Source organism: Fusarium phalaenopsidis (assembly GCF_050370095.1).
Source record: "Fusarium phalaenopsidis strain FUZ10S chromosome Unknown contig_32296, whole genome shotgun sequence".
NCBI lineage: Eukaryota > Fungi > Ascomycota > Sordariomycetes > Hypocreales > Nectriaceae > Fusarium > Fusarium phalaenopsidis.
Window position 1 is genome coordinate 864,550 of NW_028145408.1, and position 131,866 is coordinate 996,415.

At 53.3% G+C, this 131,866-nt stretch overlaps 44 protein-coding genes and 1 non-coding gene across 45 annotated transcripts; 21 read left to right on the plus strand and 24 right to left on the minus strand.

The window, feature by feature from the left end:
* Window positions 1-3,126: 3,126 nt before the first annotated feature.
* On the minus strand, window positions 3,127-4,245 carry LRP88_05849 (uncharacterized protein; the record flags this gene model as incomplete). The annotated part of the gene is made up of 2 exons (XM_083242393.1): window positions 3,127-3,817; window positions 3,872-4,245. The coding sequence occupies 2 exons, from the start codon at window positions 4,243-4,245 to the stop codon at window positions 3,127-3,129; spliced, it is 1,065 nt and encodes a 354-aa protein (XP_083101329.1).
* Window positions 4,246-5,472: 1,227 nt separating this feature from the next.
* LRP88_05850 (uncharacterized protein) lies at window positions 5,473-6,342 on the minus strand (the record flags this gene model as incomplete). Its single annotated transcript, XM_083242394.1, has 1 exon — window positions 5,473-6,342. One exon carries the CDS (start codon window positions 6,340-6,342, stop codon window positions 5,473-5,475), a length of 870 nt encoding a protein of 289 aa, XP_083101330.1.
* Window positions 6,343-11,590: 5,248 nt separating this feature from the next.
* LRP88_05851 (uncharacterized protein) lies at window positions 11,591-14,876 on the plus strand (the record flags this gene model as incomplete). Its single annotated transcript, XM_083242395.1, has 6 exons — window positions 11,591-12,155; window positions 12,206-12,468; window positions 12,526-12,629; window positions 12,682-12,966; window positions 13,023-13,116; window positions 13,167-14,876. The coding sequence occupies 6 exons, from the start codon at window positions 11,591-11,593 to the stop codon at window positions 14,874-14,876; spliced, it is 3,021 nt and encodes a 1,006-aa protein (XP_083101331.1).
* A 410-nt stretch (window positions 14,877-15,286) lies between these two features.
* On the plus strand, window positions 15,287-16,425 carry LRP88_05852 (uncharacterized protein; the record flags this gene model as incomplete). The annotated part of the gene is made up of 5 exons (XM_083242396.1): window positions 15,287-15,507; window positions 15,558-15,597; window positions 15,658-15,782; window positions 15,836-16,335; window positions 16,394-16,425. The coding sequence occupies 5 exons, from the start codon at window positions 15,287-15,289 to the stop codon at window positions 16,423-16,425; spliced, it is 918 nt and encodes a 305-aa protein (XP_083101332.1).
* Window positions 16,426-16,925: 500 nt separating this feature from the next.
* On the minus strand, window positions 16,926-17,953 carry LRP88_05853 (40S ribosomal protein eS1; the record flags this gene model as incomplete). Its single annotated transcript, XM_083242397.1, has 5 exons — window positions 16,926-17,069; window positions 17,138-17,639; window positions 17,703-17,728; window positions 17,799-17,883; window positions 17,940-17,953. The coding sequence occupies 5 exons, from the start codon at window positions 17,951-17,953 to the stop codon at window positions 16,926-16,928; spliced, it is 771 nt and encodes a 256-aa protein (XP_083101333.1).
* Window positions 17,954-18,948: 995 nt separating this feature from the next.
* Window positions 18,949-19,446, minus strand: LRP88_05854 (uncharacterized protein; the record flags this gene model as incomplete). The annotated part of the gene is made up of 1 exon (XM_083242398.1): window positions 18,949-19,446. The coding sequence occupies one exon, from the start codon at window positions 19,444-19,446 to the stop codon at window positions 18,949-18,951; it is 498 nt and encodes a 165-aa protein (XP_083101334.1).
* Window positions 19,447-21,321: 1,875 nt separating this feature from the next.
* On the minus strand, window positions 21,322-23,836 carry LRP88_05855 (GTP cyclohydrolase N terminal-domain-containing protein; the record flags this gene model as incomplete). Its single annotated transcript, XM_083242399.1, has 13 exons — window positions 21,322-21,395; window positions 21,449-21,534; window positions 21,599-21,628; window positions 21,683-21,845; window positions 21,967-22,126; window positions 22,175-22,257; window positions 22,502-22,541; window positions 22,597-22,666; window positions 22,721-22,758; window positions 22,820-22,863; window positions 22,915-23,054; window positions 23,110-23,175; window positions 23,541-23,836. 13 exons carry the CDS (start codon window positions 23,834-23,836, stop codon window positions 21,322-21,324), a joined length of 1,290 nt encoding a protein of 429 aa, XP_083101335.1.
* A 1,327-nt stretch (window positions 23,837-25,163) lies between these two features.
* On the plus strand, window positions 25,164-25,714 carry LRP88_05856 (transcription elongation factor Elf1 like-domain-containing protein; the record flags this gene model as incomplete). Its single annotated transcript, XM_083242400.1, has 3 exons — window positions 25,164-25,208; window positions 25,265-25,505; window positions 25,566-25,714. 3 exons carry the CDS (start codon window positions 25,164-25,166, stop codon window positions 25,712-25,714), a joined length of 435 nt encoding a protein of 144 aa, XP_083101336.1.
* Window positions 25,715-25,932: 218 nt separating this feature from the next.
* LRP88_05857 (uracil phosphoribosyltransferase) lies at window positions 25,933-26,791 on the minus strand (the record flags this gene model as incomplete). Its single annotated transcript, XM_083242401.1, has 4 exons — window positions 25,933-25,940; window positions 25,994-26,152; window positions 26,225-26,583; window positions 26,637-26,791. The coding sequence occupies 4 exons, from the start codon at window positions 26,789-26,791 to the stop codon at window positions 25,933-25,935; spliced, it is 681 nt and encodes a 226-aa protein (XP_083101337.1).
* Window positions 26,792-27,605: 814 nt separating this feature from the next.
* Window positions 27,606-30,029, plus strand: LRP88_05858 (uncharacterized protein; the record flags this gene model as incomplete). The annotated part of the gene is made up of 2 exons (XM_083242402.1): window positions 27,606-29,732; window positions 29,805-30,029. 2 exons carry the CDS (start codon window positions 27,606-27,608, stop codon window positions 30,027-30,029), a joined length of 2,352 nt encoding a protein of 783 aa, XP_083101338.1.
* Window positions 30,030-30,765: 736 nt separating this feature from the next.
* LRP88_05859 (protein RHB1) lies at window positions 30,766-31,482 on the plus strand (the record flags this gene model as incomplete). Its single annotated transcript, XM_083242403.1, has 3 exons — window positions 30,766-30,817; window positions 30,914-31,182; window positions 31,243-31,482. The coding sequence occupies 3 exons, from the start codon at window positions 30,766-30,768 to the stop codon at window positions 31,480-31,482; spliced, it is 561 nt and encodes a 186-aa protein (XP_083101339.1).
* Window positions 31,483-32,755: 1,273 nt separating this feature from the next.
* LRP88_05860 (peptidase family C78-domain-containing protein) lies at window positions 32,756-34,521 on the plus strand (the record flags this gene model as incomplete). The annotated part of the gene is made up of 8 exons (XM_083242404.1): window positions 32,756-32,833; window positions 32,931-33,194; window positions 33,453-33,543; window positions 33,594-33,698; window positions 33,759-33,970; window positions 34,023-34,054; window positions 34,105-34,256; window positions 34,310-34,521. 8 exons carry the CDS (start codon window positions 32,756-32,758, stop codon window positions 34,519-34,521), a joined length of 1,146 nt encoding a protein of 381 aa, XP_083101340.1.
* A 125-nt stretch (window positions 34,522-34,646) lies between these two features.
* On the minus strand, window positions 34,647-35,487 carry LRP88_05861 (inosine triphosphate pyrophosphatase-like protein; the record flags this gene model as incomplete). Its single annotated transcript, XM_083242405.1, has 6 exons — window positions 34,647-34,740; window positions 34,802-34,835; window positions 34,886-34,922; window positions 34,976-35,120; window positions 35,187-35,260; window positions 35,317-35,487. The coding sequence occupies 6 exons, from the start codon at window positions 35,485-35,487 to the stop codon at window positions 34,647-34,649; spliced, it is 555 nt and encodes a 184-aa protein (XP_083101341.1).
* A 329-nt stretch (window positions 35,488-35,816) lies between these two features.
* On the minus strand, window positions 35,817-36,520 carry LRP88_05862 (nucleoside-triphosphatase; the record flags this gene model as incomplete). Its single annotated transcript, XM_083242406.1, has 3 exons — window positions 35,817-36,012; window positions 36,114-36,259; window positions 36,338-36,520. The coding sequence occupies 3 exons, from the start codon at window positions 36,518-36,520 to the stop codon at window positions 35,817-35,819; spliced, it is 525 nt and encodes a 174-aa protein (XP_083101342.1).
* Window positions 36,521-37,029: 509 nt separating this feature from the next.
* Window positions 37,030-42,152, minus strand: LRP88_05863 (myosin 2; the record flags this gene model as incomplete). The annotated part of the gene is made up of 7 exons (XM_083242407.1): window positions 37,030-37,178; window positions 37,235-37,449; window positions 37,504-37,577; window positions 37,629-41,475; window positions 41,531-41,720; window positions 41,790-41,922; window positions 42,018-42,152. 7 exons carry the CDS (start codon window positions 42,150-42,152, stop codon window positions 37,030-37,032), a joined length of 4,743 nt encoding a protein of 1,580 aa, XP_083101343.1.
* A 2,372-nt stretch (window positions 42,153-44,524) lies between these two features.
* LRP88_05864 (uncharacterized protein) lies at window positions 44,525-46,311 on the minus strand (the record flags this gene model as incomplete). Its single annotated transcript, XM_083242408.1, has 6 exons — window positions 44,525-44,553; window positions 44,607-44,790; window positions 44,847-44,956; window positions 45,009-45,488; window positions 45,536-45,843; window positions 46,001-46,311. The coding sequence occupies 6 exons, from the start codon at window positions 46,309-46,311 to the stop codon at window positions 44,525-44,527; spliced, it is 1,422 nt and encodes a 473-aa protein (XP_083101344.1).
* A 2,014-nt stretch (window positions 46,312-48,325) lies between these two features.
* Window positions 48,326-49,831, minus strand: LRP88_05865 (histone chaperone NAP1; the record flags this gene model as incomplete). Its single annotated transcript, XM_083242409.1, has 5 exons — window positions 48,326-48,376; window positions 48,428-48,756; window positions 48,820-49,533; window positions 49,611-49,690; window positions 49,785-49,831. 5 exons carry the CDS (start codon window positions 49,829-49,831, stop codon window positions 48,326-48,328), a joined length of 1,221 nt encoding a protein of 406 aa, XP_083101345.1.
* A 1,628-nt stretch (window positions 49,832-51,459) lies between these two features.
* On the plus strand, window positions 51,460-57,525 carry LRP88_05866 (putative acid anhydride hydrolase; the record flags this gene model as incomplete). The annotated part of the gene is made up of 13 exons (XM_083242410.1): window positions 51,460-51,609; window positions 51,678-53,828; window positions 53,879-54,032; window positions 54,084-54,416; window positions 54,606-54,730; window positions 54,781-55,013; window positions 55,063-55,532; window positions 55,589-55,838; window positions 56,237-56,280; window positions 56,342-56,702; window positions 56,765-56,969; window positions 57,019-57,273; window positions 57,331-57,525. The coding sequence occupies 13 exons, from the start codon at window positions 51,460-51,462 to the stop codon at window positions 57,523-57,525; spliced, it is 4,926 nt and encodes a 1,641-aa protein (XP_083101346.1).
* A 1,231-nt stretch (window positions 57,526-58,756) lies between these two features.
* LRP88_05867 (ubiquitin-conjugating enzyme/RWD-like protein) lies at window positions 58,757-59,832 on the plus strand (the record flags this gene model as incomplete). The annotated part of the gene is made up of 3 exons (XM_083242411.1): window positions 58,757-58,805; window positions 58,888-59,185; window positions 59,247-59,832. 3 exons carry the CDS (start codon window positions 58,757-58,759, stop codon window positions 59,830-59,832), a joined length of 933 nt encoding a protein of 310 aa, XP_083101347.1.
* Window positions 59,833-60,051: 219 nt separating this feature from the next.
* Window positions 60,052-60,167, plus strand: LRP88_05868. The gene has a single exon (XR_014475179.1). It is a non-coding gene; the product is annotated as a 5S ribosomal RNA (ribosomal RNA).
* A 260-nt stretch (window positions 60,168-60,427) lies between these two features.
* On the minus strand, window positions 60,428-66,013 carry LRP88_05869 (uncharacterized protein; the record flags this gene model as incomplete). Its single annotated transcript, XM_083242412.1, has 1 exon — window positions 60,428-66,013. The coding sequence occupies one exon, from the start codon at window positions 66,011-66,013 to the stop codon at window positions 60,428-60,430; it is 5,586 nt and encodes a 1,861-aa protein (XP_083101348.1).
* Window positions 66,014-67,354: 1,341 nt separating this feature from the next.
* Window positions 67,355-68,593, minus strand: LRP88_05870 (uncharacterized protein; the record flags this gene model as incomplete). The annotated part of the gene is made up of 2 exons (XM_083242413.1): window positions 67,355-67,791; window positions 67,849-68,593. 2 exons carry the CDS (start codon window positions 68,591-68,593, stop codon window positions 67,355-67,357), a joined length of 1,182 nt encoding a protein of 393 aa, XP_083101349.1.
* Window positions 68,594-68,960: 367 nt separating this feature from the next.
* LRP88_05871 (uncharacterized protein) lies at window positions 68,961-69,885 on the minus strand (the record flags this gene model as incomplete). The annotated part of the gene is made up of 2 exons (XM_083242414.1): window positions 68,961-69,783; window positions 69,842-69,885. The coding sequence occupies 2 exons, from the start codon at window positions 69,883-69,885 to the stop codon at window positions 68,961-68,963; spliced, it is 867 nt and encodes a 288-aa protein (XP_083101350.1).
* An 869-nt stretch (window positions 69,886-70,754) lies between these two features.
* On the plus strand, window positions 70,755-71,830 carry LRP88_05872 (uncharacterized protein; the record flags this gene model as incomplete). Its single annotated transcript, XM_083242415.1, has 2 exons — window positions 70,755-70,867; window positions 70,918-71,830. The coding sequence occupies 2 exons, from the start codon at window positions 70,755-70,757 to the stop codon at window positions 71,828-71,830; spliced, it is 1,026 nt and encodes a 341-aa protein (XP_083101351.1).
* Window positions 71,831-72,155: 325 nt separating this feature from the next.
* On the plus strand, window positions 72,156-72,511 carry LRP88_05873 (cyanate lyase C-terminal domain-containing protein; the record flags this gene model as incomplete). The annotated part of the gene is made up of 2 exons (XM_083242416.1): window positions 72,156-72,199; window positions 72,265-72,511. The coding sequence occupies 2 exons, from the start codon at window positions 72,156-72,158 to the stop codon at window positions 72,509-72,511; spliced, it is 291 nt and encodes a 96-aa protein (XP_083101352.1).
* Window positions 72,512-74,366: 1,855 nt separating this feature from the next.
* On the plus strand, window positions 74,367-75,710 carry LRP88_05874 (eukaryotic rRNA processing protein EBP2-domain-containing protein; the record flags this gene model as incomplete). The annotated part of the gene is made up of 3 exons (XM_083242417.1): window positions 74,367-74,576; window positions 74,639-75,323; window positions 75,382-75,710. The coding sequence occupies 3 exons, from the start codon at window positions 74,367-74,369 to the stop codon at window positions 75,708-75,710; spliced, it is 1,224 nt and encodes a 407-aa protein (XP_083101353.1).
* Window positions 75,711-76,768: 1,058 nt separating this feature from the next.
* Window positions 76,769-78,718, minus strand: LRP88_05875 (zinc finger MYND domain-containing protein; the record flags this gene model as incomplete). Its single annotated transcript, XM_083242418.1, has 1 exon — window positions 76,769-78,718. The coding sequence occupies one exon, from the start codon at window positions 78,716-78,718 to the stop codon at window positions 76,769-76,771; it is 1,950 nt and encodes a 649-aa protein (XP_083101354.1).
* A 3,088-nt stretch (window positions 78,719-81,806) lies between these two features.
* On the minus strand, window positions 81,807-82,931 carry LRP88_05876 (PIG-Y family protein; the record flags this gene model as incomplete). Its single annotated transcript, XM_083242419.1, has 2 exons — window positions 81,807-81,824; window positions 81,954-82,931. The coding sequence occupies 2 exons, from the start codon at window positions 82,929-82,931 to the stop codon at window positions 81,807-81,809; spliced, it is 996 nt and encodes a 331-aa protein (XP_083101355.1).
* A 974-nt stretch (window positions 82,932-83,905) lies between these two features.
* LRP88_05877 (Zn(2+) transporter ZRG17) lies at window positions 83,906-85,166 on the plus strand (the record flags this gene model as incomplete). Its single annotated transcript, XM_083242420.1, has 2 exons — window positions 83,906-84,004; window positions 84,066-85,166. 2 exons carry the CDS (start codon window positions 83,906-83,908, stop codon window positions 85,164-85,166), a joined length of 1,200 nt encoding a protein of 399 aa, XP_083101356.1.
* A 461-nt stretch (window positions 85,167-85,627) lies between these two features.
* On the minus strand, window positions 85,628-88,486 carry LRP88_05878 (dynamin-related GTPase MGM1; the record flags this gene model as incomplete). Its single annotated transcript, XM_083242421.1, has 3 exons — window positions 85,628-86,061; window positions 86,111-88,135; window positions 88,189-88,486. 3 exons carry the CDS (start codon window positions 88,484-88,486, stop codon window positions 85,628-85,630), a joined length of 2,757 nt encoding a protein of 918 aa, XP_083101357.1.
* Window positions 88,487-88,926: 440 nt separating this feature from the next.
* On the plus strand, window positions 88,927-91,533 carry LRP88_05879 (27S pre-rRNA (guanosine2922-2'-O)-methyltransferase; the record flags this gene model as incomplete). The annotated part of the gene is made up of 4 exons (XM_083242422.1): window positions 88,927-88,967; window positions 89,038-89,092; window positions 89,143-90,928; window positions 90,983-91,533. The coding sequence occupies 4 exons, from the start codon at window positions 88,927-88,929 to the stop codon at window positions 91,531-91,533; spliced, it is 2,433 nt and encodes an 810-aa protein (XP_083101358.1).
* A 180-nt stretch (window positions 91,534-91,713) lies between these two features.
* On the minus strand, window positions 91,714-92,527 carry LRP88_05880 (cupin-like domain-containing protein; the record flags this gene model as incomplete). Its single annotated transcript, XM_083242423.1, has 4 exons — window positions 91,714-91,783; window positions 91,834-92,258; window positions 92,309-92,469; window positions 92,524-92,527. The coding sequence occupies 4 exons, from the start codon at window positions 92,525-92,527 to the stop codon at window positions 91,714-91,716; spliced, it is 660 nt and encodes a 219-aa protein (XP_083101359.1).
* A 3,882-nt stretch (window positions 92,528-96,409) lies between these two features.
* On the plus strand, window positions 96,410-99,098 carry LRP88_05881 (sterol-sensing domain of SREBP cleavage-activation-domain-containing protein; the record flags this gene model as incomplete). The annotated part of the gene is made up of 3 exons (XM_083242424.1): window positions 96,410-96,441; window positions 96,543-98,959; window positions 99,010-99,098. 3 exons carry the CDS (start codon window positions 96,410-96,412, stop codon window positions 99,096-99,098), a joined length of 2,538 nt encoding a protein of 845 aa, XP_083101360.1.
* Window positions 99,099-104,149: 5,051 nt separating this feature from the next.
* LRP88_05882 (uncharacterized protein) lies at window positions 104,150-105,076 on the plus strand (the record flags this gene model as incomplete). The annotated part of the gene is made up of 1 exon (XM_083242425.1): window positions 104,150-105,076. One exon carries the CDS (start codon window positions 104,150-104,152, stop codon window positions 105,074-105,076), a length of 927 nt encoding a protein of 308 aa, XP_083101361.1.
* A 1,276-nt stretch (window positions 105,077-106,352) lies between these two features.
* On the minus strand, window positions 106,353-107,966 carry LRP88_05883 (uncharacterized protein; the record flags this gene model as incomplete). Its single annotated transcript, XM_083242426.1, has 1 exon — window positions 106,353-107,966. One exon carries the CDS (start codon window positions 107,964-107,966, stop codon window positions 106,353-106,355), a length of 1,614 nt encoding a protein of 537 aa, XP_083101362.1.
* Window positions 107,967-109,419: 1,453 nt separating this feature from the next.
* LRP88_05884 (DUF4202 domain-containing protein) lies at window positions 109,420-110,102 on the plus strand (the record flags this gene model as incomplete). Its single annotated transcript, XM_083242427.1, has 2 exons — window positions 109,420-109,640; window positions 109,697-110,102. The coding sequence occupies 2 exons, from the start codon at window positions 109,420-109,422 to the stop codon at window positions 110,100-110,102; spliced, it is 627 nt and encodes a 208-aa protein (XP_083101363.1).
* Window positions 110,103-116,516: 6,414 nt separating this feature from the next.
* Window positions 116,517-117,237, plus strand: LRP88_05885 (uncharacterized protein; the record flags this gene model as incomplete). The annotated part of the gene is made up of 3 exons (XM_083242428.1): window positions 116,517-116,537; window positions 116,638-116,821; window positions 116,909-117,237. 3 exons carry the CDS (start codon window positions 116,517-116,519, stop codon window positions 117,235-117,237), a joined length of 534 nt encoding a protein of 177 aa, XP_083101364.1.
* A 601-nt stretch (window positions 117,238-117,838) lies between these two features.
* On the minus strand, window positions 117,839-121,826 carry LRP88_05886 (histone methyltransferase SET1; the record flags this gene model as incomplete). Its single annotated transcript, XM_083242429.1, has 3 exons — window positions 117,839-117,942; window positions 118,001-121,037; window positions 121,119-121,826. The coding sequence occupies 3 exons, from the start codon at window positions 121,824-121,826 to the stop codon at window positions 117,839-117,841; spliced, it is 3,849 nt and encodes a 1,282-aa protein (XP_083101365.1).
* A 1,699-nt stretch (window positions 121,827-123,525) lies between these two features.
* Window positions 123,526-124,911, minus strand: LRP88_05887 (uncharacterized protein; the record flags this gene model as incomplete). Its single annotated transcript, XM_083242430.1, has 2 exons — window positions 123,526-124,607; window positions 124,668-124,911. The coding sequence occupies 2 exons, from the start codon at window positions 124,909-124,911 to the stop codon at window positions 123,526-123,528; spliced, it is 1,326 nt and encodes a 441-aa protein (XP_083101366.1).
* A 453-nt stretch (window positions 124,912-125,364) lies between these two features.
* LRP88_05888 (tropomyosin) lies at window positions 125,365-126,058 on the plus strand (the record flags this gene model as incomplete). The annotated part of the gene is made up of 3 exons (XM_083242431.1): window positions 125,365-125,382; window positions 125,486-125,790; window positions 125,896-126,058. 3 exons carry the CDS (start codon window positions 125,365-125,367, stop codon window positions 126,056-126,058), a joined length of 486 nt encoding a protein of 161 aa, XP_083101367.1.
* Window positions 126,059-126,322: 264 nt separating this feature from the next.
* On the minus strand, window positions 126,323-127,029 carry LRP88_05889 (rRNA-processing protein RRP17; the record flags this gene model as incomplete). Its single annotated transcript, XM_083242432.1, has 2 exons — window positions 126,323-126,754; window positions 126,817-127,029. The coding sequence occupies 2 exons, from the start codon at window positions 127,027-127,029 to the stop codon at window positions 126,323-126,325; spliced, it is 645 nt and encodes a 214-aa protein (XP_083101368.1).
* A 309-nt stretch (window positions 127,030-127,338) lies between these two features.
* On the plus strand, window positions 127,339-128,363 carry LRP88_05890 (Ac45/VOA1 transmembrane domain-containing protein; the record flags this gene model as incomplete). Its single annotated transcript, XM_083242433.1, has 4 exons — window positions 127,339-127,463; window positions 127,511-127,854; window positions 127,908-128,162; window positions 128,224-128,363. 4 exons carry the CDS (start codon window positions 127,339-127,341, stop codon window positions 128,361-128,363), a joined length of 864 nt encoding a protein of 287 aa, XP_083101369.1.
* A 418-nt stretch (window positions 128,364-128,781) lies between these two features.
* LRP88_05891 (RNA methylation protein TRM112) lies at window positions 128,782-129,269 on the minus strand (the record flags this gene model as incomplete). The annotated part of the gene is made up of 2 exons (XM_083242434.1): window positions 128,782-128,979; window positions 129,084-129,269. The coding sequence occupies 2 exons, from the start codon at window positions 129,267-129,269 to the stop codon at window positions 128,782-128,784; spliced, it is 384 nt and encodes a 127-aa protein (XP_083101370.1).
* A 617-nt stretch (window positions 129,270-129,886) lies between these two features.
* On the minus strand, window positions 129,887-130,626 carry LRP88_05892 (cyclophilin-like domain-containing protein; the record flags this gene model as incomplete). Its single annotated transcript, XM_083242435.1, has 3 exons — window positions 129,887-130,058; window positions 130,120-130,246; window positions 130,302-130,626. The coding sequence occupies 3 exons, from the start codon at window positions 130,624-130,626 to the stop codon at window positions 129,887-129,889; spliced, it is 624 nt and encodes a 207-aa protein (XP_083101371.1).
* A 549-nt stretch (window positions 130,627-131,175) lies between these two features.
* LRP88_05893 (mitochondrial 37S ribosomal protein uS13m) lies at window positions 131,176-131,656 on the plus strand (the record flags this gene model as incomplete). The annotated part of the gene is made up of 3 exons (XM_083242436.1): window positions 131,176-131,178; window positions 131,237-131,281; window positions 131,345-131,656. The coding sequence occupies 3 exons, from the start codon at window positions 131,176-131,178 to the stop codon at window positions 131,654-131,656; spliced, it is 360 nt and encodes a 119-aa protein (XP_083101372.1).
* Between the last annotated feature and the right edge of the window lie 210 nt (window positions 131,657-131,866).

Genomic DNA, 131,866 nt, shown 5'->3' on the forward strand with positions numbered 1-131,866 from the left:
ATTAATATAATTAAAGCAACGGTTAGAGCGATTAGAAACCACCTTATAGGACAGGCCCTAGCGAAAATAATAGGTATAAGGTATAATTTTAAAACTAAAAGCCTTAATATAAGTAGAGAGACCCTGCGCTTTAAAAAGCTTTTATAGGGAAGTATACTTAGAAACTCGGCCTAATATTATATTAGCAAAAAGGAATTTTTATAAGTTAGAGTTACTTACTAATAATACTTAGCCGCTAAAACTAGTCTTAAGGGCAAGACTAATAGGGAAGGAACCTTATATTACGGCTATGATATGGGCTAGGCGGGGAAGTATAGTAGAAAATACCTTAACTAAGTAGGACCGAGAAAACCAAATATTACTCCCCTTAGTCCTAGGACTAAATATTAAAAATATTAGCCCTATTAATAGACTAAACCTAGAGAATATCGGTCTAAAGATTAATTATAAGTATATAAAATATACTTATTGCACTTTCTTATATATTAGCTACCTTAGCTATTAATATAACTTAGTTATACTTAATACCTTTAAGTATATTACTAGACGTGACTTATAACCTATTGCTTAGACTACGCCTAACACTCTCTGCTAATATAAACCCTACACGACTGGTTTATCCCTTGGGAAATACACGATCGTCACAACTTTAAGAAATATTACTAGGTAAATAAGATTATTACGCTCTATATACCGCCTTATTTATCTCACCTACTTTAGCCTCTTAATATTAGGTGCTTTAGCCTACTTAAGAAGACTTATAGTTAAGAAATCAAGCATCTAATCTAATGCTCTATAACCCACGTTTCTAAGACTAAGTTCTTTCTCGCCTTTTATGCAGCGTTTTAGGCCACCATAATAGAGAAAAATATCAAGGCGGCTTTTAGAGGGGCTAGGCTTACTCCTTTTGACCCGGAAAGCGTGGTATCGAAGCTTAATATGCAGCTACGGACTCCAACGCCGGTTAAGGAGGAGGCCGGCCTCTCTGCCGCTTGGGTTTCAAAGACACCCAGGACTATCCTTAAGGCCCAATCTCAGTCTGACTACCTTGATAGACGAATTAGAAGGCATAAAAGTAGCTCGCCAGAGTCAATTCTGGAAGCATTAAAGTCGCTTTCTAAGGGAACAAAGGCAATGATGCATAAGAACGCCTTATTGAGAGCTCAGGTCCGTGATCTTTAATAGGCAAATAAAACACTAAGCCGGTGTCGAAGGGCAAAAAGGACCAAACTATAGAAAGGAGGGGTAATAATAGTGGGGGAAGCAAGGGAAGTAATTGATCAGATGAATATAGATAGGCAGGTCGAGGGCGAATCATCGAGAAGTAGTGGTCAAGGAGGGTCGGCGCGACCGAGGGAAAGGCGCTGTGGAGGATGCGGCAAGACGGGGCATAACGCAAGGACATATCAAATAGTTGTTGCAATATCTGAAGAAGAATACAGCAATTGATTTTAATTGATTAGAGAGTTTGTTGTGCTTTTCTGGCGATTTCTGTTTTGAAGGTTGAGATTTTTTGTGACACATGCTTGTCTGTGACATAAGCTTATCATGTACGTTAATTAAAATTCCTCCTTCGTATTAGGAAGACTATAAACAACTGAATTTTAAACTTAATCTACGGTATAAAATGACTAAAACTTCATAAACTTGTCATAGGCATGCCCATGTGTGGTCAAGGTTAGCGACAATCACAGTCATTAGGCGACATCTACCCCATGGAAGCTTCAACCGTTGCTAAAAGGCCCCTACTTATGAATATTAAACCTTTTCTAGAAGTCCAAAAGAATCAGTGGTCATGGAAAGTATCCTTGAGATCATGAGAATTCCGAATGGAATAATGAGTGGTCCAAAAGAGCCTGGGTCGTGTCGACTGATGCCAGCAGCATGGTTATCAGATGATACTCATAGAATTCCTACACGAAGATGGATTTCAGATATAGTGCTTGATTCAGGAAGGATGATACAACTCATGGCGATTGCCAGGGAAGTCTCCTTTGGGAATCTTCCTGTGACCATCAGTGTACTTCGACTGCCTTCACCCCAAGACTATCGTTCCCTGAAAGGCAATAGAAGAATCCCGATAATTGAAACCTGATACAGGTGGTCAGGTTAATAGATCATTTGATTCTAGAACACGGATTGGAATTCCTCGACGACACGCACATCCACATGCCACTCCAGAACGACGATTCAAAAGACAAGTAAAAGGAGATTTGGTATGTCAAGGCACCAACCTTGTTCACAGCATTATTTCCATCACGGGAACTATTAGGCCGGTATGATATTCAAGATTGTCCTTTCTACTCTTGCGCTCAGCTCTTGGTGTGGATGAACGATGAACCAGTATGCGATGGGGTTAGCTCTCGAGGAGCCTTGTTCATGCCATGGGCTTCATCCGTGGTTACTGGAATGACTCGATATTCAGTTTAGAGAGCACTGTGGCTTTGAAGAACGTTTCATTCGATTCTATGCTCTGACTAGATGATATGTTCTGGATCGAACTCATCATTGAGCACGAGTTTCCTCTTCTTGGGAGAATTGATTCACCAACAAGGACGAGATTTCTCTCCAATCAACGCTCCTCATTTGAGGGCGCAGTCATAACTCTAGATACGTGGCCAAGGTTTGAGGTAGTCTTCGCCTACAGCCTCCCCGGTACAGCAAAAACCAGGCATCTCCTTTACTAAGGACCTGAGTGATGCGTGTCCATATCCTTTTTGGGGAGCTCTCGTTCTGGGAGCAGTGTTGATTATCCAAACCCTATATTACTGAAGAAAAGCCAAAGCCTCTATCTACAGAAGCGATTGTTGGCCGATATGCACTTCATATCGGGTAGGAATGCCAATGTCTTATTTCTGATTGCCCAAGTCCAGAAGTAGTCCATGGATGAATATGCTACCGAAGCCTCCTTGATATTCCAAGCAACATCCATACTTGTCAATGAAGGAGAGATTCCAGCCCCAGAGTGAACACAAACCTCAGCATGATGCAGAATCTGGAGTGAACGGCGTAGCCATTCGGCCCATCGGGAGACACCTGTCCCATTTGCGCCAGCGGCCTTTCTCAAAGCATTGATCCCTCGGGTATCTCATCTTCCTCCGGCATTCGTTTCACATTTCCAAGTTTTTAGTGGTAGTTGGGATTCTGCGGGGCAGCATTGTAAGGCTGGCTTGAGGGCGAATGGGTTGACCAGCCTTGCATCGAGACTGGGCTCTGGGTCGAGGTCGGAGCAACCGACGAACCTCGCCAGTCAGATTGGGTTGGTGATGCTGGTGAGACGAGACCGGTGTGTTCGCTCATTGGCGGTACTGAGGACACAGGAGTGTGGTGCTGCATAGGCGCTGGTGCAGGCGCTGGTTGACTCGGGGGAGTTTGGTTTTTCTTGTTGCGTCGAAGCAGCCATATGGCGCCCAGCACTATCAAAGAAAGTGCAACGAAGCCGCCAATAGAGCCACCAACTATAGCTCCGATATTGGGGCCGTCACTTTTGCCATGTTCGGTTTCCACAGGGCCCGCACTGGTGACCCTGCCTGGATCAACAGTGACGGTTGTCGTTATATCGTCAGATTCGGTGGTTGTTTCGGTTTCGGTTTCGGACTCCTTCGGTTCCTCAGTTGTAGATGTAGAAGTTGAGGAGGGAGTCGGAGTCTCGACGGCATCCCCAGCAACCGTTAACGTCGTGAAACTTCGCCCTCTTTGGCCATCGTAGGTGAATGACACGCCCTGGGCCCTCGACAGGCTTGCAGTTGCACATCTATAGTCCTTGACACCATCTTCGTAGGAGTAGACTGCGCAGTACGCTGATGATCGTTCGGTGCTGTAATCGCTCTAGTCAGTATAAAGATGGCATCAGTCAAGTCAGGGGCCTTACCAAAGCAGGTAGAAAGAATTGCTCTGGCAAACGTCGTTACAGAGCTCCGTGTTGAGCGCCTGTTCCCGATTATAGCACGTCACATGTGCGACTGATCCGCACATGATTCTCGTAATGTGTGCAAGCTCCCAGCTGCATTTCTCGCCATTGGCGCACTTGATGGCATTGCCTGGGGAGCCAGATAGGAAACCGCATGTCTCGTCGGGGCTGTTGACAACTGTGTAGGTGTTTACAGAAGCGGTTTCTTGACGCTTGCCCAGGTGAAGAAGCTGTTTCTGGAGCTTCTCCAGCTCGTGCATCTCGGGCATTAGCGTCGGCGCTGGTTGATAAAGGTATCCGGCATCGCGTCGCCCTGTTGGCTCTGAGATGGCCATGGCGGCCGTCGAAACGGCCATGGCACCGAGGGCCAACGCATGGAAAGGCCGATACATGGCAAGATACTAGGACTCGAGGGGATCAAGGCGCAAGAGCTCGCGAGGTCTCAACAATGGCAATTGGGGCGGGGTACAGCTTTTTCATACTCCCAGCCTCAAAGGATCGCAACCACGCAGCCCGCTAGCAAGGGTCGATGAAGGTTGGGGGTTGATTGGCGCCAAGCGATGGGCGTTTTGGTAAGGCAGCTTCTGATTGACGATGCTGCTGCGTTAGACAACACATGACTCCTCGAGTGGCTTGCATGGGCTGAATCCCTAGGTCCCCTCGCTTCGCTAGGGAATGCGCCAAAACCATTGTAGCTCTCAGCTCTCAGCCCGGCTATCTTCAAAATCAGGCTGTGCAGCTGCTCACAGTAACAGGGCGTACGCTACACGAAGTCTGTACCTCATCACCAGTTGCACAACGTGATCGATCGCAACCTACACACACAGCGTGGCACACGCCCAACAATCCTGCAGCTTCAGCTCTTCTTGGCCGCCCTTGGCAAGTTGGGCTGAGCTGCCGGGTTCTGCACCCGGGCTGCAAGGAGGACCCTGGCATCAGGGTCTAGAGCTTAAGGACGAGGGTGGACCACCCCTGCCTACTATTGAGAAGCCTCGGTCAATGTGATTGGTTTTCACACACAAGCGGGCAAAGTTCGCCTAGATCCCGGTCTTCGGCAATCAATTCTCCTTGGACAAGTACCACAAAGTAGCACCATCTTTTTCCCTCAGTGTGCAGGCCCTCACTGTTAGCATAGCACAGGGCTGTGCAAACCACCTGAAGGGAATCCAAAAACTCCACCAATTATCCACGAGCACCGACTCATTTTGATAGAGAAGCAAATGCCCTAATTGTTCCGGGCCATTGTAACGCTATTAGAAATTATACATGGTGGCCAGAAAAGCGTGAGAGAAACTAACCAAGCGGTGGAGAATATCTCGCGAATGGCGGAGGCAAAATAGGTCTAGGAGCCAATGACAAGTAGTAGTTGACACTACCAGCTACAAAATATAGAGGTATACTAAGATAGACTTTGCTTTCGATGCCTATGTCGTTGCCTTGGGCCATTCAGAAATCTCAAAGGTAGATATCTACACAAAAAACGTCGGATTTGGCTCGAAATCATCATGTATGAAAACCACTCCAGCAAGCAGCACAATCAGTAGCACTCCAGCCGCTCTCGTTCAGTCCGCCAATACAAACGACCCCCCATTGTCGACTTCCACAACATTGGGCTTTTCTTTCTTGGCAGAATCAGGGTCTACCTTCTGCTCTTCCTCGAGCATCCAGCTCACAGTTCTCCGGGTATCTTGAGTCCATGTGAGATATAGGAAAATGCCACCATAGAGCAACTTGGAATGATGACTCAGAACCCAATACTTGACTTCTCCAACCTTTCGATAGATTACGAGTCCTCCCTTGGCCCCGAGTGTAGTCTGACTTCCCAATGTGTGGCTTTCTTTGAGCCCATGGAGCATGGCGAGCATCTTTGTCTTGGGCACCGCATTGCGGAAGGCTTCCAGAGATCCTTCGAAGCGATTTCCGTACGGCGAGCTCAAAATAACTTCATGAACCTTACCCTCACCGTCGGTGGGATGTGTCCAGACGATAGCAAGACAAAAGTTGAGGACCGCGAAGCCGGGAAGACGGATTGGTGTTAGCCACGAAGGCAGAGGCTCACCAGGGTGAGGCTCTGCGGTACGCCACGATTTAATCGACGGCTCCAGGTCTTGAATATGCTTGATCGTCTTGAAATGGCCCCATGGTCTGACAATATCGGCGGCTTCAGGCGTGGCTATAACAGGGATATCTTTGGAGAATTTTCGAAGCGTCGCTTCGTGAACGTGGTCCAGGTAGTGAAATCCAAGTAAAATAGCGTCTATACCGCCTCTATCTGACTCTTCTTTCGGCGCCTTCGCCGATGCATCGCCTGATTGGGGGAGATGGATGGCAGCCGCATCTTCGATCTCTCGAACGACACCTTTGACAGCTTCAGCGTCAGGGATTCCGGGGCTGGAGCTTAGTGAGATGTTGATAAACCACGACCCAAGCATACTTGTTGGCCCCTCGAGCCACGGCTCGAACACAACGCGGTAAAAGACCTTCCCTGCTGCCGCCCGCTCGGTCTCGGGCCTTGAAGGACATCAGCCAACTGTTGTCCCCATTCAAGGATGTCAACACTGGCCGAGGCTGCTTATCAGCAGACGACAGCTGAGTTTGAAGTAGTCGACAGCGTCTTTCACTCATAGTAGCACAGTAGGGGCTGGTCGTATGTGAGTGAGAGGAAGAGAAGGTGAGGAAAGGTGAGTTACCACACGCGTCATAGACAGCAGCATGGGGATTAAGTACCCGAGACATCGGTCGGTCCATCTATCCTGCGATCAACTAAGCCATTGGATTTGGCTCGATGCATCGCTCCCGAGCCAAATCTCACGTAATTGCTAAATGTGCCTTATTGAAGCTATTGTGGCTTCTAGTTGATCCGATGATACGTGGCCGTCGTCGATCAGCATGACCTAAAAGCTGAATAGCGAAAACTCTATTGGCCAGGGCATCAACTAGGCTTCCTTCTTGCTGGCGCTTTGACGGATCACCTCTGCTGAGAATCCCTACGGACCTACGGTGGATGTGAAATTGGGTGTGAGCGGACCGCTCTACCGGCATGGTCAGTTGTTCTGCACTCATCTGAATATTTGCTGTCGCCGAAGCCGATACTCACAAAGCCTGGGTGTCTGACTAAGATCTGAACTCTGTCATACGTAAATACAGCTCACAACAGTATGTCCCTTTTCGCTCTAGGTAGTCAGCGATACCTGCAGAATGGCCGATGACTTCAAATTGAACAATTCCGCATATAGACTAAATCCCGAAGAAAACTACGGAATAAATGAGAGTACATTATATCATGATCTACAGGAGTTCATGGGGATTGATTGACGCGGCAGGCGTTTGTTCCTGGATTTCGTACTTCTTCTGGCAGACCTCCTACGGCAGCATCACCAGTCCTCTCTACGCACTTTCCCCGCAGTCAAGCTCTCATATATAAAATTTTTCTGCTCTAGCTACCCTGAACTACATTTGTTGAGACTTCTCATCAAATGAAGAGGTTACGTCAAGGAGCAAATGCCCCCCCATTGTGACTTTCGTGACTGGTAGCTACAGTTGCGAGAAGATGCGAGATCAGAAATCAATCTAGGAGTTCTGAAGTTCTTTCGATTTAACTGATCCATTTTATCTTGATCCAGCAAAGTTTCTCTAAGAATCGGTATGATTGTCTCGGCAACCTGGCTAGCCGTGAAACATGGCAGCAAGCGCATATCTCTGAAGATCTGAGAAATGTTCAACCAAAGGCAATTTGCTGAGCGATTCAATCAAGTTCTTGGCATACCTTTCGGATTTTATCCATAGAGACTCAATGCATGAGGTGTGCAACCACTAAAGCCTTTTGATTGAAGGGAATTGTTCCTTGGTCGCAGACACACATCCTGGTGAGCGATGCCTGAGTCATCTCTATGTCAGATGAGAGCTTTCAATAGTAAGTAATGACAGATATTCTATATAATAACTCTATAATATTAGAAGAAAGGCGTCAAGTCCCAATTATGCTTTGTTCCGGTCAGATCAACGTGACCTGGTTTGGGTATTGGTGACAACACCACGACTCAATCGCACACTCACCGAGCACTGTACAAATACAACTCATGCACAAGGCACTGTGTGCTCAAACAATGCACTGTCTCGAGTTATGAAATGACTGAGAAATGTTTCACGTTGCTTACTTCTTCCGGTCTAAAGCGCCCCCCTTGTTGTTTCTCTTTTTTTCCTTCCCCTACTCATCCCACCACCGCGAATCCTAGCAGTAAATCTCGCAAGAGGTCTCAGATCCTGCACTCGACTGATTCACTGTTAGCACGCTTCAAAAAGATGTGACAGACCAGGGCTCTGCGCCCTCGGCCGGACACTCGGCGTCTTCCCCCATGGTGTGCGCAGATCCCTCGCCCTTTCTGTCTCTCCTCAAGGACCTTGTTCCCTGGCGCCTGCGCGTGAATCCCATTCCCATCTCCACGGTACTGGCTGAGTGACAGCTGAGACACTGGCAGCCATCAGAGTTGAGAAGTGATAAAGGGAGTGTGTGCGATAGTCCCGGCGTTCAGGTCGCCAGCTGAGACCCGGGTGAGTCTAAAGTGGACCTTTTGCTTCCCTTCCGAAGCATCTCGGTCTCTTTATTCGTACGGCCAATAGCCTCGTAATGGTCGTCATGGCTGCCATGGACTTTTGAGCCAAGACGGACGCGAATGCGTGGACGCCTTGGTGAACTTCCCGAAGGAGGACTAGAACAAGAAGCCACTCAACCCTTTCTATGCAAATCTATTGCTGGGCGTAGCTGATTCATCATCTTAGGTATGCCCAAAGGGCAGCTCGAGCTGAACTTGGAGGCTAGGCCTTGAGACTGGAGATCGTTGAGGCTGACGACAGGCTTACAAGGTGTTCGTAGGCAGTTCGTAGGCATTCATGTGGCGGCATCGGACACTCGACCGCAGTCAACAGTCACATCTCATTCACGATGACCTCAGTCCATTTTCGGTGCAACTATCAAGCACGGGATTTCTCCACGGCAACTCACAAGTTCCCACGAGATCCCACATCTCTGGGTTGGTCGCTGCAGAGATCGCGGCCTGGCCCGCCAACCACACCCTCACTCACCATGTGCCCTGTAGCCTTGCCCGTGAAGACATCCATTCATTACGGCCGGACTAATCCACCAACCCACACCCACGATGTGACGGCGTGCTATCCCTCGGCCATGTCTGTCTTCCAGAAGGATGGCACGCAGTTCAAGACAGAGATCTTCCCATTCCAGGACGCCTCTTCGCCAACGGACCGCGTGGCAAAGAAAGGCCGAGCTGACCGTGACTCAGAACGCCAGAGTCTCTGCATCTCCTTTCCATCACCTACCTATTGTCTGATAATTACCCTGAGGTAGGTCAACCGCCTTATCCGTCATCTTGGCGGTTGAGCGCCATCAACCACATGCGTCCAGCATGGGCCGCCTGCCAACACCAATCTGTCTCACCTCAGTGGGGGACAATCCGATAGGGCGCCGCTGGACAAACGAGAGAAGAAAGGGATGGAGAGTCTATCCTTCCGCTCTTGGGCGTCGCGGAAGTGAATGAGTTGGTATGCGGCAGCTGCAGCAACAGTTATCGGTCCACTGAAAGCATGGCAATAAACTACCAACCGACAACGGTAGAAACGGCGAGAGACCAACGTTGAAGGTTTGACATCAATCAATGACTCAAACTGTACCTCCACTCTTTTTGCCCTTGCTCAAGTCACAAAAGCAAAGTGATACAAGTTCCTCTCGACTTCGTCATCACCACGAGCCTCATCCGCCCGGGATGTGTCGTCAGCTCTTGACTCGACAGCGGGAAGCCAGCCGTCCACCAACCTCGGCAAACAACTTCCTTTGCTATCTGTGTGGCGATAGTTCTTCAGCTTGAGAGTTGTGATGTGCCATCAATAGTCTTCTGCAAGACCTGCCCGTCCTCAAACATGTCGCACACGAGCCCACAAGACACGGGTTCCTCGCTCAACATGGCCGCCTCGAACACGGTAGCCTTCGTGGCCTGACAATGGGCATGGTCTCGGCGCCCCTTCTCAACCGCCCGTGTAACAACGGTTCTGTGATATAACTCATCCTAAACTGGCTCAAAGTAGACGCAAGTCGCCGCGTGCCCCCTACTCCAGGGATGAGGCGAGGCTCGCCTCGAGGGGAACAACGAACCGGGCTCATGGAGAAGCGTAAATGAGATCACACTCTAATTAGAAGCATGAATTTGATTTCCAATAGTTCCCTACAAGTCTCACTATGAGGGAGGCCCAACGCCGCCTTCAAGTTGTGTTGACTATCGGCTAGGCTCAACACATGCAGGCAGATGGGACCGTCAACGCACGAGAACGGACTCACGAACTGGAACCATATTATGGAACAACTCTTTTAGGCGCGGGGAGATTTTTGCTTCTGCCGTCTCCATCGTGGCGATGTCTTTAACGGCCGATGGTCTAGAAGGGAGTCAAGCACAAAGCTGTTTGTCAACTTGACCAACAGCTGAGGATCGAAGCACAAATTTACAACAGCTATGGCGTTTTCGTGAGTCGATTTCCGCAAAAGGACCGGAGCAAACTCGTTAATCAAGCGCTTTGATGGCGCATTTCGCTTCGCCAAGTGGTTGAGATCTATCACTTCAAACCCGGTCGACGGGGCAATCCATCGAGACGAGATTGCAAAGTAGCCATAATTGGCCAAGTATGGAGACACTTTTTGGTCCAGAAGAGAGGAAAATGATCCATCACCAGGAGCACATCGTAAGATTCGGAGAAAAGGGCCAAGAAGGGCAGAAAAGAAGGGCATCAAAGGTTCCCTGGGCCGAGGTCATCCCAGAATGACGCGCCATCAGGTAATGTTGAGAACGTTGGTGCAGACCAACACAAGACACTCCTCAATGCACTATCCAAAGCCACCGGTGCCGATAATCTCTTGACCATGGTTCCAGTGCCTACGTTGGCAGGGCGGAATGGATTGTCCAAGACGGACTCGGTCGTCAATGATCGCCGCGAGAGCAAGGGTCCACTGCCACCGACCGACATTGACGGGTTTCCGGTTCCTAGGGAGAGCCAATGATCCATCTCATCGGGATTTCGCATCAGAACTAGCGATGCTACCCCAGAGATCTTCCTCGATAAAGGGCTCCTTTGTCGTGCGTGATTACGGTCCCTTGGCCGGGCGCCCACCCCAGCCCAGCATCCCTCGGCCGGCTGAGGTCCATGTCTCATCGACATTGACAGCCATCACATTCCTCCCTCACCGGACTGCTCCGTCCACATTCTCCGTAGCCGGGGCCGGGTCCGTATGTACTCTGGACCCCGGGGGCGGGCGTGGAATGCTGCAGTAATTGTGACAAGAGTTGGCGCCCCCGGCGTGCCCTCGGTATATAGAGGTGCACTACATGTTGCCAGGGAAATCAAGGGCAATTTCGATAGCTGGCGACGACGTCAACCCCGTGGGGACACTCAAGGGACAACCAAATCTTTGAGACGCCGATGGTTCTGGTTATCGAATTCACGTCCATCAAGATGAACGACTGAATCACTGAATCAACTTGGCGAGGGTGAGTTGCCACCACCGCCACGTCGTCTAAGACTATATAAGTCTTGAGGGATATCTCAGGGTCAACCACAACGGTCAACAATCAGCATTGTCTCTTCTTACCTTCATTTTCTCTTTTCAGAGTTCTTTTCATCATGACCGTGACAAATACCCGGCCAGGAGATCGCCACCCCAAGTCTCAAGGCCGGCTTGGCCACGGAGAGCTTCTCGAGCGTCCATTCCCTACTGTCACCGCTGCTTTCTATCACCATGCAACAGTCTGTCCAGATGCCACAGCTGTTCGTGATCTCTCGGGATCTCCGAGGGAGCTGACCTATGCGGAACTTGCTAGACGGGCCCAGAGCTTGGCCGCCCAGCTCAGAGCTCAAGGGGTAGTCCCTAACTCGAGGATCCCACTTGTCGTCAAACGAGGGCTAGACATGGTAGTTGGTATCTGGGCGATTCTATCCTGCGGCGCCCAATACATCCCTCTCGATGGTGGCGTTGTACCTGATGAGACGATTCGTCGGATTCTGGAGGAGTCTGAGTCGGGTGTCGTCCTTTGTCTGTCCTCGACCAAGCATCGCATCACCACTCAGCATCCAGACCAGACCGTTGTAGTCATTGACGAAGCCAAGACCACATCTTTTGAGTCGAATCAAGGCAATCATGTCGACCTCTCAACACCAGACGGGGGCTGCTACGTGATATACACATCCGGTAAGTTAAAAGATGCATATGTCCATGGACTCTCACTGACAATATCACAGGAACCACAGGACAGCCGAAAGGAGTCGATGTAACACACAAGAATGTCGCCAATCTGGTGTGCCTCTTTCCCGGAAACCTAGGGGTTTCAGCCGGGACCTGTGTGGGATCGGTTCTCAACATCAGCTTCGACATGGGTAGGTATATCATCCTGATATCACTGTCAATGCTAACCCAGGCAGCGGCATGGGAAATCTTTGCATGCTTATGCAATGGAGGAACACTTGTCCTCCGGGGCTCCGACTGGGAGCCGACGCTGCAGCAGGTCCGTCAGTCCTTTGTTGTGTGAAGCATTGACCAGGCCGACTGACAACAAAGATAGATTGACGTCTTGATCTGCACTCCCACGATCCTTTCCAAGTACCATCCTTCTCAGTTCCCCAGAATAAAAACGGTCGCTACGGCGGGTGAGCCGACCACCAAGGGGTAAGTCGCCTGCGGAGACTGCATTCCTGCTCCCTCGCTGACCTGTCCCCAGTCTTGCCGACCTATGGGCCACCCACGGCACGTACTGGAACTGCTGCGGCCCGACCGAGACAACGATTGTCAACACCATGCAAAAGCACATTGTGGGACAAGAATTGACAATTGGTCAGCCAACCCCAAACAACAAGGTGTACATCCTGGGCGAGGACGGTAAGCAACTCGGTGTGGGTGCCGCAGGTGTCATGTGGGCGGGCGGACTGGGAGTTTCTCGAGGCTATATTGGACTCGAAAACAAGGCAAAAGACAAATACAAACCAGATCGGTTTGCCAATGATGGGTAAGTGGTGTCGAGAGCAAACCCTGCATCAAAGCAGGCTGACCCATGAATGCCAGGTCCACCATGTACAACACCGGTGATCTTGGGCGATGGCGACAAGACGGTTCAATCGAAATCCTCGGCCGCGTAGACGATCAAGTCAAAGTAAAGGTTTGTCTGAATCTCGTCTTCCATCTGACATCCCAATCTGACTTGGCTAGGGTTTCCGCGTGGAGCTTGATGGCGTGTCCGCCTCCCTCGCATCCGCCCCCGGCGTGTCTCGGGCGGCTGCGCTGCTGATCAACGGGCAGATCCATGGGTTCACTTCGCCATGCGGGAGCGATGTAACCGCCATCCTCAAGCACACGCAGCAACACCAACCCTACTACGCCATCCCAACACACCTCCACCTCCTGGATGACCTCCCCTCAACTGCCAACGGCAAAGTAGACAAGAACGCACTCAAGGCATTGGCATTGGCCAAGCTATGCAATGCAGAGCCATCTACACACCATGACCAGAATACGAAGGGTGTGTCTGACCATGGCGAGCTCAAGTCGCACTCTTCCATGTCGACTCTGTCGACTGTGGTGGAGAAACCAGACCTGATGCGCGACTTGCCTGACAAGACGACCAAGCAGCCGTTTAGGGGTCTGAGATACAGAATCTTGATCGTCTATCGCACCTTGTTCAGTCTAATCGGGATACTAAACTTGGCCGCATTGATCTGCGTGATCACCCTTCAGCCAAGGTCTGAATGGCTGGGTACCATTACCGCCATCAACCTCGCAACTGCAGTGCTCGTGCGCCAGGACAGCATGATCAACGTCCTGTACACCGTTGCCTGCTCGGTACCAAGACAACTGCCGCTGTGGATTAGGACCCGTTGCGCCAAGATTTATCACCTGGGCGGTGTTCACTCCGGCGCGGGGGTTTGTGCGACCGCATGGCTGGTTATCTCAACGGTCCGCGGCACCGTCTGCAATGCAGGCTTCTGCGAAGGACACACATCGGGCTCCCTGGCCACTCAGGTGGTGTCGTGGCTGCTGTGCGGGCTGCTGTGTTCCATGGTGGCGACTGCATGGCCATCGTTCCGGAAACAATATCACAATCTCTTTGAACGCTTCCATCGCTTTGCTGGCTGGACAGCATTGGCCATGTTCTGGGTGCGCATAATCCTTGCCATTAACGACTCTCGGCCCAAGGACCAAGACCTCAGTCTGGCAGCTGTTAAGAGTCCAGACTTCTGGCTCCTGGTCGTGGCAACCTGCAGTATCGCCTCCTCATGGATCTTCCTTCGCAAGGTGCCGGTCGAGGCAGAAGTCCTCTCCAACCATGCAATCCGGCTGCACTTTGACTACACCGTGCCCGTAAATGGAAGCTTCACGCGCATCTCGCGGCGACCCTTGGTCGAGTGGCACTCGTTTGCGACCATCCCCAACCCAGAGGCGACTCATCATGCCAAAGGATACTCGCTAGTGGTCTCCAACGCCGGCGATTGGACGCGCTCCTGTATCCAGAACCCTCCCAGTGCGCTGTGGGTGCGTGGTGTGCCGACATGTGGGGTGATGCGTGTCGCGACTCTGTTCAACCGCATTGTGCTTATCGGCACGGGGTCTGGAATTGGGCCACTGCTTGGACATATTACCCAGCAGTCGTGTCCTACCCAGCTGATCTGGTCCACGCCACGGCCAGAGGAGACCTTTGGCAAGGAAATCGTTGGCCTAATCCGCAGGCATGTTCCAGACGCTATCATCCACGACACCAAAAAAGAGGGTCGACCAGACCTTGTTCGAATGGGCTTCAACATGGCCAAGGCCTTTGACGCTGAGGCCGTGATTGTAATCGCCAACGAAAAGATAACAAAGAAGATCGTATACGGTCTCGAAACGCGTGGCATACCGGCGTACGGTGCCATCTGGGACAGCTAAGCTGCCCAAACTCTCTCGCTTCCCTCATTCTTCTCAACTGTGCCTCCTGCTGGCTTCGTTTCTTAATTTTTCCTCCTCCAGCATGTTACCAGATCGAGCGTCGTGTATCTGGTGATCGTTCGGCGTCTATCGTTTCCTTCTCTCCGTTTCTTATGTCGATTATTGTGGTGAGCATCATCGCCAAGTGTGTAAAATAGTTGTTTTGTTTTGTTTCCTTAGCGAGCTAAAGGCATGGGCGACCAAAAAGTTGTGACATCATGGCCCACTTGAGACCATTTTCAATCTATGTACCTTAGAAGCATATATGTAGCAAAGCGGTTCCAATTAGTTCAGTCTTACCGAAAATGGCAACTTTGACATCTAATCGGCTTCTTGAACAAACATCTTTGTCTCTCATCGTGACAGGAAACATGTTCTCCCTGCGAAGGATAGCGACGACGACGGCCCCTGCTGTTGGCCGCCAGGGCCTTCAGGCTACATCTGCAAGGATAAGACTGTACTCCCAGGCCGTTGGCCCATTGGTCTATGATCTACATGAACCACCGCGTCCTATTACCGACAAGAGGAAGGCTCCCATTCTCTTTCTTCACGGACTATTCGGATCCAAGAAGAACAACAGAGCTATCAGCAAGTTTGTAATTCTCATTCGTTGTCACCAATTGAGTCCTAACAACGGAACAGAGCCCTAGCCCGGGATCTTGGACGATATGTGTACGCCTTGGTAGGCACATCCAGCCAATCAAGAATACAGCGCGGTTGAGACTCAACGATCAATTCACAGGATCTCAGAAATCATGGCGAGTCGCCTCACAGCACCCAGCATGACTACCTTGCCATGGCCCAGGATGTAGCAGTGTTCATCGAAGGACATGGTCTCACTGACACGACACTCATCGGTCACTCAATGTAAGCACTCATACGACTTCTGTAAACGGACCGACACGCTGATCGAAACTCAGGGGTGCCAAGACTTCAATGGCTCTGGCCCTGCGCTCTCCGGAACTTGTGGCCGACATCGTAGCCGTTGACAACGCCCCCGTAGACGTGACTCTCAGCAGGGACTTTGCCGAGTACGTTCGCGGCATGAAGAAGATCAACGACGCAAACGTCACCCGTCAGGCCGAGGCCGACAAGATTCTTAGCGAGTACGAAGAGTCCCTCGCCATCCGACAATTCCTGTTAGGCAACATGTATCAGCCCCCAGGCGAAAAGTTCCGCAAGTTCCGCATCCCTCTGGACATCCTGGGCAAGTCTCTGGACAACCTTGGAGACTTCCCCTACAAGGACCCCAACGAGATCCGATTCGAGAAGCCCGCCCTGTTTGTGCGAGGCACCAAGAGTAAATATGTTCCGGACGAGCTCATCCCCTTGATCGGCCAGTTCTTCCCCAAGTTCCGTCTCGTCGATGTGGACGCTGGACACTGGCTCATTTCTGAGCAGCCTGAAGCCTTCAGGCAAGGTAAGTATCCATTGATATGGTTCCAATCTGAGGGGTAGCAGAGGCTAATTGTCGATAGCGGTTGTCGAGTTTCTCCAGAAGCCCGAGTAAGCTTGTAAGTGCGTGAAGGGTGGCGAGTCCGCTATCGGCCTCGATTTTGGACAGTATGGAGAAACTGCCTGTGTAACATTACCCTAGGTATCATAGACAATAGACGAGGGCCACTAGAATTGATTACATTTCTCATTCGTGTGGCGTCAGGTTGAATACCTACTCTTCAGAACCACTGCAGTCAAGCGAGCCAAGCAAAATTCACAGGGTCTCAGCTCGGTTTGTGTCTACCTGCGGCTCACTCATCTCGGCTCAGCAGTATCTCTCTTTAGCTACATGACCAAGCCAAATCGTCACAGCATCATCGTAACCAGGTCACGCGTCGTAAACCATTCGCCTTTTTGACTGAACGTTTTTTTACCATTCAAAGAGACATGACCCAATCCCCTAGCCGCCCTTGTGATGCTACGCCATTTGCGATGACCGAAACAGTGCCAGGGATGAGTTTATTAGCCGCGAGGTCCCTATGCCCTCCCCGCGCCAACAAGCCAAAAAGCCTTTTAAACCTCCTCGAGAACACGCTCCTTGAACTCCCGCTCAACCTTCTGGCCCTGGTCATCCGTACCCGACTCGCCGTGCAGAGCCATCAAGGCACCAAGGTCGAACTTGGGGGCCTTGAGCAGCTTGACCTTTCGGATGTGGACCTGTTGAGTGGCGTGTCAGCGCACAGAAAATTTCCAATGGAAGTAAAAATGCGGGGGTTTCGACTCACGTTCTGGAGGGGGTAGATGCCCTGGGTGGACTTCTCAATCTCGCGGCCAATGACCTCAGGAATGAGCTTGGAGGTGAGCTGGGTGAGGGTGCAGCTGGAAGCCTCACGCTGGATGATGTCGGTCATCTTGCGTCGGATGGCCCGAATCTGGGAGGAAGCAGCGTAGGTGGTCTTCTTGATCTGGTTGGGGCGTCGCTTGGTGAAGGCGATGGCGAAGAGGCGGATGAGGTAGTCGTCGGTGGTCTTGACGGTGACGTTGGCCTCAATGAGGGTCTGCCACTTTCGCACCAGGGATCGGAGCTTGTCGGAGGTGAAGTCGAGGCCGTGGAAGTTGGTCAGGCAGTTCTTGCCCTGGACCTCATCGACACGGAGGCGAACCTTTCGGAAGGCGTGGTCCTCGTCCTTCTGGAGATCGGCGAGGGAGACCTCGACGATGCGGCCCTTGAGGGCATCGTTGGCGTTCTTGAGACCGGTGGTCCGGTTCACGAGGGTCTTGCCGACACTGCAATATTCGGTCAATCGCTGCCCACAAAACATCAAATTCTCGATTCGCGTCGCAACTCACTCTCGGACGTTGAAGGGGTTAGGGGCCTGAAGAATTCGAGTCAGCCGTGTTCAGAGCAGCGCGCATTGCATCGCATCGGATCGAGAAACCACCAACCTTGATCGAGTACCAGTCCTTGCGGGTGAAGGGGTCGACCGTCTTCTTCTTGAGGCCCTTCTTGCCCTTGGAGAGTCTCTTGTTCCTGCAGAATCGCGTAAGTCGATAATCCTCATCGCTGCTCGTCGTGGTGATGCTCACTTTCCAACCGCCATGTTTGCTGGCCTATGTGTGAACCGTTGGAGAGAAAACCGAAGGTACTGACTGGAGAGATTGGAGGAGGGGCGAAATAATTTCAGGCTTTGTGTGCACCAGCTTAGGTCTAAGCGAGTTGGATCGAAAATTCGCGGCTCATGGTTATTCCGGCGCTAAGGCTTGTGGGCTTTGGAGAGGGCAAGAGTGGCCTACATCACGTGTCGAGAAAGACGAAAAATGTGTGTGGGTCAGCTGAGCCACGTTTCCGCCACAGGCCAGATCCAAGACTTTTCTCTCCAGCCCCTTGAATCGATTGAGTGCCTGGTGAGACATTCGAGATGAGGCTTGGAACTTCAAAGGTTGACACGGCCAGAGCATGAGATAGGTGTTGTTCGTTATCGGTGCATTTATCGCGTTCTCATTCGTCGCCTATCAACAGAATAGGTGTCTATCCATCATTCAGACAACGCCCATGAACAAAATGTAACTTGCTGTACATATTGGTTTCGTCGACTATGTTTTACAGAATGCATCGCTAGAAATCCAGAACCTCGGCGTCTGGTTCGCCATTCAAGGGTCGCTAATAAAGGCCCCGACTTTTGGTTTGTTCCTCATCCGTCCCGTAACTTCACCTCATTGAGGTGCAGTTCGTCCCTCATCTATTGTGTACAGCAATGGTCTCAGTGTCGCCTCTCATGAGGCAGGAAGCCTTTCACCGGCATCCACCCAGCCTGGTCCTAGAGTGTAACCTGCCCGCCGCAGCCTCGTCCTCCCGCCGCTGGTGATAATGCGAGGAGGCGGTACGGTTGCTGGCGGGCGACGGGATACCACTCCCTCCGGATCTATGCCTCGCTGTCACTTGCTCCTCCACGGAGCCTCAGCAGGACGCGCAACTCTATGTCGAGAGCTTGGTCCTGCGGGTTGAACGATTCGCGTCGTGCTCATCGCTGTCATGTCGTCTGCCATCTCGGTTCGAGGCCATCCGGTTCCCCTCACCCTCGTTCCCCTTCACCCTTCAATCATCCGAGTCCTTGTCGATGTCCTCCGACTTGTCCCTATTCCACTCCTCAAAGCTAGGGAAGCTGAAGTAGTAACCTTGGGTCGGTGTCAGCTCGGGCCAGAACAGGTGATTGATGTAATTGCGAGTCGACATACCAGAGGGTGAATCAACCAAGACTACGTCTTGACTTCCGGGGCTGCCGGTGGGAGACTGGTCTCGATCATCGCGACAGATGACAATAGCTTCGGCGCGGTGGGGGATCGGCTCTGGGGCCGATGATTGCTCTGGAGGCGGGGCATAGACGACAACGCGGCTCAGCAGATCAGTTGCTTTCTGCGGCGATCCAGGTCCAGCGAGTGATCCGCGGATGGCATTGGATGTGGTGATTGAGGGTTCAGTCGCGCTGGAGCGTAGAAGTCGTGGTCGTTGACGGCTGGTGTTGTGTGATGACGACGACGAGTCTCGACGGTGAGCTCTCACCGCACTTCGAGTATCTCGCGAAAAGGAGGCCATGGTCGAAGATGTATGCGAGTGTTATAATGTTTGCTTGTTCAATCAAGGGTGCAAAGCCTTGTGAATTAAAATGGAATATAGGCAAAGGTGGGTTAGCATTGGAAAGAAAGCAAAAGCTGTAAGGTTCGTGGAAGCCGTGGACGGCAGTAGCTGGCAATACATATGAATCTGCAACCACCAGGACAACAACCAAGGCATCCACATCCACCCCCTAAGGCTAGGTACAACAAACTAGTCAACACGTCGACGGTACGGTACGTACAGAGACAAACATGGATGCATCAAAAGTCATCAAGCTTCGGCGGCAGTGCGGACATGGTCCACCCGCTACCCGACATGAGCCATCCCATCACCAGGCCAGGGCATCAGCAAATTCACCCGTGGTCGCCCGCCATTCACCACGCACCTCTTCCCACAGCATCACGCAACAACAGGCCCTGGGACCGTCCTGAAAGTGTCCTTGTGGTGCCTGGGGGTGCCAGCTTCTGCTCGCCACTTGTCGGCTCATCGCTGCATTGGGTGCCAACTTCGTGTCTCGAGGTGTATGGCCCAAGTATCCCTGGCGTTGGGTACGCCCGGGCCCCGGGGCCTGCAGGCGGGCTTCCCGTGCAGTTGCATGCGGGGATCCTCTAGCCCACGAAGCCAGTGAAGGCTCGCCCTAGCGAGACAAGACTCGGGCGCGTCAGGGCCGGAGCTATTGGTAAAGGTCGGTAAGGACGCGGGAGCGAGACTATGGAAACCGCCGTCGAGCTACCGTCGCATTGCTACCCAACAGGTCCCCCAGATGCATACCGCTCATGTTGGATGCCATCCATCCATGGCAGCAGATACGGACGGCGACTATCTTCCCTGGAAACAGAGAATGATACAGTACGGTAGCAGACACGAGGGGTCAGCGGTTACGCTCCTTGCTGGCCAAGGCCACTCTAGCGTGCTACCTCTGGCATATGGTGCAGTTAGGAGGGGGTTGCGCTGTACATGTACGATGATGGGGGTGTGATGGCATTCACAAAACTGAGCAGCCTCGGACCAGCATCACAGCTGGACAATCCCGCAGCCCTGAACCGTGCTGTACCTGGAAGCCAAGATGTGCACGTTGTCTCTCCGGGTAATTAAATCCAGTCTAGCACCTTCCCATCTTTCGACAGCCCTGGCCGCTCTGCCGTCGAGATGGTAATATGATGGATCATTGATCGCCTTCCAGGCCGGGGTGCGCAGCCATCGGAGTATTTCCCTCACAGGAGACACTCTATTCTTGTACTTGTCAGAAACAACTACAGCAAGACGTGCTCTTCACATCACACGTGTACCCAAGGATAAGGATGCAATTTCCAAGTGGGAACGGTAAGAGTATCTGTACATAGGTAAAGTAGGCGCAATTACACTTATTTACGTCCTATGACCGCCTCACCGGCCTCGTGGGGGCCGGCCCGTAGGCTTCCATCCCGAGTTCCACCAGCGACCTGTCATTCTCCATCTTCAAATCTCGCAACCTCTACAACCCGGCTCCTTGGAGGCGCTTGCGAAAACGGCCGTTCCAAAGTTTCCAGTATCGCCCCTGATTGCCCTGTGTGACCTCCCACTTTGACCGGGTACCTCTTTCGGGGCGCTCAGCCCCAACACCATGGGCGGATGGCACCGTGGCACCGTGGCATCGTATGGATTCTGATCAATCAAGATGAGCCTCCCACGCCAAACGACCCAGACCGACATGCACAGTTGGTCGCTGCTGACGCACCCCGCGACAGCCAAGTCCGCCACGTCTCTCCCGTCCCTGTCCCGCGCCCTTCAGCCCGTCCGGCTTAGTGGTCGAAGCTGCCACAGTCATCAGTCTTTTGCTCCATTTCTCCTCGGTTGATGAGATGTTGATTTGGCTTACTCTTCCCAGATTCTTCCCTGGACCGCCTGCAGCTCCTCAGTCGTCATACGTTTGCCCGTCGTAAAGTAGCCTTGATCTTCCGTTAGTTCCCGGAAATCTTCTAGACCTCGATATGAAACATACCAGCTGTAATCTTGGCGTCAATCTCGACTCTCGAGTCGGCCGGTATCAGCTCCTCAGGAAGCTCGACTCTCTCATGGATCGGGATCCTAGATGCGCGTTAATCGGATCTCTTGGTCCGCTCGGCCGGCCTTCCGGCTCCTGTCAACTTACCCCTGTCCCACGATCGCATCGTGCTTCATACTAAGCGCATTGTCAGCTGTTTTCACCTTGACGTGTCCAGCGATAACCACTCACTTGCTCATGCTAAGCATCCTGTCAATCTTCTTGATGCCTAGCCAGTGCAGGATGTCCGGCATCAGAGCCTGGAATCGCATGTCCTTGACCCCGGCAATGTTCTCGGTCCGCTTGAAATAGTCTGATGCTCGATCGGCTCCGCGTTTACGGGCATTGTAGACAACTACCCCAGAATTAGTACCCCGAATCTCCACGCCTATTGTGTTCCCGAAACGAAGGGATATCATGCTTACGATACTGCCAGTCATGTTAGATCCACTCTGTTGCGTCTACCAGCAAGTCACTTACTTTGGTAACTTCTCCCAGGGCTCGTCCCTCCTTTCTGAAGTAGATGACTACTCCACTTCCACCATTCTGCGCCTCCTTGACGGCTTCCTCGATACCAAAGATGAGGTATGGTCGGCAAGTACAGATGTCAGATCCGAACACGTCACTGCCGTTGCACTAGCAAGAGGTAAGCTGAGGCCTGACAGGAAGAGTTGGGGGCCGTACCTCGTCGTGGATTCTCAGGGACAGTCGAACAGACTCATCAGACATCTTCGCAGGATCCCCGAAGCAGTAGACAGTAAGGCCACCTTGAAGTTGTTAGTCAACAGTCTACCCGCTAGATTTTGTGACTGACCAATGGGCGGAAGAAAGACTTTGATGTCTCCGCGAGTGATCAACTTGGATGTGTCAATACTTTGGCTTCTAAGATCACTTGAAAGATGGGCATACCTCTGGGTAACTTCCTCCAGTGTGTTCAAACAGGGAACGTCGGAGTGTAGCCTCATCTACATCGTGTCAGTGACAAGTTCGGAGGTTATGCTATAGTCTTACCGATGCCAAATCTCTCTGCAACACCAGGTAGATACCAGACCTAAAGAAGAGTTGGTCAGTCACGAGCTTGGTCCGCTTGCCAAAGGAGCGCTTACAGGCTCGACGGCGAATTTGGTGACAGCCAGTTCACCCTGTTCATTGAGGCACACCTTGCCATCAGGAACCCTGATAATATCGTCAATTATGCAAAACGTCGAAATACGCCCAGATTCGACTTACAAACGTCCGGCCCTGACACTCTCAGCAAGCTCGGGTAGCTGGTGACAACATATTCAGCAACCCCTTCAACAGTTCGGATTTCAATCGAGTATCACCCACCTTCATATGAGCCTTGGTGATGGCAATGGTCGGTCGAATGTCGACTAGGGATGCTATCAGCAAGCTTGTTGCAAATTTCGAGCCTCAAACCCTACCGTTGTCTTTCTCGATCGTGTCTTTGAAAATCCAGGGGGCAAGATGACCCCAAGGGTCCATTGCCACGATCTTGCCGGGGTCTCCCCATTGAGGGAAGGGACCAATCTTCGCGGCCGGTTCGGTGTTGGTAAAATCGGGTCTGTTAAACGCATCGTCAGTTTTGGTGTGTCTTTCTTTGGGTCAAGGCCACAAACCGATGGTCGCTGTTCAGCTCGTTGCTGGCGACAGCGAGGGCGTAGTAGATGGAGTACGAACCACCACTGGGAATCTTGTTCAGTATGCATTGCAATAACTCAATTGGTTCGGAATCGACTCACTGGGCTAAAAAACGTTGTTAGCGAATAATAACGGACATTGATGTGGACAGTACATACCTCCAACAGCTAGATGACACGCATGGACGTCAGCAACACGGAATCACGCACACATCACAGGCAACATTGAACGAACCATTACGACGTCGGATAGTGGAGGCAGCCCTGGAAACTACGATAGGGCCACGTTTAAGAGGATCTGAGTTTCCCCAGTCCATAGGCAAAGGCTTGATTCCAATTTGCTTAGGATACGTCCTATTTACCTTGGTGTAAGTGACCTGTGTTAGTGGGGAATGTGCGAGGATCCTCACGTCAAGATAATGCGCGACGTAAAGCCTTGGCGTTGACTGGGCGTTGGAGGAGCCGGAGCCTTCAATTTATCCGCAGATTCGAGAGGAGACTCCACGGAAGGCGATTCGCTCTCGTCAGCTTCGTTGCGTGAGTCTTGGACATAGATGCTGTTGGCAGTGAGGTCGCCGTTGGACCCGGCCGCTTCGTCTATCGACTTGCCCGATAGCGACTCAACAGCGTTCACGAGAAGCGATTGAGTGCGCTGAATTTCGCGCAAAGCGTCTAGGACGCTGGCCTGCTGATCGCCTGGCTCCATGATGAGATTCCAAGGGTTGCACAATGGCGATAAAGGAAACGGCTGTTGGGAGTAGATCTTTAGGGTAGTTCCAGGAGGTTCACGGAGTGGAGTTGTTGGTACTGATTGAATGCGACGAGACAAAAAGATGGAGTGAGGAGATTGAGGTTCGAGAGGAGTCAATAAAGAAAAGAAAAGAAAAGAGAAGAGAAGTAGATTGGAAGACGAGGAAGGGGGGAGAAAAGAGAAGAGGGACAAGAAGAGCGGTCGGCGGAACACAAGGTAACACCTACCAAGACAGTTTCATGACCACGGACGACATGACTGAAAGCGACATCCTCTTATCCCCCCCGACCGCCCCGATGCCTCACGTAATACATAATGAGGCGTAGGTATCAAGCAGGAACCCATCGACCTTGCCTCATCTGTCGTATCAGGGTCACCAGACCTCGTGGGAAGATCCCCTGTAGAATCATAACTTTCACTTATCGGGCCGCCATGAAGGGGCTAGCATGAACTGTCAGGCATTCAGGAGGGGAGCTCTCCCAACAAGGAGAAGTCATGATAGCCAGTCGCTGGTTTCTTTGACGGGAAGCTTGCATCTAGCTCCTCACTATTCGCTGATAAGAGGCCACATGATAAGACGGCACATTGAAACTCTCAAGCCTCGTCCCCACCGGCGGCCGGCGGAGCTACCCCGCCAAATCGGAGAGGAGCCCCTTGCGTCCAGCCGCCGGCGCCGGCGACCTTAGCCCAGGCAGGCCCGTTGCTCGACGAACGTCATCTCTCTCTGGATGACACTGAAAAGGCAACACGGTAGGGGCCACAAGTTTGCTGTTTGCTGTTTGCTGTTTGTTGGGCGCCTCTCTTGGCTTTTCCTGTGTGTCTCAAGCCAACGCCTTCCATTCACAATGCATGTCTTTGAACAAAGAGACGCACCGTTACCGCCGTACCTACCCTGCTATGTATCCAGGCATCATCCTTCTTGCCCATCCATCCAACCTGTTTGATAAGGATAAACTAGCTTACCTAGGCATGTTGAACGGAATCCGGCGCAAGAGATCTTAGAGGCCGGAGGTCGCCGGGAGGCGGGGGCGGGGCTCTTCGGTGTGCCTCCCCCGCTTGATGCATGCGCTATGAGCACACCTGCCGTCGATGCCACTTTCCAGGTCAGTGACCGTGAACAAAGACCCGAGCACGTGCGACAGAAATCAGGCTGCTGATAAGATAACGCACCAACACCCCTGGCGCGTTTGTTTCTTGCGACAATCCCAAGCCTAACATCAGCAATATTGGTGGCATCTTTTTCGCATTCTTCGACCCAGATCGCGACCCCGAAAAAACCACCATGGGAAAGCGCAAGTCGTCTAAAAAGCCTATGGGGCCCAAGAAGGTTTGTAGTGTACACACAGCGGTCCTCAAGACCCTCCGCGCTCACGCTAAAGCCAGTCCGACCCCCTACCTACAACTTTCGCATGCCTTTTCTGCAACCACGAGAACTCGGTCTCTGTCAAGCTTGACAAGAAGGCTGGCGTTGGCCAGCTTGACTGCCGTATCTGCGGACAAAAATTCCAGTGTGCCGTCAACTGTACGATACAACCATCTCAAGCCTCGGGCGCATCAGCCACTAACTTTGCGACAGACCTCTCCGCTGCAGTCGACGTCTACGGCGAGTGGGTTGATGCAGCCGGTACGCCCTCCAATATCCCGATGTTTTGTGATGCGAGAAGGTGCTGACTGATTTAATTAGACTCGGTAGCCAAGGGGGAGAGCGCGGACGCCGGTTACACCGGAACCTCTCGCGGTGCAGGATCTGGACGTGCCGCGGGCGGCCGGTCAGCGGTCGATAACGATGAAGACGATAGACGGTCCTACGAGGGCGAGTATGATGATTATTGAACGTTTCTATGCGCCCTATTTCAATACCAAGACATACGTCACTCAATAACCGACAACCTCCCTCCATGCGCTTGCGACACAAACGAACACATGACCTCCTCGATGGTTCTCTCAAATGGTGTAAAAACGGTCGCCAAAGTCTCCCAGACCAGGAACGATATAGCTGTTGGAAGGTCAGCATGTGCATTGACTTGTTTGAGTCTTCATACTTTTTCTCGTCAAGGCCCTGTGGATGTTGGTCAGCCAGTGGTTTCATGCGATATGTGCAAGCGATATGACGAACCTGGTCGATGAAAGCCGTCACGACCCTCAAGCGGGGGAACTTGGCAGAGAAGCTCTTGACACCCTCGGGGCTGGCAATCAAGTTGAGGAACAGGATGTGCTCCTCCGGCACGCCTCGCGCCTTGAGGACCTGAACCGCCATGGTCGCCGAGCCGCCTGTTTCATTTGGTCAACATATTTGCCTGCGTGAAGAGGATAAACCGTAGAGCGGAAAGGAGAATCGAGTACCTGTAGCGAACATGGGATCCAGGAGAAGCACCCATCTGTGGGCAATGTCCTCGGGTAGCTTGTCGTAAAACAGCTTGGGCTGCGCCGTCTCTTCGTCCCGCTGGATCAGAATCTTGCCAATGCGGACGGAGCGACAGCAATCTCGGAGGCCCTGCTCCATAGCCTCTCCAGCTCTCATGATGGACACGCCGCAAATCTTGCCCTGGAACATGAGACCGTTGTAGGTGCGACCCACAGGTGTGGTGACGGTGTGCTCAATCACGGGCAGGTGGTTGAGACCCTCCTCGACCAGTAGTCGAATGATGCGGTTCGAGTAAAAGATGAAGTCTGCTCGGTCTGTTTCCTTGCTGCGAATCATCCTAGACATTCTCAGCTCCGTGATGTGGTGACCTAATTGGGATCTGAGACGTACGACAGGAGAGCAATGAGCTGAGGGGTCTGAGGCAGGACATGAACATTGTCGAGGTTGACATTGACAGAGACGGTCGCGTTCGGCTTCTGCTGGTGATCGCGGTATTCAGGGCCAACGCCGGTCGTGGGAGCCTCCTGGGTCGTCTTGTCCGTCATGTTAGCGGTTTGGAACTGACGTCGGTATTTGGAGTAAGCGGTTGATAGTGGGAGAGAGATTCGGAGCTGCCACAGAGCTTTGGTGGGACAGGTGGGGTTATGATTTTGAAGTTGGGTCGTCGAATGTTGTGTGTCTATTCAAGAAACCAAGAATGAATAAGATTGAGCTTGTGGGAGAGGAATTATCTTTCATATGAACCTTCGAGGATAAGAGTCTGGAGCCCTGCATTGCCCGCCATTTCGAAGCCACCTGCATATGCGCAAAACGGGGTCTGCAGAGACACGGGCAACACGCGGGGGATTCCAATGGCGATGCGACGAGGCCGGAGTCGACCGCGTCGCATTGATAACAGTGGAGATGGCGCCCGGTACTTCTGCGTTCGCACCGAGACCACTACGCAACAGGTACTCGTCGGTACTTTGTCTGTCAGTGACAAGCCAAAGTCGAAGGGCTGGTTATTTTATTTTTGGCACTTGCAATATTCACACTAAGGGCCTGGCGTCGCTATCCGTAGAGCCGCAACGTTTCAACGTTAACAACTGCCCTCACATTACAGGACCCTTTGAGGCGTACTCAATCAACCCGAGCACCTCCCCCAGGACAACTTCCTCCTGTCATCCCACTGCAAGCACCCGAGCTTGCAGATACCCGTGCCTACCCGCCTCCTTCCTTTGTGTTCAATCGTGCTCTGACAATCATCGATTCCCTTGTTCACCTGGCCATCTCGCATCACGTCGCCTCGCCCAGGCCCTAGGTATATGGCTTAATCCCATCCCAGCCTCCGTCACCGTCGTCTCAAACGACACGGTCGCGATGGCATCGCGAAATGGCTCAACCGCGCCCACCCCGCGGAAGCTGGTGACGTATGGCAAGCCCTCGCGCAAGAAGCATATGCAGAGTGCGATGCCGCTGCGAACTGCCGAATCGTACACGACATCATCAAGCCACGTCGAGCCCGCCGAACCTGTCGCAAAACCATCGGTGCCCTCGCTCCCAAGATCAACATCGGATCCATCCCCGAGACTCCATGTTAACAGCCGACCGAGCGCGCCCGATGGGCCAAGCCGCGCGAAAGCCGGGGAAGGACAAAAGGCGGAGTCGCGAGATGCGACAGACTCGAAGAAGCGAAAGCGCCTTCAAGCTGCGCTTGCAGAGTCGATGGATGATGACGGAGCTCCTTCACCACAGAAGCAACCAAAGCCTACGAAGACGCTTCCACGACATCCGCCAGCCGCGACATCCCAGAACGATGCCAAAACCCCTGGTCTCCCTGGTCGCGAACCCTTGATGAAAAAGAGCCCTAAAGACGCAGGCGCTCGTTCCCGCCTTCTACCTCGAAGCAAGTCTGATATGTCAGCGACTAAATCCAGCCTCGGACCGACGCCGATTCCCAAGAACCGCGAGCCAGAAGTGACGAGGCCTAAGAAGCGACGTCCACGATTGATTGATGCGCTTGCCGCCCAACGACCGGATAGCCCAGATTCCGACGATTCAGCTCCAGAAGTCGACCATCACAGCCCGTCATCGCCCGTGTACAGCGGGGCGGCAACGCCTTCGCAGCAATCACAAGACAACTCTCAAACCAACTCCCAATACAATTCTCAAGATGCAGTCATTCGGCCGAGAGCTCGCCCTGCGGGTGTTCAAGGGAGGCGAATAAAGTATACCTATGGACAATCTCGATCGATTCTAAGCGAGTCCTCGAAACTCAGCGAGCCTGGAATGGGGGCAGGCATGGCTACCACAGAAGAAGAGTTGGACGCGTTGCTCGCTTCACCACCCCCACCACCTATAAACCCGGACCCCTTTGATATGAGCGATGACGACCTGGATGAGGACGGAGATGTGCGTCCCGCAATCAAGAGCGTGCACGAGTTGCGGCGGGCGGGAGCGAATAATCGATTCGCCGATGAGATGGAGGATCTGCTCGCGCGGATAGGAACCCCCAGCAGTTCTCCCTCAACCATGAGGAGGAATGCGTTACTGGAGCTTGCACAGAAATTACAGAACAAGGACTTCATCGGCCAGTTCCGAGACCATGCCACCCGCGATAAAATTGCTTCCAACATTGGTCAAGAGGAAGATGTGATCAGCGGGTTTGCTCTGACGGCCGTCCTCGTCACATTTCTAAACTTCAGTGATGCGGCGCATCTCCTGCGACAGCTGGTAGAGGACGGCCTAGGCAAGTTGCTCGGTGTCCTTTTGCATGCATCCGAGGACATTGATGAGATTGTGCAACGAAAAATGAGACTCTCCAAGATGAGCAGAGCTTCTGTCAGCCAAGTCAAGACGCTTCTGATGAAGATGGATATTTGGCAAGGACGTCACCTTCAGGAGCTGTCACCCCAGACGCTTGCTCTGCAGTTGCTGAACATAGTATGTCAGCGCGTTGATCCTCTACAGTCTTCAGGGGTTATTAGAGACATTGAAAGCGATCTCATAGTCATCATGGAACGTTGTACAACTGCAGACCCGAGCACCAATGCGGTGTTTGCTCTTGTGGTCTCAATTCTGGAGACGCAATCAAGCCAAGCTGTGGGCGATGAAGAGGAGGTCTCATGGGTATCTCAGCAGACATCCAAGGTTGCCTGCTTCCTCAACAACAGTCTACAGCAATGGCCAGAAAAGCCCGGCAGTGTCGAGACTACAACACTCAAACTCTCGATCAACATGTCAAACACGGCACATGGAGCAGCAGCCTTCAACGACGAGGTTCTACTGGCAAGACTTTCCAGCTGCATGCGTGCAGGGTTCAAATCAGCGCTGGATGCATTGAGCAACCGACGCCTACGAGGGGAAACTTATGATGGACTCCTCCTAGTGCTCGGTGTGGCAATCAACATCTTGGAGCATTGCCCGCCTGCTCGCGCTAACATCGCTGGTGAGCCATTGGACGGCCTGGTGACCTTGTACCTACAGAACCAGGCCTCGATGAGCGAGGTAAGCCTTTTCTTCCAGTTCATGTACATACCGGAGCTAACAAGAGTGATTCAGGCCGACTCTGTGGAAAAGTCACAACTCACTGTGGCTTTCGGGTATCTCGCGGTGCTGCTGGGTTACCTGTCGCTTATCGACTCAGCACGACAACGGTTCGCAGAGCAGGCGGGAAGTGGAGGGATCTCGAGCCTCATCTCATCGATCCAAGAGTTTATCGGAATGTACAGGTCCGTGGACAACAAGGTGACAGAGCTCGAGGGGCTTGTCAACGACCTCCAAATACGGCAGCGGATGAAATAGACGATACCGGTTGAGCTGGTGAGCATCCTGGGCGTTATACTAAACTGGAGACTTTGCTTGTAGGAGAGGGATATAAAGTCCAAAGGCGACGGATATATGCTTTGAGAACAACTCTTATGACATACCTGATTCAAAGTCGATGATGCTATAATGTGAGTTTGATAACCCAACATGAAGACCATTTCGTCAGGGAGGCTGATATGCACATATCCGGCTTGGGCGTGACGGATAACTAACCAGTATGCAGCCAGCGAGGAGCACAACTAGCTAACCAGCAATCCCGGAAAGTTTAGGCGTCACCTGCACGGGCCAAAGTTACCTCAGGTATGATGCAAGGGGAGGGGGGAGGGGGGAGATCCGGTGGGGGGGGTTTAGTTAACTTGGGACTGGACTGGACGCAAGTCGGCTGAGTCTGTCTGTCTTGTCTGCCCGGCGGGTTGCACTGACACTTACACTTGACGTACACCTGAACTTCCAGGCTGTTACACTGGCATCATCCATCCAAACTCCGATCATACATCCGTCGCCCATCAACTCCCATCCGTTTCGTTTTCGTCCGTAACTGTGACTGCACCGGCTGTAGGTCTCGGCTTTGTACCGCCACCTGTTCCCTTTTTGGGCTCCCCCAGCATCTTTATCCGCTCCAAACCAAGCGGCAGTTTCTCCAACTGCCCTTCTCTTGTTCCACTCACTCTCTCGCCCTGCGTGTGCGATCGCGACAGGACGCTGTTCCACCATGCCTTCCCCCAAGCAAAGAAAGGTCGCCATTGTCGGCAGCCGCTCCGTCGGTGAGTATTGATTCGTACTGATCCCCCCTCTCGATGTTGGAATTTGCTTCTGCAAGTGTCAGGTGCAGACAGAGCTGACAGAGATGGATCAAACAGGCAAGTCGTCTCTGGCGGTGCGGTTCGTGGACGGTCACTTCGTCGACAGCTACTACCCTACGATCGAGAACACGTTTAGCAAGATGATCAAGTACAAGGGCCAGGACTTTTCTACCGAGATTGTCGACACGGCAGGCCAAGACGAGTACAGCATCTTGAACTCGAAGCATTTTATTGGAATCCACGGGTACATGCTCGTCTACTCGGTATCATCGCTGCCCTCGTTCGAGATGGTGCAGGTCATTCGAGAAAAGATTCTAAACCACCTGGTGAGTGGGGGAAATACCTCTGCGACGAGAGCGCAAGAAAGCTGACAGTTGATCGTCTAGGGCACCGAGTCCGTCCCCATCGTCATCGTGGGCAACAAGAGTGATCTGCGACCCGAGCAACGGCAAGTCACCCCCGAGGACGGGCAGAAGCTCGCCGAGAAGATCCAGTGCGGCTGGACCGAGGCGAGCGCGCGGTACAACGAGAACGTGGGCAAGGCCTTTGAGCTCTTGATAGCGCAGATCGAGAAGTCGCAGAACCCCGGCGAAGCGCCTGCGAAGAGCAATTGCGTCCTGATGTGAGGCAATTGCGGCTCTCTTCCCCCCCAAGAAGCCCATTCCACCACCCAGGCGATCACGATCACGATGATGATTCGGAGCCGCGGGGCAAAAACCCAGGCGCCCAAGCCCTGTCCTGTCGTTTCACAGGGTCACAGGGCACAAGGTGGTTCGGGATGGCCAGGACATGGGCTTGATTCAGAGTCCTGTCTATGGCTAAATTCTCCGTGGTGTCAGATTTTGTACGCAGCCATCGACGACTGCCAACTTGTCTTTGTCTTGTCATTTCCTCTTCATGTCTTGTTTTCTGCCATTTTTACAACTAGAGTATACGGTTCAATCAACGGGTTTGGTTTTTTTGGTTTAGAATTTTCTTTCGAAGAATGTCATCCCTGCCCTGACTCATGGCCGGGATGATGTCCTGATTCGTGACTGACGCCAGGGAACTTGTTAGCTTGGACATGGGGTTGACAATAGCTGCTGAGGCAGCTCGCAACTACCGAGAGGTGCTATCTGTCTTTTTTTGCACGTCCCCGGTCCCAGGTTAGGTAACTGGTTCCTGATATCTGGCCCGGGCCTTGGTTGCAAAGGCTCAATCTGCTGTTGTTTTCTTGGCGGTCTGCATCAGCAAGTTTTGGGACCATCATGTGAATGCTTGCGATTCCAGGCCAGGCGCAGGCCGCGACCCAACTTGGCCCCATTCGGCCGGTCCCGCTATCGGATCCTTGGTGGCTGCATCGGCCTCGCGTATGCAATTCAGGGTCGTATTAGCACCGGGAGAACGATTCGAGATCCGCGGTCTCGGTCATTGGGTTGCATGCCCATGGAAGAAAAAGTTAGGAATCCGATGCCCTTGTCTTGGCTATTCACCGGTGAAACCCGCGGGATTTGCTGTGTCGCCGTAAAATCCGGATATAGAAATTTGTATTGCTGCCATGGAGTTGTCTCCCATTGCTTGTGTTGTCCCAAGGTACCTATCTAAAGTACCTTGACGCCTAAACTTTGGGCTGAGTGTACTTCGGCCACTGAGACCCTACGTACAGGTGGTACGTGTGCAGGCATCACAGCCTCAATTTACATCTCACCGCGCATCAGCCCTTTGTCCTCCATCCTTTATCACGGCCCCTTACAAAAAAAGAACACAGACACAAAGCAAGAGACTCACTGTCCAGTCGGAGAATAGTCAGATTAGATTCTTCCTTTTTTCCTTTCTTTCTTTCCTTCCCATGTCCTTACAAGTGATACCTGCCCCTGGCTCATAACACCCATCTCACCAATACCCTCAAACCTCAGCCTGATGCCCAATCCCGACCCTGCTACCGACTGCCCCTTCTGCGGCTTCAAGCCCGAAAGGGGCGAATATGAGCTCCTTCTAGTACGCATGCCTCTTCCTCTTCACACCCCTGAATATTATTGCTTTCTTCACCGCCCCTAAGCAAAAGCCCGAGGACTAAGAACGCACCTACCCCTAGCACATTGACACTCAGCACCCCGACGATCAGTCCGCCGGCGAGGATCCTGTCCCCTGTCCACAGGATGGCTGCGGTGAGCTCGTCTCGACGGATGAGCTAGCGTACCATCTAGGGCTTCACGAGCTCGAGGCCCAGGAGCCAACGCCGGAACCGCCTACCGTACCCCCCAAGCCCGATGGCGGCGGCGGTTCTAGGAAGCACGAACCGAGAAGGCCGAGGTCTTCCTCCAAGGACAACTCGCGTAAGCACCGGAGTGAGAAAAAGGTCAGTGCCATACAGGCGTGGAAGGATCTATTCTCGGGGACCAGCAGCACCAGTTCCGGGCGTGATCGCGGGTCAAGCAGTCGGACACGGCACAAGACAAAGAGGTCTACCGTTGATGGAAGCACGAAGCGCTCCTCAAGTCGGTCTGAGGCTCCTCAGCCAGCGGAGGAGGGAGAGTCAAGTCGAAAGTCCAACCGGTTAGGGGTATGTGGTCTCCCGGTCTTTATGAGTGTGCAGTGGATGAGACTAACTGGACAGAAATCCGAGCTTGGCCGGTTTGCACACGAGAAACGGATGCCATCCTGGCTCGTAGACCTCCTGCAGGATCAGGGCCAAGTTGTCAACGATGGTAAGCGCCACTCCTACTGAACTCCTTGTCAGTCTCTTACACGCAATCAGGCGTCTTGCCAGTTCTCAAACAACTCCTCGAGCAGAGTCCTGAAACTCAATATGCATACTTGTGCCACCCTGAAGTACAGCATGTTTCCAAGCTACGACGAGAGGGTAAGCAAATTCTCGAGAACCCACCTTTATCAGCAAAGGCAGTCTGACACTGGTATACAGGTGGCTTCTGTGGTTACAGAAACATCCAGATGCTCATCTCGCACATGATCGGTGCCAAGACACCAGGTTCGGAGCACTTCGCTCAAACCTTTCCCTCTGTCTTCCAGATTCAAGATCTCATCGAGAACGCTTGGGACATGGGCATTAATTCCCAAGGTCGCATGGAGACGGGAGGTGTGAAGGGAACCCGAAAGTACATCGGCACGCCAGAGGTATTCCATTTCAACACATTGTAGGTGGACTGAATTGACTTGTAGGAAATAGGCACAGGCTGTCTTTCTAAGCCTGGATATCACGTAAGTCAAGTCGAGAACTGGTTGGGAACTATGACTAACTTGAACTTCAGTTGCTCTGTTCAAGCATTCAAGGACAAGGAGCGAGGACGGTCCAAATCACGTCTCTTCGAGGCCGTTGAGGGTTACTTCCAGGGCGGCATCAAGAACATAGAAGACAGGATCCGCGTCACAGACCTCCCGCCAATCTACTTACAACATCCCGGTAAGAACAATCTGTATCACATACACAAGACGGGCACTAAGCAGTGAGTACAGGACACTCTTTGACGATTGTCGGCATTGAGAAGCAGATGGACGGCCACATGAACCTCCTCGTCTTCGACCCCAGCTTCCGTGACTCATCCAAGATCCGAAGCCTCATCGGCAGAACCGTTCAGCACAAGGCATCCTCAATCGACGAGTCACTGCACCCATACCGCCGTGGAGGACACTACTTCCGCAAGTACAACCAGTTCGAAGTGCTATAGTAAGCTGTCTATATCCCCCCCCTCTTTGCATGGAAATCGTGTTGCTCATCTAATTGCGAAAACCCCTCTAGTCTGACAGACTATGCCACCATCCCGTAGTCTCATGTTTTCTATTACTGAGCCTTTTACTGCTGTTCCTTGAACCAGGCCTGCAGCTTGGCCAGCGCGCGGGTTCGGTGGGAGATCTTGTTCTTTTCAACCTTGTCCATTTCGGCGAACCTGGGGATGTTAGCGAACAAAGCAAGCAATGTTTTTCCGTCATATTTGGTTTGGAACGTACGTTTGGCCTTCATACTCAAAGACAGGGTCCCATCCTGTTGAAAGTCAGTTTAGAATTATTGCCTCGCTCTATAGAACGCCTCACCAAAGTCATTGGGTCCTCGAGCAGGCACAATCTTGCCCTATGGGTACTGTCAGTAGGAAGAAGAGGCATATGATACAAGGGTTTCCATACAGGGCAGCGGCCCTGGAAGAGAATGACCTTCTCGCCCGGTCCAGCACAGTAGCCAAATGTGCAGACAGCCTCGGCAGACTTGTCGGTATAAGCAGCCAGGAGGTTGTTCAAGCCCTGGTGGCCGATGGTAGTCAAGAACCACTTACTTCACCTATATGTCAGCATGGCATTTTGTTTAGAAGCGGCTTCAAGAAGCTGCTACAAAACATACATGTACGCTCCAGGAAGACCGCCCAGCGCCGTGTAGCACAGCGCCGTATCCTCGACCAGCACAGGGCCCTTCACCTACAATTCCAGTTAGACGAGTTGAACATTGCAAACAATATCAATAAAACTCATACTAGTTCAGCAGCCCTGTGGCACTTGGACTCTGTAATCTCCTCCAGCGTGCCCTGCACCTCCTCAAGATCGATAGACTTGCTCGTGACCTCAATCTCGGGCTCGAGGATGGCCTTGACCTCGCGCAGCTTATTGGCGTTGCCAGTGATAAAGTTGACCTTGTGTGCAGCCATTTTAAAGTTGTAAAATCTGGAAGACAAATTATGTGTAGATCCTAGAAGAAGTCTCGAGATACTTGGGCTGCGAAACAGTTAGCAGGTCCCACTGATCGTGAAAATATATGCACTTGTCGGGTAATCGGAGAGCACCTTTAGCAGCAAAAACACCATTAGAGAGATCGTGTCAATTCATCGCCTGTTCCAGGGCTTGCATCTAAAAATCTATTTTCACCAACCGAATCCCCTCAAGGTCCATCCTCTTTTTCCCAGTGCAAAAACATCTTTTAGCCTCCCAAGCCGCCCCCATTTAATCCTCATCGGTAGTTTTAATCCGTAGTTTGATGTCATTGCTCGCTGTTGTCCTTCTTCCACTGCTTCGTCCAGGCCTCGATGCGATCGACATTGGTCTCCATCTCATCCGCAGTGTTGCTCGTCAACTCAATTACAATCTCCTCATCAAAAGCCTCGTGCGCCTCCTGTAGCAGCACCTCCATAATCTCAGAGTCGAGGTTTTCCTGGAGCTTAGACTCGGGGTAGTTTCTGTAGGGTGAAGCCTTGTTAGCCAAGTGATGCTTGCATCTCCCAAGTCTTCATGATCATAGTAAAAGCCTGAGAGCAATGGGTTGTGCTGAATCGCATACCTCGCCTTGAGACGATCATACAGAGTCGAAGAGTCGACTCGAAGTACCACGACCAGATCGATCCAGCTCTTGGGGAACAGATCACAGGCGTGCCAGTCGATGATGCAACCACCAGCCTTGACATCATCCTCAATAGCATCCAGCAGCTATGACACTCCAGCATTAGCCTTGATCTTTGTCTTGCCTCTCCTCAAAACCTCCTAGGAGTGTCCTCCATGTCTCACCTTATCCTCATCAACGATCCAGCTGTGATACTCATCACTCCATCCCTCATGGCACTCCTTGTCCTTCACCACTTGGTTGACAGAAAGGTGACGAAGACCAGTCCTTTCCGCCAGACTCTCGCAGTGAGTCGTCTTTCCAACACCGGGCGTCCCCGTGACGATAATATTTGGTGAAGTTCGCATGGTGATTATTGTATTTGTAGCTGAGGTTTCATCTCATTCTGTGGTTGCAGAGATTGATTGGCCTCCAATATTGAGCATTCTGCTGAATGCATGTAGGCGGAATTTTATCATGTACGTATCGAGTCGTGCGGCTCTGTTAGATGAATATCAATCCTCAACTCCAGATCCAAGTCACTCAAGATCAGGAACAATAGTTGAACAGAAAACAACCACAAGATCGATCGCTTCGTACTCTCGTCTCTCGCGCTCTCCAATACAGCCGTATCTCATCTTACAATAGATAGAGCCAAGTCCAGCCCCCCTGCCGACTTGCGGAAGGAGGTCACTGATCTCACACTCTGAATACATGACGCCGTCAAGATATGGGAGACAGATGCCTGAGTGCTCCAGTCCCTCCAGATCCCCTACGGCTACACGCCGCCATTAGAAAATTCGACATCGAACACCCTGAAAATGCGGCTTCTATCCCTTATGTGCCTTCGAAATGCCTAACCCAGCTTCATTATCCACTACTGTTCTACCTCTACCTCATCAACGCCAGCCAGTTCGTCCGGTGCGTCATACTCGTCGCCCTCAGCATAGTCAAACTTCTCCTGCTGAGCGATAGCTTGTGCTGACACAATCTCAGCCAGCCTCTTGAGACGAGGAGTTTGGAGCCCTGCATATCGAGTTAGCGATAATCGTTTCCCCTTTCAAATCATATCGAGAACTTACAAGAAGGAGTATAAGTCTCAAGCGCCGTAATAACTCGGGGCTCAGCGATCTCGTAAGGACCACTGTCGTCCATGTCCACAGCCTGGAGGAGCAGCACGTCGCTCTTCTCAGTTACCCGCGAAGCCACAGCCTTCATGATCTCTCCGTTGATCGGCTGCTCGTAATCAGCAACCAGGTACTGGTTGAGGAGCTTCTGGATCTGGTTTGGTGAGAGCCTACGAGTAGTTAGTACCAAGACTCTGCGACGACAACTGAGTTCTGCGACTTACATCCAGCAAATGTCCTGAATAATTTCGATATCATTCAAGGTGGCCTTCTTGAGCTGAAGAAGCTTGGTTGCTTGCTATTCGATTGTCAGCATGTTACTCTGCACAACATTAAGAATGATACTCACCATCAGATGCTCCAGCTGAAGCGTGCCTTCAGGCATATCGTGGCTCTTACACCATTCCTCAATGCGCGTGATGTTGTAGTTGATCTGGAGGCCACGCTTCCATGAGAGGAAATTTCGTCGCATGAGGAGGTCGTTGAAAGCTGTCACACCCACCAACCGCAGGAGCTCAGTGATGGTCTGGGTGATGATGGAGTCTTCCAAGTAGTACGCCTTCATCGCGCGGAAGACGCTGTTCAGCAGGCTCAGGAGGTTGTCCATGCTGTACGCTGGTGTTGAGTTGGACTGGAGGAGCTTGCCCAGGAATCGACTGCTCTCGTTGGTAACGAAACCAGGCAGAGACTGAGACTCGATGATGGCCGGGATAATCATCTTGTGCAGCTTCTTCTTCAACACCTTCATCCAAGTGTGGTAGATGTTGAACTCCAGACTCTCGAGGTCGTGCTTGACGATCTCCAGGAGTCGGTCGTACTCATAGTTGTCCGACTTCTGGGCCTCGTACCAATCCTCGGCAAGGAACACGAACGACAACATCTCGTGCACGTTGGACAGCCAGAAGGCACCAGGGTTGATGGCCTCGTCGCCATCGTGCTGCATCACCTCCTGCTGGATAGACTGCATCACGTTTGCGAGGAAACGTTCCGACTCCTTGACGAAACCGTTGTTCCACATCTCTGATGTCACCAGGTTGATGAGGTATGAAGGGAAGAGCACCTCCTTGTCCGAAGGTGGAGGGGTGGTGTTGGGAGAGGGGATCTTGAGGTTCTTGATCAAGCCCATTGTTACCTCCTCGTTGAGGCCATCCTCGTCCGCGAGAAGGCCCTCGAGCTCCATTTCGATATTATCGACGCCAGGAAGGAAGGTCGAGCCAGAAAGATTCTGACGATGTGCCGTGCTAGTAACCGCCATGGAGACCGGCCGAGGGTTATAAGTACCACTAAAGCGATCAAGCTCCCGTGGTTCCGCCCCGGCGCTGCGGCGCTTGGGCTTCTTGGAGGAGACAAGGTTGATAAGCCCAGAGGCTGCCGGAAGTGCAGGTACTGTTCCATTGGCGAGCTCTCCGTTGATGGGAGCATTCCTCCGAGCCATCTCCAGAGCGTCTCGAAGAGCCTCAAGCTCCTGTCTGAGGCTCATGTTGTCCTTCTCGTGCTGGGTGCTTGTCCTCCTGGCTGTCTCCAGTTCCGAGTTCGTTGTGCGCAGAGACTCCCTCAGCTCCCGTTCCTCCTCTTGCATTCTCTTGATATTCGCCGTTGACTCATCAAAGGCAACCTGGAGCTTCTTCATCTCATCCTCCATTGCTTGCAGTCTGGCGACGGCAATACCGGCTTGGTTCGCTTCTGTCTGAAGCTCCTTCGTTCGGGCTTCCAGAGCGTTGTGGCGGTTCTTCCATGACTTGATCTGTCCCTCGTAGTTCTCCACCTGGGATGCCAAGCTCTTGTTCTTCTCCTTCATCGAGCCCAGAGACTGTGTGAGCTCAACGACCTTGTTTTCAAGCTTGTAGGAAATCTGCTTAAGGTCGCGCGCCTCCTCACGAATCTTCTTATAATCCTTGCGGGCCTTCCTACCACGCCACAAGCTCTGAATCAACACCACCTTCTTGCGGTATTGTCTCCAAGACCGCAGCTGTCTTCGTGACCTCCATGATCTCTGGATCACAAGCGCGGCATTACCAAGGCGTGTCTCCATAATGTTCTTTCTCCGAAGGTATCCCTTGGCAGCTGACTCGAAGAGCACCATATCTCTCCTGATGCGCAGGAAGGTCCTGCGCTGCTTCTGACCACGCCAGACACGCTGGATGGTGATGGCAGCTTTGATGGTGCGGAGCTCCATAGCCTGTTTCCTGGCCTTCCAAGCCCTGATAGCAGACTGTGTGCGGATAACCGCCTCACGGGCCTCAAGGTAGCGACGTCGGTAGTACTTGGCCCTCAAGTTCTTCTGAATCATGATAGCACAGTCGTTGAGACGATTGGTTCGGAGATTCTCGAGGAAGGCAAGCATACCAGCTCGGAAGAAGATCTTGGTGAGACCGAGCTGGTACTTGTCAAGCCCCTTGCTGGTGCTGGTTCCGAGCGCCTTCTTAAGGATGGCATCGGCCATTTCGCGAATCTCGGAAGTCCATTGGTCAGAGCGCACCAGCATGTAGTATCGGAGAGCAAACTCCTCGTAGGTCCATCGAGTTGGGTAACCGGCACAACTAATGCGAACGGTCTCGAGGACACCACAAGCACGGAGCTGGCTGAGAACCATGGGTCCCTCGAACTTCCAGGCTTCCTTAGCCTCATTAGGCTTGATACATCGGATGTAGTGGACATCGGTGTTGTTGATGGTGCCCATAAGCTCGATCAGCGACGATCGGAAGATACCTCCAAGTGTGGGTTTCCTGTTGACAGCAACGCCGATCTTCCTACCACCGGCGGGCTTAACGGCGTTGGAGGAAGATGAGGCAACATCCTTTTCTCGCACTGCCGAGGCAGCCTCCAGAACCTTCTTGAGGAAGTCGTTGCTCGAGGCACGCAGGACAGCCATGTGCTCATCAGGGACAGTATCACGGTTCTTCTCGATGAAGCCCTCGGACTCATAGGTGACGTCAATGGCATAATGGCAGACTGTGAAGGCTGACTTGCCGAATCTGGGCTTCTTGTAGAACTTGTGCTTGTCGGTAGAGAAGTTGTGGTGAAGCTTCGTCACAAACTGCTCATCAGAACCCATGGGGAGACGAGACTCTTCGTCAAGCAGGGACAGGATACCCATACGGCCTTCGATCAGGTCGATACATGGCTGGTTGTCAGAGAAGTCAATAAAGGTCCAATCAATCTGCTCCCTGAGGTACTCTTCCTGCTCAAGCTTGAAAACGTGCTGGTTGAATTCCTGCTGGAGCTTCTCGTTGGCGTAGTTGATACAGAACTGCTCGAACGAGTTCTTGGCGAAGTGCTCGAATCCGTAGATATCCAGGACACCGATGAATGAGGTCACACGGTTCAGGACCTCCTCGGCAGCCAGACTGTAGTTGATGATTTCAACCAGCCAGTCAAAGAGACTCGAGTAGATGAACTTGGCGACGGAATCTCGGACAACGATGGCCTGAGCCTGGCTCAGGTTCGATGTGATCTTTTCACCACGGGTGACAAGCTGCTTCTTCACGATCCACCGAGCGAACTCCTCCGCCTTGACACCGAGAATGTCGCAAGCACGTTCCAGAGAAGGCTCAGTCGGGGCGAGCACACTGTCGTTACGCGATGCCGTGATCTTGACGTTACCGAGATGCAGCAGACCGGCCAAGAGCTTGAAAATGTCGGCTTGCTGAGCATCCGAGACACCAATGGTTGACAGAGACTTCTTGGTCGCTTCGAATTCGGCCTTGTCATCCACGCCGTCGATGGTCGGGCAGTTTCCTTGGTTCAAGTACTCAAACTGCTCAATAGGCAGAAGGTTGAGGTCTTCCCGTTCCTTGTCCGAAGCGCCAGCGACGAGCTGGTAGAAGATGTGGTAGTTTCGCTCCTTGAGAGGCTGGAACACGAGTCGTGAACGCTCGAGGAGATAAGTTCTGATCTTAGCACCGATAATATTTGTCTTGTCGTCGAACATGATCTCAATGTACTTTCCGAATCGAGACGAGTTGTCGTTTCGGGTGGTCTTGGCGTTACCAAACGCTTCCATGATGGGGTTGGTCGCGAGAATCTGCTCCTCGGTTTCGCTCATGGCTTCACCTCGCTTGGAGCGCGCGCCAGGGTTGTCGGGAGATTCTCTGGTAGCAAAGTAACGCATGATGTACTTGGCACTGACAGTCTTTCCAGCACCAGACTCTCCAGACACGACAATGGTCTGGTTCTTCTTGTCCCGAATCATGTCCCTAGATCCAGTGTCAATCGCTATGCAAATAGGCCTGATGGAGGGGCAGATCTTACATGAAGGCTTCCTCGGCAATAGCGAACAAGTGAGGTGCCTGGGTCGCTCGCTGTCTTCCGGCATAGACTTGGACCATGCCAGGAACATAGAGAGAATCCACTCGTGCGAAGGGGTTGGTAGCAATTAGAACGATACCACTGTAGGTGTAGATTTCCTTCTGCAGGTATCGTAGCCTGATTGCTTGCAAGACTGGGGCAAGATGTCAGCATCAGCATTTCCAGTCCCACCACGCAAATTCCGGTTCGGGGTCCAACGTACCAGCAGGCTCGTTGAGATGGGAAAGATTTGTAAGATCATCGCTGGCTTCGAGGACGGTAGGGTTCATCAAAGGCGGCAGAGAGGGATGGTTGCCGCTCTGGAGGGCCTCCACAGTGACCTCGATGTCCTTGGTCTGCGGGGACGAAGATGCGGTCAGCTACTGACTTTGCGGAAGAGATGTAGAGAGACAGAGGGAATCATATTAAAGCAGGATATTGAGAAACGAACCTCGCCATTCTCGAACTGAAAGGTGAGCTTGGCCTTGTTGCCATCAATGGTCTTGTTGATAAGCTCTGAGGCTACCCATCCCTCAGCGGCATCGGGCTGCCATGCCCTTGTGCCAACCTCGTAGGTCGATGCCATGGAGGCAGTATGACCGGGCGCAAGGCCGGTGTATACAGTCCGAGGAGTTGAAGGCGCTTATATCAGAGCGGAGCGGTAGCGGCGGTTCTAAGGGGCGGACGAGGCTAGACGGCGGTGGGAGGCATTCAGTCGCAAATGGGGTCGTTGAGGAAAGGCAGCACGGCCAGCCGGGGAACCAAGGTGCGATATGCAATCGTTGACTGTGTCGACGATGGCTGAAGGGCGTCTTGCGATCGATGCAAACTGCAGGTCTGTTGAACGGGCCGTCGAACGTCGTCCAAAAGGTTATGCGCAAGTCGAAGCTGAGTATCGGAGGTCCTCCGTACTCGAATAACGGAAGCGGAAAGGACCCTGAGGCGGCAAAAAGCAGGAGCTTCTTGTCCCTTTTTTCTTTCCACGCAGCACACAGGAAGCTCGCCGACAAGGGGTCGAGCAAGATGAGTCGCACAAGGCAAGGTAAAGTCAGAGACCTTGGAGAGTCAAAAGTTACGGATGCAGTGATGCCAGCACGCGTTTTCCTCCTGATTGAAAGGGCCGGGCGGCTGCTGCAGCGCACGGGGCACTGGAGAGTGAGAGGAACAGGGGGGCGGGGCAGCATGCGTTAGGGCTCAGATGTACATAGGGGCTCTGAGACAGGTACCACTGCAAGCATTCACAGCCACGCGGTACGCACGCTTCCCCTCCAGAGTACCTTCCGCACTAGGAGGGCCTCCCAGCCTTCAGTTCATGGAAGCTCCTGGAGGTTCAGTGGATTAGGGGCTTAAGGACAGTCCCGCGGGCCAATGAGGGGCCGACCCGTCCGCGTCTTTTGGCTTTGTCTGGTCTCTTCTTGGTCTGGGGTGAGGACAAGCGAGACAAATGCATTTTTCCGATCATCAACGGCGCAAGCGGTGTCGGCACTGTGCTATAGCGAGGCGGTGGAGGGGAAGGGGACAGTCGGTGAGCTTTCGAGAGCGTCTTTCTTGGTCATGTTCCGACTGAGCAAGCAGACAGCGCTGGAGCGACGGGGAATAGGAAGGAGCAGGAGACTTGAGTGAGTGACTGGGGATCAGAGCTGAACCGTCTTGCCGCAAACCCCTTAACTTTGACGATCAAACACCTCTACTCCGTAATTAGAACGGCATTGTCCCGCCTACTGCTTCACTTGCAGAGCTGATTCCGCAGCCAAGCAGCATACAGTACTCCGTACTCCATTGATACTTGGGCCTCGGCCTGATATTGCAGGACACTTACAGAAAGAACTTCTCATCTTAAAGGGGGATGCCAATTCTAAAATACCGGGGAAAAGATGATCAAACCCCCAGTCAGCTTCAGATACAACTCCAACCCCAGCCAACAACCATCCCATCCCCACGAGTACGTACCACAGACGGCTTCATAACCCGAAACACCCTCGTCCTCCTGGAGAAACGGTCCAAGAAACTCAACCGACTTGTTGTTGCTCCCAACCCCCAGCAAGGCGCAAACATCCTTCTTTCCCTCCCCGGAGAAAGCCTGTCGCGTTCGTCCGGTTCTCGACCGGTCCAGCTAACACGCATCCATCCTCTTGCACCTCAGTTGCTGCCCCCAAAAGCCCGTCATCCACTGGCTTATCCGCAGCCATCCACGCCTATGCAATGCATCTCGCATCGCATCCCCAACACTCAGTTAGCCCCTGACGTCAAGGAAACTCAGTCTGCCTGAACAAGGCAGAACTACCGTGTCTGCATCTCACCAACAAGCAGCTTGGGCCGTGCTTATCTCGTAAGCCAGAGCCTTCTTGGTTAACTATTGGATCACACATCTCCAGAGCCAAGAACCACTTTCACAGAGGCCAACAGAAAAGATATGGGTCCTTAACATGTCTCACTTTGATCCGGATTGGTCCTATTTTGGTATTTCTAAGCTTGTGTTGAAGTCTTCTGCTCCATTCAAGGCCGCTAAATCCATGGCTTTTCCCATATACCCCGTACAGTGCTACCGATTCGCCCAGCCAGTCGATTTGGGGCTTCATTCCTGTATCTCCAGCCCCTAGCACCAGCCGCAAAAACAATAACTACATCCCCCTTTTGTTCCCTGGCCGGATACATACAGTCCGCCACAGGGCAGAGTCCGTCTCTTCCGTCTTGCGCAGCGTTCCCTACCGGTCCACGATCTCCAGGTCGTGAGCTGAGTTGAGCATTCCATGGCTCGGTCCTCATTCAAGTATTCAATGCATCAATGCGTCAGTGACGATTCTGGGGATGGAGACGGGCCAGAAAGGCTGGGCCGCCCCCTTTATTTCCCCTTTCTCCATGCCTAATGACCAGTGCGTCGTTGGTCTCATCGCGTTTCTTTTGTTTCAAGGGTAAGGGTTGAACCTCACAACCACCATGCGGCCTCTGCTTCATTATTTAATACAGGACACGGGTCATGATGCGAGCTGTGCATGCATTAGTTTAACGTCTTGGCTATGTTTTTCTGCGCTTGACTTACAGCTGAGAGCCTCGAGGCTGTCAAAGATATCCTTGATCTGCTCATACTTGACGCTGCTAACGTCGGCCATGAGGTAAGCCACATCGCCTCTGCTGTCAGAGATCTGCTTGTCGACGTTGTGGTCGCCAAGAATCTCGTTGACCTTTCGGAGCACACCGGGGACGTTTCGGTGGATGAAAATAACCTGCAATGCATGTCAGAATATTCCGATACTTCCAAGTGACACAAAGTCAAACTTACACGAGCGGTGTCGGACTCGTCCAGAGTCAAAGAGCGCATCTGCACCTCGGGAACGTTGACGCTGCCCAGAGTGATACCCTGGTTGATGTAACGCACCAAAGCCTCGCTGACTATTAAAAGAGTTAGTCGTATTTCATCAGGATTTCTGCATGGCGAACCTACCCTCGATACCAATGGCACGCTGAGCCTCCTCAGTGCTGCCACCAATGTGGGGGGTCAGAATGAGGTTCTTGAGGCTCCTCAGGTCCTCGCCCCAGGTGTTGAGATCGTTGGTGAAGTAGTCGCCGTTAGCGGCGGGCTCGTGAGGGAAAACATCGATGGCGGCGCCAGCAATCTTGCCGGTGCGGCTAGCCTTGATGAGGGCGGGAATATCGACAACGCTGCCGCGGCTAGCATTGATGAGGTAGGCGCCGGTCTTCATTTGGTCGAACTGGGGGCCCGAGATCATGTTGCGGGTCTCGGGCAGATCGGGGACGTGCAGACTGACAAAGTCGGCCTCCTGGAGGAGCTTCTCGAGAGTCGGGACCTGGCTAGCGGTTCCCAGAGCCATCAGGGTCACCACATCGTAGTAGATGACATTCATACCCATGGCCTCAGCCAGGACGGACAGCTGAGAGCCAATGTGACCGTAACCAACAATACCTGCGGGCCGTTAGCATTGACCTCCAAGCTCATGGTATAATACGCACCCAGAGTCTTTCCACGAATCTCCCAGCACTTAGCGCTGACCTTGTTCCAGGTTCCACGGTGCATCTCATTGGATCGATCGCCGAGCTGACGAGCGAGGGTGATGATTTCGGCAATGACGAGCTCGGCGACACTGCGGGAGTTGGCGAAGGGGGAGTTGAAGACGGCGATACCATGGCGGGCAGCGTAATCGAGGTCGACCTGGTTGGTACCGATACAGAAGCAGCCGATGACGAGCAGGTTCTTGGCCTCGCGGAGGACCTTCTCGGTGAGCTTGGTCTTGGAACGGATACCGATGACTTGGACTTCGCTGTCGCAATCGTTACGTTAGCACAAATGGCGGGGTAAATAAGATTATAAAGGAGCTCAAAGCGAGGGGCATGTGAAGCTTGGTGACAATGGAGGGGCAATGTTGTCGCAGCAGAAAAAAAAAATGTTGGAAATGGCGGGGCATTGCATCAACATACCGAATCTTCTCAATGAGCTGGTCCTCGGGCAAGGAGGTCTTAATGGCCTCGACCTGGTAGCCCTGGGCCCTCAGGATCTCCTGTCCAGTGACATTGACATTCTCGAGAAGCAGGATCTTGATATCCTGGGAGTTGAAAGGCTTGAGAACCTTGGGGGCGCCACGGCTGGGGAGGTTGGCGGCCCAGCTAGGAGGAGGAGAGTGGAAAGAAGCGACTGGGGAGGTGGAAAGGTTCTGGTCCCAGCTGTGGGAGACTTCGCGCTGAGCAGCAGCGGAGAGGCTGCCAGCAATATTTTGAGGAGCAGGCGTCATGATGGTGTGTGGTTGTTTTGTTAGAGTAGAATGGAGGGGCAGATGGCGGCGGGGTGGTCGGAGGACTCGGAGGATGTTTTATCGAGAAACACGAGAAAGGTAAAGACAAGCCGCTTGCTGTTGTTGGAACCACGAGGGAATTGCGATGCGGTTATTTTGGGGGTGCGAGAAATTGGTCAGAGACAAAGGGAGGGGCCCAATTGTATTTATGATGCGGCAAACGTTCTACTCCAAGCGCAAAGGCTATGATGACTCGTCCGCTTCCGCTGGCTTGGTGGACACAGCTACGTACGTTGCTCTTCCATCCAATGTATAAAATGTACCTCGACTTTGGATATCGGCCCGGGCAATTCACTGCCGTCCACCTGCGACGGGCCGGACCCAGCTTCAGAATCCACGTGTAGAGAGCTTCTACCGAGTTCCGATGCCTGAGTCATCCAGAATTGATGCCATCGTTGCCGAATCAGAGCCCAATTCGCACTCGGTCAGAGAGAAGACGGGATCAGGGTACCCTTGCAACTCTAGGTCACTCTTGGTGAAACTACATGAACTCGACGCGGCTGAGTGGGAGGAAAAAGTACGGGTACAAGGCGAAGGGAGCAGAAAAACTTTTCCCCCGTTCTCGGCCGCGGCCAAGTTACCTGTCGTTCGACCTTGAGGATCGAGGCAACGAGTTAGAAGCCTCCATCGAATAGCCTGCCTCGACTCGTCCCAGTGACTCCCCGCTAGCAAATTCCCGGGACTGACTGGACGCGCTTAGACGAGCCCAGCCCTGAAAGGGAGCCCCGTTGCAAGGCGGGTTCCCACATTATAAAAAATCGCCGCAGCATCCTTTGACCCTTGGCCGAGACAGGTAATGCCACCATGCCGTCATGCAATGGCGTCAATCTCTGCATTTGCCGGCGGCGCATGGTGGTCGGTTGCTGGGCGATGCGTTGCCGCTTCCAGAAGTCCCGCGTCGGCGAAGTCGAATCTCGGTGCAGGATATGCAGCTCGGCGGCGGAGGCGGCGGTGATGGGCGGGGGATATACGGACATCACCCCGGAGCTTGCAGTACCTTGCATTGTGACCTCCGAATAGTTCCCCGGTTGATGAGTGTATAATGTCGACGGCAGTTGTCATTCCCGGTCCCTGTTGATGGCTCTCGGTGCTTGGTCCATTATGAATTCGTCGGCGAAACATTGTATTTCGCCGTCTACTTGTGGTAGCCTTACCCTATATGTGTAGAGTCGACTCACGGATAGTCTCTTTTCTGGCGGTAATCGGCTTTCTACCTATGATGGAGGCTATATGTGGACTTTGATGTTCCTTCCCGTGCCAATGGATGTATGGATCATGTAGTGATTCATCATGTCGGTGGTCAATTGGGCATATGGTGAAATCCATGGTGTTGATTATCAACCCCAGAGACTCCACACCGACAACCGCTTCACATCAACATTCCTTGTCATTGTAAACACTCCACCAAGACAGTCACAAGAGACACCAGACATTTCCATACTTGCATCAACATTTTCAGCTTACATTGTGGCAAAACTCATTCTCTATGTATTATGCACCGGAAAACCTTGCACCCTGTAAGAACCATCCGTCACTAACCTTACCTCCATGACAGGACGAAATTAACATCAGTGTAAGAAAAAATCAGAGACAAGAACCCCGAAAAACGAAGAAAAAAGAGGCTGCCAAAAACAAGGGAAACATGAGATGCGGGCCGACTCTGCCCCTCTGGCTGTCTATGAGATGGTTTCCAGTCCCAGAGTTTTGCTGCGAACTTTGCTGGTTCCTGCAAAAGATGCCTATCAACTGACCATGCTACCCCTTGAAAACGGCACCGGCTGGATCGCCGACCTGCTTCAACCGCTTCCTGTTTCTGTAGCCTTTTCTCCTGTCGTTCGCCGCCCGTCCATTTTCCGAGGTAGATCGGTGGCTTAGATGTAATCCTCAAACCCCACGGGACCCTTTCATGTCATGAGTGTGTGAATGCCTGGCGTCGCTTTTTTTATTGCTTCGCTCAGCTCTGTTTGCACTCGGCAGCCTCCTGCTTGGGCTTGCCAGACTCGTCCTGCGTACGCTGTTAGCTGCATCATTACATCTCGGGTGGGCCGCCACATACATCGTCGTCTGACTCCTCCTCGTCATCGTTCTCTTCGCTCAGGTCATCCTCATCCTCGTCATCATCATCGTCGTCAAAATCGGCACCGTCGAGCTCGTCGTCTGAGATCTCCTCGAAGGCGAGAGCCTCGCCAGTAAACCAGTCGATGGCGCGGGGGATCAGCTTCTCCTTGATGTCCTCACCGAGCTGGTAGTCGAGCTCGAGACGCTCCTCGATATCGGACTCGGCATCCTCGTCGTCATCATCGGTAGGAGCCTTGGGTGGCGAGAAGAAGTTGAAGAAGGACTCGGTAGGGACGGTCTTCTTAACGATACGGGTCTGCTTGGTGTCTGAAAAAGGGTTAGTTGAGCTGCTCGGACTGGAAAAAGCGCAGCCAGTAAGCCATCACTCACTCTTGTTCCTCTGCTTCTTGCTCTCGACTCGGACAGTGAGGTCACGGCCGGGCAGCCACTCGATCTTGTCACCCTCAGCATGGTCGTAGATAAAGTCACCACCGTAACCGCTCTCATTCTGGTAGTAGTAGGTCTTGGAAATGGTGGTGTTCTTGAAGTAGTCGTTGGGGGCGAACTCGAAGATGAGGCGGAATCCGGGCTTGTCCAGGTACTCCATGCGGATGTCAGTGACGTGCTTGAGGGCACCCTCATCACGGTCGGTGATCATCTCGGCAAGGGAGATCTGGTTCTTCATGGCAGAGAGCCAGAACTCGGGGATACCAGACACATTGTCGGGGATCTCGGACTTCTGCTCAGGCTTGGGGGCATCACCCTCAGCCTCGGGCTCATCCTCCTCCTCGCCGGCCTTGACCTCTTCCTCGGTGGGCTCAGACTTTCCGTTGACGATGGCGGAACGCTTCTCGTAGAGGGGAGAAAACTTGGCGAAGTACTTCTTCTCGAGCTGAAGCACCTCCTCCTGGAACTCGGCCTCGAGCTTGGAGTGGTCTTTCTGAATGCCCTTGAGGCCAGCGACACGGCGGCGGACGGGAGCGGGCAGGGACTCGATGTAACCCGAAGATTGGCCCACGAGGGAGCCGAGACGACCCTGAATCATCTGGATGAGCTTGGGGTTTTGGGCGAAGACGGAAGCCGCGGCGGCACGGTCCAGATCCTCTATAGCGGGGTCAGAACAAGCTTCATTGTGGTTTCTCGTTGACCGAGCAGGTGAAGAGTCGCAGAAAGACACTCACCCTCCTTGATACTAGCGACGCCCGGCTGCTGAGCGTGGGAGGAGATGGGAGCGGTGGCAGCGGGAGTGTTCTGAGGCGTACTGAGTGAAGGTGGGGTAGTTAGCATCGTGGTCCGTGAAGCGGCGGGCAAAACATCAATAAAGAATGGCATCTGGAGTCGTAAAAATGACTTACGGAGCCACAGTCTCCTGAGGACGCTTTCCACGAATCGGCTCGGCCATGGTGTCTGATATGAGGGGATCCGAAGATGCGCTTGGGATACGTCTTGGGGGAGACGGAAGATGAGGTTGAGAAGGAGGAAAGGAAGTTGAGGGAGCGACGGCCGTTGACGTTTGCTAAATTTTGGTGGGGGGCGACAAGTTGAAAAAAATTTGGCTGGTAGGTACACAAGCAGCGCTCACTTGTTGGGCCGCCCACCAAGCACCAAGCTCAACTGGTCGATCGCCTAAAAAACCCAGACTGTGTGAAAGAGGGGATGCTCTAGCCTTCTGGGAGAGGCGGGAAGAGGGGTGTGGAGCGTGGAGGCGCTGTGAGATAGCGGAGAAGGGAGACAACAGAAGGGAGACTGAGCCACAGAAGAACAGTGCGTGAAGCACAGTAGCCGCACTATTCCCACCGACCGCCCATTTCTGGGACCGAATCATGTGCCAGGGCCTGTGGCGCATGGCCCGTGATGCACCCTGACTCGCCCATTCGCAGCCCAAGGAAGCACTCGCCACAATCCAGAGAAATTCCAGAAACCCAGATCCCTTCCCTTCCCTTCCCTTGCCTCTCAGTCACCCTCGGGTCAGCCCTTCAGTCACCGGCCCTTCTCTTCCCAGACACCAAGACACTGGAATGGTGGCGCCCCAAACCAGGAACAGCACGCCGTCCCCCGGATTGGATCTCGGACTTCTTCTTTTGTTGACTTCGAGACACCCGGACTCGCCCGATGGGGAACTCGGGATTGTTTGATAACTACGTAGCCCCGTTCCGTAGGTTGCTCACAATCTCGGGAGCGGCATTGGCCTCAAGCAAGCGAAGTTGGGCCCCAAAGCAACGGTTCACACGGAGCCGGCTATCAAAAGAAACGCCCAGCCAAGAAAGACAAAAAATGCTGGCCCCTTCCTTGCCCTTGGCTCGGATGGAAGGGTTGAAGGGAAACATGTTTCCAACAACTCACCATACCCCTACGTGATAAAACGCGGCTCGCACGCACTGTGACAGACCCTGCGTTTCCTCGCAACGAGGTGAACGATTGGCTGGATCATGATCAAGGACCGATACCAACAAGTCAAGGGATGCGTCACGAATCGCGCCCTGATGGTACGCGGAGCGGGCTGCCTGGCTGGCGTCTCATTCGCCCAATGCTTCTTCCTTTTTTCCTCTGCAGCAACTGTTGATGGATATTGGTGGCTAACAGAGACCGCCCCGGCACACTCATGCATTCTGGGGCCATTTACCTAAGAATCCCTGATACTGAGAGTACCATCATGAGATTTGCTAGCTTCTTCAGGTCTTGTGCATTAGGACCCAACTGCAATCGTAATACTATGCGTTTCCCATAGATACTGATTCATAGAAATACCTGAATTCGCATTGGTCTTGTCAGCCAATCATGTGATGCATGTTTCTCTCGCCCTGTTGTGATGACAGCCTTGCATCCTGCATCGGCAATCGTCCAATCATCGTCATTGCGGGGCAAACTCGGCATCGAATCGCTATGACTCGCCTCAGCCTGGCCAGGGCACGAGCGCTGAACCAACGACGTAATCGCATCGCGACAACCACAATCGAATTATCCGCAAATCGTCAATCCATCATCAAGTATTTGCGGACGATGAGAGCCGGACCCCCTTGAGACACCTTGATGGAAGACGATGCTCCTCTCAGCCCGGATCCGGGCCAGGATCACCATGACGGCCATCACAGATCCAATGGTCGCGTCTCTCTGTATCGAGTTGGCTCTAATATGAGCAGATCCAGCATCTTTGAAGATGTAGAGATGGCTCATGAAGAGGTAGGACAGCTCTTTCAATTGGTTACCATGTTCCAGCATGGATCAAACTGACTTAATTCTCTTATCAGCTCTACTCCGGACCGGTTGCTGAAAGTCTCCCCACCAGCGTATCAGCTTTTTCGCACCGCAGACCACGCGCCGACTCGACGACCAGTTTCACCTACTACGATGACGATGCCGATGGCTTCCCAGATGAGGAAGACTCAGAGAGCGTTGCCGTCCAAAGTATCCCCGGTGACTATATTCGGCGAAGCGTCTCGGACATTGGCGACTTGGAGTTTGGAGCTGATGCTGTCGAAGACGAGGATGAAGAGTTGGATCACGACTACCGTGTCTCGGAGGACGACTATGCCCTTCGCAGACACTCTTCATCGTACTCCCGAAATTCGGTTCATGCTCGTCTCTTGCGACGGGACAGCACGGCCACAATCGGAAGTTTCCGCCGACATGGTCGGACCAGCCAGAAGATTTATATGGTCAACGAGGACCTCACAATCGCAATTGCAGGTTTCAAAACCAGCCGTACCGGCTCTGCAGTATATCTGCTGCTATGCATTCTAACCTGTGGGCTGGCCTACCTCCTTTTCCGTTGGCTGCCCCGGTGGTATGTCGGCCTCCTTGGACAGCCATGCGCCCTGCGGGACTGCGAATGGGTTGTCATAGAAAACCAATGGGGTGAACTTGCCACCATGTCGGTTCGCTCTCAGCCATACGGGCGGCCGTTGTCGACAGTTTTTGGCCTGTCCGAGAAGTTCTACTCAGAAGTCTTGGACGATGATGATCCTATTATCGATGACCTCCGAACCCTCGATTACCGTTACGTCCGGTTTTGCTTCCACCCTCTCAAGGATAAGTTTGTGCTTTTCAATGGGTGGAAGGATCCGAATTGGACCGATGTGCGGCTCACTCGCGCTGGACTTGACAGCGATGAGAAGGGTGTCCGTGAGATTGTCTTTGGCAACAACCTGATTGACATTGAGCAAAAGACGATGGGTCAGCTCTTGGTTGATGAGGTGCTCCATCCATTTTATGTCTTTCAGATTGCCAGTCTTGTACTCTGGTCTCTGGACAGCTATTACTACTATGCGGTTTGCATCTTTCTCATGTCTGTTGGTAGCATTACAGCTACGCTTCTCGAGACACGGGCTACTATGCAGCGCCTCCGCGAGATCTCGCGCTTCGAGTGCGATGTTCGAGTCCTCCGTAACGGATTCTGGCGGTTCATCAGCTCCAGCGACTTGGTCCCTGGCGACGTCTACGAACTCAGCGATCCCAGTCTCACACAGTTTCCAAGTGACAGTCTTTTGCTCACTGGGGACTGCATTGTCAACGAGAGTATGCTCACTGGCGAGTCAGTTCCTGTCTCGAAGCTCCCGGCCACCGACGAGACGCTGCGCTCTATGGACTTGGCGGCTTCTTCAGTAACGCCTGAGACGGCTCGGCACTTCCTTTTCGCTGGTACCAAGATCATTCGTGCGAGACGGCCTCAGGACGATCAGGATGGCGATGCCGTTGCGCTTGCACTCGTTGTCCGGACTGGTTTCAATACCACAAAGGGGTCTCTGGTACGGTCAATGCTGTTCCCGAAACCATCTGGGTTCAAGTTCTACCGTGATTCGTTCCGGTATATCAGTGTTATGGCGATTGTTGCTGCGATCGGTTTCCTGGCCTCGTTCGTCAACTTCATTAGACTGGGACTTGCCTGGCATTTGATCATTGTGAGAGCACTCGATCTCATCACCATCGTCGTGCCTCCAGCTCTGCCTGCTACCCTGACAATTGGAACAAACTTTGCTCTAAGTCGGCTCAAGAAGAAGCAAATCTTCTGCATCAGCCCTCAGCGAGTCAATGTCGGTGGAAAGCTGGATATCATGTGTTTCGACAAGACAGGCACGTTGACGGAGGAGGGCCTGGATGTTCTCGGTGTTCGAGTTGTCAACCGGGACTCCAACAAGTTCGGCGAGATCATCACTGAGCCTCAGATGCTACTTGCCGAGGCTACGCGGCAGAATGCCCAGGACACTTTCCGAGCAGCCTTACATACCATGGCCACCTGTCACTCTTTGCGGTCTGTAGATGATGAGCTGGTCGGTGATCCCTTGGACCTCAAGATGTTCGAGTTTACGTGCTGGACATACGAGGAAGGAAAACAAAACGTTGCAGAGGGTGAAGATGAGGAACAAGGTGGACTTGCGCCATCGATTGCAAGACCTCCCAACGTAAGCAAGTCATGTCTCGTCTGGTTAAGTGGATGCTAACGTTCAATTAGGCAAACCTCGAACTCGGTGTGCTCAAATCGTTCGAGTTTGTCTCCCAGCTTCGACGAGCCAGTGTTATCGTCCGTCAATTTGGCCAGAAAAGCGGTGATATTTTCGTCAAAGGTGCCCCTGAAGCTATGAGGGAGATCTGCAGGCCAGAAAGCTGTAAGTATTGCGTAATTCGCCGAGAGATTTACGCTGACTGTCCCCGTATAGTTCCCAGTGATTATGACGAGCTTCTATCGTTCTACACGCACAAGGGCTACCGTGTCATTGGTGTTGCCAGCCGTCACCTCAAGAAGCTTAGCTGGGTCAAGGCTCAGAAGATGACTCGAGCTGATGTCGAAAGTAACCTCGACTTTGTAGGATTCATCGTTTTTGAGAATAAGCTCAAGCCTACTACGGCGGGAGTTTTGGAGGAGCTTCTTGCTTCCAACATTGGAGCTGTGATGGTTACTGGAGACAACATCCTGACTGCCATCAGTGTCGCTCGGGAGTGTGGCCTTATGGATCGAACTGCTCATTGCTTTGTACCTCGCTTCATCGAAGGTAAGTTTGGAGCCAGCAAGTAATGAGAACCGTGCTAACTTGGTAGGCGATTGTCGTGATGCGGAGGCAAAACTACAGTGGGAAAGCATTGATAACAACCTGTACCACTTGGACGAAGCAACGTTGCTAGTGAGTTGGCACTACAAGTCGCCATGAGTTGCGTTCGCTAACATTAGCAGCCTCTACCAGCGCCCCCGGAGGATGATGCATCTCTGCCATATGACATATCTAACTTGCGTAATTACTCATTGGCCGTTACTGGCGATGTGTTCCGCTGGGTTGTGGACTTTGCATCACCTCAAGTTCTCCAACGAGTTCGTCTATGCAATGTTTTGTCTTGCGGCTTAGCTAACATGGAATGCAGATGCTCATCTCTGGCAAAGTGTTTGCGAGAATGTCCCCTGATGAAAAACACGAGTTGGTTGAGAAGCTGCAGAGCATCGACTACACGTGCGGCTTCTGCGGCGATGGTGCGAACGACTGTGGTGCCCTGAAGGCAGCAGACGTGGGCATTTCCTTGTCCGAGGCAGAGGCTTCCGTGGCGGCCCCGTTCACCTCCAGAGTTTTTGATATCGGCTGTGTCTTGGAGGTTATCAAGTAAGTTGGCAGTGATACCAGGTTGAGTAGTGATCTAACAATTTCACAGGGAGGGTCGAGCGGCCTTAGTGACGAGCTTCAGCTGCTTCAAGTACATGAGTTTGTACTCGGCAATCCAGTTCACCTCGGTCACGTTTCTCTACGCCAGGGCCTCCAACCTGGGAGACTTCCAGTTTCTGTTTATCGATCTCCTCCTGATCCTCCCTATCGCCATCTTCATGGGATGGGCAGGGCCAGCACCAAAGCTCTGTCGCAAGCGACCCACGGCGGACCTGGTATCGCGCAAAGTGCTTACGCCACTGCTGGGCTTCATGACCATTTGCGTTCTGTTCCAGACGGTGACATATATCACGGTCAAGGAACAGCCGTGGTACATTCCCCCAGAGGTGCACCGCGATGAGCCCAGCATCCAAAACTCCCAGAACACGGCCCTCTTCCTGTTTTCTTGCTTCGAATATATCTTGTCTGGAGTGATCCTCAACGCGGGACGGCCGTTCCGGCAGAGGATAACGCAGAACTGTGAGTATTTAAAATTACGCCGCGTAATGAGCTGGGCTGACTTGAGATGTTTGTAGGGCCATTCATCACGACTGTCGTTATAGCCCTCTTGATCACCGTGTACATGATTCTCGTACCGGCTCAGTGGGTGATCAATCTGATGGAGCTGACCAAGATGAGCTGGGACTACGAACTGTTCCTTATTGGATTGGGAGTTGCCTACTTCGTTGTGGCCTGGGCATTCGAGCACTTCTTGGCTCTACAACTTGCCCGATATATCGGGGTTGTTAAGGAGCGAATCACGGGAAAGACAAAGAAACGCAAGGAGTACAAAATCATTAGGGAAGCAGCTCGGGTATGATATTGGGATGTGGTTGATGTGAGCCAATGGCTGAGTTGGATTGGTTGGCGATGTTGGAGCCACGATAAAAGCATTTGGATGAGATGGAGTATGAAGTAGAGCATCCATAGCGAGTTGACCAATTTTCTATCGGAACACTCGGATATTCGAACGCAATTGCGTGTATGCAATGGTTGGATATATACCTACAGCTGTTTACATGGCATCTTGTCGATTTATGCAGAGTCAATGACGTAGTTGACTTGGTGTGGACATCACGCACAGCCTCGGCAACCAGAACAACAGCCATGTACAAATTGACGATAATTTGATGTTTGGCCATAGACTTCGATCAAGCTGAATGATACCTTTCGAGCTGGAATAGGTACACAGAGCAAGTATACGCGGGCTTCTTGAAAATGAACTATGGTGAGTATCATCACCACTCATTCCACTCAACCCCAAAGACACCATCTAACATGTTCATCAGACTGGATTCTCGATGGAGGCTACCTCCCCCATGCCGTCATTCGTGTCGGCATCAGACGCCAGCTGCGGGAGCGAATCGACTCCATTGCAAGTACCTCTCTCAGCGCCGCCTTTGGGCGCAAGATGAATTACCTGGAAAAGCTGCGCACGCGACCCATGGCCATCGAGACGGCCACGGCCAACACGCAGCACTATGAGGTCGGAACTGGCGTGCTGGCAGCGTGTCTGGGGCCAAGGATGAAGTACTCTTGCTGTCTCTACCCCAAGGGCAGGGAGACGCTGGCTGAGGCTGAGGAGGCCATGTTGGCGCTGTATCTGGAGAGGGCCGAGCTTAAGGATGGGATGAGAATTCTTGATCTCGGGTGAGTTGAGCTGGGGGAGAAGTGAGTTACTCATGAGAGACAGGCTAACTCATGATATCTAGCTGTGGATGGGGATCTGGTGCCATCTACTTTGCCGAGAAGCTGCCCAACTCGCACATCACAGCCTTTTCCAACTCCCGGACACAGAAGGAGTATATCGATTCGGTGGCCCAGGAAAAGGGCATCACAAACCTCGAGGTCATCACCGGCGATGTCGTCGACTACGAGTTTGAGCCCGAGTCGTTCGACCGCGTTGTCTCCATCGAGGTATGCCCCCCTTTTCTTAAATCAGTAACATCTCACTGATAGCCCATAGTTGTTCGAACATATGAAGAACTACGAACTGCTCATGGCCAAGGTGTCACGCGCCCTCAAGCCCGGGGGCAAGCTCTTTGTGCACATCTTTGCTCACAAGACAGATCCCTACGACTACGAGGAGGGCTGGATGACGACTCACTTCTTCACCGGCGGGACCATGCCCTCGGCCGATCTTTTGCTGTATTTCCAGCGGGATCTCCAGATTAAGAACCAGTGGTGGGTCAATGGCCAGCACTATTCCAAGACCTGCGAGGTGAGCCCTCCCCCTTTCTCCTTTTGTTTTGAATCCCGCTGACTCTTTGGTAACAAGCACTGGCTGTCCAAGATGACGGCCAGCAAGAAAGAAATCTGGCCGCACCTCATCGAGACGTACGGCGAGGAAAACGCAACAACGTGGTACAACCGCTGGCAAATCTTCTACATGGCGTGTTCGGAGCTGTTTGCGTACGAGGGCGGAGACACCTGGGGCGTATCGCACTATCTGTTCGAGAAGCCGGGCGCGTAGTTTGGGACTTGGAAGTGTGTTGCATCTTTTGATTTCATTCCTGAGCTTCTCCTTCATCTGCTCTATATACACCGCACCAAAGCCCATGTCTCTTGGCGCCCCAACGCTCGTGTTGTCGTAGATGCTGCGGGAATGGGAAGTAGTCGTACATGGTTGTCGTTTAGTGGTCCCAAGGGTGCTTGAGACCGAGGAGCACGGCACCTGAGGAATATTAGCCATTGTGGCCTAGAAAGGAGATTCGCTATGTAGCAGTATGCGCGCTTAAACATACCATCCTTCTTAGCCCGGTACATCAGCTATAAACCCCAACCCAGTTAGCAATTCCACTTCTTGAATCCTCGTTCACATCGGCTCAGCTTGGTCCGGGTCAACTCACGAAGAACCACATGCCAGCACCCAGAGCAGTGGCGGTGAATCGGTAGATCCGGGGCACGTGGGCCACCGGGGGCTTGGGGGGCCCATTGAAGCTGTGGTGACCGTGGCCAGCCATGATGAAGCGTCGGTTGATGTGGAAGATCGCTCGATTCGGAGGTTCGGCCTGGAGCAATTGGGGGGGTTAGCGGTTGCTGAGAGGCGACAAGAGTCGCTCGGGTGAAGGAGAATGTCGCTGACGTACGGACAGACCGAATTGGGGGACGTGGACAAGGCGATCGAGGTCGTGATGGTACGGCAATGGTCGTGGATGGAGTCGTGAGCCGAGCCAATTCGGAAGAGGCTCTGATTAGGTAAGGAAGGAATCTGATTGGCTGCGAGGTAGACATGCATGTAATCAACCAAAGACTCTCTTAGATACATGCAGATGCGTCTATCGAGTCATCATCTCTATCGGATCCCTCCCACATCGCTCGCAGTGGGGTTCCCGCTTCTGGACCCATTCCGCGCCCGTCTGAGGTAATGCGAGTGATAGCTCCAAACAAACGACAAGGCTGTCCATGTCATCGAAGATACCACCTTGCGTCTAAGAGCTGCCTTGGCCAAACTATGTTACTCGTATAATTCTCTTTGTTCATTCTTACTCTTCGTTCAACGTCTTGCATCGCTCGTGTCAAACATTTTGTTGGAAAAGAATATCCATTACCTTTGTTCCTCCTCTTCGTTGCATCTCACTTTTACCCAATATCATCAGCCGGAGTCAACAATCTTGAAACTCGCACGCGACACTTGAAAACCATCTCGCATTCTCGACACCAAGACCCACGGAAAGAGTCGACAACGGGAACAGGAGCCAACCATGGCGACTCCCAAGTTCAGCACAAAGTCCCCGACGATTCGTCGTATACGTCAGTCTCCCCGCCTCATCCATCACTCCTCCAACCCCGTCAACACCCATCTTCTTAACTTGATACTGACTTACTATAACAGTCAAGGAAGCCGCTGAGCTATCAAACTCTCCATCCGCCGATTACACCGCCGAACCCCTCGAGTCCGACCTCTTTGAATGGCACTTCACCCTCCGTGGCCCTCCCAACTCGGTCTACAGCAACGGCCTCTACCATGGCCGCATCGTGCTTCCTCCTACATATCCTCTGCGACCCCCTAGCTTCCGCTTCATGACACCTAGTGGTCGCTTCGAGGCCAATCGAGAGATCTGCCTGAGCATTAGCGGCCATCATGAGGAGACGTGGCAGCCAGCCTGGGGAGTGCGAACAGCTCTCGTGGCGTACGTTGTATCTCCTCATACGAAAAACGTGTATGCAGAACTAACGTGATGTAACCCGCAGGCTCCGAAGCTTCATGGAAACCGACGCCCGTGGTCAACTAGGCGGCCTGGAGACAACCGACGCCGTGCGACAGCGCCTCGCAGCAGAGTCGTCCTCGTTCAAATGCGCAGCCTGCGGCAAGACAAACGGCGAAATCATCAAGGAGTGCGAGGAGCGAGCGAGCGAAGCCTCTTCGAGCGCTCAGGAGGTCGAGGTGCCCAAGGAGCTGAACATGGGTTGGCGCGATGAGATGGAGGCCAAGAAGAAGACCGAGAACAAGGCGGACGAGGCGAACGACGATGCAGAGGCGGCAGAACTAGCTGAGGGATTCGTTCAGACTGCACCTATTGCCGCTGTTGACAACTCGACACCCGAGATCAACAACCCCACCCCAACCCGAACTACGGCCCCGAACCCCGCCCCCGTCCCGGCCGGCCCAGTACCCAACGCCGCGGCCCCCGTCCCCAGAGCGGCGGCACCCGGTACACAGCGACAACAAATACGGCGCGCATCCGACGATGGAGTCCCAGTCTGGCTTGACCGGACGATTGTCGTCCTGGTGGTGCTTCTGGTAGCTCTCGTGCTGAAGATCCTTTTTGCCCTGTAGGCAAGGATAGAGAGGGCATCGTCTTGGGTCTGAGTTTGGCGTATGGTGAATTGGATTTTTTTGAGTGTAGCGAGTTATATATCCAATGGAAATCAGTGTTTGTCAAGGTACATAGCTGGGGCAAGTTTTGGCGTTTAAAGATGCCTTCTCACACTGACCCCTTACGGATGACCTCCCAGAATCATCGACATGAACCGTAACAACATCCCTCCCAAGCACATACGACCATAGCCCTTAGAGAATACGGGATCCCGTCTGCTCTCCCATAGTCAAGCTGAGGAGCGCTTGAGTAGTAGTTGGGTCGGTGACGACCAGCGAATGCCGAGTGTTGTATGTCTTTCTTTTTGGCCTTTTTACCAACTTTTTGCACTCTAGAAGAGCATAAAGGCATCAACATCACATCACAGCGGTTGAATAGACAAGAACAAGCAACTTGAGCAATAGTCAATATTCAAAGGCTAGCTACTGCGAGTTATTAGAGCTACCTGATCTTAGCGAATAGCAATGCTTTTGTCATACACCTCTCACAACCCTGTGCTTTCTCCTCAAGGGTATCATGATACTCGTACATCGCAGCACCTTCCATGGTCCTGCATTAGTCGTCCTCTCGTCGACCCCTCGCTCTGAGTTGCCGTCCCCATTGCCATGGGACTGCCAACCACCACCATTCTCCTGTCGTCACTCCTAGTCCATCCTCCGACTCCTTGAGCACGCCCGTCTTCTTGCCCCAGTCGATAATCATCTGGGCCTCAAATTCTTCCAACACTGGCTTGAGTGCGCTGCACACTCCTTCGATCGACAGATATCCCCTGAGAGCAAAGACGAAGCAGAATGCACCCAAGATATCCATCCAACGTTGGGCATCTCGTCGCCCAAAAAAGTCAACCCACTGCGGTAGCACGCTCTCCTTGCGCGCTGTAGGAGGGCCCTCATAGATGGTCTTGCGGATCACATCGATATCCTCGTCATATTTGTATGTGTCTGTCGGGACCGCCTCGATGCTGAAATGATAGTACGACTTCGGGAACTTGCGACTTTCGTAGTTGCCTGGCTCGAATCCAAGAGGAATGTTGGGCACATCCACGGGCATCAGCTTGATTCTCTCGGAAGCGTTCAAGTTTGTCAATGCCATGACAGCTCCGTCTTCAAGAGTGTAAGGAACCTGGAAGGTCTCTCCACGACGAAAGACAGCGTCCAGCTTGGCCTTGAAGTCGGCTGCTTCTTGATACTTTGTCCTCTGAGCTAGTTTTCCCAGCATGTGGTAATACCATTCGTTGAGACGGTATGGCCGGCCACCAAGAGGAGCCTTCTTGCTCCTGCAGATGATTCGTTGCTGAGTCAAGTCATCAATGGCCTGCTTGAGAAGCGCGTTGTTCCGATCCTGGTCTCCCTTCGCGAGCGAGGAGAACTTTTGCCTGATCTGTTCCACTGAATACCGGCTGTCCTCCGTGCAGCACAGAGATCTCACCCAAGATCTTGCAATGACCCTGTCAGTGAGTTCGACATGTTCGTCAAGGCCGGTCAGCATCTTGTCAACAGATACAACGGCTGGGCTGCCAGTAGTAGCCTCAAACCGAGAGAAGACAGATGACTGCACATGGTGAAACTTCTCTCTCCAGTCATCCACCACGCGAGAGGCTTTGTGAGAGGTAAAGTTCTCCTCCAGAAGAGCTCTGGTCGATGGCAGATCAACACCCTTTCTGCGTGGTAGCTGAAGCGTCCAATCAATCAGTTCGTGCCAGTCATAATCCAAGGGATCATCGAAGTCAAACTCTGGAAGCTCCTCCTTCTGATACGCAATCAGAAACTTATCCTGAAAGTCCTTTGTGAGTTTTCCGATGTACGCGCCCTGATCCCGACGGGCAGTGATCCAAAATCGTCGAAGATCCTTGAGCTTGAACGACGGGAAGAGTTTCAACAGCAGTCCCCAATCGATCGCCTTGTCGGAACCACCGAGTAACACACGAACAGCAACAAATGCAGCGAGCAACCTGTCCGCTTCCTCAGAGTCAGAAGACTCATTGATTGCATTCTGGGCGTTGAGACCCTCTGATTGTTCTGCTTCGGCAGGGATGGTGGTTAAAGCGCGGGTTAGGAGGCGGACACGTTTGACTCTTGCCTGCTGGCCTTGCTGCTGCCGAGCAGTAGTGGTGCGCGCGCTCTCTCCATCAGGCCCTGCTTGGGGCACTGATAGTCTCGTCCACTCAGGGCTGTCGTCTTCCTCATCAGATGTCGAGTCGACAAGGAGCTGTCGGTCTGGGACGGCTCCTGGGAAGGACTCTGGTGTAAGTTGCCACTCTGAAGGCCATGTGAGGCCAGGAACATCGACCAACTCCATGTCGGCTCCGCTAAAGAACGTCACGAAGGTGTTGTGAGGGCCCGCTGCTCCGCGTGGTGCATGAGTGAAGGACTCGGCCCATGATCGCTCCGTATCCATACAGCACTGTAGTCTCTCGATGAAGCGCTGGTATCGACCAAGGTCGGTTCTATGCTGACGCTTCTGGCGTTTCAGCTCAAGGGTGCGTTCGTCAATCACATCCAGCATAGATGACCAAGCAAACCAGTTCATGTCAGGCATCCAGCCCTTCAGCGTGTAGCTGGCATCTTGCAGCTCAAAGTCTTGGGCGCTGATGTATGGCCAGGCACCAAGATCGCCGGAAACCAAAATCGGCTTGTCAAACACCAATTCCTTGGGGACGTCGTTGAAAGTTTCCTCTTGCACATGACGAGCTGCGGCCTGGGAGGCGCGCTTCGATAGCCACCTCGGGGGTTCCTCGTCCAGGAACGTATTGGGCTCGAGGAACCGAATTGACTCGGGGGCACCATGGGTGGCAACGCCCGCAAAGTGTTCATACCACTTTCCTTGCCCGGTCTCGTAATCTTGATGAAAGGTAATATCGTTCCGTTTGGATGCCCTATCTGGGGACGCGCTGCTGTCCCTTGCCGCCCTCTTGCGCCTTCTGCTTCGCTTCTGAGGTGGAGGTGCATCTTCGTCATCATCGTCCAGTTCTTCTAAGGCTCTCTTCTGTGCAGCTCGTGCCACATACACTGGGGCATCCAGCATCTCAACCTCGATTGGAAGATCTCGACGGCCGCGGTTGAGCAAGTCGTGGTCGGCCAGAGCGTCAAAGGGTGGCGGTATATATGTATCTGGGTGAGCTGCCTTGATCTTGTCGAGCAAATTGGTGGCTTCAGGGGAGAATGGATCAACACCGGCCTGAACTATGACGTGACACTTTTCAGTCATGCCCTTGGTACTGCGGAAGCTGTGCCAGTGTTCGGCGACGACCTTGTTCTTCAGCATATCCCGAAGCACGGCTTGATACGCGCGCACTTGAGGGATTGCTTCTGTCGGAAACATTTGTGTCCAACGTATCGTGATCGCATGCCAAAACGGCTTACCCCCTGGAAAGACGCCGGATTGCTCTGTTAGGATCTCTTGAATAATCTGGCGAATGCGAGCACTCAGAGCAGCCTTGGATATGGGGGTATCGACAACTGCCGGTGATCTGGGCTTCACAGCCAAACTGCCACCATTGAGTATACCATTGCTACCTTCCTGGCCGTTGGTTGCAGGGCCCTTTGGCTGGGGAGTCTCAGACGTTGACTCGGGTGCTTTCGTCTGCGATCTCGGGCGAGGGGTCTTTGGCGAGCTTGCGGACAAATCGAAACGGTGCAGTGGCCCGAGAACAGGACGTGGCTGTCCATCTTCATTCTGCACAAGGGCGCCGTTGGTCCCATTCGATAGGGGCGTTTTCGGGGTGTCAAAACTGGTGACCGGAGGGCGTCGCCATTCTGGGTTAACATGAAACGAGTCGCTTTTGAAACTGACGGTTGGTCGTGAAGACCAAGATAGCCGGGCAACTGGGCCTCGTAGTTTCGAAACACGTCGAGCTGGAGTTGAGAAGCTCTCCTCCTCCACCTCTTGGCCTTGATCTTCTTTCTCCGGCTCTGCCTGATCGGGTACCTCAGCCTGTGGCGACTTATCCTCTGCGGGAGTTGGAGTTTCGGGCTCTTCAACCTCGGAGATGACTCGCTTCTTTCCGCGCCGGACTGGGCCTGCCGTGGCTTCATCGAATGAGGGGTTGCAAGCCGTCCTCGACTTTTCCAGGTGGTATTTCAAACCAATGTCGTTCTTCCAGCTGCCGCCGCACTTTTCGCAAACCCATGGGCGTGGACCAGAGTCGCCATCGGTAGTCTCTGCCGCATTTCCCTTCTTCCTTGTCTCGCCCCTTCTCGGGCGACCGCGTTTTCTATTGCTCAAGGGGTTCTTGATTGCCACTTCAGCCTCAGGTTCCTTCTCATTTTCATCTCCGTCCTCGATGTCCTCGGCGTCAAGAGCAGCGCCAGCGATTTCAGTCTCTGCTTTCTTCGCTGAAGATCTTGTTGACCTAGTACGCGTCGCTCGTGCAGGTGTTGCTCGTACAGGGGTGGTAACAGCTGGCTGACTCTCGGAAAGCACGTCTTTGAGATGGTCTGAAGACACCTTGAGAGTAGCTACAAGCGTATCAGCGTCGCCTGAGCCTGATGGCGTATCGTCTGGATTCAAGGTTTGTGATTTTTCTGGCGCTGTCTCCTGCTGTGTTGTCGAATCTTGTGCAGGCGCGCCCGGCTCTTCAGCTGCTGTACCCTGCGAAATACGGACCTCGTTCGAAGAGACACCGTTCTCCTGGATACGGTCCTTTTGAGTCGCGTTCTCTTGACTTGTGTTCTCCTGGGTGTCGGTTTCATGAGTTCCGCTCTCCTGAGTTGCGTCCTCTTGAGCCGTGTTCTCCCGAGCTGCTTGCTCTTGTTGTGGCACTGGTGATTCTTTAGGCTGTTTTCGGTTTGCCCTGGCTTTTGTAGCAGGAGCAGATTTCTGCTTCTTTGCGTTGCCCTTCTTGGGACGCCCCTTGTTCGTCTTTCGAGTCGCCAGACCCAGGTTGCATAGTTCCATCAATGTAGTGGAAGCTTCGCTAGAGATGCTTGTAGCAGGTATCGGGGAGAAGCCGTAGGAGTCGGCGAGAGTTGTCTCATGGCTGTGAGAGCCGTCGTCGCCATTTGCCATTGGAGGCGGAAGCATATCGTTCTGAGCAAAATAGCGATATGAAGCTACCTTTCCAGTCCTGGTGTGCTCACTGCGAAGTTGAAAATGGGATAGATGAGCCGGTTGCAGGTTTGGGACGGACAAAGCGGTGGTCATGGAAGAAAGGTGACGGCTATAGGACGGGCCTAGGGTCAAGGCATAAACGTCTGGGTTTGTCAAGCCGGTCTCGCCAAGTCGCTGTGCCATTTCCGCAATGATGACAGGAACTGGCTTATCCAGCGACCACGGTGGTGCTGCAGCGACTTCTGAAGCGTTAGAAGTCTGGCCGTCGGCCTTGGTTCCATCGAGCCCATCCAGATCAGGGTTTCTGGGCATTTTCGCCTGCTTTTTGCCCGTAGCCAAGTAGACCGCCCAATCCTCAGAGTTGAAGTCTCGGACATATTTGATACAGTCTTTGAACACCTTCTCCCCCAGCTTCGCGGCGACGTATTGGATGACACCTCGGGAGTTGAGAAAACGGCACACCTTGGCAAGGACCTTCATCTGCCAGCGCATTCCCAGCACGCCGAGCTTGGACTTCATGTCAGTCATTCGCAGGACACCCCATTCCTTGGCGATGGCCATGATGGTTGTGGCCAAGGCTGTGTAGTCGATAGACTCTCCAGTCCATCGGATGTGCCAGGGAACTGGGTCGAGGTTGTCAACTAAGACTTGGCGGGTGAGGGTCATGTCAGGGCGGACTTCATCTCCCCCTTCACTATCCTTTGGCAGCGGCGGCGCGAACAGCTTGAGCCACATCTTACTCGTCTTGGTTCCTCGTACGAGTGTCGTTCTCTTGGCGATGTAGCCCTTCTTAAGAAGCGCATCGGTTCGTTTGGGAACGGACCTCTTGTCTTGGTCGACGAGCCGGCCGAGATCGCCCTGCAGGATACCTTGGGTGGTCGTAGAAGCAATTCCAAGCAATAACATCCATTCAGACTTGGGTACCCGCTTGTAGTCAACCGCATGGCCGGTGAGAGACTCCCACATGGTCTCCTCGGATGCGTACACCAACACATGTTGAGGAGCTGTGCGGGTTTCTGATGTTGATTCTGAGGGTTCCGCATCTTGCTCGTTGGCATTTGCGGGTGGTGCAAGTGCCAATATCTCATCCAATGTGAGATGGTTGTACTTGCGATTGGGACCAACAGAGATGTCTCGTCTTGAGACAAGCCAGCTCCAAATAGTAGAGGCAGTACGATGCTGTACCGCGGGATCGCCCCCACGTAGTTGCGAGAGAGGTTCAGAGTGAGTTTTTGAAGGATGGTGAATCGCGTCCAAAACGTCGCCCACGGGACACCCTGAAAGTTGATCTTGTCAGTTTCTGTCACTACAACAACGAAACATAACAAGCAGTCAGTCAAACTTGCCCTGTTCGCCGGCGCACGAGATGTGCACCAACAGGCCCGCGATCAAGCCTTCAAGCTCCGATGCCATTTCATCCAAGTTACCTTATGGCTCATTCTCGAGTCGAAGCGATGCCTTAAAAAAATCTGCACAGGAATCGTCTGGGGCGAATTGAACAGAGAAGCCCCGGGTCGTTTGGGTTTGTCGTACTTTTTTTTCCGGTTGCTGCAGTCGAGGCAGATTGAAGTGGGGATGGCGGGGTGATGGAGAATGAAGCTACGCCAGCTGTGGCGGTCGAGACTGATGACATAAGCACTCTTGGCAGATTGGGGACTCATACCTGCACCACCAGCGGTGCAAATAAGATCACGGGACTCTTGCACCACTGACGGTGCAGGTATGGAGAGCCATGATGAACTTGACCTAATGATACGTAAATTAAGGGATGAAATTATCAAATAATGATAGCTTCTTTATTAATTTTACAAAGTTATTCTTGTAATTATTTTATATCCTTTCGGTACTCTTTTGTTCTTCTGTTGCGTTGGTAACTGTTATGCTTTTTCATGAACGGGTGCACTCAGCTACCAACAACAGCAGCTCCTTCGTCCGGCCATGACGAAGGTATATCACGAAACGAAAGGTTCTCACAATGGGCAAATGTTGATCAAGAGTATCATAAACATTTGCTCGACTAATTCGTAACGTCTGAGCTAAGTTCGTCAAGTCATAGGCCTGAGCACCCTGGTAAGTACCATCCCCTGGATTGAGCCAGTTCCATGCTCTCAGCTCACTCGTTTGACCCCATACCTAAGCACACCACAAAGAAACTCTCGAACCTGCACTCCCAACTCAGTTGAGAAGGGAATAGTTGATCGCCTCAAGGCGAATCTCCTCCAGGGAGGCCGGGTGGGCAACAACACACAACAGCTGGAGCTCCTGGATCGCCGTCGCGTGAGAGTTGACATCACGAGGATCCACAGTTTGTCCTCCAAAGACGTTGAGTTGATGTCCGCGGACCTCGGCGGCGACTTTGCTCCACTGGTCGACGATCTCGCGGTTGAAGCGAATGCGATAGGTTGCCGCCCAGGAGATGGCGGTCCAGTCGCTCTAGGACTGGTAGACGAACTTGGCGGCAGTCTTGGACTTTCCGTGCCAGAGCTCCATGAAGTGCAGCTTGGGCATCTTCATGGCAAACTGTCCTGCTCGCACAATCAAGTCGCAAGTCTCCGGGGTCATGCTTCGCATCAGGTTGGTCGTCAGGGCCAGCTCTCGGAGATTATGCCAGACCCAGTGGCTCTTGCAGGCGTTGAAGAACTGAGTCGCATTGGTCATGTACGAGACGGAAAGCTTCTCAAGAGAGAGGCTGAGGTGTGCCATGGCGATTCCGACCTCAGGAGAGGGGCTTCGCACGCGAGGCTGTGACTGCGCCCAGAGGGAGCGGCTGAGGATGTGCTTCTCGTGAGCCTCGTTGAAATCCTCGAAGATGACCACGCGTCGGAGCGTCCCAGGGAGTCTCATCAGCATGAGCTCTCCATAGCCGAGGCCTACAATGGTTAGTCTCCTGGTGATATCTCTTAGTGGTGAGTGTGAGTATTGCTTACGGGGGTTATTGTACGGGATCAGGTAATACTTGCGACGTGGCTCATAGAAGATCTCCTTGAGCTTTGGAAGACCATCAATGATCTGTTGAATGGTCGGAACACCAATGACACATCGAGTGTGTCGGCGCACAAGCAGGCCGCCGATGGCTCGGACAGGAGGGAGGTCTTCGATGTTGGGCTGAAGGCCAAGGCCGTAAGGACGACGCCACATGTTTTCGCCATCCATCTCGCGAAAGGTCTCATCGCAAGGACCCTCGGGTCGGTCGAGCTCACAGATCAAGTTGAAGTCGGAGTCGATGTAGACATCCTCCCGGAAGGTATGGTCGAAGTCGCTGCGGGACCAGATGCTGATCTCCAGCTTGATATCCGAAGCTCCGTCTTCATCCCAGTCATGAAGGATGGTGAAGAGCCCGATGATGGATCGTCGAAGCTCGAGGTGATCGTTCTGGGGGGCTTGGTTCAGGAGTTTGTGGTCGCAGACATCGCATTCATATCGTTCAAGCTCGATACGGAGCCAGATATGCTTGACAAGGTGTTTCTGGCGATGAATGTAACGGTAAAAAGTTTGAAAATAGCGTCGATCGATGGTGATGTGACGATAAATCTCCTTCTCGAAGAACTGCTGCCATTCCTTGGAAACGAGGGAGTAGTCGGTCAGCTTGCCGCGAGGTCGAGGGTATTCTTCGAGCATCCATTCGTAGACCTTCAAGCGAAGCTCATGGGCCATGTCGTTCCAGCCAACCATCTTGGCTACGGGCCTAAGACCAGGCTAAGGCGAGGCTAAGGCGAGGCTAAGATGAGGCTCAGACTAGTCGATGTCTATGAGAGTGGTTCGGAGACTGACGTCGAGACGAGGGAGACTCACCTTGAAGTTGAGTGGAACAGCAGCTGTCAGGGACTTGAAGATGAAAGAGGAAGATGTCTGGCGAGGAATCGAGAATGACTTCAAGTTTACTGGTAAATATTTATATCCTGGAACAGGTTATTCACATCTTGCACTGGCGAATACTGAATATTACTGAAGCAATCAAGTTCCCCGTTTGATATGTTTCTCCTTTTTGTTGCCAAACGCCTCGACTCCAACGCACGCTACAATTGCAAGTCCCCGTTCGCTATGCTCTATTCAGCTTGGCCTGCTCATGCTCCCGAATCCGTCGATACGCATCCACGACGTCTGCGCGAATCTCCTGCAGTTCCTCCCGGCGCTTAAGACTGCCCGCCGATTTGGGGACATTTCCCACGTTTGCCGTGGCGCCCTCCACCTTGAGCTGTCGCGACGTGCCCTTGTTCAGCTCAGGGGGTGCTTGGGCCTGGTCATGCACCGCAACCTTGGCCTCAGCCCTCTTCTTCTTCAGCTCAGCCCATGGGTCGTCATCGACCTTGCCGCGCTTCCTCCTAGACCTCTTGCTCAGAGCCTCGTTGAGCTCGGACTGAGCCAACGCTGTAACACCCGTAGGATCCTCGTCCAGTTCTCGGCCAATGGCTTCATCAGCCTCCTCCTCGCGCTGGTCCTGGATCTTGCGCTCCTCAGCGCGCCATTGATCGTAGAGCTTGTGCATCTTCCTCTCCTTCCTCGTACGGTAGACCTTGAGACCAGCCTCATCCTTGCCATCCTTAACAACCGTCTTCTTTGTGAGGCCAGCAACGGGTAGAGCAGCATCTACACGGTGAGAGAAGGACCGCAGATCCTCTCCGGGTCGAATCTTGAGCTCGGGTGCTTGTTCCTTCGCAGTCGGCTTGCCATCGGTTCCATCGTCGAGTCCAGACCTCACTTTCTTGCCCTGCGCGACAGCCATGAGCCGCCTAAACGCTCTCGGTGCGTCGTTTTCCTTGCGCGCCTTCTTGCCTTTTTTTCCCTTTTGGGAACCATCTTTCCCGGCATTCTTCAATCCGACTGGGAGAGATCGCGCTCGTTGGGAGGGGGGCAGATTGAATCTACAAGCAAGTGTCAAAAGCGCAAACGGAGGATCATTGTACAGGGCATCAGACTCACTCTGCTTCGTCGTCACCCCTCTTTCTCTTGTGTTTGTGTGGCATGGCTGTGATTGAAAGAGGACAAGACAATGATAATTCCCCTTATTCACTTTCGAAATCGTAGTCGTTTGATCGGAGGGCGTGATCGTGAAGTTGCAAGGTCGTCAAAGAGACATTGAAGTTGAAGTTGTCGCAGTTGGATGGAGCAGTCCAAAAATTCTCTTATCGGTGTTATCTGGGACCTATCGCTCTAAGGTTCCCCTCAGTAGGAAAAGGTCACTGGCCATGCGAGTACAACCCCAACCTCCCAAATAACGTACTCTTGTAAGTTTTTCCGATTAAAAATACTTAGCCAAAATAGTCTATACTTACGGGACTCAGCCGAGTCCATGATTCTTCAAGACATCAGAAGAGATTCACCTTCATCAAAGGCACCACCTACCCAGACCTAGACAAGAATGGCACACTATAGGTAGGCAATGGGAACTTCGTCAGGAGAGACATAGTTTAGAATAAAATAAGCAAAGAGAAATCTCACATAATGAATTATATTCTAAAGTCTTTATATATGACCTTAGTTTTATACTCATAAGCCTTAGATGTTTGCACCGCCTCGAATTACCAACTCAGTATCTCACCAGTCTCTTATTCCTGTTTTAGCTGTTACCTGGATTCTTGAAGATATTATGCGGTTCCATGTCGATATTAAATCTCAAATCTATCCGTCTCGCCCTCGGCGCCGTTGAACGGAGATGACCCAGCCATCCATGTCGAGTGGGGCCTCCGCCTCTCCCGAACAGCGACAGCCATGGTGGTGAGACTTCCAATGAGACTCTTTCACTCCATGTCCATGGAACGGCGAATATCCTCAACATAATAACAACATATTTATGGGATTCATGTCAAGTTCAAGGCCAATCTTTGTTTGAAACATGGCTTCACGCAAACCTAAAGCCCACAATGGGGCCAACAAAGCGGCACCAGGCCTTACCGCTCAGAGGAACCCCTATGTCTTCGCCTTAGGTATAGTCGGAGCAGCCCTAAGGCAAGTCTCGACACCTTTTAACCTCTTACTCGCCAGCTGACTATGAGAAGCACCATGGCCCTTGTGCTGGCCCTCATTGTTGGCGTCACACCCCTGATTTGGTCTCAAGGCCCAAGTTCATCAACAGTCGAGTCGACCTCCGATCCAACTCTCGGGCTCGGCTCAGCACTTCCAATTCCCTGTCATTCACACAACGACTACTGGAGGAGAGTGCCATTTTACTCAGCCATTCACGCTGGCTGTATTGGCATTGAAGCAGATGTGTGGGTGGTTCAGGGTGAACTGTTGGTCGGTCACAACCTGGGATCCCTTTCCAGCGGCCAGACTTTGACGTCCATGTACATTCAACCACTGGTTGAACTGCTGCAGACAAAGAACTCAGCAAAAGGTTCAAACATCCCGTTTCGAGGGGTGTACGATCACGACCCCAGCCAGACGTTGGTCTTGCTGGTGGACTTGAAGGCCGACCCCAACAGCTCTTGGCCGCTTTTGTTGGAAAGACTGGAGCCTTTGCGCCAAAGAGGATGGCTGAGCCATGTGAACAACGGCGCTTTCATCTCAAGGCCCATCACAGTCGTTGGAACCGGCGATACCGAGGTTCGTTTGGTGAATGAAGAGACTCCTTTTCGGGACGTCTTCTTTGACGCACCGCTTAACGAACTCGAGGAAGGGGAGTTCAGCTCTCTCAACTCGTACTACACCAGCGTGTCGTTCGAGAAGACGATCGGCAAGATTGGCCGTGGAGGTCTTCAGCCGGAGCAGCTGGCCAAGCTGCGGAACCAGCTTTCCCAGGCTCACAGTCGAGGGCTCAAGGCACGATATTGGGGCATGCCCTACTGGCCGATTCATGTGCGGGATCAACTCCGAGAGCTTCTAATTGACGAAGGTGTTGATGTCCTCAACGCTGACGACCTGGTGGAGGCCAGGGACATATTTGCCAGGCGAGGACGCTTGGTCAAGTAAAGTCGATAGCATTGTATCAACACAAACCGATCTATTCATGCTGACAGACCGTGATATCACGAAGTTAATGTTGACACTTTCTGCCGAGTTCCGCACATCCACCCTTGTCGAACCATCTATTCCCGAGTCTCCGGAATATCACCGAATGCAGACCCCATCTAGATCAGTACACACCTATGACACGTCATGGAGCACAACCCCGCAAGTTTGTCAGGATAGGAAACCTCTCCGACATGCAGATCTGAGGTTCCTTGATAAGATCTCGCCTCTCCCTCATCCAAGAACCAACAACAATATCCCGCCACCATATCCTCCCTGCACCACCATGGCCAGCGAAGGACGCATTGCTACCCTCGATGTGAGATACCCGTGATCCCGTTGTGTAAGAGTTTGTACTCATCATTCTCAACCAACAAGTCGACGGTTGCCGACAGGCTCCCGGTTTACTCGAAGCTGCTCTTCGACGGCAAGGCCGCCAAGGGTCTTAGCTTCGAGACAATCGCAAAGCATCTCGACAGGAGCGAGGTTGCTTGCGCGGCCCTGTTCTACGGCCAAGCCACAGCCTCACCTGAGGATATTGACCGCCTCTCGGAGCTGTTGGAAATCTCCAAGGAGACCTTGACAACCCAGATGACAGGGTTCCCCAACCGTGGCCAGGCCGGTCCCATGCCCCCCGGTTGAGCCTCTCATCTACCGACTATATGAGATTGTGCAGAACTACGGATACGCTTACAAGGCAATCTTGAATGAGAAGTTTGGCGACGGAATTATGAGTGCCATCTGCTTCTCCACCACCGTGGATAAGGAGGTGGACGAGGCGGGCTCTCCATGGGTGGTTATTACACTGAAGGGCAAATGGCAAGTCATATCCTCCCCCCTAACGTCAAACTCACACTAACCGTCTCAGGCTCCCTTTCAGTCGTTTCTAAAGATAGTGTTGCTGTTAGTGAGTGGCAGTCGGCTGGCTGCTCATCCCGGATCCAACTCTTCCGCCTCACCCGCCGCCTCTACGGGTATTAAGCCGGTAACTCTTTTGAAATGAGTCAACAGGATTAGGCTATTACGAAATATCATGAAAATACGAGTCATTTTTCTTAAAGTCTCACCACTTAGGCAGAGGCAGTTGTGGCCTCTGCTGAAGAACAATACTAAGCCCATACAAAGAAACCCTTGCTCCGTATCCCTGCCTCCCACTTACTTGCATCACACGATGACATCCCACCTGCCATGTTCAGGAACAGGCTTGTTTTGGCGTTCGCTAGCGTCTTTGATGGAACATGGGCAAGTTTCTTCAGGTGCGCCATGACATGGTGGCGGTCGTGATCTTTTTGTCCCCTGACAACACCACGCGAAGAACAATAGTAAGGCATCTTGCACGGATCACAGGCCTCACAACCAACGTCTCATCTTAGCAAGTCTTGGTTTACACTCACTTGTCACAAATGTCAAAATGAGCTGGAGAAGTGACCAAAGTCCAAGTATAAAGAGGTCCTCATCCTTCCCCAAAACCAGAATCTTCAGAACACGACAAACACAAACATCCACTTACAAACAACACTCTTTCCACCATTCTCAACACAGAACACTCTCTGACTTTTCAAAGTCTCTCCACCCCAGCCTTCATCATGCCTGCCTCATCCAAGAGCACCAACGTCCAGGCCGTCGGCTTCCCCATCGGCTGCAGCGTCATGGCCAAGCCTGTTCCTAAGGAAGCTGTTGGCTTCCCCATTGGCTGCACCATCATGTAAAAGCCCTGCATTCACTGTCTTGAAGGCGAGGCCCCGAGCTGGTGATCCGACAACCTTGAACCAGCTCTCAACACTCGACCACAACTCAATACGCAATACACACGAGCACCAGACGAATAATTCTCGCCTTCACGACAACCAAGAGGAATAAATGACATGGGGGAAGACGGGTACCATTGGCTTGTTAACCTTATTACCTGGCTCTGGGTCAAGGGACGCCAACACTCAAAAGCCACTTTTACCACAACATGCTGCCTAGTTTGATCAAGCGCAAGATGGGAACAGGACAGCCACTAGAATCTACATGACGGGGGAGATTGACTTTTGCCCACATTTTACTTTATAATTTCTGTAATACAAGCCCTTGGACCGAAGTTTGGTGCACTGCCCGTGACATTGGTTTCCCTGGTCATCCATACTTGGTCAAGACTGACTAAATATCGTAGAAACTGTAGAAACCACGCCAAGTTATTATATAAGCTTCAACAGTCTTGAACAAAGAAATTCTTGACACAAAGTTGGTGTAATAAAGGGCAAGGAGTATCTGTAGGTCGTCAAGCTCTAAACGTCTCGATTGGGAAATGGCCCAACCTTCCCTTCCGCTGCAGATGCGCAAGCGCAAGCGCAAAAGACCCACTAAAAAAATGTCAAGGCGGTGAACCCCATGGAGCGGCAGAATTTGGAGATTTTTCCTTAGCAGGCGCTCCAAGTGCTCAAACAATTTGCCTTTGTAGCGATTAACCCAAAGAAACGCGCCAACGTCCACACTTTGTCAAGTTTTCGCAATCATGGTCACCAAGGGAAAGCTCAAGATGGCCCTGGCCGCGGAGAAGGGCACAGACTTTAAGAAGCTCAAGTTGAAGCGGAAACAGAAGGAGGCTGAGAAGCGCAAGGCTGCTCGTCGCGGGGCAGCTGAGGAGAGTGATGAGGAGGAAGAGGTTGAGAATGAGGTCGCCGAGGATGATGATGATGAAGACGAGGAGGATGAAGAAGTCCAGGTTTGTCTTTGGCCTCAATTGGAGGGAAATCGCACCTTGGACGGCACACTGACCAGTACCAGTACAACCTAGAAGGCATCGATGACAGCGACGACTCGGACTCGTCAATCGAGCTCGAGGAAAATATTCCCCGCAAGTCAAAAAAGAACGCCTCGCCCGCAGCAAAGAAGGTCGCAGACGAGGAGGAGGAGGAGGATGAAGAGGAAGAGGAAGAGGACGACGAGGACATCCCCATGTCGGACCTCGAGGACCTCGACGACGCCGACAAGGAAGACCTCATCCCCCACCAGCGCCTCACCATCAACAACACCACCGCCCTCCTCGCCGCCCTCAACCGCATCGCCATCCCCTCCGACAAGTCCGTCCCCTTCGCCACCCACCAGTCCGTCCTCGCCGAGTCCGAGACGTCGGCCTCCATCCCCGACGTCCAGGACGACCTCCAGCGCGAGCTCGCCTTTTACTCCCAGAGCCTCGACGCCGCCCGCCAGGCCCGCAAGCTCCTCCGCGCAGAGGGCGTCCCCTTCTCCCGCCCCAAGGACTACTTTGCCGAGATGGTCAAGGAAGACGCGCACATGGAAAAGGTCAAGGCCAAGCTCGTCGAGGAGGCGTCCAACAAGAAGGCCGCCGCCGAGGCCCGCAAGCTGCGCGACCTCAAGAAGTTTGGCAAGCAGGTCCAGGTCGCCAAGCTCCAGGAGCGCCAAAAGGCCAAGCGCGAGACCCTCGAGAAGATCAAGACTCTGAAGCGAAGTGAGTATCGCATGGTCTCTATCTTATTTCTTTCACTTGCTGACATTTCCTTTCCCAGAGCGACAAGAATCTGGCGGTGCCGACCTCGGAACCAACGAGGCCGATCTCTTCGACGTGGGCGTCGAGAGCGAGATGAAGAAGCACAACCAGCGCTCCGGCGCCGGCCGTGGTCAGATGGGCGCCGGCTCGGGAACCGTCAACCACAAGCGAGCCAAGAAGAACGAAAAGTACGGCTTCGGCGGCAAGAAGCGCCACGCAAAGTCGGGCGACGCCATGAGCTCCAGCGACCTGAGCGGCTTCAACGCCAAGAAGATGAAGGCCGGCGGCAGCAAGGTTTCCAAGTCGCGGCCCGGCAAGGCCAGGAGGAAGGCCATGGGTGCCCGGTGAGAGGGTTCGAGTTGATAGATAGAGTTGCTGAGAAAGGTGATTTGTTGAAGGCGGCATTTCCATTGAAAGAAAAGGCTGGAGATGAAGGAGAAGGGCTGGCGTTTCGGGTCCTCATTCATACATGTAAATCGAAGCCATTTGGTCACTATTCACATTTTTATCTGACCAAGTTTACTCTTCATAAAAATTACCTGTGAGCCGTGTAGGCATGACTTTGTCTTCATGTCCATACCCACGTCCTCAACACATCTCACTCCATCAGGCACTCGGGTGTTTGAATTCATTGGTCATTTCATCTATACCCAAAGGAATATGTAGAAGTTTCTGAGTAGCGACTGCCTCATTCGCCGCGGTCCAACGCCCATGATGATGAAGCCTTTTTTCAGGACACTTCACCAACCAAGAGACCGTCCTCCAACGCCGTTGGACATGTCCCCCCAACCTCCAGGTCAATTTTACGCAGCTGCTGCAGACCCTGCGAAAACAAGTACCTCCCCCTTTCCTTCAATCGCTCCTCCCGTCGTTCTCCGTCCGTCATCAGTCATATCCAGAGTTCCATGGCCCCCGAGAGTATTGCCCCCCGTGAGCCGCCAGCAATCAAAGGTATCTATATACATGTCGAGCATCGGCCGTGATATGTTTGATGCCCGTTCGCGCCGAGGAGCGGCCCAGGGGTGGCAATATCTCTGGGAGGCTCCTGGCAAGCAATGGGTAAGAATTAAAAAAAGGGAAGTCCTCCAAGGGTGAGGAAGAAGTCGAGGAAAAGAGACGGCAAGCAAAAAGGAACCAAGAAAATTTCAAAGTGCAATGACATGTGATAATGCCCCCAAACCCAACGTCCGTTGTTGATGCCCAGCCTTGAGACGCCCATGAAAAGAGAAAGCAAAAACCAGTGGTATCGAGAGGAAACGCCATGCGCTCATGACACGCTTTGCTGTGCAATGCATTTGCAACCCTTGGAAGACTGTGAAACAAGCATTGAGATGCCGCAGATTGCGCCGAGTTGATGCTGTCACGGATCATCATGAAAAAGTGCTCCAGTAGATAGCCAGCTTGCTTTACTGCGTGGCCGCCACGCACCAATGCCGGTGGAAAGCCCAAGCACTCTTCTGGCACTCTTTGCTGCAGTACTTAGTCCGCCGGCATCGGCGGCACTTGGCAAACTGACGGGTGTACTCTTCCCACTTGCCACACTGGTAGTACGCACACTGGCGGATGCCTCCACGAGTGTCGTCCTTGCGGCAGAGGTTTCTCATAACAACACCAGCCCAGTACTGCATATCAGTGCTGTGGTAGCGAACTGTGAACTTCTCAACAAGTGGGAAGAGATTGAAGTCGTTGGGGAGCAGATACTCCTCATCGTCGGCGTCCTCGTCATACACCTCGGGAACTTCCTCTTCACCATCGAGCACAGCGAGTTCCTTGCCAATCTTGAGGCGAGGAACAAGATGGCTTTTCTGGAAGTAAGAGCGAAGACCGCAGTATTTGGAGACGTAAGCGAGGAGCTGCAGAGACATGAGCACATCCTCCTCCCGTGGCATGGCTGCGAGCATCTGAGGGTTCGGAACGAAATGGCGGTCGAGGAGATATCGAGGGACGGTAGTGGCGGGCATGGGAGGCTGAGGAGGAGTAGCCATGGTAGGACGGTTAGGCGAAAGCCCAATTGGGGGCACAGGGGTGGGAGTATTGTTGTTAGCAATACTGCCATCCATGGGGCTGCGATGGGTGATGTTGAAGGTGCTGGCTTCCTGGTGCGTCTCAGAGACTGTGGGTGTGGTCAAATCAAGAGCGGCACCGGCAAGCATAGCATCACCGTCCTCCATGGTGATGTCCTGGATCCCAACGGCAGACTGCATGTTGTCGGTCCCCGTCATTTCGGTTTCAGGAGATTCGTCCGAAGGCATGCTGTCTCCGTTAATGTCATCGGAATCAGCAGTCGAGTTCTGATGACGGATCGATGGGCGTCTTCTAGATCGGCCCGAGGGTCCTAGAACTGAGGCTGGGCGGACGGTCGGCGAGCGCATCTGAGCTGGCGGTAGAGGTGTGGTTGGGGAGGTCGGTTGGGAAGCAAGGTCTGTGGGGCCGAATGGGGCCATCGAAGCAAGGCGGTCGACATCACGGACGGGCCTCACAAACCCTTCAACAGTCTCGGTAGCCGGGACTGCAGTTGCAAGGGGCTGCATGGTCTGACGGGGAGCTGAAGTCGTGGCGTGACGGCTCTCAAAGCCCCTCAAGCTCTGGTGACGGGTCGGTGTGAAAGAGACAGCACGGTCCGGCGTGCCAAGGGGGTATTGAGGAGTCGCCAGAGCAGCATCGAGGGGCTGTTGTTGCAATTGTTGGGGTAGGGGCTGAGGAGCGGCGGTAGAAGGGCCAGCGTAGGTAGCTGAAACGTCAATGGACGGCGGAGGGCCGTGACGACGAAGCGATCGCTGGTCGGCGGCATCGACGCGAGGAATGGAGCGATGGCCGAAGGGAGCAGAAGCGGCGACGGTGGAGGTTGAGGACGAGGCGGACGAAGAGGCCGAGTTTGAGGGCTTGGGGCCTGAGCGATGCTCGTGGCTCCTGTGGCGGTGGTGGTGGTCATGGATCTGCTTCTGCTTGGCCTCCTCTGCCTTTTCACGGCACTTGTCGATGGCCTTGATGTAATTGTCGAGGATGGTAGCGATGACGGGGACCATATCGGCCTCGACAACGCGGGTGCGGACGTTTTCCGTTCCTCGGACGCCGATATTGACGACACACTGGAAGGCAAGGTTCCACTTCCACATTCCCATCATATCCTTACTGCGACCCTGCTTCAGGATGCAGACCAGACGCTCGATGCCGCCATCGACAGTGAGAATATCGCGGATGCGAGCAGACGATGTGGTGAGATAGGCGAGATGGTTGAGGGAGTTGATGAGGGGGAGAGTGGACGTGCAATCCAGGGCCCTTCGATCATAAAGCGCCGTGGTAATACCAACAGACGCCTTGTTGACGTTTGGAATGCTAAAGTTGACTTCCCTCATGGTTGCTATTGATGGCGATGGCCAGGTAGCGAAGAGCCAGGCAGTCGAGGGAGGATGCGGGAGGGATTATTCAAGGAAGCAAAAGTCGGAGTGGCGTGGCGACCAGGAGCCTCCAATAACGACAGGCGAGCTGGGCCAGTTTTGCGGTGGGAGAGCGACGATACGACGGCAAACGGGATTGGAGAAGGCTCTGGACAAACCCCTCGATGGGGGACTGGCCAAGGAAGAGCGAGTCGGGCAGTTTTTTTCGAGGTTATCGTAACGGGTCGTGACGCGGTGGAGCGGATAGGCGCAGGATGGCTCGCGAGCAGGCAGGGGAAACGTATGCCGTGGGCGGAAGGGCGATATTCGAGGGCGGGCGACGGTATATACGTACAAGAAGAAAAGACAAGTGAAGATGGAGATGAAGGGATTTTTTTGATGGCGTTGTGAGCAGGCTCGGCGGGAGAGGGAGGATGATGGGGGAAGATGGGAGAAAAGAGGGTTGAGGGAGTGAGTGCAAATGAGGAGGAAGAGGCTGGTTTGGTTTTAGGCGGGTTTTGGAAGCCCAGGCTTCGGTAGAGCGTAGGCACCTGGAGGTGGTCCAGTACGGTGCTGGCGCTGGTGCCCGCTGTAGGGGAGGCCGAATTTGGCGGCGCGCTAGGGGGTCTCTTTTGGGGCTTCTCGGGGGAGACAAATGGGAGGGTCTGTGTGTTCTCCAGCCCAGCCCAGCGTGTACGGTGCGGTGCGTGGGTGGCGGTGGAAGAACCTGGTACCTCTACGGAGCGGAGCACCTTGATGAGGGTATTGCAAATGGATAATCTCGAAGATGAATTCCAATCCGAGTCTAAACGGAGAGTTGTCCTCTTGATGTTCAGTGGCAGTGGTGATGACCAAGCTTGGTGGTGAATATATGACTAAGGGGATAATGCAGCAGGCAGAAAACGGCGAGTTGGGCCAAGAGGAGCATGAATGTACTGCTGCAGCTCGAGAGAATCTCTCGTCTCTTTGTCCACTCGAAATCGTTGTTCCGATTCTCGCTCTCTGCTCTCTCACTCGCCTCCTCCATCAGTAATTTTCCTCAGCGGACAGATGGATTGTGGATCTTGCATTGATGGGCAAGCAAGTGGATGGATCAACGGAGGTCTGATGGCAAAAGCGGCAAATAGCCGCAACAAGGTAATAGAGAATTTATTGATGAATGAGCCTTTCCGAGCAAGGTTCGACAGCCGAGATGGCAATGCCAGGCTGGAGTTGCGTCTAGTGTGAGGTTGGGCTTCTCAGTGGTTTGATTTTGATTGTGGCCACTGGTGGAATTGTTTCAGGCGCAGTTGGGGGCGACAAGGGCTTGCTCTCCCTTCCGTCTATTATTCTGCTACTTATTGTCGTCTTCTTGCAGGGCTTCGGATCCGACTCCCGGGAATACCTATTCTGAAGCTTCATTCCTTGAGGGTTTTCCGTGCCATCGGATTGAACCAACGCCTGGAGGTCAGGGAGTACACGGGTAATATCAGCGTCTCTATACCTGGAGAATGGATCCTTGCACAGACGCCAACAGCAGCATGTGGTCGTCTCGATGGACGCCAACGTTCTCTTGGAGCTTCTGGAGCTTAACTCAATCTCGACTTTATGCACTCTCGAAGAAAAAGAATTAAGTTCCATACGAGAAACAGTCTGGCCGTTCTGATGCAGTGGCTTGCTTCGTATGCAGGTGAAACCCGACGTTGCAACATCAAAAGGATAAAAAAGCACCACCACTACCCGCACCTTTTTCAGAGGATGGATGCCATGGCCAGCTCTCTCCCATCTCGCTTCTCGGCCAGCTCTCGCTACTTGTCACGAGGCCGCTGCCCCCATTTCAAAGATGAGGCTCGTCCGCTCCTTGAAATGTCACGTCACGGTTGGTCGCCGTTGCAGCTTCTATAAACAGCGGCCACTCCCCCATGACTGAGGATGGGTCGACCTTGAGTGTGGAAGAACGTGAGAGGGCACGAGGGGGGGTTGACCGTGTTGTGCTTTGACGCCAAGCACACATTTCCGTCCGGGTTCTCAGCTCGTTCTGGACTCTGGCACTCTCTCTTGTCGCGGCTGACAGTCCTCTTCCCCACGTCGCCTCACGCACTGTGATTTTAGTACAAATTGCCTTCGGTTTTACTGGCTCAGTCACAGTAAGAGTCACAGTGCGATGCTCGTGTCAGGCATGATCGTCTCGGCCGGGGGCGGCGAGTTCTCGATGTTCCCCCAAACCATCTCTGACGACGTTCTTGGGAATGGTCATGCCGATCCCTTCATGCACATCACCGTTTTATCGCTCAAGCGTGAATCAGGCACGAGGTGACAAAGCATTCTTCTCTCCCACCTGGGGGTTCAGTCGGATCGGGAATTTACTAAGCGCAAATCTCGGAGTTTTGCTGGGATGACCGGGTTTACCAAATTACGGCTTTCCCCCCCTCGCTTCTTTTTCATCAGTCATCCCCCATCATCGTGCTGATGCCAGTATTGACATAGGCTTGCCACCGTTTCTCCCCGCTAGCAACGACAGGCAGAGGACAGTGACGTAGATTCTCCCGCCGTGGAGCCTACTCTGACAGCGCTGATACATCCACTCTGGAGCCTAGGTCGCGATCGTGCAGGGACAACATCGCTCAGCTGTGGAGGCAAGTGTTGAATCGGTCTCTCCGCAAGGATCTTGGTTCACTCTGTCTTAGGACGTGCCCTGCCCAGGCCTGCCTGAATAGCTAGGTTTTCAGCTTAACTCGCCCAGCACCTGCAGCGGCTCCCTCTGATTCATCGTCATTCCCGCGATTGAGGCTTGTCGGTCCCCGCCGAAGGGAACCACAGCGAGATCGACCAAAGCCACGGCTGAGCATCGGCCAACATTGATTGGCTGCCCTGGCGTATGTTGCCGCCGAACCGGCGCTTAGCTTTCGACGCTCCATCGAAGGTCTCGCCTCCTAAACCCAATCAAGAATCGTATAACAACCAACAACTACTTAACCAACAGCTTCATTTACCCCTACCTGAAGTATCTAGCTGAATGCAGATGTAGGCACGGCAGACGGGAGCTGGCAGCAAGACCAACAAGTTAGAAAAAGCATGGTCTACGGTCTCATTCGTGTTGGTGCTGCTATTAATAAGAGGTTGCGTGATAGTCTTGATATCTAATGCAGGTGTTCTAACCGACAACACCATCTTTTCAGTCACCGCTGATTTTGGCATGTCTAAAGTATTTCATTCCGACCCATGCTACAACAACCCATACCCAAGCCATAACGCCAGTAAGTATAATCAATGCCGGATAGTATCCCACGATCGGCAAGGTCTCGTCGTCCTCGAGCTCCGGCGGTGCATATGGTGTTTTGCCCACGTCCCATGCCCAGCTCCAGACGTCGAGGCAGGACCCCATCCCGATAACGAACACAAACCATGTCACGCATAACACCACCCATCCCCACCATTCTGTCTCTGCATAGTCCCAGTCCTCGTGTTGTGGTAGTGTGTTGGTTGAGAGCCCGCCGTATGACAAGGGTGATTTGGCTCGGTTGATTGACCGCCGTCGCTGCTGAGAAACCGCTGAGCTTAAACTGCCAAAGTATGAATCTGGTCCTGGTGACATTGACAGTCCTTGCCGAAGCGCTGCCGAACCCCTCGGGATCTGAAGCATGTCTTCCTCGTCCGTTGATGTATATGATGCCGCATCTCCATCCACATTTAATGTCGTATGTGCGACTGACTGAGATATCGAACTTCCTTGGGGCAGCGCAGATGATGCGCCGATGCTCCCTGTTAAAGGCGTAAACCCTCCAATTGGCGTGCCTGGCGTGTCTTCTGAGGTGGCATTGAGGTCCAAGGCCTCGATTTGCGTAGGACTCCCAGTCTGAATGGCCGCCGGATCGAGGCCATACGCTGCCGCGTGCGAAGTATCGATGATGAGGGGTCTGCTCTCTCTTCGTTCGCGTTGCGCTCCCCGGCCAAGCAGCGCAACTTTTCTGAGAGATCCTCTTCGTCGGCGCGTTCTCTGCTGTTGAATCACGCTTGCAGAAGGTCTTGGTGCAGTGCGAGGAGCAGGCGTAGTGTTATTGTCGGTGGTAGCGGCACCATCCTGCCCTCCTCGCTTCTCTGACGATTTCAAAAAGGGGAACTTGGACATGAGACTCGAATTCGAGGGGGCTCGTCGGTGTGAAGGAGACGGTGTGGGTGAAGTATCACGCTGCGTCCGGGCGGTATCCTCCATGGTCGCGAGAGGCTCGGATCGAAGGTTGCGGGTGGTGGGAGTATGTCGCTAAGGTGCTTCGAAAACGTTGATGATGCGATTCGACAATCGTTCGAGATGAAGGACAGGATCGAGTTTACGGCCGTATATACGGGCCGTAAGCTGGCGTTATTGATACAAAGAAGTCTTCTGCATGACCTCTTCTGGCGGTCGTATCCTATTCCTTGATAGATAACGAAGCTTGGAGGGGAAGCCAGATTTGACGATGACGATGATCCTAGATGGCCCCGTTCAAACGCGACAGTTGGGCCACGACGCCACAATGGTTTCGAAACAGCCCGCCCACCTTCCGTCCCGTCCACTGAAGGTTAGCCGACCCCCGCCCGCCGCACTGAGCTCCAGGCGTCGCTGCAGCCTCCCCCAGCGGGTATGGGGATGTGGCTTAGGCGCAGCGAAGTCCCCTGTAACCCCTGCATCTCCTGGAGTACCCCTGAAAGTCTGTGCCACCTTCCACCTCTATCACGACGTCAACGCATTCCATCCTCCATCAGTCTTCCAATTTGTTCCTCTACCACGCGCGCCATCGCCGCAAGCAGAAAATCGAACTGCGCCAAAGTCAAAAATCACATCAATGACATAGCATCTCGGCCCCTAACAGAACCCTACATTCCCAATCGCCTCGTCGGTCGAGTCAAGGGGACGCGTCTACCTTCCGGAAACAGCAGGAGCACATGTCGAGCCATCCAGGTGCTCAGCTTTGCATCCCCGCCCCGCCGAGTCTCGTTGTCCACGGTGACAGCGACGACGATATCAGCCAGAACAAACGCCAGTCGCTTATCGATATCAATATCCAAGACGAGGACGAGGTCGAGGCCGAATCTGTAGCTATCCAGCGGCAGCTCAATCGCGACGCCGCTCTTTACAACTCGTCCACCCCAAGCCTCCTCTTCCCGCCATCGGCCACTGCGTCTTCATCCTCCTTATCACTTCCCACAATGGGTCTCGAAGATGAGGCCGGCGACTCTTCCGCCGCTGCTCCCAAGAATCCCTTCAACTTTCAGACACAAGTGATATCAACTGCTCCTGTCAAGTCGGTATGTGGTTGTTCTCTTGGACAAGTCGGTATCTATGCCTTGAGTGCTAACGCTCTCCTAGAATATTGGACAACGTCGTGGTCACCGATACAAGCACAGTAGCATCTCGTCACAACACCAGATCTTCAAGGAGCCACCTCAAAGGCCTCCGCCTGTTCTGCCGGCCTCTCTTCCTATCCCGACCATCCGCGAAGCATGGAAGAGCATGACCAAGGACCAGCGCATCCACTGCTACTGGAGTCTCTGCCATCTGGCCGTTGCCACATACGTCTTCTTCCGCTCCGAGGGCTCTCTCGCTACAACAGCGCTCTCACACCTTGTCTTCTTTGATGCCGGAAGTGCCGCTGTCTGCGTCATGGTGGACGTTCTCGGCAACTTTGAGGTCTGGCGCCGCAGCAGCATTCGCCATCCATTTGGCCTTGAGAGAGCAGAGGTTCTGGCTGGTTTTGCCATGTCAATCTTCCTCCTCTTTGGTGGATTCGATCTTGTCTCGCATGCTCTCAAGCACTTCCTCGAGTCTCTTGGTAACCACGAGGCTCACCATACACATGGTCATGAGGGCCCAGATGGTTCCATTGACTTTGTCTCTGCTGCTGCCATGGTTAGCACACTGGTCTCTGCGTACGGTCTTCGAAACCACGCTCGCATTGCCAAGATCATGCGTGTCTCCTACCTTGCCTCTCTCCCCAGCGTTCTCTCCAACCCCTTCCACTTCCTCACTCTATCCTTCTCTGCCCTAATTGCTCTGCTACCCCTTCTCTCCATCGCCCTCTACACATGGCTCGACCGCCTAATCTGCGCTGTCATCTCCTTTGCCATGTTCGCCCTGGGCATGCGTCTTGCCGTGGCTCAGGGCCTCATGTTGCTCATGTCCTATGGTGGTAACGGCGGTAACAACGGCGTCAGCGCTGTCCTGCGTGAGATCGAGACAGAGCCCAGTATTGTTGCAATTAATGATGCTCAGTTCTGGCAGGTCCACTACGGCCTTTGCATGGCCAATCTCAAGTTGAGTGTGGTCAAGGGCTACGACGAGATGTCACTCAGCAAGTTGCGTAGCCGTATCTCGGCGTTGATTCAGAATCGCCTGGGCGAAGGCTACGGTCACGGTGGAAGCGTTCGATGGGAGGTGACACTGCAGATGAGTACCGATGGAAGGGCATAACGGTATAGACGATGGTATACTAGAGAGAGGGGGGAAGATACATATAACCAAGGCTGTTGCCAGATAGATGTCCTATTTCATTACTTGGATGTCAGATGGACATGTCACGACAGATAGGATTCAGGAGTAATTGATCGCCATCATTTTTTGGTTGCATGGAATGGAATAGTCATGTTATTGAGGAGGGTATCCTTGCACGTAACGAAAGCACATCTATCTACAGCCTCGCTCAATGTGCTCTTTGGGTCGAAGCATCCGGGCCTCTCTTGACTATGGACAGCACAGGGGCGAGAAGAGACCCATACGGGTGAACAACTTGAGCGTCCCCCTGACGTTATATCCGATCCTCACCACCGCAAGCAAGAAATCTAAATCCAATGGCCAACCAAGCAGTCAACTCCGCTAACTCCCAGTGTGGTTCTCATGACTCGTATTGGACACATCAGGCGCTGACTGGCAGCTTAGAATAGACCCCAGCGACCACGCTGCTTTCCAGAATCCCTCCTGGCCATGCGGTCACGGTCGCCGCGGCCGTCGAGCTGCCGCAGGCTCTCCATCTTCTCGAGGACCAGCTCAAGCAGCTCCTTGCGGCGGATGACCTCGAGATGTCGGCGGATCTTGGGGTCCTCCTTGGCAAACTTCTCGATCTGCTCCTGGGACAGGTGGCGGCCGAGGCGGAGGTCCAGCTCGCGGGGGAAGTTGTAGTAGAACTCGGAGAGGAGCTCAACATTGAGGAAGAGAACCGCAGTGGAGGCCAGCTTGGTAGCGGCAGCGTCAAGGAAGACCTCGGGGCAGTAATACTTGTTCTTGAGGTTGGCGCACTGCTTGGACTTGACTGCAAGCAGACGCATCTTGATGATGTCAGCTCGGTCGCGAAGGAAGACAGCCTCACGTCCTATATCATAATTAGCACTCGTCTCCCCAGGACCTCTTCGTTTACTTACCCTTGCCCAGAAGAGCTGCACTGAAGCCGCCAGCGCCGCTTCGTCCATCACCCTCCACCACAATCTCGCCCTTTCGAGCCTTGTCGACAAAAGCAATGACCTCCTTCAGCTTTCGTCGTCCACCGACAGTATCCTCGAGTCGCTTCATGGCTGCCTCGCAGTCCTGTAGCTCCTTCTTGAGAACACCACCGACGTGGTCTCGTCCCTTGGCCCATTCTCTGTCCTCAAGTTCAATCTCAAACTTGTATGGCTTGATACAGTTCTCCACCTGATCACTTGTGCTGTAGAACCGCTCGTTGAGGATGGTTGAGGCAGCCTCCATGATAGCCTGGCGAGCGAAAGGATGGGTGGAAAAGCTAGAGTGGGCGATGAGAGAATCAATATGGGCCTGGATAGAGGATGCAACAGCTGTCGTCGCCAGACGTCCCACGCCGAGCTTCGTAAGTGCGGAGGTGGACGCATCAAGCTGTCGATGCCAGTAAAGGGAGTCAGGATCAGCCTTGGGAAGATCCGCCAGGTTGTCGAGGTCAGGCTTGGCCAACGACAGATCGTCGATAGGCTTATTCCAGTACCTAGCTGCAAGCAAGTCAAGAACCTTTTGGTCCAACTCCTGCTTCAAGAGCTCATGCATTTGAGGTCGGCCGAATTCTTCTGCGAACTGCTTGAACGAGTGCTTGAAGGCGTCAAGACTTTCAGCGAGGTACGACTCAGCTGAGAGTGGGCGATCATTGTATTGCACCTTGAACTCGTAGGTAGCCTCCTCCAGCTCTTGTCGGATAGCGTCGCTTGTGCCCTGCAGGCTAGAGGACATGGTCTGCTCCAGAACATGCATGAGCTTCTTGCGCAGAGTTGTGGTACCCACGTTCACGCCGGCTTCGGGGCCAAACTCCATGGGATGAGATGAGAAAAAGGCATTCTCGTTCCTGACAATATCTGAGAGAAGATTTGTAGAGCCGATCTTGAACAGACCCTGGCTTTGCGGAGCCTTGGGCACGACACCAACGTAGCCCAACCTCAAGGGGTACTGCTGGTCGTTGAGAATGGCAGCACCACGTACAGGGTCAACCAGATCCATCTTTGTAACAACACCAATGGTTCGCTCGCCTCGGGGATCAACTCTGCGGGATGCTCGTAGAGCAGTCGAGTTTGCCAAGTCCACATCGGCGGCTGAGATGGCGAGGATAACATTGGGGGGCTGAATGTACTTGTCGCAGAGCTCAGTAATCTTTTGCTTCAATTGCAGGGGCTGGTTTTGTCCGACAACTTGAATGTAACCAGGCAGGTCAATGAGTGACAGGTCAGGAACGTTAGGGGAATAGATGGTGAGATGAATTGGGTCATCAGAGACACACTCGGTGTCGGGGACAGCAAGGTTGAGTTCGGTCAATGTCCTCTGAATAGATGAAAAGTCTGTGATGCGTCGTAGGCCGAGATCGGGGAATTCGCCATACTCCTCCTTGGAAGACGGAGTGTTGACGAGGGTCAGCTCAATCGGTCGTCGTGTGACCATGTTTGAGCCCTTGGGGAGGAATTCGTGACCAACAATTGCTTCCAGTACAGAACTCTTTCCGGATGACTGAGAGCCAATAACGACGATCGAGGGAAGAGTCAGGGTGCTCGACTGCCCAATCTTCTGTAATATGCTTCGAATCTCGATCATCTTCTTGGTCAGAATCATCATCTGGTCGTCCTTGGCCGCCTCTTCGCCATCACGAGGATCATCGGTGTTTGACTTCTCGTATCCATAGGCGGCAGCTGAAGCGCCGGCGACAGCTGCGGCACCAACTCTGCTCTGCTTTGGGTCACCACCACCGCCTGAGCCGCCGGATCCACCGGTGCCGATATCTTCATGAAGTCGAAGGACTTGTTTGACCCAATCGGGTAATTCAGTCTGTTCTTTTGTATTTTCCCAGCCTTGATGAATCTGCTCAGCAATATCCTTGGCGCCGCCGAAGAGGCTCGACGCAGCACCGGTGACCGTATCGGTGGTCGTGTTGAAGAGGTTGATGGCGAAGGTACCGGCCTCTGGTCACGAGTCAGTATAACGACCTCAGATCATGATTGAAGGCTCAACGTACGAGTGGCTTGATATTGAACCCAAGCGAAAGCACCGATAGCTACGCCGCCAAACATTGCTGGCACTCTGAGAAACTTGACCATGAGCTTGGGCAAGAATCTCGCAAACGAGACATTCCTAGCGGTGACGGCATTGTGAAAAGCGTTGCCACCGTACCACATCCGCCTCCGAGTCGCTCGTATCGTTGCATCGGCCTGGAGGAGTCCGCCCGTAGAATGACGATGTAGATGTCGAGCAGGGTGAATAGCCGCACGCCGAGCCACAGGCCGGAGCCCTGCAGCGAGGACTCGTCCGCTCATGGCTGTGGATCGCCGTCCGGTGATGTTCGAGGCTCAAAGTCTTGGTATTGAGGGCCGTCGACACGCCCGAGTTAAAGTTGACAATGGCCGGTAAGGGTGTGTAGCATCCAAGATCGAGTCGTTATCGGGTGATCCGTTTTCTATCGAAGTTCTGATATCATTCAAGTGCTCATCCATCTGCCAATGCAATGCAATGCCGAGGAGGCATTGATTTATTAGGTAAGCGAGATCCACCCACCAAACTGGCGGGACGTTGAGCGCATGCCAGCAAAACCGAGGCGCAAGAAAAAAAATGGCAGGTGCTGGGCTTATCTCCACGTGAGAGGCCGATAAGGCTGACCGTGTCGCAAAATTTCTGGTGTCGCGGGGACTTTTTGGGAAGCCTCTCGTGCTACAGAGTAGGTCGCTCCGATCAATTCTTTTGCCCCAACGCCGTCAAGATGGCGATCCAAAAGAAGCACGGCAAGGGCCGCTTGGATAAGTGGTACAAGTTGGCCAAGGAAAAGGGCTATCGTGCTCGAGCTGCCTTCAAGCTTGTTCAATTGAACAAGAAGTATGGCTTCCTCGAGAAGAGCAAGGTCCTTCTGGATCTTTGCGCTGCTCCTGGTGTAAGTATTGCGATTCCTGGTCGACCAACATGAGCTCACATCTCGCAGTCATGGTGCCAGGTCGCAGCCGAGGTCATGCCCCCCAACAGTCTCATCGTCGGTGTCGATTTGGCTCCGATCAAGCCCATCCCCCGAGTCATCACTTTCCAGAGCGATATCACGACCGAAAAGTGTCGCGCTACAATTCGGCAACACTTCAAGACATGGAAGGCCGATACCGTGTTGCACGATGGTGCTCCCAACGTCGGTACTGCCTGGGCGCAGGATTCTTTCAACCAGGCGGAGCTCGCACTTCAGGCCATGAAGCTGGCAACGGAGTTCCTCATCGAGGGAGGTACCTTTGTGACCAAGGTCTTCAGATCGAAGGACTACAATCCCCTGCTATGGGTTCTCAACCAGCTCTTCACCAAGGTCGAAGCAACCAAGCCCCCGTCCTCGAGAAACGTCTCGGCCGAAATTTTCGTTGTCTGCAGAGGCTACAAGGCCCCGAAGAAGATCGATCCTCGATTCCTCGATCCCCGAGCCGTCTTTGCAGAGCTTACTGGCGCGACACCAAACAACGAAGCCAAGGTCTACAACCCCGAGGTCAAGAAGCGAAAGCGAGACGGTTACGAGGAGGGTGACTACACACAATTCAAGGAAATGCCGGCAAGCGAGTTCATTCAGACTACGGACCCTATCGCAGTCCTCGGAAGCTACAACAAGCTCACCTTCCAGCAACCCCTGAACGGCGATGTGGCACTGGCTGCGCTGGATAAGCTCCCGGAAACCACTCCGGAGATTCGAAACTGCTGTGATGACCTCCGAGTGCTTGGCCGAAAGGACTTCAAGCTCCTGCTCAAGTGGCGCTTGAAGGTCCGGGAGATCTTTGGGTTCAAGACAAAGGAGACTGCAACAGAGGAGCCCGAGGAAGTGGCTGAGGTTGAGTCTATGGACGAGGAACTCAAGATCCAAGAGGAGCTGCAAGCAATGAAGGACAAAGAAAACTCGAAGAAGAAGCGAGAGAAGCGCAAGGAGAATGAGCGGAAGCAGCGAGAGATTGTTCGAATGCAGCTCAACATGACTGCTCCCATGGATATCGGTATGGAGGAATCTGGCCCTATCGGTGAAGGAGCCATGTTCTCTCTCAAGAAGGTCGACAAGACGGACGCCATGCGACGGTTGAATCGTGGTAAGATGGCCATCGTCTCAGGCTCGACTGCCAGGAAAGACCAGGACAGTGGCCTTGGATCCTCTGGGGAGACAGATGAGAGTGACACCGAAGAGGACCGCCTTGAGCGGGAACTTGATTCTATGTACGACCAGTTCAGAGAGCGCAAGTCCGAGGCTGATGCCAAGTACCGGGCGAAGAAGGCGCGCAAAGAACACGGCGATGATGAGTGGGAAGGATTGTCTGCGGATGAGGCACAGGAGGAGCAAGATGATTCTTCAGAACTTGATGAGGATGACGACTCATCTGATGACGACGACGAGAGCCCTTCATCTGGACTTATCCGAGACCTGGACTCCTCACAGGGTGCCAATGGATTGTCCAAGAAGGCAACGGCCTTCTTCAACCAGGACATCTTCCAGGGACTAACAGGCATTGTTCCTGAGCCCGAGGAGGAGGTTAACGCCGAGGACAGCGCTGACGAAGAGATGGACCGGGCTGCAGAGGCTGCTGCTGCACAACAAGCCAAGAACCGCAAGACCAAGACACCTCCTGCCAAGCAGGAAGAGGTGGCGCTCGACTCTGATTCCGATATGGAGGATGCTGAGGACGGGTTCGAAGTAGTTAAGCGGGATGAGGAGGATGACTGGGACCAGGACAAGCGAAAGGCCGATGGCCGACTTGGTAAGTTCTTTGCTCACTTTGGCATGAATAAGGACAGGGAGCTAACATGTTCAGATATCGATATCATTACGGCCGAAGCCATGACCCTGGCACACCAGCTCGCCACAGGACAAAAGACAACTCACGATGCCATTGACGACGGATTCAACAAGTACGCCTTCCGAGATCGCGACGGCCTACCTGAGTGGTTCATCGATGATGAGTCGAGACATGACAAGCTCCAGAAGCCCATCACCAAGGCTGCCGCCCAGGCTATCAAGGAGAAGATGAGGGCCTTCAACGCCCGCCCCATCAAGAAGGTGCGGGAAGCCAAGGCTCGCAAGAAGTTCAAGACCGCGCAGAGGCTAGAGAAGCTCAAGAAGAAGTCGGACATTCTCAACAACGACGAGAACATGACGGAGAAGGAGAAGGCGGACAGCATCTCCAGGTTGATGGCCAAGGCTGCCCGCAAGAAGCCCAAGCAGGCCGCCAAGCTCGTCGTGGCGCGCGGTCTCAACCGTGGTATCAAGGGACGGCCAAAGGGTGTCAAGGGTCGTTACAGAATCGTGGACCCCAGGATGAAGAAGGAGCTGAGGGCGCAGAAGAGGATAGCCAAGCGGAAGTAATAGGTAGATCTTTTATTGGCGAAAATAGATTTGGGGCATTTGTTATTCTGCGCTTGCTTGTGCACAATTTCCCAGGCTGATGTCACGAACGAATGTTGATGTAGGATACAGGGGGCCGGTAAAGTCCAAATCGTACCTGGACAATATTAGTTCCTAGGACCGAGAGGAGTTGGATGGGCCTTACCAGTAGTTGACAGCAAGTACAAAGCCTTCATCCTCTTCGGCGCACGACTGGGATACCTTGTGATACCTTGGATGCATGAGTATCTTGAGATCAACTTGGATGGATCATCTTACCACATGGCTGGGAGATACAGCATGTCTCCCGGGTTCAGAGTAACTCGCAGGGGTTTAGCCAGGTGTGAGAACTGCGTAGCATTCTGCCCCGGCTTCTCGGGGTCCCAGATAGCAAAAGGTACAGCCTCATCATCCGAGTCCATCACAAGCTGCAAGCCGTCGTCCCCCCGCTTGTAGGTAGCAGGCCTCAGGGGCTGCTCGTTGACGCAGGGATGGCACAGCGAGGGGAGCAGGACAAAATGCTTTCTTCCCAGAACCTGAACGTAGATGTTTTCATAGTTATCCTTGTGCATTGCTGTGACTGACTTGGAGTTGCCGATCCACAGGTTGACGGCGTCAGGGCTCTTGTCCAGTGCTATCCTTGCGAATGGGATATCCTTCTGAACGTCTGAGAAGAGGGTGACGTACTCGTCGCGGAGATTGTCGTTCTCTAGGGCCTGTTCAGTATGAGCCAGCTTACGGGATATAGATTACTTGCGAGTTTGTGCGTATCGAATCTCTGCATCACTAGGAAAGTCGGGATCCGTCTCTTGACGAACAACGTATTCGAGGAGCTCCTCAAAAGGCTCATCTTCGTAGTGGGGTTTAGCAAAGACAGGAGAATCCTCGCCAGGAGGAACGGTTGGCATATCCGCATTTCTGTGTAATTATCAGCATCCATCCTTTACTAAGCCATATCCGCATTATACAAACCCATAGGGTGTCACAGCAACGTTGACAGATTGACCCTTGAGCGCAGAGAGCAGATAAGCCGAGTTCCATTCCTGACAGGCCTTCCACGAGGATGCCCCATTTCTAATCACGAACGGCGTGTTGCAGGCAACATATCGCATAAACTCGAGTGGACTAGGCTCTTCATGAAGTTCATCGATAACGTTACTGTTGAGCTCGTTAAAGGTCGAGATGAGGTTCTCGATGGCGGCATCTGCAGCCCCGCCCGAGTTACTCTTTGGCTTTGCACCGGTCGTGAGATTCTGGCCAGCTAGATGCTGGTTAAAAAAGAGGCCGTTCATGGTTGTCGGCCCAGTTTCAAAGTAAGGCCAAAGTTGAGTGAGTGAGCTTATGGTGGAGTTAGAAGTTGAACGCAACCCTCCGCTACCAATGAGAAAAGCGGCGAAAATGCAGGTCGGCCCGTTGCGGATGAAGGACCCTACGAATCCAACAATAGGATCAAACGCCCCCGGCAATAATTCTTTTCGACAATTGAAGTAAAATTAAGCTATAAAAGCTGGGAAAGAATTATCACTCGCTTTCGCCGATTGGTGTGTTCTACGCGCTTTCGGCTTTGCACATATTGAATCCTAGGGTAGGTAACCAGAGGAGTACAAACTCAGACTTTCTATGAGCAAAACATCACATTTCTTCTCCCCCAGGATGAAAATACTGGCCGAAGAGCAAGTCTATACTGAAAAGTAGTCAAAAATCGAAAACTTGAGGCCTGGACACCCTTTCTTGGTCGGATATCTAAGCTTGAAACTTGGACCAAGGAATGGAGCCAAGTGTCGAGATATCGATCCCGACTGAAGACACTCAATTAAGCATAACTTCAAGAAGTGAGGCGACTATCACATGCCAATCCGATCCTTTATCCCCTATTGAAATACTTCCACGTCTCGACGAGTTTCTAGAACGTTAAAGCCTCCCCATTCCAGGTTGCCCGCGTTTTAAGGCTGGTGATCGACCTTAGTGCCGGAACCTCCCGCGCAACTCAATTACAACCTGCACCTAGAATGCATTCGATACAAAAAAAACTTGGTTATTTCACGGGCGCCCATGCCATAACAGCTTAAGCAAATGGTTAGAAGAAGCTGGAGAAGAATTTCGACTTGTTATATTAAGGAAATCTATAACCTAAGAAGACTACTGGATATCATAAAATGCACAGATGCGGTTGGAGATCAACAACTGATAGCCTCAGCGGCATCCCGAGTTGGTGCGTCTATAATTGCTCCCATCTATACGTGGATGGGCACGGACACACAGACACGAGTAGGGCCAGGTTCGAAATGACTTCTATGGATGACAGGAGAATGTTGTGCATGAAAGGTAACATCCCATTCCTTCTCATCGAGGTCAAAGCCCTGCCAGCTCGCTTCCTACCTACGCCCCCATCTCGAATGCAACGCCACCATTGCAGCAAGCCTTGCGGCCATAAGCTCCCATCTCTTGGGGATAAGATAATGCCACAGGGCTCGCAAAAGCCTGAGCGACCACCAACTCCTTGCGTGGGAATGCCATTGCGAGTGAGACCCGCGACACTTGGCCCAAATTAAGGGTCACACTTCCACGCTTCAAGTCGAGACCCGAACCGATGGCAAGAATGTGGGGTCCGAACCGTGTCGGCAAATGTCGCGGAGTAACTTGCATCCTTGAGCCGCAGAGTGGTTAGACTTGAAAAGGTCTTAGAATCGCCTCAGCTCAGTCTGAGTTGAAGGATGTGTTACCATTGGGATCACTCAACCGAGCTGAGATTCGAGGAGAGAAAGGAGAGGGCGGAGGCGATCAAGGTTATTAGGGTTTCAAGCCAAAATCCACGTCCAAGGAAGGGCCCATCCCTTTTCGGGATAGACAGTTTACCTGGTGGCTTAAGGAGTAAATGAGGGTTAAGGAGAGTTGAATTGCATTGGGTAGTGTGCTCAAGAACTAGGAGGGAGTGGGTAACGCTGAATGAGGGAAAGCTGAGAAAGAGTGAGCCCAAAGATTATTGCCAGGCCAAGTTCATTAAAGACTCTGACTCCTCCTCGGCATTCCAACAGATTGCCAACTGTGTACCGAGATCAAAAAAAAGAAAAAGAAAGAAAAAGACGGCTTGACTTCATAGGAATCGTCCAGGACGGGAAGCAGGGACATGGGTGCCAGGGGGGTTACCGGAATAGTGCGATGCGGTAGCATTAAGGCTGGCAAAGTGCATTCCCCTGCCTCAAAGGGTATCCTTGGCCTTTACCACTGGCTTGATGTACGATTAATTATCATCCAACGACCAATAGCCAGCGTCGCATATTCCCTTACCAAGCTCGTCGTCCCGTGGACGAGCGGGTTTCATTTCAGAGCATTTACCCCATCCAAGCTTGTGCAACCGCCAAGTATCTCAAAAAGGGCTTTGTGAATCCAAACTGGGACACGGCGGGAAAGCAATTCACGCTACGTGCCAGGTACGCTGCGAGTACCTCAGACCGCCACCTCCGTGTCGTTGGGTTAAAGGTATACCGTCTGTAGCTATTGTGGGCCATTGCATGGATGGCCCAGGACCCGGGTCTAGGTAAGGTACATGTTTTTTCTTCCATGTTGCATTCTGGAGGCGGCGATGGGCGTTAAACAGCTGATCTTTTCGCGGGCCCTTCCCCGTCGTCGAAAGCCCATTTTCGTCATTTCTATCGGGTATTTGTTTTAGTGGTGTTTTCACCCCATGTTTTCCCCTCGGGAGCTCCCCTCTCTCCCACATGCCATTCCCTCTCTTCCAAGGCAGGTACCTTGCTTGGCTCACCTCGGTCGATCACTGGTTCCTCTTAGAACGCGTCGACTGAGGACATTTGCACACGGGCCGCGCGCCCAGTGGCTGCGGATGCCAATGGGAACGGCAAGAGCAGCCCTTAGCGGCTTGTTGATCTCCCTTTCTCTTTCCCTTCTGGGTTCCAGTTTCTTTTCATTCGCGAGCCCCCATCCCCAACTCAACTTACTCACCGTACCCCAATCGGTTTTCCCTTCTTGCTCCTTCTCTTTTGAGTGCCTCCCATCCTCCAGGTTCCCGCCAACCTGCCATCCCGTTCACGGGCATTCCCCAATCCAATTCCATCCCTCCCCCACCCGCCCAAAACCCAAAACCCAAAACCCAAAAGACGGGAAGGCACCAGACGGGAGGTTAAACAGGGTCGAGTAACAAGGAACAGCCTCGTGCCTCGCCGTCATCGCCGCTATCCATCTTAGCTCAGGTTTTCCCACATCCCGTAGCAGCCAGCTGCCAATTTTCCATCCTCCATCACCATCTCGTCACCCTGAGATCTGGACGATCCTCCACGCTCAAAGGCCTCTGTCTCTCTTCACCGCGTCGCCATTGCCGGGAACTCATCAAAGCTGACGGCAACACCCTTCCCGCGATCTTCATCATCTCGAACGACACCTTACCTATCCTCACGTGCCATCTATTGTCCATGCCAGCCACCTTCTCCCAAAGCCACACCCTGTCCTTGTCCTCCCAGTGTCGCTGCCAGTCCAGCGCCGGCGCCATCGAGTCTCGTGACCTGATCTGCGCTGAAACTGGCCTGACCTGACGACACGGACGCTTGCGGCGATCGCTAACACGAGCCTCATCGCGCCCTGGTCATCGTCTGCGGTCCTTGGCCTCACCCTCGTCCTGTCGAGCATCGCCTGGTTTCCCAGGTGGCGCAGCCCGCGTTCGCACATCACACCACCGCATCAGTTCCTCATTATTAGACATTCAGTCCATGTCACGCCAACCGCCTCTTGACGCATCACGAAGCTTAAGCTACTGTTTCATTCCCGCCTTTGCTGATCTTTCCACCTTGGACTCACGAATTCGCACATGGGATAGTAGGCGGTATCAATCTCACCTCCCGTCCTCATGATTTGGTACTTGTTGTACCCACTCCGAGGGTCAGTCATGTTTGTTCCGAACTCCCACGAGCTCTTCCGTCTCCTCCATCTCCGTCTCTGTTCCCCGCTCCGTTCCGCCCTCAGCTCACAACCCGCCACAGAACAACGGAAGCGCCGGTGCTTGCGCCTACTCATCCTCTCCGTCATGGGCTCTCTCGGTACGGGTCTTATGCCGCCAACCATGTTGTCACCACACTCCTCGTCTCGGTGGTTGTTGCCACCATGCTCATCTATCCTATCCCATACCTCTTCACCAGTGACTACGTCAACGGCGCTTCCAACCTACCTCACCATGCCTGGACTGTCGCCCAACCTTTACCCTATGGCGCCAGCATCAATCCCGATGTCATGATGCGGTCTATCTGGGTTCACGGGACTTATATGCAGGCTCTGGACAAGGAACTTCTTGCTTCCGCCTTGGAGTTACAGGATGAACTACTCGGCAAGACGGAAAACTTCAGTCCCGGCCGAGCTCATCAAGTCCCCCGCAACACTCCTGAGCCAGGCACAGATCTTTCTACAAGTCAGCGCGATGCGTTCCACGCCATTAACGGGTTGACCAATCAGTCTTGGTTCTTCCATTCTCCTCTTCAGTATTGGGACTGCACCCAGGAGCGAATCTTGGCGGATCCTGATATTTTGGCAACTGTGAACGATAGAAAAACCCAGTCGACCTCAGTCAATGTCACACTCAGGCATTCCATCGTCTTCAGCGGCAAAAGATTCGAAGAACGTCGTCTCCTCGCCGCAGACGCCCTGGTCATCACCCTCGTTTATCTTCGAGATTCGCCTGTAGGGAAGCAATGGGAGAGAAAAGCTGCCATGCTCCCGGGAAAGGTCTCTGAGAAATGGGACATCTACCCTCCCAGCGGTCGTTCCATGGCAAGTCAGCTCTACGAGTTCCAGTTCCGTCTCATATCTCGCCAGGATTCAGTCATTCTCGCCGTAGCTTACGGCTTGACTACCATTTACTTCCTGATGAGCCTGTCTAAACTTCGGGCCTTCAAGTCCAAGTTTGGCCTTACCGTCACGGTCATGGCTCAGATTGCATTTTCTGTCATGTCAAGCTTTACCATCTGCGCCATCTTCAGGCTTGACTTGTCCCGCATCCCCCGAGCCGCTTACCCGCTGGTTGTGCTTGCCATGAGCCTCGAGAACATCTTCAGGCTGATAAATGCTGTCATACTAACCCCTGCCGAGGACTCGACGAGTAGCCGCATCGGCCACGCCTTTGGTGAGACTGCGTATACGGCTATTGCCAGCTCCATGCAAAATGTCTTTCTTTTGCTGATGATATCCCGTTGGGTATCGGCTGGCGTTTCGGCATTCTGCATCTTTGCTGCCGTAGCCATTGTTTTCGACTTCTTCTATCTCTCAACCTTCTTTCTCTCGGTCTTGAGTGTTGATGTGCAGCGGACGGAACTCAGTGAGGCGCTTGCAAAAGCCTCGATGCGACACAACCGTGGCGCATCTGAATTCAAACCTCGCACCACATGGGAGCTTATGCTCCAAGGCAAGGTAACAATGTCAACTCGCATTGCTGGCACGGTCATTATGCTTGGTTTTGTCATCATTGCACAGTGGCACTTTTTCGAGGACGATACCTTGTCGAATTTCCTCGTTCACCTCTATCGACGCCAAAATATCCCGGAGAGCCCAGAGTCATCTCGGACCTCACTGGATGCTATTCACCAAGCACGAAGCCCAAAGTCGTGGTTACGGCTGCAGGATCACGAAACAGCTCAGGAAATCATCAGCATCATCAAGCCCCAGGCGCACAGTTATGTTGCCCGAGTCTACGAACCAGTCGTCTTTGTTATGAAAGGCTCAGACCGTATGCCGAACTACAAGGAGCCTACATTGCTCCCAGCCGTGTATGACTTTGTCAATCACCAGCTCACCCGGTTTATGGTTATTGTTATTGTGGTTGTTGCAGCCGTTCGGTTACTTACAAGTTTTCTCCTGTGGGAAGATGAGGCAGATGACGACGATCGCCACTCTGACACAGACCCGACGCTGGGTGTCAAGTCTTTTACTGGAGGTCATGTGCTTGACATCGCGATGCTGGCGGCTGCTCCTGACGGCTATGTGGTATCAGTTGGACTGGATCGCCTGATCCGTGTGTGGGATGTTCGCCCCGGGGGGGTACACTACGTGGTTGTTGACGGGGAGCAATCAGATGATGCTCCTTTTCCGGTCCTCGCCATGGCCATTGATGACCACTCCAAGTGGCTCGCAATTTTATCCACTTACAAGGCAGCGCTATGGAATCTGAAGGAGAAAACCTGGGGACCTTGGCTATCCGTCGACCTATATGGCCAAAAGCCCGAGGCCTTCTTCTTTGGTTCCCCCGATCCGCATACCGACATCCCCAGGCTAGTCCTTGTGCGGAGAAATGGCACATTGACCGAGTTTGTGCCCGATGCTGGTGAAGGGGCAGATTTTGGAGTTTGCCGGAGCCCCTTAACCTGTGTCCGACCCCTTATTGAAAAGCGTAGGTTCTGGCTTTCCTCTGGGAGTACATAATGAGAGCACTGACACGGCATCGTTTCAATAGGAAGCAAACAGACAGCGCCATTAGTCGCAATAATTACGGCATCTCGACGAGGGTGTGTTCACGCGGCAACTCGGGAGACGTTATCATGGAACTCCCGTAGTGTTCAGCTGGAAGGCTTGGAGCAGGACGAGGTGCACCAGGTAGTCCCGCTCGCCTCATTGGGTCTCTTTTTGATTGCCGGTGTCAACCGTGTTCATCTCATCAACCTTGACGACTACAGTCTCGTCCACACATTCTCCACGGAACGCATGAGCCAGCGGTCTCTTCAAAGCGCATTTTTCAATCGACAGTCTTCGCAGACAGGGGTCAAGGGTCTGTCGTGGTTCATTTTATGTTACACCGAGGCAGATTCGGGAGATTGCGTGGTACAGACATATACACCCCCGGGTGAAAACGACATGATTTGTTTTCACAGCTCTGCTACGCCGACAACAAGGGGCTGGTGCTCGTGGGAATCAGTCAAGGAGAGCCGGAGACATATCGAAAACCCAGGCTCTTGGAGTGTTCTATCAGACGGGAGTGTGGTAGGGATACGACAAAAGTCAGCTCGAATTCTCGATATCGAAAGCAACGGGAGACGCAAGGCAGAAGGACTTCGGCATCGATCTCCGCGCAAGGAGGCGGCGCGAGACCTCTTCGGACGGTGGGAGGTATGGACAGCACCACAAAGCGGTCAGCTAAGGACGGACGAAACACGACCACTCTTCCAGAACGACGAGAAGGTAGGGCATCTTATTGTGTCAGACCTGGGACCAATGGTCCGAGTGGGGCAGCGATCTGTTGCATTCAGCTTTGGAAACGTGGTAAAGTTGGTTACAGTGGGCGGCCACGAACGGTTCGAGAGCAGCATAGAGGACAAGGCTCTTGAGCACCTGAATGTTGGAAGCAGGCGTCGAAAAGCAGGCGCGATGGTGCGGCCTAGAGCGTGGACGTGATGGAGCAGATGGGACAGTTTTTCAGTCATAGGACATTTGGCGTTTTGCTTTTAGGCAACGTTACATTGGACATTGGGTGCATAACGGTCTGGTTGGAATAGAAGGAAGGCGTACATGTGGTCAATCGGTTGTATAGCTCGTTCGGATGATTCCCCAACTTGGGTGGAGAGCTATGAGGATAGGCGTCGTACATGGGTTCAGCCGGCGTCACATGCCATAGACGGTGGGAAACAAAGCTCATAGACGTGAGCTAAACGAATGCATTGACTTGTTTTGACATTTGACGTTGGACGTTGACATTTGAGAGGATAGGGCTGGAGAATTCAGCTTAGGGTGGCATCCACAGGCTGAACCGGATCCATATGGGTGCTGATGGTTCTGCAGGTAAGACTCCAGAGTCCTTTCCCAGGCCCACTGTAAGCCAGGGCCACAGATGTCTCAGACAGCTGTAGAGGCGGAGGAGCAAACGTTTGAAGGGAACCTTTGTTTCACATAGTCTCTGTATCACAGTGGCAGACTTTGGCGCTTTGGGCCTGGTGCGGCAATGCCGTCTCTTGACGTGCAGGAGACGGGTCCCTGCGGACACTGTATCTGTTATAGTAGTGATAGCCCGCCTGTCGGTTGGTCATGATTGAGGACGAGAGACGATATGATGGATGGAGCACAGGGAATGCCAGGGAAGAGTCAGGAGAACCAAACCTGTTGGTTCACCGCTACTCTGACGCGTAGGTAGGTAGGTTAGGCTCGGGCACGGAGCTGAGCGAGGCGACGATATCGAGCAACTGGCTCGAGGCTATTGAGAAAACGAGAGGTTGGTGGTGGCCGCTTTGGGCTGCTTCGCGTGTAAGTGTGTCCTGGCTGGGTCAGGTCTGGGTGCATGCCTCCAGAATGGGCGATGCTGGGGGGTTCGGGATTGGACGATGGCAGGCGATTGGGCTTGATGGCGATCGAGACCTGAAAGCTACGTGGTCAGTGAGGGTGGCCGCATGAAAAGAGGCCACCCGCGATATCGGGCGGATGGTGATTGAGTCGATGAGGATGAACGATGCAAGATCTTGGGCGAGATAATTGAGGTGGTTGGGGAGTGCAGGGTAGATGGTGATTGGAGGAGGACGGTGCACTAGACGTAAAAGGATGGATGGAGGGCAGTGAGCTGGATGAAATATTGGATGATGTGTGGTTTGAAATATTGAGAGCTGATGAGATGGCATGCGAACTCTTCTTGGTATCGGGAGACACTGAGTTGTAAGTCAAGTCAGGCTCCATGCCATGTCATCGATCCAATGTCAAGACATGATGCACGTTGGTACCTAGCCTTGCCATAGGCGGAGGATTAACTACGTGGAGCACAGAAACGCCCAAGGAACAGACAGGGGTGGCTTCATGTCATGATGGCGAACCTGATAGGGTAAGACTAGGATTTACAGCCAACATGATAGTTGCGTAAACGTGCGTAATACCAACGGCCATTTAGGTTTCCGAGTCTCGAGGTGGTTGACACAAGATTGCAGACAGTGAGACGCTGATGTCAAGCCAAGGCGATGAATGGATGAGCCAGAAAAGTCTCGGGAGAACCCCCCCCGTGTTTCTCCCTCGCTTCGCCTGCGTGTCACATCGTGCGTGTCCCTCCGTACCTACGTTAGCTTGGAATCATCCCTTGACTCTGCTTCTTTTTTTTTTTCTGGGTCCTCATGCGCACGTACGATCTGCTGGCTGACATTTTGATGCCCGTCATGTTTTTTTTCGGGCAGGGTACAGCTGACAGGGATGTGTTCAGAGAGAGAGAGAGAGGATTTGCACCAAGGGACGGAGCGGAATCGAAGCCGCAAGAAGGGAGGACAGAAGGGGAGGGAAGTACGAAGCGGACGGAGTATTCGTATTAAACATGGCGAACGAGGCGTGTAAGTGAACGGATGTCGCGTATAACAAGAAGAGAAGACTCGAGTCGAGTCGGCAAAAGTCCAGAAGAGGAAACTGGGCGAGATTAGATGAACCGTGACGTTTCTATCACATGGTAAAAACGAAAGGAGACATGCAATTCCCTTTGGCCGGCAAAAGAAACAAGGCTCCATGGTTCCTTCCCTGTTGCTCATCATGTCCACGATCATGAATGAAGAAAAAAAAAAAAAAAGAGAGGGAAGGAACGCGCCTGCCGTGCAAGAAGACCTCATTTCCACCCGATCTTGCCGAGCGACATAATTTCTTTTCCTCTTTTCTTTTTTAACTCTTGTCAAGCAAAGTTCAACCTCGTCCCCGCCGCCAACGACAGCCTCATCGCACTTTTTATTTTTTTACTCTTGGCCATCTTCGTGTTGTGGTTCTCTCTTTTTTCACAGGCTCCTCCTATTTTGTCCGCCCACCCTGCAGTAAGGTTCAGGTCCCAGGGAGCCGGGTTCCCCGTACGGTACCGCGTCGTGCCGCGTCGCCCCGTGCGTTCAGTGCGCGTGTTATTTTTGTCTGCTCTGTGGTCTCATCTCCAACCTCGAATATTACTTTTCTCTGCTCATATCTTATATCTGCGAAAGATTGAACTGTTCGTTCTCCTCGTACGGTTCGCATCTTCGAGATTCGGCCCATCAGCATCAGCATCGACTGCAGCGGTTGGAGCTGCCCTGACAGCGCACCCTTGCGGCTCATCGATTTGGCGCGGCTTTTGTTTACTCACTCACCAATCGTTTCGCCTCTTGCATCTGCCTCAACTGCTGTACAGCCAGCACCTAGAAAGCATTGACATCTGCTGAACGCGTGACACCTCTCGAGCACTTCATCCGAAGCTTTGAACTCGTCAACCGTATCATTCAGTCGTCTTTCGATTGGACCAAGCGTCAGTCATCCGTTCTTGTCCCTCGTCACCGTACCGTTGTCAAAGCTCCCCGTCTGAGGCTTCGACAACTGCTACCCGCATTTCGTCGTCGTCCCTGGTTCTATCGCCAACATCCTCGAGGACTCGATCCGACTAGACAAGCCCCTGGCCACCTGCACCGGCGCCCAGTGGTGCATTGGCGATAGTGGTGCCTCTTTCGGGCTCGGGGTCCCTTGTCTAGCCTGACAGGCCATCTCGCAGACCCAGTATTGGGACAAAGACCCCCAGTCGGCAGCCCGCTGACCGTCTTGCTAGGCCTGTCGCCCGCGCTGCTCACCGCCTGCCCTGCCCATTCGCTGGACCTGAGGACGCCTCGGCTTCTTGCTTTGGACCTGACTGCACCCACGTCTCACGTTCCCTCTGCCTGCTGGGCGACTCTCACTCACACTCGCTCGTTCGCGCTCACACCTCAACCCAGCGCGCGACTGGCCGGCCGCTATATCAACATCCCCCAACGAGCCTGCTGTCCTGTCGTTCCTCCGCCATGCTATCCGGTGTCGCCGCCTTCGCGTTTGCTCTTCGCTGCTAGTCTCTCGTTTTCTGCCGAGTCCTCCATTGTAGTCCTGTGGTTGCTGGCTCCCAGTTTCACGCGTTCGTTTGCCCGCCTGCGTCTCATTCGTCGTCAGTGTACCGTACCGTACGTTCAGTTCAGTTGAAGCTGGGCCCTGGGTCGTTCATGCGCATGCGCCCTCGTGTGTACCGTTCGCCTCTGATCTCGAAATAGGTCAATTGGTCCCAGGAGCACTCGGTAATCGATTCTGCGCCGTTCAAGCGTCATCAGTCACTCGTTCTTGTCCTGACGCTCTCGTTCTGGATCTTCGAATCTCATCTCATCGCTCCTCTGGAGCCAACCATCACCACTTCGTCTCGGACCCAATCAAAGCCTGCCAGCTGTCGCGCGCGCACCTTCAACTTGGCTGGCCGACCCGTAGAGTCGCCCCTCTGCGGACCAAGTAGCCTTTCGCCTCCTGTCTCTAGGCTGCTCTGGCTGCCTCTCATCGGGCTGCATTGCGCGAGCTCCTGCGCCGTGCCGCAACGACCTGCACTTCGCTTCGTTCCCGCCGTGCGTCTCTCTGCAGCTGTGGATCTCGGTACCGGTTAGTCCAGCCAACCTCTTCATTCCTGCCTCCATTTCTCCTGTTTCCCTGCTTCCTCCTGATCTGCTCCTGTCCATGACGCCTGTTACTCGTGCTTTGATTCATATGCGAGGCTATTCCCTTCCCACCCTCGTCGCCCCTCTGTTCCCCTGGTCGACATACCGAGACTGAACCAATCCCCTAGTCTCAGCCGTGGATCCTCTGAGTCTAGTTTGACCTGCTTCAACTATCCCCTTGAAACTCTGTGCTGGACTGCATGGCGTCCTCCGAGGTTGACCAAAAGTTTCTCGGCAAGCTGGCCAAGGCTGTCGAGAATGACAACCCCCTCCTGGCCTCGATGCTCTTCAAGATTCTGGGCTTGTCTCTGAATCTTGCTGAGCAGCTTGTCGCAGCCAAGAAGCAGCGCCGTCCCGACTATGAGCCATCCCCAAATGCCGTGCGTCGCATCTTGCGCATCATCTGGCTCTCCCGCGAGGGCAGGACAATGCTCGAGCAGTACGTCATCCCCATGGTTGGAAACTATGGTGAACTCAAGGTTCTTGCCTACAAGCTTCGTGCTTCTTTCTCTCACATCTATGCCCTGTTTGGCAACCAACCTGTAGTGTCAAACTTGGGCAGGTATACGCCAGACGTCACAGCTTCTCTGACGCCACGGTTGGACAAGGGAAAAGGACGGGCCATTGACTTGGAGGTTGACTCGAGACCTTCTTCGGTACAACCAACTCACCCTCTAGAGGGAGGCCCTGTTATGCCGCCTCCAGGATTCGAGGACCGAAACATGCCTCTCTCCCCCAGCTTTCTCATCCCAGCCAAGGACTATCTCCCAGAGGCGAAACAGCACTTCCTCGAGGCCATCCAGCTTGCCGACTCTCTTCTTTGGGGATCGCACTCCCTCCGACTCTCAGTCAAGACTGAGTATGCCGCCTTCTTGTACGAATGTGTCCACGACGCCGAGGCAAGTCGGAAGCTCGCCAAGGACACCATCGCGGAAGTTTATGAAGCTACCGAAGGAATGGACGACGACATGTTTGGCGACGCTTGCGAATTGGTTACGGTCCTTGGCAAGATGATGAAGCGTGGTCTCGGGTCTAGTGGCAACCTGCGTGGCAGCAGAGCGTCAGCATCGAACCAGAGCCCTGCGCCTGGAATTACCGCAGTCCCCGGGATGGAGAACCCTATATGAAGAGTCGCCGCGGGAGATTTGTTGGAAATTTGTAATGCTTTGATCGCGGGCGCATAATCGCGAGCACTCTTGGGAGGTTGTGGGAGCCGGGGAGAAGCTTCAGGTCGGGTCTGGATACTTGCTCGCGGCATGGGCAACTTGATGCGAGCAGGGACAGACTGACACGACACTGCTTGGACCCAGGCATTGGTTGCACCACACCAGAGTTGGAACGACGACAGATCATTTTGAGTCACGACGGGCGCGCCAAGAAGTCAACACTTGGGGTTGAATCAGTTTCAGCGGGCCGTTCCGCGCGGCACGGCACTACACACACACACGCACACACGACACGGCAACGTGTGGGGATTCTCAGACATGATCAACAGGAGGGCCTAGATTGAATCAGCTCACGGCACATACGGGTCCATCGATTGACCGATGGGCAATCCTAGACAGGACACGCGCTCGGAGCCCCTCACGACACGGTTGAGAGGGAGGAACGACAGCATAGGTACGGCTTCGGATGTTGTTTCACGCAGCCAGTCGGTCTCACCTTGCCATCTACTTGTGAGCCGTGGAGTGGACACATCCATGTTGGCGCAACGCGAGGACTAATTTCCCCTTAGCGTTTGATGTGCATTTTCTTCTTCACTTCTACTCTGTTGTTTGATACCCAAATATTTCCGGACTCTGATATGCATGTGCGTTTACTTTTCTACGTATTCATTTATCTATTGATGATCTGTTTTCATGTTGTAGGGTCTCGGCTGTTGGCGATAGGAAAATAGAACAGAAGGTATCACGGAGGGAGGAGAGGTTCTGTTTGCATTGGCTGACTGATTTATTGATTGACCGGGCTTGTCTGATAGATGTAAGAGTACCTAGCATGTTTATTGACAATACCCAGGACGTTTGCATCGACATGTGGTTTATCTGAATCTGATTTAAAAGGGGTCGAACGAGTCTTGTTTGTTGTCTGTCTATGTCTAATCGGATGTCTATCGAATAGGGATCTATGAATATCCATCGAAACGCCATCTAACGAAGATGCAACAATCGATCAAGATCTAATCTAATCCGGGAACAACTCTAGAGGTAAAATCTCGACATGGTCCAACTCTCCTCGACCAACCTCGACCCATCATCGCACTCGATCTTTGCCTTGACCGTGTCTCTCTATGAGACTCGCAACAAGAACACCACTACCTGATTATTCCCTAGATCGTCATGATCCTTTTTGGACCGTGAGCAGCACTCACGCAACAAGATACTCGTGGGCTCACTCTGGTCCTGCTCAAGACTTGGAATCCGAAGAGTCATCAGAGTCGTCAGAGTCTTCTTCAGAATCCTCAGAATCCTCATCAGACACTTCACCGGATTCTTCACCAGATTCCTCGCCAGACTCCCCAGAGTCCTCTTCTTCCTCGAGCTCACCAGAATCGTTGGAGTCATCCTCACCAGGAACGTCTTGAATCCACTCCTTGACCTTTTCGCGGTCTTCCTTCTCACGCTTAGTGGCCCTCTTGGCACGTCTGGCCTCCTTCTCGGTACGTTCGGCCTCAGCGCGCTCACACTTGGCACGGATCAACTCCAGAGGGATCAGGCGACTTGTGACGTTGAAGAAGTTTGCCTGCATTTCAAGCCAGCGGTTCTTCTTGTATTTGCTATCAATAGAACCGAGAAGCTCGCAGTCCTTCTGGCAGAAGTTCTCGTCTGGTTCGGGGTGAATCTCTGGCGGGTAGAGCAACTTGTACACACGGTCCTGGAGATAGCGCATGTCAGCGCGCTTGTCGGAATCACCGACGATGACCTGGGAATCGGAGCTGCTGGATTCGACATCGGACGACTCAGACGAAGCATCTTCGCCGGATGAGGAGTGGTCACCCTGCTGAGCGGTCTTGGCCTTTGCGTTGGCCTTTGCCTGCTTGTTCTCGGCGGCAATCTTTTCGTTGCGGATTCCGGTATGCCACTTGTTGTGGATGGGACTCTTTCCTTTGCCCTTGGTGTTGACTTCTTCGTACTCTTCGTCGTCATCATCAGAGTCGTCATAGTCAACATCGGAGTCTTCCTCAGACTCTTCGTCTTCTTCATAGTCAGACTCTTCAACTTCGACTTCTTCGTCTTCTTCATCTTCATCATCTGACTCTTGGTCGGTGTCACTCTCGGATTCATCATCGGCATCGCCGCTGGTGTCATCATTTGAATCCGTGGTATCGTCGGGAGAAGAACCCTCGGGATCTTCCTTTGTTGGAAGGTCCTTGATGAGGTTCCAGCGATCAGCCACCTCGGTCTTTGTTTTTCCCAGAGCGGTCGCGATCTCGGTCCAGAGGAGTGGTGAGTCGCCCTCCTTCATCCCGCGAAGGAGGCAGTCCTGTGAGATCGTCCAGTCCGGGTCCTCATTGGCCGAGCTTGCCTCTGCCTCTGAAGCTGAGGCCTCACCAGTTTGTGATTCAGACTCTTCCTCGGCGGAGTTTTCATTGGAGGATTTGTTGCTGTTGGTGTTCTTGGCCTCGGAAGGCGCCTTGCTGCTGCCTTCGCTGGTTTGCGCCTCGGACTCGCTGGTCTCGGCCTGGGTAGAACTGTCGTCTCTGAAAGAGACTGTACGGCGTGTAGCCTTTACACACTTGTTCTTGGGACACTTCTTGTCACATCCCTTGACACAAGTGCTTCCGTTTTGAGAAGAGGGGTCGATAGGAGTCCCGTCAAGCTCGTAAGGTGCCTGGACAACAGGCGGGCTAACGACTGGCGTTCCATGCAGTTCGTTAGGAGGCTGGACAGCTGAAGCCCCCTGGCCCTTGCATGGTCCTGGTGCAGCGGGATCGTAGCCTCTGACGACTTCGGCGATAGCTGCATGGAAGCTTCGCGGCGTCAAGGGCGCCGGACGTTTACCACGACGCATACGACGCATGATGAAAGAACAAGCCGTTCAAGTATGTTGTTGGTTGCGCGTCTTGGGTTGGGGAGAGGAGTGATGATGAGCGAGGAAGTATGTCCCCCGACCTTCGTGTGGAGGAGGTAGGATGATGACGAGTACAGAAGACTCTGAGCTTGGGGTGAATAAAAGTGAATGATAGAGGTGGGCTTGGAAGCACCAAAGGCTCGAGAGTGATAGACGATGATGGATCTCCGACGCGACCTTCGAGGTGGTGGATGAGGGATGCTTCGCAGAAGAGAAGAAGGGTATTCGAGACGGTATGAAGGTAAAGGGGAAGAAGGATCAAGACCTGCCGCTCGGTCGCAGGATCAGAAAAGAAGAAGACTTGCTGCAATGCCTCAAGAGGTGAATGGAGATACTTCGGGCGCAAGAGGGGAGAGAAGAGGAGGAAAGGGTTCCTGGGTAAACGGGCAGATGGGCCCGGAAGCCTGAAAGGTTGTGGCTCCAAAGCGATACGAGAGATGAAGAATATCGCAATGATCCAAGCGATGAAGGAGATACTCGTGATCAAGAAGCAAAGGCAAGAAATAACCCCCAAGATCTCGAGATGCTGGAAAGGGTTGTGTTGTGTGTGGGAGAAGGAAGAGGAGGAGAAGAGGTTGGAGAGAGTCGAGCTTTTTGAGCCATCTCAAGGCTGCAGCATACGGCCGTCGAGCAGTGTCAGGGCCGTCACTGCAGTCGTTTTCTACCTGGACTCTGAGTGCGGGTGCCGGGCAGTTGGCAAAGCTAGTAAACAATGCGGACAGAGTTGATGCATACACAACTGAGAGTTGTGCTCAGCACGAAAGGATTGTTTAACAGACCAACCAACAATTAGATATTTATCTAGAGATATCAAATACTTCTTAGCTATTGTTCAGATCACCTACGAGCTGTTGATGCGGTCTCGTGGTGCTTCTTATTGTTGCTCCAGTTGACCAAGCGACACTCTACTCCCCCGCCGCCTCGACACCTTCGGCCACCAAGAATCGACAGTGATTCACTGTGCAGCAGAACACAATCCATTGCCTTCAACAGCAATAACTATTGTTCACCATGCCACTCTCCTTAGGGAGTCAAAGGGAGTCTTGGGCACACTCTAGAGAACAATGGTTTCAACACAACAACGGCATTCAAGTCCCAAAACAACACCACAAGTCACAGAACTTGGGACATACCTCAGAGAACAGTAATCTCCTCAAGGTAATAACCAAGTCCAGATTAAGTATATTGTTCTGGCGATACAGCTTAGTCTGATCACGACCCAATAGGGCTGTCGCCATTTTCGCTGACTCATCCCGCAACTCGCTCAACATCACGATATCGCTTGACTCGCACTACCTATCCTCTGCCTCCATCTGTCGAAACACCACTCATTTTATCAAACACACGTTTAGGCTTCGAGGGCCCAAGTTGAGACTCTATAAGGAGTTCAAGTACTGACACAATGCCCGACTCCTTACCTCCCCTCCCTGCCGAGTACGCTCGGGGCCTTGAGCTCATCGACGCTGCCCATGCCGAGGACCCGAGGACAGCTTCAGGACCCGATGGAACCACTCTTCCCTACGAACTTGACTATGCTCAAAAGATGACCAAGTGGCTCGCTCTCCGGTCCCCATCCGCTAGCCCTGTGCTCCAGCTCGCTTGTCGGGCTCAGCACTTCAGGAGGTTTGTGCCTTGTCCCAACTCGCCATGGCTTCATGAGACTCACCAAATCCTCATAGATGGGAGATCCCTCGAAGCAGCTATCCGATGACCCGCCCGGGTTATCTCACTTGGCGCGCAAAGCTCAAGGCCCAGGCCGCCGTTCAAGTTGCCGAGTTGCTGGCCTCACCAGAAATCCAACCCCCAATCCCCGAGGCGGATCGAGCCCGTGTGGCCGCCCTGATCCGGAAAGAGGATCTCAAGTCTGACGAGGAAACTCAGGTCCTCGAGGATGTAGCCTGTCTGGTCTTCCTTGATGACCAGTTTGACGACTTTGAGAGCAAGTCGGACCTCGACGAAGACAAGATGGTTAACATTCTTCGCAAGACCTGGGGAAAGATGGGCGAAAAGGGACATCAACTAGCCCTCGAGATGAACCACAGTGACCGAGCCAAGGAGCTGATAGGAAAGGCACTCGCAGGATGAATGAATATTGTCCATAAAGCTTCTGTCTGTTGGCTCAACACAACACAGCTTGCTGAGTGACCGTGACTCCTGCATACCATGTGCATCTGCTTGCCAGCTCTGTTATTCACAAATACAACATAGCCCAGTCCGCCTAGCAATGTGTCTGCCCTTCCCTGGTGAGTCTCCCAAGTTAGGGAAGAGTAGAGGCAAGAGGCAAGAGGCAAGAGTCAACTAGACGACAGGCAGGGGAATTCACCTCGCACCATCGAATGCCCAAGATTCCAACTTGCCTGTCCCCTTGCATAGCATCACGTAGCCATGATGGAGCTCGGCGCCGATGAACCAGGAAACCTGCCTCTGCCCCAGGAATTCTTGATTGGAAGGGAGAAGACGGTGGCCACACCGCGCCGTACGTAGGTAGCACAAGGCCAAGGCCAAGGGCGGCAAGGCAAGCCTCAACGCCACATCCAAAGTCTTCATCATTGATGGCTTCCTTCTTCTCCATGGATCTGATCTGGTCTGACGCGTCATAATAAAAAGTCCGTAAATTTTCGGCCCCGAAGTCGCTGCCGATCCAACATGGCTGAATGTGCCTGTATGTATGTGCATGTCGAAGACAATAACGGCAACAGAGCAGCCACCCCCAAGCATCCATCTCTTCTCTCGTGTCACACAAGGCCAAAAGCCCTGGTCTTGGCGTCTTTGCATCGGAAGCCAGGACGTGGGCGCGTTTGCCAGTTTGAGAGATGGCCACCTGTGGCGTTGGAAACGGCCATCGAAATATACCCATTGGTCGTGCCATGCCATGTCGCCAGCCTTACACGCTTCACCTCTGCCGTGCCCCCTGGAGGCTTGAGCCCACGAGCTAGCGTCCAACAACACACTGGAGATCGTCAGTGTAACAGTCGGGTTCGCTGTGACGAGATGAGACTGCTGGCCTGGTCTCGTCTGGGGTAGCACAAGAGATCCAGCGTGCCCTCGATCCAGCACACCGCAGAACGTCACCGTCATCAGACTGACATTCCCAGGGTCCTGGGAACCCACCTTTGGTTTTGACATGGAAACTTTCCGATATCGTATTTGACAACCACATCGCAGCCTGGCTTGGCATGGCATCCGATGGACACGCCCTATGCACCCTCAAGGCTGCCTCTGTCCTGTGACGCTTCGTGGCTTGGCTGTCGTGGTTCCTATCCGCCTCGTCTTTCCTCTTTCCTCTCTAATCCTTTGGTTGAGCTTCCGGAACCGTGCTATGTTTATCTGGAGCCCATCCCTCACCGAGTGAGATCGTCGGGTCAATTTGCACTTGGCAGCATCGCCATTAATACCATCTCCTTTCCTTGGCCATCGACTCGACCCGCTTCGCCTCGCCATGCTATGTAGGAGACGACATGGTGCGTCGAAATGAACAACACTAGTCAAGTTCAAAGTCGTCGGCATCTTCTCTTTCCGAGTGTACGTTTGAGACAGCCTTGCAAGGGGCCCGACTCCCTTATCCTCCATTCAATCTCCAAGGAGCAGTCGCATATTCCCCGGTGAGTCTTTGTCGCATCATCATGTGGCCCCGTCACTGACCGGTCAGCGAGAACGCTGGTGAGCTTGGTGTTGCTACGGCCCCCAACTGAACCAGATTGGATAGTCGATCGAGTTGATCGTGTTCCAGCATCGCAACCATTATCCCGATCGAGTGTCAAACTCGTGCACCACCCTGCAAGGGAGCCTGTCAAACTTTCATTCGGCCAAGTTGACAGGTCGTATCTGGTTGCCACACCAGATCTGAAAGCATAAGCTCATGATTCGCCAAACGACACCTGCAACTCCCCATGTCCATCTGTCGACACACTGCTCCCCTGCCATGCCACCCTGCAGCTTTCAGCTGGGTCCAGGCCCAGGGTTGGGTTCGGTTTGGTTTGGAGCCTCAAAACTCAAATCCGCAGTCGAACCTCGTGGCCAAGGCTCCTTGGGTTCCGTTCCGTGAAACGCCCAGACTTGCCTTGCCTACTGGACCATGTCCACGCCGTGCATGCATCAAGGAGCCTCGGTTGGCGGCCCAGACAGCTCGCTGCTGCTCAACCAAACCGCATGGTGGTGGCGCCTGCTTCGCTAGCATGGCGGATAGACTGCATCGCGCCGCTTCCTGGCGCTTTCGACTGCGTCCTGGTTGCAAGGGTCGAGCATATTGGAACCCTTTAGCCTCTACCCATTGATTGATATGCCAATCGCGCGAATATGGGCCTCTCCTTGGAACCAGAATTGCTTGGCCGTTGGCAGGGAACCGACAGACCCGGAGCAGAGCAGGTTCTCGAGATACATGCCGCAGTCGCCATTGGGTTGTGCCAAACGAGTACCAGTACGTCCTTGTTAGTTTGGAAATAACACATCCAACCCTTGCAACCCCTCCCGGGGCCGGCACTGTGGTCGACACCGATCTGTCTGTCTCGGGGGCATGGGGACATTGCAAGCTTGTTGCTTTTTCAACCAAGATCTGGCGGTGCTAGACGCAGCTGAAAAGTGCGTCACCCGTGATCCAACTACCCAGATAGCACGAGGGCATTGGACAGCGGCCCGGGTAGCGTGTTGGCGCGTTCATCTGGCGCCGGCCCCTGTTCGACGGGCACGTCGATGGAGTCCGAAGGGATGGTAACCGTGCCGCCACACCTGCGGAACTAGTCGTAGATCCCACCTCAAGTCTGTCCCAGCACTTGTTGGGAGCCTTCAATCACACTGGGACCACCCTGGGAACTCCAGGGGGTTGCCGCCAATCAGCAGGGCTGCGCGGCGCCCAGTCCTCAGATCCCCTGGTACCGTAGGGCTCTCGTCTTGACATGCCCACGGCGGTTCAGCGGCCATTGTCGCACACCCCAGGTAGATATCTGATCGCTGGAGCTCCAAAGAGAGCCGACTGAGAGTACTGTCCAGTAGTGTGGCTGGTGCGATATACGTTTCTATCCAGAATGTCAATATGCCCGAGTCTAGAAGACAAAAGACTCCGGAGAGCCAAGCATGGATGCCCACTTGCACGATTGGAGTGGACCGGCTAGTGGCGAAAAAGCCATCAAGGGGCCGGCTGACATCAAGCAGATTTTTCTTTGATCCTTGAGCTGTCGTCGACAGCCTGGTGAGTCCAATTCCCCTATTCCTGGCGTCAATGGACGCGAAATCTGGTCTGACCTGCTGGAGTCGAGAAGCCTAGCTAAACTGCTAGGACAGCGCCTGGAACATATTCGTTTTGGCAACAAATGATCCCCGACTAACGTCAATGATGAGCAGTCGATTAATACAACCGAGGCAAGGAGTATCTTTTCTCGAGCACAGTGGCAGAGAGCTGAGCCCACGCCCCACAGACGATGCATCGTCATTGTTGCTGAATGGGGCTTGTCACCCGCGCAGTGTATCATCGCCATTCCATCCTTGATGGCCTGAAGTTCAAAGGGTCCTTGTTGGCCACCATCGGTGTTGACCAACAGTTCGTTTCACTCGGTTCGTTGTCCCGCTCAAGCCGCCAGTCATATCATTGCAGCTGCAGCACCTAAAGCTGTACAGTAGGTATGTACATGTAGGTGGGTGCTGGCTGGAGGGAACAGGTCGATTTCCAATCGACCGGGTCCATCGGGGACGAGTGTGACATCGTCGCTGACTTGCTTTTTTCCATTGCTTTTTCTTGTTCCGATATGTGTATCCTTGCTGCTGGCTGAAATCCCTGCTTTTATGTAGCTGTGTGCCATTCATGACTTGCGATCGCAAACCTGAGCCGTGATGGGCGACGCGGGAATAGGGGCAGCTCATCTCGGTCCCGTCGAGGACAATGGTTTGCCGAGGACTTGCCCGCGGTGGGCGCGAGTCGTGTTAACCGCCGGCCAAGAAATTATTGACGATTGATCCTACTCCGCTCGAGTCAACTGACACCGGGGGGGCACCGGGCTGACGCTGCTGAGGTAACTGAGTGCATTTCTGCCGTCTCTGGGCTGTGAGAGAGCACTTGATAATTACCTGGCAATGGCCCTCGAGGAGGCAAAAAGCTCGTCTATCTCGAACGGGCATTTAGATCTGGCCACTGGCCAACCAGATCCCCTGGAGGTCAACCCCCTGCTACGCCTCAGCTCTGGGCCCTAGTTAAAGACGACTAGCTAGTGACAAGCCTCTTTCCGCGTCCCCGTTGCGTGTCTTGAGCTTGACCAGGGTCTGTTGGACGGTGCTCAGCCTGGGTTTGCCTTTGTTGAGTAATAATTAAATTTGGCGGGCTCTGACGTCGATTTCGTGGTTGGTCGCAGGCTGATAGAGATCGGGGCGGGACCCAAGCCCACGGTACGGCACCACAAGCATGCATGCACAACAGTGAAGGAATGCCTGCACGAGGATATACCGCGCGTGCTATACTTGCGGTTCCCTTCCCGGGCTGCAAGGCGATGGGCTTTTGGCGCAGTCGTCGAGTCGAGGGATAAAGAACCATGGGCCAGCCACCAAACTATTCAAGCGGACGGGAACGCCGCTTGTCTTAACAGGGGTTGAAGCCTCACCTCGGCAGTCATGACGTGCTTCCGTACGCGCGCGGACGCAGGATTTCCAGGGACTCATTTGTATACAGAGTAGACGTAGCTCTCCCGTCCGCGGGAGACGATCGCCCGGGTGAGAGGCCGTGGGAGTTTGCTGTACTGACAGACTGGGTCGGTAGCCGAGACCTGAGTGAGGACCCTTGCCATGCTGCATCCACGACGAGTGTGTGGCGACGCAAGGCTGCCGCAGGCCGACATGTAATGGATGGCAGGTTTGTGCAGCCCCAAGGGTCCTCTCGAGGTGAGGTGAGCGGGCACTATCCATCCCCGTGCTCCGTACCGTATATACCTACATACAGCAGATATTCGAAGCGGACCCGGACGACGAGGGGGTGTGGGCTGTACCTGTGCCACCGTAGCTGGGCATGGGCGTGAGGGTGGGCGCCGGCGCGAACGTGGGTCTGCCCCAGGGGAAGGGTATCGAATCGGCGGGTTTAGCCGGCAGTTGATGATGGACCGTCCATGGATGGATGATATGACAGACATGCCTGGGTGCTGAAGAAGAACGGACGAGGGTCAGGAGGAGGAAGATGGAAGCTAGTCTCGCCTTTGGCTATCACTTGTCACTTTCCCCTCGAGAACTCGTGATTCGGCCGGCTGCCCATACAGGGAAAAGGGAGACAGGAAGAAGGAAAGAAGGGTCTAGGTCCATTAGTAGCGTGCTGGGGCAGGTCAGAGTTGGTTACGTACCTGCCTAGGGACGTCAGGTCTGAGTAGGTTCTAGGTTTGGGAGGGAGAGACCGAGTGAGAAAAGAAAGGCAAGAGCTGGGCTACCTAACACAACCTCAACCTTACCAGGCTGTCTGCCTTCCTACCTACCGACGACATCTAGGTCCCTTCCCTCGGCCAATGTCAATGCTTGACCTCATCCGAGTATAATACCTGCCGAAACCCCAGACACTCTTTCTCGCCACCTGCCCGTTTACCGCTCCTCTCGAGGCACCTTCCTGCATTAGATCCCGTTGCTGATAGAGGCAACAACGTCCTTGGTAACCACCAACCCTCTTGCGCCTTCCCAGGCTTGGATCCGCCTTCAGTCCCGTCGCCCTATCTTTCCATTCTCAGTCATCTTACGCAAGCATCCTCTATCTCTCGCCAACACCAATATCTAGGATAGAACACGCACCAACCCTCGTTACCTACTCCATCTTCATCTCAGCACTGCCCAACCAAGGCTTCATACACATCGCTGCATTCTTGGCTGGTCACGTTCCAGAAATATCTTTGCCAGCCTAACCCTGTCTGTCTCCTTACATACATACTCCATCTTGCAGACAGGTCCAGGTCCAGGCAGGGGTCTCCTTGGGTCGAGATTCGTCCTGCTGCTTGGCTGGGTTTAATACGGACAGCCAACTACACCAACCATTCCGCGCCTTTACGCCCTCCTTACGAATTGACTTATACTGGGATCCATCTACAATCCACTCGACTCTGGCCCGGCAGCTCGCCCCCGACCAATCACTAGCACAGCGCTTGCAACCGCTCTCAGCTGCGCGCCCCATCACCGTCGCCCTCTCCTTGCCCGTTGCTTTCACCGCTGACGCCGCAGTCGCTGCGCTCGCTGCAGTCACTGACTGCGAGGCCTGCAACCTCCCTGCTGATCCCGTACCCCGTACTGGGCCGGGCCTGTCTCAACGGTGCCGAGTACTTATCCGCAGCCTAGCTCCTCACCTTTCCCTGACTGTGCGGCTCCAACCTTGAACACTTGCCAAGTGTCTGTCCATTTGTTCTTACTTTGGGTGGCTTTGCCATGAGAGACACCCCTTCTGCTCTACACCACCTTTTCCAGAAGTGCTCCTGATTCGAGGTCACTGAGAACTGTGACGGAGAGCATGTTGGATGCCTTAGCCCTATTCTGAGCCCACTACCGTCAGCCATCATGTCCATGCAATTCCAAAGCGTACGTGGTCTATCCTTAACCCCGCTTGCTGGCTCTTGGACCGTCCCTTGGCTTGTCCAGTCTCAGAGCTAGTCCTACCTAAACTAACTTGCCGATACAGCCCTTTCAAGAGTCACAGTTTGACATCTTCGAGTGGTATCCCCAATTCCAGTCCTGCCTCCGCTACTTCATCGACCATGCCCAGTACAGCGCTCCCGTCCAGACTGTGGCCGCTTGTGTCAACATCCTCTTGCCCTTCCAGAAGGGAAACTCTCCTCCTGTGACACCTACTCGGTCCGGACCAGGTCCGTCGGCATCAGCCTCCGGTACTATTCCTCTGGGCTTGCAGAGGACCCAAGTTACCCTGATCCCCTACATTCGCCGTCTTGTAGTGACCGGCTTCGACTCTCCTGCTGTTCTTCATGGCTTCTTTGGCGATGACTGGCTGCAGGGAATCGGGCCCGTCCACGAGAGCGAACGCAGAAACTACTTATTTGCCGCAAAGAGTGACAACTGGCTCAAAGTCAAGTCCCAGTACGACATGGCGGACGGGCAGACAGTTCCCTTCTTGAGGCCTTTACAAAACGTCACTGAGGAGGAGATACAGGCAGCCGAATCAAACTGGAGCGAGTGGCTTGCCATGCAAGACTGGATGCTTGGACCTAGAGCTCCTCCAGACGTCGGCGACCGACGAGTCAGGGTCAAGAAAGAACAAGACTAAAACCAATATAGAACGAACACGGCGCGAACAAGAACGAGAAGCACGCACACACGACATCTACAATATGACGCCAACTAGAGGGAGGGGAAAATCTGACTTCGAATCTACCGAGCTGTCTTGATAGGAGAAGACGTGGAGGGGGATCAGGATAATACGGCAGAGAAAGGGTCTTGTACACAACATGGAGAGAGTTAGGGAACCAGTACCTACACTCCAGCTCTGTTTTGCCATTGCTGTCATTACATACTCGAGGACTTAAGTTATAGAGATGTGTCAAGTGTGGATGGATAGGTAGCGTCGACGCTGAACTTCATTTTGGTAGAGTTGCCGCAAACTCCGTGTCTATCATGTTGGGCTGGTTGGTATATACAGGAGAATAGCAACCAGACGACCCTTGTTCCAGCCGATTAGAAGAGGAGAGGAAAAGGAAAAAAAAGTCATGGTAATGGCCGGTTGAACGCCCCTTGGAGGCCCCCTGAACGTTTGATGAATGCCCCCCCTTCTCGCCTTTGGTGTAACTAGTAAAACAGAGAGCCCAACCCCTTTTTCGGCTGTTGAAAAAAGAGAAATGTATTATAGTATCAATCAATCAATCAATCCATCAGTTGAGGAAGCCCTTGCATGCCGCCGTGCCGCAGAGACAGGGAATACGGTCGAGGCTGCCGATTTCACGCTCGAACTTGTAGTCGTAGGTCAACTCTTCGTCTGTAGGCAATAGTGTTAGCCGAAATTCTATAGGGGATGTGGAAACTGGAGGATGTACTCATAGCGATGTCGCGCAACGCGTATATGACGATGCGCTTGCTTCCCTCGACCTTGATGATCTTGGCGGTGCAGTTGGGCATGCAGCTGTGGTTGATGAAACGGGCGATACCGCCCTTCTTGGTCGCGTCGATGACGGTGTTCTCGTCGATGCGGAACAGGTAGCTGCTGCCGATGCCACTCTTAAGATAGCGATTCTCGCGAATCTCGGCAATCTGCTGCCGCACTTCCTCGCCGACGTACTCGATGATCATGTCGTCCTTGGCAATGTTCTCCATGGCGTAGAGCCCCCAGTTGTGGATGGCCGAACGGGCAAACTTGACGGGTTTCTTGCGCTTCTTAAGCTGGTTGAACTTGAACACGTCCGAGTCTTGACCCAGAGTCTTCTTCTGATCGTTCAGGTCTGCGACGTAGCGCCGGTTAGTAGCACGGTTCGCTCGCGAGTTGCCCTTGGCGATGAGCTTCTCAGCCGCGAGCTTGGCCGCCTCTGCCGCTGCAGCCGCCGCGTCCTTGCCTGACTTCTTGAAGCGCGCCTCGCGCTCTTGTCGGGCCTTCTGCACCTTGATGTGGTGAGGCAAGTACTTGGACTTTTCCGAGTTGAGAATCTTTTTGACGCCCTCGGTACGTGCGCAGCCAGTCGGGTTGGGGACATAGTAGCCCTCGATCGACACTGGTTTCTCGAGTGTGCCCTGGGTTGAGTTAAGCTCCCTAATGCGATTACGCTTCCACAGCCACAGCTCGGGGTCGCCAATGTCCTTGACCGCAAATCTCTTGGAGAGCTTTGCAACATCAGGCTTGTCGTTCACACCAAGGGCCAGTCCCTGGAAGAGGGACAAATCTGGCTTGAAGTCGTCAGGTAATACCAGGGCTGGTGTCAGGGGTTCCGTCGACAGGAGCTTCTCATCATACTTCTCCACAACTGGCTCTGGAACCGGCTCTGCAGCAGGCGGCTTCTCTTCAACCTTGGGCTCCGCCTTGGGCGCTTCCACGACTTCTTCCTCATCACCACGCTGAGAATCCGTCTCAGCTTGGCGCTTCAAGGCCTCACGTTCCTCAAACACAGCCTTCTTGGTCTTCTTCTTCGCCTTGGCGGGCTTCTTCTTGAGAGTCTTTCCAATCACCGATGCAGGAGTTTCGGACCGTGATACTCTGCTCTCAAGGTCGTCACCGGTTTCCGGCTCTGGGATAATGTCCACAGAATCTTCCCGAGTGACGAAGCCTGTGCCAAGCTGTCCGAGCTTGACTCCGAAAAGTTCCTCATCCGACTTCTTTTGGCGCTTGAAGGCGGTTTCTACCGAGGCATCGAGCTTACGCTTTCTGGAGATCAACGGATCTGTAATGTGGAAGCTGGCCTCCGTCATCGAGTCGTCTTCCCCAGGTCCCCAAGAGGCAAAGTCATCCTTGGAAGCTTCGTCATCGGTGCTCATGCGACTGCGAGGACGGGATTCGGGCTCCTCAGTCTCGCGAGCGAGGAGCGCCCGAGTATCGGTGTCGTCATCGGACTCAACGTCACTATCCAAGCTCCGCAGACGGTGATGGAGGGAACGGAAGGCATTCCGAGCAACAGGAGGTCGTTGACGTGCGAAGGGATCAATAAAGGCGCTCCGCTGGGCCTGGCCCTTGACCTTTGTCTTTCGAATTCTCGGCAAGGCCTTGGGTTCCAGGCGGCCGGTTCGCCGCTCGATGGGATCGGCCCGTGAGTTGGGGGTTCCCACGCGTGAGCTATCATTGCCGTCCTCGATGCTCGGTATCTCCTCGATATCGTCGGGGTGTTCAATGTTCAGCTTTCGTCGCTTAGCGACGTGGTTGGCAGGATCCAGGAATTCGGAGAGAAAAGGCGCAGCGACCTTGGTGCGGATGTGTCGAATGAGATGCTCAGTCATCTCACGACGGACAACCTCCACAGCCTCAATCACCGGGTCGAAGCTCTTAGCCCTCTGCTTTTTCTCCTCTTCGAGGTCCGCCTCCTCCTCTCTTCGCCGCCTGTCTCTCTCATCGCGCTGCCCTGTCTCAGCGCGAGGCTTCCGATCAGGGCTCGCGCTGGCCCGCCGGTGACGATCAGGGGACTCATCTGACCGACGAGGCCGAGGTAGGCAGAGCTGCATGGTCATGTCATAGTTGAAGAATTCGGTGTGATTAACAGCACGAAAACATCTTTCAGCTTCAGACTTGCCAGTAAAGGAGTTGCGAAAGACGATGTAGTATCCGGACTTGTCGAGGCGAATGTCTTCGAATCCGTAATTCTTTAGCCGCTTCTTCATGTGCGGTACGATGCTTGTCAGAACGGGGACACTATCGCCTGCGATGTAGATGTATGGTTCGTCTGTAAGTTGGGGAGCTAGGTTCTTGACTTCAACCGCAGCATGGCCCTTGGGTTGGACTGGAGTTGTCGTCGGCTGCGGGGTGCTGGGCGCAGCAGAAGGTCTCTGGGCTGCTGGCCCCTTGGGAGCGGTGGGGGGAGGTCTTGTGAAGTTCGATACTGGTGTGGATTTTGGACCGATCGGAGGTGCCTGGGCTGCCTGGGCAAGCCTCTCTTTCTCCTTCTTCTCCATTCTTTCCTTTTCCCTTCTGAGATGCTCTTCAAGCATTCGTCGACTCCTACGCCCTTCAGGATCATAGTCAACACGCACGACATCAGCATCGACTTTGATGCCACGAGTTCGCACAGCTCGGCGAGCAGCATCGATGGCGGAAACACGAGGTCGGTCGGGGCGCTTCGAATCGCGGTAACGGATGGTAGCGAAGCCGAGGTAGCTGCCAGTCTCTGGGTGCATCTTGTTGCTACTCTCGGCGATCTCGCCAAAGGTGGCAAAGATGGCTGTCACCTTGCTAAAAGGGACCAGCGGATTATACCTCGTCACGACGATCTGAGTCGGTGGACCAGGGCCAATGGAGGTCTTGGGGTCGTAGGGGTAAGGCTTGATGTTCTCAGGCGCTGGCCGGAGGCGCGCCTTGGGGAGGTAGTAGTCGGTGTTGATATAACCCAGACGACCTCCAGGCTTGGACAGCCGAGGATCTGTTGGGGGGGCGTCATCGTCCTAACCAGTTTCATTAGCCATGAGTCTCTTCACCACAGATGACGCCCCCCCGAAGGGAGAAAGATATATAATTGTACGTACCCGACCGAACTCTTTGTAGGTCGGTTTGGCGTTTCTGCTGACGCTCTTATTGTGTACTCGATCGAGGAGCGGATCATAGGTGCACTTGAGGCCCTTGACGGAGGGCATGGGATCTCGAGCCGGAGGGCGCTCAATGGCGAGGGGTCCGTCTGATATCGAGCCATTGGGACCAACGGCCGGGGAATTATGAGAGGATTGTCTCGCGGCCCGATCGGCGGCCAGGGATGCCGACATGTCTGGCTTTGTTGGCGCCGTAGCCGACGAGTTGGATGGCGAATCTTTGGATGCGATGGGAGTGAGGCTCGAGGTGGGGAGGCGGGACGAAGTGGCAGTCGCCGCGGCACCGTGCCGGGCGGACGTGCTGAAGATGGACGAGGCGGCGCTGCTGTAGGAGCTAGCCGAGTCGACGGTGCTGGGGATGTCTGCGAGGGGGGATCCGTTGTCGTCAGGATGAGCGGGAAGGGAATCCGACACGGCAAGATGGCCGTTGGGGCCAGGGGCGGGCTGGGCTGAAGCATTCGCGTGGGCATCAAACCCAGCGGACGCTGGCGTCGGGTCGGAGGCGCCGCCGTTGATGGACGCCGACGACGACGTCGTCTTGGGGCGGTCGCGATCCCGCTCTCGATCTGCGCGACTCTGAGCCTGAGCCTTTACCTTTGGAGCCGTCGGGAAGAACTGCGCGAAGCTCGCGCCTGGCGGGCGAGTCATCGTGACGATGCGCTCTTCCTATCTCCCCCCCCGTGCTCCGACCATGATATACCCAGCGTTGAAGCGTCTGGTACACACGGCACTGTGGAGGGGCTATTTCCACGCTGGTAGGTTCTCTGAGGCGATTCCAGACGGGTGGTTGTGAGCGCAGGAGTGAAGAGGCGGGCAGAATTAGGGCGCAGGAGGAGCCTTCACGCGACCGAGCGACGTTGCAGGTGGAATTGTGGCAGAGGGCGGCGGAGCGGCGTCATCCACCAGCGCAGCACAGCAAGCAAGGTCCTGCGGCGGTAAGGAGAAAAAAGTCGCCAGAGCCAGAGGGTCCGACGCCTTGTCGAGAAGAGGAAGCGAAGCGCGTAGTGGTGTCGATTGCGATGGCCGGTATCAATGTCCAAGTCGTGGAGCAAGACGAGGAGAATTGGTTGCGGGAGGAGGAAAAAATGGCTGACGACCAAGAAAGTTGACGATTGACTGGGCCTGGCTGGTTCTGGGCTTTGACTTTTGGGTTCAGGGATGCAGGAGCAGGAGCCTCTGGACGGAGCGGTAATGAAGGTCCCACCAGCCACACTGTGAGTGATCTTGGGGTGGCTTGAGCGACTTGTGCTGTCGCTGATTGGAGAGGGTCGGCAGGAAAATACACGGTTGACGGGGCAAGGTTGTGCTCATTAACGCGTCCCAAGTCCCGCTACCGCGCCTCCCCTCGACAAACGTGGCGTCCAGCTTCTGATGCGCATCAGATCACTTGCCCGCTTTCCTTGACTGCATGAGATGATGCAAACAGCCACACGCCGATGGGGGACAAACGAACTAGAGTCTCCTTCTTTGTCCAACAGAGCATGTGGCGTTTGTTTTATTACCCATTTCTGGGCTTCACACTGGCATGACAGTGGAAAGAACCCATGGGGTACTCAAATAGCGCCGACCTTCCATGCCTGCTACAACTCTACGTGGTACCATACTTTGAATGGCCCATCATTTCTCGAAAAAGAGGGAAATATCGCTTTCAAGATCCCACGGCCATCTTAAAATTGATACCCCCTGGAATTCAACGTAGCCGAGCTATTATGCTAGTGGGCCATCCCGGCATTTTTCATCCACCATGGGGAGCCAGTCATCATGCATCAAACACATGGCCACCTCTTTGTCCAAGTATTCCAGAGCCCACAAAGGGGGCCAGACCTGACACACTGGAAACGAGAGCGCTCCTCATATTGGTTGTGAAGATTGGGTTCAAACAGAGAACGCCAGCTTAAAGCAGACGAAAGAATAGTCCAAAAATGGCATTTATCGAGCCCTTTTGTTTGTTTGGTTCCCCATGATCAGTCACTCCGATGTCATCATAGTGGAGTACCAAGGAACTGGGGATCGCTTGTCTGTTTACTCAGGTACCTACCTAAGTAGGCAGCCAGTCAACAACACCTCGGTGAAATGATGCTCTGGACTGTTTGGAAAGCAAATTCTATTTTGATAACACACCAAACGACACCTGTCATCAATCAAAGTCATTCAGATTGGCACTCGCCAACTGTATCTGTCCAGAATCACAAAGGTCCTGGCTTTTCGTCTCCAAGTCAAGCGACCCAGAGACTTGTTCATAAAGAATACCCCAAACGCCTTCCCATGAACTGAGCGTCAAGCACTGACGAGATCCCTTCCCAACGCCGCATATTCCCTAATCGTACAGACTGTTCCGCTCTCAATCTCAAAAGTTCAGCTTCAATTCAAACTCGTCTTCGTCGTCGGAAAGCACCAGAGGCTGACTCAATGGCCCGAGGTCGTCGCCTTCGCTGTCCTCATCAAAGATGGACATGAACTGAGGGCGAGGCTGGCTCTCTTGCTTCTTTAACGCCGCCTGGCGAAGGCGAGCCGGTGTGATCGTCGCATCAGACTGGATGGAGTCGAGTGTCTCCACGGGCTTGACCGAACGCTGAGGCCTGACTGTCGTACCAGCTCCACGAGATTGGGCTTGAATCATGGATGAGGCAGATCGGCCTCGGTTGTAGCCGATGGTAGTTCTTGAGGCAGCCTGTGCAGTGGCGCTATCGGCATGCGAGGCCTTCGTAGGAGCGACGGCACGAGTGGTCTTTCTGCCCTGAATCAGGGAGCTGAGAGGCTTCCTAGCCTTCGTCGTTCGTGCAACAGTCGGGACCTTGGTGTTACTGCTAGTGTCTGAGTGAATCGACAGTGCCGACGCAGCGCGTCTCGAGGCAAGGCTAGAAGGTTGCTTGGATCGAATGCCCGTTCTTTTTTGGCCCGAAACCCTGGCGGCTGCGTTCTTGGTTACCGCTGACTTGGCATGGTCCTCAGTCTCCGAAAGGTCGTCGATGTTCCAAGTGAGAGCATCAATCTCCTGCTTGTTTCTTTCCTCGGCCTTCGTTGCCACCTTTTTCAAGGCCGCTTCGAATTCCCTGTCCTGGCGAGAAACACCCTGATCATCCACAGGGTTGTAGAAATGCTGATAATAACCCTTGAGAAGGTTCTCCTTCTTGAGGCCCTCAAGAGTCAGGAGGTCCTTGGGAAAGACATCAGACTCGTAAGGCAAGTCCTTGGGCTTTGGTGGGGCGTATTCAGGCTCCTCTTCCTCTTGCTCAATCGCCTTTTGTTCTTCCTTCACTCTGATCTCGAGCGGTGCCAGGTCGACTGGTCGGGGTTTGGGCTTCTGAGCTGTTGGCTTGAGCTGCGTCTTCTCGATCTCTTTGACAATGTCCTTGACACCGCCCGCCTGCCCATTCTTAGCTTTGGCATTGGTGGTTTTGTTGCCAAGGGGAGCTCTGCTTCGAGTTCCTGTTGAAGTGTTTTCAATTAGCCAATTGGTCTTTGTTTTCTTTGGAAATATGCCCATACCCATGGGAGTCACCATGGCCTGTTGAGCCCCATGGCCCTTGGTTAGAGTCTTATCATTTCCAAGAAAGGTCTTTGCTCCTCCAAGCACAGTCTTGCCGGTAAAAGCGGTGGGCGCGTTCTCATCGTGCTGAGCAAACCGAGATGGCGTCTTGGGATATCGGGCGCCCGGGGTCTTGTGTTGCTGCTTGGTGGGAACTTGCTGGCTGTGAACCAGGTTCTCTTGGTCGCGATGCGCCGCCAACATGATGGCTACAATGAACGAACCAAATATTCGAAAATGTTTCTTTTGGAGTAGGCAGCTAGGCTGATGATGTCTTCGTCATCTGTTGCAATTCAAGAGGTGATTAGTTGGGCAGGAAATAGGCCCCTTTCCCCCAGGCAGCTGGGTCTAATGCCAGGATGTTTTGTTGGCCGGTGGTGGCTGGCCGGGCAACCGTATGCTGCAACCTAAAATTGGAAGGCGCAAGCATGTGAGCGCCACAGGCCAGTGACCGCCACAAACCAATGAGGCTGGGCTCGCTAGGTACGTATCGCGGCATCCACCGCCTGGAAGGCAGTTATAGAGGGGCATCACTTCTCCCCTTTCCTGAATCTTGACCACTTCATCTTACACCCGAACAACGCGCTTTTTGACTCCATCACCAGGCTTCCTCCTCCCTTTTCTTCGCCCGAATCGAAACCGCCCCAGCTCATCGAAATGGACCGCATCAAGGAGGTTTGTCACCCAAGCTCCCTCTGCTACCCCGCCATAATTCCCCAAGGCCACTGTGGAGGGGTAAACTATCGTCGCCCCATGCTAATATGGCGATGGTGGATAGAAAATGAACCAGCTCCGCCTGGAGGCCGACGAGGCCACTTCCCAGGTCGAGGAACTCAAGGCCAAGGTCAAGGTGCTCGAGCAGGAGAACCTGTCCAAGGAGCAGGAAATCACCTCGCTGCAGCACAAGAACAACCTGCTCGAGGGTGAGGTCGAGAAGCTCGAGAACGCTGTCAAGGACTTCAAGAAGGCCGCCGATGAGGGCCAGCAGCACGGCACCCAGAACGAGACTCTCCAGCGAAGGCTGCAGCTCCTTGAGGAGGAGGCCGAGGATGCCGACAAGACGCTCCGTGAGGCCAACGAGAAGTACGTCAGCCCTTTTGGCGAGCTGTCCCTCCCCACCGCCATTTCGGACACCTTCAATTTCGGTCCCTGTTGGATGGCTGTACGCTAACAGACTACCCCTTTTAGGCTCCGACAGACCGACGTCAAGGCTGGACACTTTGAGCGCAAGGTGCAAGCCCTCGAGAACGAGCGTGACCAGTGGGAGACCAAGTACGAGGAGATGGCCAAGAAGCACGCTGCTCTCCAGAAGGACCTGGAGGACCTCCAGAACGAGATTGGCAACATCTAAGCGACTCTCGACCTCGATACATAGGTGCCGGATGCAAGATATGGTTGTTAGCATGTCCCGGGACAGCTGTGTCTGTGGCCTACCCGCCCGGCGGTTGTCTTGGTTGTATGGTTTTCAAAGTGTTGCCAGATGAGCGAATGGAGCAGCTGCCGCATATTACGTTTCTACTAGCTGGTTGAAGCTGGCTTTTCTCAAGGGTATCTTTGTAAATGCTTGTCCTCGTGGTCCTCCGGTTGCTCCCTTTTCCTCGGCTGGAGACCTTATTTATTCCCTCCTTTTGCTCTTGATCCTGTGCTTGATGCTCGTCAACTCTCTATCGAATTTGGACTCATAGCGGAACTTCTTCTTTTTCTTCTTTGGCTTCTCCTGTCGTGACTTTGCCGCTTTGCTGTCGGGTGTGTCCTTGGCCTCTTCCTTGTTGTCGTCCTCGTCCTCGCTTTCGTCCACCTTTGGCTTATGCAGTCCATCTCTTGTCACTGATACAGACTCGACGGTAACCGTCGTGTAACGATCCTCGTCAATGTACTCTTCCTCGTGGTCCACAATGTCGAGGTTGGGTTGATCAGGAAAGCCGTCCCACTCGTCAGAGGCGTCGTCCGATCCCTGCTCGATCGCTCCGGCGGCTTCTGACTCCTGTAGCATTCGGTTCACAGTTTCCACGTGCTGTTCGACCTCGCGGCGGCGTTCCTCTCGGATCTAGTAGCACAGGTTAGGATCCATCACGGGCATCCATTGTAAGGAGTGCCAGCTAGACGTACCTGCTTCCGCATCTCAATCTTTTCTTGGCGAGCCCTCTTGGCAGCCTCCTCCTGGGCATTCTTAATCCGCTGCTGCTTTCGCTTGTGGAATCCCGTCAGGTATTCATGGCGCGCATCGTTGTCAAAACTGACTTCTTCGACGGCGGATGTCGATTTTCGCTTCTTCGATGGGGGTGGTAGAAGACTCTTCTTGGGTCTTGGCTTAGCGAACATGGTTGAATTAGCTCTTTTGACAAGCCCTGAAGCTGTCGAGTTAACAAGAGCAATATCGGATGGACTGTTTGGTTGGATGATTGGTCTGCAGCATCTGGAAAATCCACTACCAGTCGCAAACTTTCGAGGTGGCTCTGGCTTTACAAGGGTCCTTCACCGAGGTGTGCACAAAACGGGGCGCTGCAGGTACTGAGGCGGTTACGTAAGGTGGTTGTTGCTGCATCAGCTCTCCCATGTCTGGCAGCATCCCATCACAAGCTGGAATTGACAGGCAGACACGACGTCCAAGATCCAGTAACACTATCAGCGATGCGTCTCCAAATTCTCACCAGCGCGCTGGCGCTTGCCGGCTCTGCGACCGCCTTCTCCGACTCATGGCCCCTTGTCATGTTTTCCACCTCCGAGTATGACGCGCCATCATCCCCCCGTGTCCCGTTTCCAAGCTTGAAGAGCTCCCTATTAACGATGATGATGATTTCAGGTTCCCCGACGCCCCGAGCTCCAACCAAGTCCAAACGCGATCCCAGGCTATCGAACAGGTCAACGATATCCTTTCGACATGTCCCACCGACAACTACCTCTTGGTCATCCACAAGGATGTCAATGCTGCTGACCTCCGCCAACCGCAAACGATGCCTTACCTGCATCTCGAGATGGAGAGCAAGGATATCCATGGCAAATTCATCGTCCCCGAGGTTGTGGGCGAGTCAATCAACAAGAAGGATATTGAAGATTATGTCTCTACGGCGTGCTCTCAGCAAGGAAAGGATGCTGTGTTCCAGGTTGTCGAGCTCAAGTCCTTGGACAATGACCCGGAGCGCCGTGGTGAGTGCCTTTTGTATGCCATCCCATAAGAGCGCATGCTGATGGAAATTTAGACAACGTCGATCTGTGGCAGCAGGCCAAGAGCCTGATTGAGAAGGGATCCCACACCGTCGTGTTCGTCGGCACTCCTCGCCCTTCCAAGAAGTCGGCTTCCTCTGCTGAGAAGACCATCTACGAGTCCGAGTTTGTCGAGCCTGTGCGCATGGATGTCAAGAGAGATGTCACGGACGGTTTCCAGCGACGAGCTGATAACGAGACCGAGTGGGACAACCGTCCTCTGTTCCAGAAGTACCAGTTCTTCACTCCTGGTGAGTCCAACATCAATGCATTCTAGTCTAGTCTTAAACATCGTACTGACTCCATTCTTAGGTATCTTCATGGCTCTTGTCACTGCCATTGTCCTGTTCTCCATCCTCGGCGTTGGCTTGAGAGCCCTCGCCAGCCTCGAGGTGTCCTATGGCGCCTTTGAGAAGGACATGGGTCCTGCCGCCCAGAAGAAGCAGCAGTAAGCTACATGTGCTTGCTCGGTGGATTCTGTCGTTAGTATCACTGCCGCAAGCGGCATGGTATTTGTATATCAGATTACGGAGTTTGGGTTTCGTTTGGTGCGACTTGACGGGAGGAATCAGTTATCGGCATGTTGCGAGCATCCAGTGTAGACATGATATGGAGGGACGGGAGGGATTCAAATCGCGGGCCTCGACCTCGGATTTTTATTGAATGCTTTTTTCCCGAAATGCTGTTTGAGAGCTGTAATAGAGAGAATTCAACGCCAAACTCCGGTCCCTGGTCTATGCATCCATCCCCCATCTGTACGTCATGAATAGTCTCCCTCATGCTCATGGCGTAATCCCGTAGTCGTTGGCCTCGCTGACGCCTCTTTTTCGAAACCCTCTCCTTGTTGCTGGCTATCCAGAAAACCCATCTCTATACCAAGTGGCTGGGCAGGAGGAAGTTGGCGATGCCCTCCTTGACAGCGTACTCGTGTCCACAGTTTCCGCACACAAGCTTGCCCTCAGACATTTGTGTCTCAAGGAGCAAGTGGTGCAGATCCTTGAGCGTCTTCTCATCCGCCTGAAGCTCCTCAGCCGTGGGGGCCTGCTCAGGGAGTTGAGGGAAACCAAGCTGTAACACAACAAGTCAGGGAACGTTTCCAATATCAATGCGACAGAGTGCCCCCAATCGTTTCACTCTCTCCTCCTGTTTCGGTTTAGTGTTTGAAAACTCACCTCTGAAGCCGTTACTCGGAGCGCAGCCCAGTCAAGACGGGGCAGCACGTTGAGAAGCATCTGGGGGTTCAGCTCAATCTCATCCTGGACGAGTTCGGCGTCCTTGGGATGGAGGGGGTATGAGTCGGACGAGGACTTGCAGGCCTTGACGGCGCAAGTGAGGAAGTTGAGGCTGAGGACCTTCATTTTTCAAGAGAGCAAGATGAATGATATTGAGTACACAGTGAAACAGTGTCGACGGGATAGTGAGGCTCCAATTTGTTGTGTCTTGAACTTACAACTTTTTTTTTCTATGGCGGGGGAGCGTTGAGTCGTAAGCCCCACGTGACAGGGGTGTTGGCTTCGTGGGCAGCCAAGCAGAAGAACTTGGCAACGACTACAATGAACATCTTTACAAGAATTGGAAATTGTTGGAGTACGAGTAAGTTTGTTTTGGAATGGAGGATAAAGCTTAACAAGATCACACATTTATCCGCCAAGATTGGTAAGGACCTGTAGGGACGAAATATGTAAGGTTCCAAGATACGCCGGTCTTATATTGTCTTGTCGCTGCGACACAAGTCTGATTTACCTAAAGTCGAGATCGTCGGGCAGCACGGAGACCGACGAGGAGGACGCCTGCCACGAGGGCAAAAAGGCCACCCTTTTGCAGAGTAGACCACCCTTCATCTTCCGGGGCGAACTCGGCGGCGCCAAAGAGGTCTATGCGCGGCGGGCGAAAGAGCTACGTATCAGCACATCCGGCCACGGCATGAGGGCATGTGGACAAGGCAACGAACAATGCAGGGCGTTGCGTTGCCTCTTTAGAGCTCGACGTGAATACCTTCAGGGGGGACCTCGAGCTCGCCGCTCTTGAGAATCTTGACCGCCTCGACGGGTCGGTCGCCTGCGCCGGTCTTGGTCTTCTCGATCTTCTCGACGACGTCGTAGCCCTCGAGGACCTCGCCGAAGACGACGTGCTTGCCATCGAGCCACCTGTGATCGTCTTGTTAGTCTTTGTCTGATTCGAGGATTCGGCAGAGAGAATGGCGCTTACGAAGTGACGACGGTGGTGATGAAGAACTGGGAACCGTTGGTGTCGCGACCGGCGTTAGCCATGGAGAGGAGACCCTTCTTGGAGTGCTTGAGCTTGAAGTTCTCGTCCTTGAAGCGGTCGCCGTAGACTGGAAGGTATGTTAGCCAATGGACTTGTGAAAGCTACAGAGTGTCAAAACATACTCGACTTGCCGCCAGTTCCGTCGCCCTTGGTGAAGTCACCACCCTGGATCATGAAGCTGGGGATGACACGGTGGAAGACGGAGCCCTCATAGCCAAAGCCCTTCTCGCCAGTGGCAAGAGCGCGGAAGTTCTCAGCGGTCTCAGGGACAGTCTTGCCGTAGAGACCCATGACGATGCGACCGAGGTTCTGGTCACCCTGCTGGATGTCGAAGTAGACCTTGTGGGTGATCTTGGGACCCTTGGCAGCCTCGGCCGTCTGGGCGAGCAGCACGAGGCCGAGCCCGAAGACGAGGGCCGACGCGAAGAAGCGACGAAGATTGAACATTGTGTATCGTCTTGTTGCCGACTGTCTGTGAAGCAGCTGACAAGTTGATGATGGTGATGGTGCAAGGAAACAGGACGAGGGGAGCTGGAGTAGGGGACACTTATACCGTAGATGGCTTACCAACTTGACCGGGGGAGGAGCTGGCGCAATTGGGGGCATGCGAGTGGCGGGGAGTCGACAGCAATGGCCGGAGTGGGGAGCTCAAGTTCCAGGGCGTTTCATCAGCGTCAAGGGTGTGAAAAAGATGCGGTAAGAGAGCAGGTTGATGTTAAAATATGATCAGTCTGTTGATTGATTGGCAATTGAAATGATTGCGTCTTTATGTCTACTTGTCTCACCGCTTTGTCCTTTTCCTTCACCTTGGCCCGCTGGAACGCTGCAGTTCACGGCTGTTGGAGCTCCAGCGCCTGCTGCAACGCTGGTACCTGTACGTACCCCTCCACCACGGAGGATTAGCCCCGGTTTCGCCGAATGGTACATCTTTTTCCAATTGCACGTCAGGTCCGAGATCGAGGCATGCGACTGTGATACCCACGACAAGCCGTCACAATGGTACGTTTGCGCCAATTGCTTCTTATATGACAGTGATAGATACTGACAACTGATCCAGGTTTTCATTCTAGGCGTCAACTTCGGCGAGCAGAAGCTGGTCAAGGTAAGTGTCTAGCCTACATCCCGCGATCCGACGACCTCAATTCTCACACTCTCCCCCGAATAGAAAGCCCTCGAGTCGTTTTACGCTCTTGGGCCCACGACCTCTGCTCGCATCATGGCCAAGTACTCCATCCACAAGCTCGCTAAGGTCGGCTCTCTCGCCCCGAGAACCGTCACCTCCCTCACGGCCGAGTTATCACAAATGACCATCGAAACCGACGCCCGACGACTGGTGCAGGAGAACATTCGACGACTAAAGGATATGGGTTCGTACCGTGGTAGACGTCACGCAATGGGTCTTCCTGTGCGTGGCCAGAGGACGAGGACACAGACGACGACAGCCAACAGGCTCAACAGAGTCGAGCGGAGGGGTTAAGCATTTCACCTGCAGATTGGCCGATTTTGTCATGACCTGCATGGTCACTTGGAGTTTGATTAAGAGGTGGACTGTCAACATGATGAGGACCTATCTCGGCGCATTTGGAAAGGCCATCAATGGGAATGTCAACCTCCAGAAGGAAATGCGAGCAAGAAGATCTCCTTGCTGTACAAGACTTGTATATACAGTGTACGATCAGATGAAATG